The sequence below is a fragment of the Eleutherodactylus coqui genome, chromosome 1, assembly GCF_035609145.1.
Source record: "Eleutherodactylus coqui strain aEleCoq1 chromosome 1, aEleCoq1.hap1, whole genome shotgun sequence".
NCBI classification, from domain to species: Eukaryota; Metazoa; Chordata; class Amphibia; order Anura; family Eleutherodactylidae; genus Eleutherodactylus; species Eleutherodactylus coqui.
In genome coordinates, this window is record NC_089837.1 from 157,097,821 (window position 1) to 157,241,999 (window position 144,179).

The window sequence follows — 144,179 nt, forward strand, 5'->3', positions numbered from 1 at the left end:
CTGCACTGAGTGGGGGCACTAGTAATAAGGATTCATATATACTGATTGGGGAGTACTATTACAAAAGGTACTTAAGAGTCATCTATACTGAGTGGGGGCACTAATAATAAGGATATATTTATATTGAGTGGGGGCACAATTACTAAGGGGATGTCTATACTGAGAGGTAGGACACTATTAAGCAAAGGCATTGGTACTGATTAGGGGCACTATTGCTAGGTAAGGGCACTAAGAGCGTATTAACCCCTTAGTGACCAAGCCTGTTTGTGCCTTCATGACCAGACCAAATTTTGCAAATCTGACATGTGGCACTTTAACATGGAAAAACACCAGAAAGGTTTTGCATATCCAAGCGATTCTGACATTGTTTTTATGCCACATGTTGTACTTCATTTAGGCGGAAAAAATAGACCGATAGAATTTGTGTTTATTTATTAAAAGCGCCAAAATTGGGAAAATTTTGAAAAAATCATAATTTTTTCACATTTCCAACTGCAATATCTTAAATATGTGCAAACATAATATAGAAATTTTTGCTAAGATTTATATATCCACCCGTTTACTTTATTTTGGGCGCACATTGGAAAAACTTTCGTTTTTTTAACCATTTAGGAGACGTACAAATTTAAGATTACTTTTTAGCATTTTGAGGAACACTTTGTTTTCCTACACCAAGCCAAGATTGGAAAGGCACATGAGTGTCAGAATAATAGATACTCCCACAAATGACCCCATTTTAAAAACTACACCCCTTAGTATATTCACTGAGGGGTGTCATGAGTATTTTGACCCCACAGGTTTGTTTCAGGAATTAATTCAATTTAGAGGAAAAAAAGTAAAATTTAATATTTTTGCAAATCTGTCATTTTAAAGACATATTTTTTTCCTATAGTTTACATGAAAATGAGGATTTACACCCCAAAATGGATTCCCGTGTTTCTCCCGTGTTTAGAAATATACCCATTGTGGCCCTAATGTTATATCTGAGTCCACAACGGGGCCCAAAATGAAAGGAGTAGTCAGTGTCTTTCAAAACAGAAATTTTGCTTGAAGTCCTTTTAGGCCCCATAGCACACATGTAGAGTTCTTGAGCGTCCAAAACCATAGAAAACCCCCACAAATGACCACATTTTGAAAACTAGACCCCTGAAGCAATTTATCTAGGGGTGTACTGCATATTTTGACACCACAGTTTTTGAATGAATTCAAGCCAAGCAAAAGGAAAAAAAAATCGTTTTTTTGGCAATTCTGTCATTTTAAAAACAGCTTTTTTGTACAGCACACATATGAATGAAGACTTGCACCCAAAAATGGATACCCCTGTTTGTCCTGTGCTCAGAGCCATACCCATTGTGGCCCTAATCTTATGTCTGGATGCACAACAGGGCCCAAAATGAAAGGAGAGGTCAGTGGCTTTCAGAACATAGATTTAGCTTGAAGTCCTTTTAGGCCCCATTGCCCACTTGTAGAGTTGTTGAGCGCCCAAAACCATATAGAACCCCCACAAATGACTCCATTTTGAAAACTAGACTTCTTAACGAATTTATCTAGGGGTGTACTGTGTATTTTGACCCCACAGTTTTTGAATAAATTAAAGCAAAGCAAAAGGAAAAAATTGTGATTTTCGTTTTTTTGGCAATTCTGTCATTTTAAAAACAGCTTTTTTTGTACAGCACACATATGAAGGAAGACTTGCATCCCAAAATGGATACCCCTGTTTGTGCTGTTTTCAGAAATATACCCATTGTGGCCCTAATCTTATGTCCGCATACACAACGGGGCCCAAAATGAAAGGAGTAATTGGTGGCTTTCAGAACATAGATTTTGCTTGAAGTCCTTTTAGGCCCCATTGCCCACTTGTAGAGTTCTTGAGCGCCCAAAACCATAGAGAACCCCCACAAATGACCCCATTTTGAAAACTAGACTCCTTAACTAATTTATCTAGGGGTGTACTGTGTATTTTAACCCTACAATTTTTGAATAGATCTAAGCAAAGCAGTAAGAAAAAATTACGATTTTCATTTTTTGGGCTATTGCGTCAATTTAAAAACAGTTTTTTTTGTACAGCACACATATAAATGAAGACTTTCACCCCAAAATAGATACCCCTGTTTGTACCGTGTTCAGAAACATACCCATTGTGGCCCTAATAGACTTACAGGACACATAGCTAGGCCTACAATGAAAGGAATACCCGTTGGATTTCAGGGTACAACTGATTAAATTCCAGGCCCCATTGCCCACTTATAGAGCCATTGAGCGGCCAAAACTATAAAGAACCCCCTCAAATGACCCCATTTTGAAAAATAGACCCCTTAACGAATTCATCTAGGGGTGTACTGCGTATTTTGACCCCACAGTATTTGAATGAATCTAAGCAAAGCAGAAGGAAAAAGTTACGATTTTCAATTTTTTTGGCAATTTTTTAAATTTAAAAACAGTTTTTTTGTACAGGGTACATAGGAATGAAGACGTTCACCCCCAAATGGATACCCCCGTGTTCAGAAACATACCCACTGCGGCCCTAATTTACTCACAGGACCCATGGCAAGTTCTATAAAGGAGGGAACACCCGTTGGATTTCAGGGCACAACTGAATGAATTCCAGGCCCCATTGCTTACGGAATAAAAATTGACACCTTAAAAAAATTCCGTAGTTGCGTATGGACTACGGGTATATCCGCGATCATGGAGCACAATGGGCTCTATGTTGTGGATATCTGCAGTAAAATAGAACCTGCTGCGTTCTCTTTTCTGCGAGTGGATTACACAATTTCAACCCGCTAATGTGAGCGGAATTGTGTAATCCAATGCGATTGATCTGCGTATTACCGCAGATCAGACACATGTGGAATCCGTAATTCCTATCCGGTTATGTGAGACCGACCTATGTTAGAGCGCTACTTTTTTTTAACGTGACCGGCGACCGTTCAACGAGGCCACCTGTCACTGCTCCAGGCTCTTGGCGACCGTTGGTCGCTGAGAGCAAGATTTTAAATTTCCTGGGCTCCCCGACTCCTGCGCATGTGTCCGGCATTTTGCCGGCAATCGCATGTGCAGAATTCGGGAAAGTTCACGAAGGAGGATTGCGTCGGGGTTCAAATACGCAGGCCTCTGGTAAAAAGTTTCATCTCCTCTCACCGATCGCATCCGTGAAAGGAGATGAAACTTCAAATTTTTTTTTTTTACTTTTACGTGATCGCCATTATTGTATAACGGCAAGCACGTGACCAGGAACCGCTCACCGCGGCCCTCCGTGAAATCTCCAGGCTCTTGGCTACGTTTTGTAGCCAGGAGCAGGGAGAATTTAAATTATCCTGGCAATCCACAGCTTTTGCGCATGCGTCCGCCATTTTGGCAACGGGGGTGTGCGCAGAAGCTGGGGTAAGGTCCACGGATAAATCCGGGGGCCTTATGTACATACTTTCATCCTCCTCACGGATATGATCCGTGAGGGGAGATGAAACGTGCGCTTTTTTACCTTTTTATTTTTTACTTTTTACACTTTTTTTTTTAACTTGAAATGATCACTGTTATCCATTCGATAACAGTGATCACATGCTGGGTGACATGCCTCTGCTCCTGGCTACACATGGTAGCCAGGAGCAGAGGGATTTTGAATTTCCCGAGCTCGAGCCCCTCTGTGCATGCGCCCGACGTCAATCATTACACGCGCATGCGCAGAAGGGGACTTCGGGTCCTGGGACAGCGGGACATCGGGGAGGACCGAGGTGAGTATTTTCACCTCCGATCCATGAGGGGAGGTGAAACGTTGCTTTTTTAAAAACTTTTATTCACTTTTCCGTGAACGCTGTTATCCATTGGATAACGGCGATCGCGGTACCGGGGACCGCTCAACGCGGTCCCCGCTGACATCTCCTGCCTCCCGGCTACCTACAGGAGCCAGGAGCCAGGAGATTTTAAATCTCCCACGGCTCCGGGCCTTCTGCGCATGCGGCTGACGTAATGCCGCCTGGCGCGCATGCGCAGAAGTCTGGCTTCGGGGCCCGGAGGACGAGGAGAGCGGGGAGCAGTGCGGCGGACCCGGGTGAGTAATTTCAGCTGCCCTGATGGATCCGATCCATCAGGGCAGCTGAATCTTTAACTTTTTTTGCACTTTTTAAAACTTTTATGCGATCGGCGCTATCGATTTGATAGCGCCGATCGCATTGCCGGGGGGGGGGGGGGTGTCCCCGCAGCCCGGGATGACAGCTCCATGCTGTCGGCTACCTGCGGGCACCGACAGCATGGAGCTGTCACGTCCATAGCCCACGGGGCTTTATTCTCTGTAGGACGCATGTTTTTACGTCCTCAGAATAAAGCCCACTTCGGGAGGACGTAAAAAGGCTATGGCCCGGTCGTTAAGGGGTTAATACTGAGTGAGGGGCACTATTGTTGAGTAAGGGTATTAAGAAGCATCGATACTGAGAGGCACTAACGGGACCTATTACCGAGTAACGGCACTAACTGGGTATACATATGCCTTAGGGCTCATGCCCCTGTTTTTTTTAGACCCTAGCATAAAGTCACAAAGCAAAGTTTAGCTTTGATTCAGATATGTCAGGTTTATATAAAACACGTGCTGCCTCCAGACCATTGTAATAGTGGGTGTACAGACTCGCTACATGAAAGTACACCAGGATGAAACTGTGTGGATTCCACCTCACTCCAAAAAAGGCAGGAGTATCCTTGATGTAGCAGTCTGCTTTCATAGCAAATTGTCTCAGTAGCTTTGTCTAGACATTATTGGGTGTCCTGGAGGGCCAACAAAGTCCATTCAAGTTATTCAAATCTATGTTTGGTAGAGATGTAACAAAGTTTAACTTGACTGTGAGAACTTTCTGCAACAAGTTATTTTAAACTATTGATATATACAGAATGTGTGTCTGTAAGTCTGCAATTTAGAGTGGAAGGAAACATTTAGAGATTATACCAAATTTATAGAAAATGTTAATAATGTGAAATAACTGACTGCCTCTAATGCAGCTTTGCACTTATGCAGGCTTTGCAGTGCTAAACTGATTATACTCCCATAGAGCAATGGGCCAGATTAGAGGAATGTGCTTGTAAGACTTACATGCTGAGTTTAATTGGCATGAGGCGTGAAAGGTCTGCGATCCACACTGACATTCTCAGCATTTCATATCTGGCACATTCGGACTTAGCATAGTCCCTCATAGAAGTTCTATTTTAGAATGTGCTCATTATTTGGATGCTTAGAAAACAGCTGGCATGAATCATTAACATATCACTACACAAACGTTTTATATTCTATTGCGTCCCACTCCAACATTGTTCTACTCGGTTCATGCTCAGTAATTAATTTCTATAGAGCAAACAGTATAGTTAAGAGAGTTACTGGGTTGTGGGACTTTCAATGATAAACCAGAAACTCTGACGTGATTCTCACTAGATAGATTCTGGCTTGGAGTGAATCATAGCAATTTATGTCATCATTGTAGTGAAAACTTCCCTGCCACAACCATGGTAATCCGCTTCATGATGTCACCATCTTTTCATCTAAATCTATGGTGGGTGAATTAAAATAAGACAATGGAAATTGTAATTATGGTGTGTCCTTTTATATCATCACATGCACAATTATGTTCACGGATTTAACTCACTTGTGACAGCATGAACATTGCAAATAAGGGAGATGGAACAATACATCTGCAGCGCCACCTGTTAGAAGGCAGCATTCCTGCAAGTCAATGGTTAGACTCTTCATACAAGCCTTGTAACAATGGCCGGGAATTGAAAGCCAAGGATTCTGGTATTGTTCCATCTTCCTTATTTGCATATTACCCAGAGGAGCATGGATGGCCTTATAGGTCTCCTCACTCACTTTCTAGGTTCTCTCCCTAAGGAGAAAAGATAGCGTTTCAGCATGAAAGTTGTACTATGCTAGTAGAACCTGAAGGCTCGTTGTAGAAGGTTATTTTTCACGACTGATATTTACCTTGCAGTACTTCTTTGGCAGCATTCATCCTCAAGCTGTATGTTTGTTAGTGTTACGTTAACATAATTATTATGTTTTCCTGTTTCTAATCATGAGATCCCTTCTCTATGTATTTCATACAGATCAGAATTGTGTGGGGATTTGCGTTATTCAGCATTGGATTGACCCACCATAAGACTATCCATTTGGCTTAATGACAACAGTGGTTAAAAAATCCAGCAGAGAATGAAACCATTTTGCTGTTTGGGTATTTTAACTTTTTTTTCACAACCTATAAGCTTTTAGTGGTGCTATGGTCTATGAATGGAACTAGACAATTAGAAAAGATACAAGTTTTATCAAGTAATCTGTGCATTTTGTTTGGCTAAACAAAGTGGATACCAAAAAGAAAAGTGAAAATCTTATCCTTGCCGTTTTCCTTTGTTCAGAATCCACTCCCTGCTTTGGTTATATGAAAGCAAAAATCATCAAACTGCTATGTGTGACTATAAGCTTAAGGTGTATCTCTAGCTCTACCCTTTAACAATGTAATTTTTATGTTCAAAATTGTGTCCTAATTAACTGTGGATCTCTACACCATCCTACCAAAAGTAATTAGGAGTAGAGATGAGCGAACGTACTCGTAATGAGTACTTACGCACCCGAGTACCGCCATTTTCGAGTACTTCAGTACTCGGGCGTAAAGATTCGGGGGGCGCCGGGGGGCGGGGAGAGGCGCGGCGGTGCGGGGGGGGGGAGCAGCGGGGAACAGGGGGGAGCCCTCTCTCTCTCCCTCTCCCCCCCACTCCCCACTGCTACCCCCTGTGCCGCCACGGCGCCCCCCGAATCTTTACGCGCGAGTACTGCTGTACTCGAAAATGGCGGTGCTCGGGTGCGTAAGTACTCGTAACGAGTACGTTCGCTCATCTCTAATTAGGAGCTTAAACAAGAATCAGAAGCAACATTTATTTACCTATGTTAATACTTGGTGGCGCCTCCTTTGGCCCTAATGGTATTGGATACTCTCCGTGGCATACGTTCTACTAACGTCTGATACATTTCACCCGGTAATTTCCACTTGCAAACATCTAGGAGTTCTCTCAAAGAAGATGCATTGGTTTGTCTACATTGGTGCAAGCATTGTAATTGGACACTTAAGCAATGAAAGAACGTTCTATGAGTGATGAAATACGCCATTTAATATTCAAATCAGATGGACATTTCTGGGTGTGGAGATGCCTAGTGAAGCATTTTGACTGAGTGCATTGTGCCAACAGTCAAGTACAGAGCTTCCATTATTGTCTGGGGATGTTTTACATGGCGTAGTCTCAGTCTGTTGGTTTTCATAGCAAGAACCATAAACACGGAGGAGTACCTTGACATCCTAGACTATAATGCTATAATGTGCTGCCAACAGTTTGGCAATACTCTGCAAATGGTCAAAAATACGTCTAAGAAGACAACGCGCCTTGTCACAAATCCAACACTGTTTTACATTGGTTTGAGGGTATGGATGTTCCATGATTAGACTGGCCTGCACAGAGTTCCAACCTGAACCCTATTGAATGTCTTTGGAACGAACTGCTATGTCGAGTCAGAAAATATGAACTGTGTCCATTTTCTTTGAGAGAAAGATGGATTAAGGGAAATATATACCAGCTGAAGTATATCAGACATTAGTAGAAACTATGCCATAGAGAGTATCCAGTGTCATCAGGGCCAAAGAGGAGCCCACTAAGTATTAACATATATTAATAAATACTACTTGTGTCCAATTACTTTTGGTAGATTAGTGTATAGATGAGCTGAGGGAAAGGGAAAAGGCTGCAATACCAAACACAGCCACTATAAAAAGTATGACATTGTGCAGTAATGAGCAATTTATACACTTCAACCAGCTGGGGAGCCAAGAGTTCTAATATTTAAAAACCGGGATAATGCCTTTGTAATAAAAAGGAATTTTGCAGCTACCACTAAGGGTATGTTCGCATGGGCAGAATCCCTGCGGGATTTTTCCACGTGGATTCTGCCCCAAAAACCATGGCAGAAATCCGTTGCAGAGTTTTGTGCTGCGACTACGCACATGTATGCCCGTAGGTCTACACACAGCTTTACCCCTCCAATTAAATTCAAAGGGAACTATGCCTGTAGTATCAAACTGAGCCACTGCAATACAGACAGTGCTATCAGCTTCTAGTGTAGTCCGCACGGACTACAGGCCTGGCAATCAGCTGATCAGCAGGGATCCCTAGCGGTAGATGTGCACTGATCAACTATCTTGAGTATAGATAATCAATAGTAAAAGTCCTGGACAACCCCTTTATGGCCACTCTCACACGTGTTTAGTTAAATGCTGTCACAGTGTTTGACAGCACTTTTTAATGCACCCCATCATTGTGATGGGTGATGAAGCGCGTTACAAAAATGTGAAAACGCACAAAAATAGAACAGACAGCGCTTGAAAATCGAGCGCAGGTGTTTGAGGTCCTATTGAAATCAATGAAAGTGTTGTACCGTAGCGCCCTGAGCTAATTGCGGTAAAAGGCTGCTGGTGTGAGAGCGGCCTAAGTTCAGGGCTCTGACCTAGCCATTCCAAAACACAAATCCTTTTCAACCATTCCTTTTTGCCTCATATCCACGGCTGTGACGGACGCCGCCAGCAGAATATCGCAGCGAAGTCTGCCACGGCACCCGCCAAAAGGCCCTGAAGCTGCAAAGCAACCCCAAACCATGATGCTCCCTCCAGCATGCTCAAAGTTGGGTTGAGGTTTGGTGTTGGTGTTCTTTTTCTTTCAAACATAGCGTTGCGCATTTGTGCTAAAAAGTTCCACTTTTGCCTCATCTATCCATACATTTTCCCAGAAGCATTGTAGAAAATCCTAGTGGTCTCAAGCGAACTTGAGATAAGTCGCATTGTTGCTGGCTTTATTTTGGACAGCAACAACTTCCTTTGTGAAAACCATTCTTTTTCAGTGTTTTTTCTAATAGTGGACATGAACAGAGTTTTTTGCAGTTTGTAGAGTCTTCTGTAGGTCTTTTGCTGTCACCATTGGCTTCTTTCTCATGTCTTTCAGGATTGCCTGTTGTGCCCTTAGAGTGATCTTGACAGGATGCCTACTATTAGGGAGAGTAGCAACAGACTCAAATTTTCTCTATTTGTAGACAACTTGTCTAACTGTGGCTTGATGTACACCCAGCTCTTTAGCAATGCTTTTGTATCCTTTTCCAGTTGCATGAGTCTCTGTAACATATCCTGTGAAGTCTTATAAAGGCTGTTTGCATTGAGTCATGATTCACACTAAGCAATCTTAATTGAGATGAACAGATATGTCAGTAATCAGGCCTTTGTGCCTTTATTTAAAGAGCAAAGCACCTTTAAATCTCATCTCAATAAAGTGCCACTCCAGTGAAAACACATTATTCCCGCACTGCACCCCTCACTGGATGTGTCATCTATATTGCACTAATTTTGATGTAGTGCAGCATTCTGTATGATACGATACTTGTCAGACACCATCTTGATGTTTAGATTTCTCCCCGCTTTCTCTCTTCCTCTATTATGCTGTTCTATAAATTACATGATGCATCAGCACAGCATCCCATAACCAGCTAGAGCCAATACCATCTCTGCCTACTGGAAGGACAGTGTAAATATTAAATTCCATTTTCTCCTAAATAAGCTAAAAACCACAAGCCAGTGGGAGGATGAACTGTGATTTCATTCATCAAAACTGTGTGGTAGGAACCTCTAATCCTCACCAGTATCCGATACGAGTTTCTGTTTCCCTTTGTGAAGAGCTTGTGTGGTGCACTCCATGTAATATCATCAAACAGGAATTATACTGACTGAGAAGTGACTTCTTGAGAGAACATAAAGCAAAGTCAATCTCAGATGGTCACAATAAGATCACAACTACCCAACTGAGGAGATAGACTCTAGGATTTTTCAGACAGAAACAAATAACTTACCAAGGTAATACTAGCCGACTTATATATACTAGAGGACTACTTATGTAATGAATGAAAGAAAGAATCACTGGAGTGTCCCTTTATTTTAAACACCTTTTGCCAATTAACACTTAAAGAAGTCATTCACACAGAGGTTCAGCATTGTGAATATATACACAATGTGCTCAATAACATGAACATTACAACTGCCTGTGTCCTATTAGTTTAGTTAGATTGTATTTGTCTATAATTGTGACTTAGATATCTTAGACCATATTTTATTAATCAATGAAGAAATCCAGGTGACTCTAATAGTTTCACTTACATTTTCTTGCAACTGTACAGTTATTTTTATTTCTTCAGGTGTAGATTTCAATGTATGTTTGGGACCATTACCTTGCTGTAAGATCCAACCATGCCTAATTTTTAGCCTTTGCTATTGACTAAATTAGAAGCCCCTGAACCACTAGCAGCCTCAATGTATCAATTATCTACCACCATATTTGAGATTGCGTACCAGGTGCTTTTATTTCTTTGTATTCCTTTTTTGTGTGAAACATGACAATGAAGTGTAGAACCAAAAGGTTCTATTTTGGTGTCTTCTGACTAGATTACATAATTAAATGATTTGGAATTCTGGAAATTTTATTCAATTTTGTAAAGTTCAAGCTCTTCATTTTGTGACTGCAAGAATCTTTTGTGAATTCTGTCCAAAAAGCGTCTGGCAGTGGAGGTGGCACCTGATCATGTATTTAGAAATTTTTAACCCTCAAGCTTTAACTACACCATGCAGTACTGCCTACCCATCGACCTGCCCTTGCATCGGAGATAACGTTTTTGGTTGACCCTTACACCAGGAAAGCGCAAAATTGTATTGTCCACAATGGAGCTCCTGAAGACTTGGAGGAATTGCAAGTGTTATTCGTTCAAAGCGCAAAATTTATTTGTTATCACTTAACATATTATTTGCAATGTCAATAATTTTGACCTATGTTTATGAAAGAATAGGCTATTCTTGAAATAAAACAATCTTCTAAGTAGTAAGGTTTGCTGAATAACTCTTTTTTTAATGCATAGGTTTGTCTCTAGACAGCCAGTGACCTACTGCTTTACCACCGCGTCTTACAAAAAGCGGTATGAAAAGTGATGAAACGTCGGATGGATCGATAGATGGTACCATTACAATGTACGATTCATCCCACAAAAAAAAAAAAAACCCTTTCACAAAATAAAAAGAAAATGGTTGGGGTCTTTGAATATTTAATGTTGTCTTTCAATGTTTTATGTTCCCAAAACCTGAATAAATGAGGACTAGAGTTCATCCAGCAAGAAAACAAGCCTCTATAGAGTTATACAATACACTCTATGTGTGCAAAAATAATGCCATGAAAAAACACTTGTCCCACAAAAAAGAAGCTCTCATATGGCTATGTTGATGGAAAAATGCAAAAATTATGGCTCTAAGGATGCGCCAATGAAAAAACTGAAAAATCAGTTGATCATTAAGGCACAAACAGGCTTCATAACTAAGGGGTTAAATTTCATCCAGCAGAAAATCTATTCAATTTCACAATAATAATAGTTATCTCGAATCATATCCTGCTCAGTGAAGCACCGGAGATTTAACATGGGTAGCACAGTGGATGAGTCATCCATATGCAAAGAGCCAAAAGGTTTACGCATGTGGACTCCCGAGGGCAGGGATGATTTTTACTGTGAAATAATCATAATAAATAGGAATTGCATCAGTTTCCATAAATCAAGATTACTCAAAAATATTTCTACATCCAGGAAGGACACATCCGCAGTATGCTGTAAAACCTATGCCATAGGATGGCCAAGAAATCAGTTACTCAACAGGCAAACATGTGACCGCATTGTGCTAGAAGGATCTGTGAGATCTACTTCCTTTGTATGTGTATAACCCTTAGGCTATTAGTAAACGCCTATTAAAGACATTTAACTATAGTCTGAGCTGTATGTACCCCTAGGCACTGGAGGTACCCCATGGCAGCTACTTTAGGGGACGGCTACCGCCTTTTGGTCTGCTGCTTTAAAAAATGTTGTTTGAAGGTACAGAGCGTGCTGTCAGTGCGACCATAAGTGGACACTACCTCCCCCTCCTCCAGCAATTCTACTTGGAAGTTCAGCAGGGAGCCGGTTAGAACAAAGCTAAAAAGTTTTGATTAAAAATATGAAATATTTACTGTAGAGATCAGCGTACTTGGGGGAAGGCGTCAAAGGCACAGAGGAACCACTAATACTTGGGGGAGGGGGTCAGAGGCACAGAGGAGTTACTATTATTTGGGGGAGGGGTCAGAGGCACAGAGGAGCCACTATAACCTGGGGGAGGGAGTCAGAGGCACAGAGGGGCCACTATTACTTGGGGGAGGGGTTTAGAGGCACAGAGGAGCCACCATTGTTTGTGGGAGGGGGTCAGAGACACAGAGGAGCCACTATAACGTGGGGGAGGGGGTCAGAGGCACAGAGGGGCCACTAATACTTGGGAGAGGGGGTCAGAGGCACAGAGGAGTTACTATTATATGGGGGAGGGGGTCAGAGGCACAGAGGAGCCACTATAACCTGGGGGAGGGAGTCAGAGGCACAGAGGGGCCACTATTACTTGGGGGAGGAGTTTAGAGGCACAGAGGAGCCACTATTATTTGTGGGAGGGGGTCAGAGACACAGAGGAGCCACTATAACTTGGGGGAGGGGGTCAGAGGCACAGAGGGGCCACTATTACTTGGGGGAGGGGGTCAGAAGCACAGACGGGGATTTTTTAACATAGCCAGTTGCACAATCTTTCAGGGGGATTAAAGGCATTAGAGGATAACTTGCTGATTAGTGGGGGTCTCACTGTTGAGACCCCGCTGAGCTCAAGAACGTAGGTCATTTCCCCTGTTCCCCTCACTTAAGGAGGATCTGTTGTCAGCTACGACAAAAGATGTTTTCTAGTGCCACATGAAAGATGCGATCACCAGTCAAATTTACTTGTTTGTTAGCCGATTCCTGGCAACTTTACGGGCCAACGATAGGGTGAAGGAACGTTCAGACAATTGTTCGATCCCAATCTTCTGCTTTTGTAAAAGGAACCTTAACCTTAGTGCCTTGTTTCAGTAAACATGGTTGTGGTACGGAGTATGCAGTTTTGCGGCATTAACAGTTCTGCTAAGTGTAGCCTATTATAGCTCTGGTTGGCTGTGTGAGCAAACATGCTGTTCCATGAACACACCACGATAGTTTACTTAAATTGATATTTAACGGCATGTTTAAAAATTGTCTTCAATTCCAGTTCAACTTTTTATTGTTTTAGTTCCTTAAAACAATTACACAGAATCCTTCATGAAAAAGGCTGGGAAACGCTTATACAAAAGATGATAAGGAAACGGTGATGTCAAAGCTATAAAGATTTGCAATTTGAAGTAGAACAGAGATAACAACACACATTCAACTATTAGTATACACACACACGCACACACACACACACACATATATATATATATATATATATATACACACACACACACACATACACATGTATACATATACACACAATTATATATATATATTTAAATTTAGTTTTATTAACTGAGAACATATTTATTACATTTTTGTATCACACCAAGACTAAACATGATATTACATTTTGTGGTTAAAGGCTTTTTATGCTGATATACAACTCTTCCATGGTCCCCTAACATTAACATTCAGTCAGTCATCCCTGATTTTAAAATTGCAGCAAAGAACAAAATCCATGTGTTGGTTTCTGATGTGGAAATGAGAGTTTTATCAAGAAATGATATGTCCCTTATTGATTTGGAAACATATGGCAGCTGACAGCAAAATTACGAGTGCGGATGCACGCCAAAAACTGCATGAAAAAGGATTTAAGAGGCGGAATTCATGAGAATTCCGCCGTGTGAACATTCTCTTAAAAGAAACCTATTACCTCCGAACAGCACTAAGTTATGGTGCCAATCAGAAAGCTGGGTAATGTATTCTTTATATTCACATGCTCCCCTAAGTCCATAAGCGGTCTAAAAATCTGACTATTTTCAGACTGCCATGCGCACACACTCCCATACACTTTTATGGAAAAACGTGCATTTAGCAGTCAGAAAAGAGTCAGACTTTGCGACTGTGCACGGACGTCACCGGGGAGCAGCACAGGAGTCGGTGAGTATAAAAAAAAAACATCACCTAACTTCCCGTCACCTCACCATAACTTAGGTTAGAGAAGTACTATAGTATAGCATGTGAACAGTGGAAGAAGTTGTCTGAAGCGTCAGGGCCCCAGACTGATCTCATTCATATATGAACACATCACAAGATAATCTGGGTTATGTGTGTAGCAAAGAAAATATCTGTGAAACACTTTGCAATATCAGCTTTACTTAAAACCCAACGCTGCCTCTTGCAAGCGAATAGCCAAGTTTGTTGCGATTTCCGACGAAGGACATTAATCCAACATATGTCTCGATCAGAAGTGGTTGATTTAAGATCAAGGCTCCATTCGCTCGTCCTGGCACAGGGTTATTCTTGTGCGATTCTTGGACAGCTTTTACCAATTGATCATTAAAGTTTGAAATCTGCAGACACAGAAGAAATAAGACAGTATCTGAAATCAGACATTCGGGGTGATGCAATTTATTTCCCACACCTAAGGTTGTGATCACATCATGCTTATTGTTTAAGTTTAGCACTAGAGATGAGCGAGTATACTCGCTAAAGGCAATTGCTCGAGCGAGCATTGCCTTTAGCGAGTACCTGCCCGCTCGAGACGAAAGGTTCGGGTGCCAGCGCGGGGGAGCGGTGAGTAGCAGCAGTCAGCAGGGGCAGCGGGGTGGAGAGAGGGAGATCTCCCCTCCATTCCGCCCCGCTCTCCCCCGCAGCTCCCTGCCCGCCGCCGGCGCCCGAACCTTTCGTCTCGAGCGGGTAGGTACTCGCTAAAGGCAATGCTCGCTCGAGCAATTGCCTTTAGCGAGTATACTCGCTCATCTCTATTTAGCACTTATGCTGGGAAAGTTCCTGATAAACACATTAAACGTGTCCATGGGGCTCCACAGTGATACGGAGGCCAAAACAGTGTCTTTTTGGCCACTATCTGGCGGATACACGTCAGTGTACTGCAAAAAGAGGTAGCAGACTGAACTATTCCATCCTGTGGAGTTCAGTAAAAAAAAGCACACATTAAACATAAAATATTTTTAAGGTGATGAATGCCACTGTATGAGACAGTGACAAGCATCCATTATTGGATTTTTCACATATGCCCATGTGAGTGAGCCCTACCTTTCCTTTACTAAGCCTACTGAGCATGTTGCTGCCCTCTAGTGGAAATGTTAAAGTGTTCATTTGCTATGTCCATCCTATTTAATACACATAAAGACAAGTAAAAGGAGCTTGGATTGATTTGAAGGCTGTAATAATGGTGATCCCTGCTGTCGTATGACCCTGAAGAGACCTGATAAAAAATATGCGCTTGTTTCTATTTGAAAACGCTCCGGAGTTCATGTTTCAGGAAAATGCCATCCTCCTACGGAGTCCAGTGGGTGCACACTCCAAACAGAGTTTTCCAACCCACATAACTGAATTCCACACAGCACCTGTCATATGAGCAGTACTGCCCTAGACCAAATATGTGACTTCATTGGAAGAAACTTATACAGACCTCACTTTCACCTACTCAGCAACTTAAAAGATTTACTGTTCTGGAGAACACCCTAATATACTGGTAGGATGTTACGGTTATGCATCAAGTTGATGGAGAAAAATCATCTATATTGATTTCAGTTGTTGGTTAAAGTACATAAACCCAGGAAATTCAGTAGCTACAATGTGTAATAAGCCCCATTTACACACACAGAAGATCGCTCAAAATTCGTCAGCAACTGACAGTTTTGAGTGATCATTTTGTATTAGCTACTAATGGGCTAATCAGCCCATTAGTAGCTAACCAGCTTCATTTGAATGTATTTAGAGAAACGCGGGGGTCTGTTCTCTAAATACATCTCTATTGTTCTCCAGCAGGACAGCTGCTGAAAGGAAGTTTATCAGTGCTGCCTGTGGAGAACTCAGCGTGTGGTCCGTCTTATCAGGAACGATGGATTTTAACCTGAGCTGAACTTAGCGATGGACGAAAAGTGCACGATGGGCACACATTTACACGCAACGATTATCGGTCAAAAGTCACCTTTTTAGCAAATTTTAAGCGATAATCGTTGTGTGTAAAAGGGCCTTTAGTCACCCCTGTATAATTTACAGTAGGGGGGTAAATTATGTCATATATATTGATTACCTGACTGACAGCAGATAATGTTTCGGAACAGGTACTTAGAGGGTGATCAATGAAGGTTGTGTACGGCAGATCATTAGACAGAGGGTTCCAGCGGGAAACAAAGGTGGGCTCACGCAATTTATCCCAGTGGATACGCAGGCCTTCTCCATCTCTCCTAAAAAGATGAAATGACAGGTCTTTACATATGCATGAAATATGCGTCTGAAACACAAGAGAAATTATGGTTCCAATACACATTGACATATATTGCACTCAAATGGCCATGATATGACAACCTGTAAAAGGATTTATTACAACAGCCTTATTTTCTGAGAATGATCGTGTAAAAAAAAGAGAATCAACATAGTACGAAAACTAGCATATGTCCATATACCGCTGTACACAGATGTGGCAGGTTGGATTCGCCACCTAAAAGGCCGCTAGGCTGAAACTTTCAAATGTTTCCTAGGAGTGCAATTGCCTTACTGAGTATTATAGGGCTCTTGGTCATTACATGTGACCCCCATTGTAACTAGCTGTAAGTTAGTGCCAGAAGTGACTTTATTGCTCAACTGAAGCTCTCATTGAAATAAATGGAGAAAAGTCACTTTTCAGACACACAAGACACCGGAGCTTACATCTAATCACAGTACAGGTCACATGGGACAACGGGGGATCAGAGCAGAGCCGAAATCTCAGCAACGTGGCTACTGGTAATTATGGTCAATTGTCTTATTATGTTCTCTATAGTAATTGCACCCCCAGAAAACGATACAAAGTTTCCCAGAGTGGTCCTATAATCTCTTCAGCTACAGCATTTCTGAATGCTAATAAATCTCTTTGTTACCTTATAATTATATCTCCTAAGTTGTAGCGAGGTAAAACCACAGAAAGCACATCATGAATAGAAAATGTTTAGTTCTGTATCACACTCTGCTCTCACACATGGGACATTTTACAGGAGTTAATTGTTTATTAAAAGGACTTCAATTTTTTTCTAAAATGTACAGAATAGGTGATTCAGACCTATTCTACAGACCTATTCTGTACATAGAAAATCACTATACTGTTATGGAGCTCAGAGAAGATATTGCTGAGAAATCCGTCTTCAGCGACTTAACTGCATAGTTGAACAGGAAGTTCCCGTCAGTGCTGTGCCTGCATTGTTATAGCTAGTGCAGGCACAGCAGCTTACATAGAAGAGTATATTACTACAATGTTTCATTACATTTATATATAGATTTCCCCCATAGTGCCCTCTTCTCTTATGACATCTTTTTTATATACAGACCTAGTAGCGCTAATGCATGTCACATTAGCGCACTAGTCTGTTAACGAGTCACGTCAAGCTGCGGCTCAGCGTGTCTACGCTAATTTAATGACACCAGTTGCGATATGCAATTAGTATAGCCAAGCTGAAAGGAGACCAGCGGTCTGCATATCAGATATAGCTTGCCAAACATTCTTGTTGGCGCTGGTACATCTGTACCCCTCCTGCCGCTTCCCCTCGATGCTGTAGAGAGAAGCTATCCTGTGTTACAGACAGCTTCTCCTCTTTACAGCGTGCCCAGTCTCCAGCAGACCACATGCACTATAGGAGTCTCAGTGCCTCAGGATGTAACATACATTATGTCACAACCCGATGCACTGAGACCCTGACAGAGCATAGGGTCCGACAGGAAACAGGCATGCTGTAAAGAGGAGAAGCTGTTGTAACGCGGGATGGTTACTTCTCTTCAAGGTGCTGAGGGTTGGAGGCGGGGAATATTGACATGCACCACGGACATATGGTGCATGTAAGTCCTATGTTTTGCAGGTACGTGTGTTGGCATGCCTGTAAAACACGGACATGTGAACACACCATAGGGAACCAATGGTTCTAATAGACGCGTAGTTATGTGCGCACATGCACACGTGAATGCACCCTTAGTGGTCAGTGTGGAAACTGCAGGATTTAAAGAATATTTTTAAAATATAAAGCGTGATATTTTTTGATAACAAATTCCCTTATATGTCCTTTATGGGCATCGGGATGGCACAGAAGCCGATCCTGCTTCATATTCAGTGAGTATCAGCTGTATTATAAGGCTGATAGCTGAGGGTAAAGGCCACAATCAGAGATATCTTTGATCATGGCCACTTAACTTCTTAGATGCTGCTGACAATGCGACTGTGACACCTAAGTAATTAGCTGAAGGAGTCGATGCACAATACAATAATGGGGTGCCGAAGACTTGCCATGGCAGCCTTGAGCCTAGTGAAGACTTAGAGGCCTGCCATGGCTTTCAGCCTATTAAGTCCTGCTTGTAGCAGGGCAAAAAAGGTTTCTTATTTTAAAAATTTTAAAAGTATAACATAATAAAAACTATATGTATTTGGTATGGCTGTCCCGCAGAGTAAAGAGAACATGTCATTTTTACAGTACTGTGAGCACCTTAAAAACAAAACCCAAATAGCAATGGCACGAATGTGTTGTTTTTTTTTATTTTCCTTCAATTAGAATTTTTTAAAAAGTTTTCAGTGCATTTGATACATTATTTGGTACCCTTAAGAACTGCAACTTGTCCTGCAACAAATAAGCACCTTTTATGACTATATCAATGGAGATATAAAAAAACATTTTGTTTTTGGAAAGCAGGGGTGAAAAAAATAATAAATGACCAGCCCTTAGGGAGTTCAAGTAGATTTCCATTTTTATGTACTGTATAGCAGATGTGATTGGAAAATCAACCGTAAGTGATACCTGGGAAAAGCATATATCTATCCTAAGAGAAAAAATAAATAGAAATCAAATCATATACAGGATGGACATGGTGTACGCATGAGAGCTTCGGAAAAGTCATCTGAAAGTTTATGTACACTGTAAATACATTGAAGCAGTTCCACAAATCTCATGGCTAATTTACTCTAAAGTATCAGTCTGGAGTCCAGTCTGCTTTTCTCATAGAGGAATGTAATAGCTTTTCATTTATACAGTGATTAACTTAAAACCGTAACCCCCCTTTAACCACTTAAGGACGCGGCCTATTTTTTCTTCAATTTTTGATTTCTCCTCCTCACTTTAAAAATAAATCATACCTCTTTTATTTATCCACTAACGTAGATGTCTGAGGGCTTGTTTTTGACAGGGCGACTTGTATTTTGTCATGGTACTATTTAATGTACCATATATACTCGAATATTAGCCGACCCGAGTATAAGCTGAGTCAATAAGTTTTACCACAAAAAACTGGTAAAACTTATTGACTTGAGTATAAGCCTAGCTATACTCGAGTATATACTAGGTAAAGAAAAAATGCAATACTCACCTCCCAGCCGGCATCTGTGTCCCTGGCACGATGGTCTCCCTGGCGGTGCGGCAAGCTGCTTGAGAATTCTCCCCGCTGTCATCTCCCCAGTCAAGCTTTGAATTCCCCCGCCGTCAGCGCTGTGTAAGTAAGCGCTGTGATTGGATGGAGCGCCAGCCAATCACAGCCGGCGTTTGATAAACCAATCACAGCCATTCAGTGATGTCATCCACTGAATGGCTGTGAATGATGAACAAGGCACTTCGACCAAATAAATTAAATCTGATGGTGCACATAAGCTGAGACAAATACAAGAATAGGTGCTGCAGTACTCATGCACTTTTAATATCTGAATAAAAGTGCACAACCCCTGCTGATCAGCTATTGATGACCTATCTTGAGGATTGATCATCAATAAAAAAAAAAAGGCCTGGAAAACCCCTTTAAGGATGGACACATCTGTACAGATTATTCTTTGTAACCAACACCTAGTCAGCACGACTGAAGAAGAGTGGCAGTGCGCTGATAAACATGATGCTGCGGTCACAACCACCCAGTGTGTTACCACAGTAAGTTCTATGGCTTCGGTGCAAAAAATATCAAGTTCTTCCCTTACCTGAGAGACACATTATACTATCAATCAGGACATTTGAAATACATTGGCTATAATAAAATATATATCTTGTATGAGATCCGACACCTAATAATTTCTGCGTGTAATCCTCTTTAAAAGATTAGATATCTTGCTGGAAAAAAAAAGTGATGAATTGCGATGCATGCCATTCCCTCTCTATAACACAACAGTTTTATTTCAACATCACTGTGTTTTCTTTGCATCTGGTAACAAAACCCCGGCTTAGTGAAAACGCGGTATGTGCGGTTAATGGAAACTCTTGGCAGCGCTCCACTGAAACAATACACACAATGGGGAGTCAGCAGCTTTGTGTGCAAGTACGCTATTGTACAAATTTACTTACCGCCACACTCTTCAGTGTTTGACCATCTGTCCTGAAGTACAGGCATGTGTTAAGTTACAAAGCTTTGCATTACCAGTAATGTTAAAGAAATGTGTCTGGCAAGGACCATATTATCAAGCTTCATTAGAAAACACTTCACAAATGGAAAATCTCCATCTTGGAATGCTACAGAGCTTGTCTCAATTTCTGCCGCAGAAAGATTAATCTCCGTAGGGTTCAAACTTTTATACCCTACAACACCATTGGCAGTTCCCCGGAAATTAAAGGGGTGAAATTAAAAGTACTTTTAAAGCAACTTTTATAAAAGAGAAATAGTCTGAAACTTCCAGTTTAGAAGTTTTTATTAATCAGATAACATGACACCATAATGTATATGAAAGAATTAGCAGAGATGAGATTGTCATGTAATTGCACCTGTTAGGTAGGGGTATCATCACTCCTTAGGGAGAGCACCAAGAAGGTGAGTGAGGAGACTTATAAGGCCATCCATGCTCCTCTGGGTAATATGCAAATAAGGGCTCATTCACATGGCTGTATGAGTACAATGCTGCGAGTCTCGCAGCGCTATACTCATTGCGGCCCCTACGCTCTGCTGGCAGAAGAGCTGGCAGAGATCGCATAGGGGCTGCGATTGGCACTGTGCATGCCCAGGATTATGACGTCACGGACATGCATAGTGTGACTTTTTTGTCTTCTCAAATCCCCTGCTCTGTACTGAGCGGGGCTTTGTACTAAATGCTGCCCTGTCGCAGGCATTGCAAGAGGGCAGCATTTCAAAACACAGCCCTACAAGATCAACATATGAAACGCAGAGAAATAGAGCATTCCGCGATTTATTTCTCCTGCTATTTTTACACAGTGTCCCCTGCAGCTCCAACGCATGAGTGAATGGAAGAATGAAAGTCCATAGACTTTCATTGCCTCCATTCACCACGTGTTATGTATGTGTAAAGCACAGTGACAATACACCCATGTGAATGAGCCCTAAGGGAGATGGAACAATACCTCTGCAGCGCCACCTATTGGATGGCAGCATTCCTTCAAAACAATGCTTGACTCTTTATACAGGTCTGTAGAGCAATGATTGGGAATTGAAAACCAAGCCAGAATCCATACACAGACCGCTGGAGATTGAACAATACCTATGCAGCGCCACCTATTTGCATAAAACCCGAAGGAGCATGCATGGTGTTCTCTCTAAGGAGTGATGTTACCCGACCGACCCATTTCATAGGCCTCTCACTAGCCAAGCCAGGATCCTACTGCACACTGATGAGGGACAAAAAAAAACCCAAAAGCTGTCTGTGTATGCATCCATCTCCCGTATTTGCATTGCACCTATTACACATATGATATCTGTTCAGAGCTCTACTCTACTGCACCATGAAACTAATACCGCAAATACAGCAGAGGCTAATTGGTCATTGGAATATAATAAGTGTCAGAGCTAAGATGATGTAGTAGGTTTACCTACTATCCTATGGGGAAACCACAGATAATACGTAGCGAGATCACAATGAATTGTACTGAATGACAAACTCAGCTGCTGTACAAAGAGATTCAAAGTCTGTCTACACCTTTTGTGAACTTACCAGAATGCATTAGGGAATAGCAGTTGCTACTAGAATCATTTCCTAGTAGTGTTTCTATAATGTGGATGGATGACGGTAATTTCAAATCTCAAAGCTGCAAATTCATTAGCAGGCACCGTATTTCAGGATCCTCTGCTCTAAAGACCACTGACAGACTACCAGCCTATTTACTGCTGACAGGTCTGCAGGGTGAAGTCCCATTCTGCACAGCTGCGCTCAGCATCCCAATGCTTCCGCTATTAGAGGAAATGATTCCATCAATGAGACCAGATGAGATAGTGATGACTAACCTGCAGCACATTTTTCTACGCTGTATAATGGTAAGGGGTTTCTTCACGTTTTGCATTAGTAAAGCTTATTCACAGAACAAATGTAAAATGACTCCACTTTATGATATCCTTTGTTTCATTTCATCACCAATTTCAAACTTCCTGCTTGCTGTCAGTGAAGAAAAACCATATGTGTGGAAGCCTAGTCACTGCAGCACACACCCTTCAGTACATAGGACATCTGGGATCAGCTGGAGACAGGCAGATGCAAGTTTTAGGAATATTTGTTCCTTTATAAAGCTTGTTTTAGGCCGCTTTAACAAATTTGTGCGAGATTTATGCACGGCAAGATGCACAAATATGAACCCCATTCTTTTGAATAGAGTCCTATACATGAGTGAGGCGGTGCAGGAAAAATAACAAGGCATCCTCCGCTACGTCTAGAAGAAAGCAGGTTTCATCATCAACACAGAAGGGGGTTCTTTACTGTAAGAGCTGTGAGACTGTGGAACGCTCTGCCTGAGGACATGGTGATGGCAAAATCAATGGAGGAGTTTAAGAGGGGACTAGATGCCTTTCTAGAGCGCTATGATATTACAGGATATAGACATTAGGTGACCAGCGGGGTTGTTGATATTTTGATCGAGGTATTACTCTGGCTGCCATTATGGAGTCAAAAAGGAATTTTTTCCTCCATAGGAGCTAAATTGGCTCGCTGTTTTTTTTTTGCCTTCCTCTGGACCAACAAGGTGTGAATAAAACAGGCTGAACTGGATGGAAATTGTCTTCATTCAGCCTTGCATACAATGTTACGCTAGCTCGTGTGTAGGTAGCCTTAGGTCGCCTGCAGACGAGCGGGTCGGATCCGGCAGCGAGAATTCTCGCCGCGGGACCCGACCCGAGCGCCTGCAGGGATGAGCGCGTACTCACCCGCGCCCGGCGGCCCCCGGCTCTTTCATGTACCGGCTGCCGGGCAGCCGGCGCATGCGCAGACCGAAACCGGCGGCTGCGTGAGTGACGTTTCTGCGAGCCCCGCACAAAAATAGGACATGCTGCGGTTTGTTTGCCGCGCGAGATTTTGCGCGGTCAAACCGCGGCCGTCTGCATAGGATTGCGTTTGTTAACGCAATCCTATGCAGGCTTTGAGCGGCGGAAATCCCGCCGCGGGATTTCCGCCCGTGTGCAGGCGGCCTTAGGGTGTTGAGTCTCCTACATTTCACACTTTATCCAGGGGAGCTTATGGTAGAAACTTCAGAATATATGTTTATCAGAGTCCATCTTGGGGCATCAGTCTTACATAGACTTTTATTGTAAAAAGAAAAGAAATTTTATAGTGCACAATATGTGTTTACTTTGTTCTGGGTGACTCTGCCTAGAATAGCCAGTTCCCCTGTGCTATTCCATGCAGTAAAAAAATATAAACCATAATGGAAACTACCCCAACATAGACCAAATTGGCATCTGTCTGGTGGATGGCGGTCTGTGGATATGGTACTTTTATTGTATGAACTTGGAGCTTCAGACAATGAGATAAACTGCTGTCAGTGAATGGAAACATGCTTGCTTCCATTTGTAGGCTGAAAACCTGTCTTGATCAAGTCCAACTGTTACTGGTGCACAGGGCTCTGATAGCCTAAGGCCTCCTGCACACGGGTGGGTTGGACTCCACATTCGGTACTCCCGTAGCGGAGTTCGACCGGTGCCCGGCCAGTGATCCCAGCTTAGCTGACCGCCACGGTTTCTGCACACACTGCGGATGTGCCGGCTGGCACTCCGCAGCGCATGTGGAGTAGCCACCGTCACTGGGGTGTGACGCGTATCCCGCGATACTTCCGCAGTGCTCGCGGAAGTGCCGTGATACAGACTGCTCATATTGACTTCAATGAAAGCTGGCCGAGCGTAACCCACACAAAATCGCATTTCTGCTCGTGGTGAGGAAATGGCGTTTTGCCATTGAATACTATGGGCTGTATTTGCTGCGGAGTCTGGAGGCGGACAGGGTTAAAAGCGGGAGTCGCTGCTCCGATGCACCCCTGCTGTTGCAGAGGGAGGTTGGCTATCGGTGACAGCCGCCTCCAGCTGCCGAATAGTGCGGGATCTCTTATGATCTCACGCTATCCCCAGGGCGTAACTTTACGTCCTGTTGCACTAAGTACTCCTCTGCCAGGACATACAGTTACGCCCTGTGGCGGGAAGGGGTTCAACAGGTCATCTGCATGTATCTGTAATAGAACAGAATAGAAATTTTTGTCTCTCCCTCTGGAGCATCACTCATGCATTATACAGATGGTCTATTGAAAATGCCTTAAGAATGCCAACTATTGACATAAAGGCTCTTCCACACAGCCAAATCCATAATATGTCACCCATGCTGTGAGTTCATACTGTACCTCCAATGTCATACAGAATCAGGAAATAATCATGCCGTGCTTCATTGTATGTCACATTGCACAGACATTCTCCCCGAGAATCCCAAGCATGTTTATTCTTGGTGCGGTTTTCGCACTGAATTATGGCCATTGAAGTTCAATGGAGCTAATCTGCATGAGTACAGTTGCAAATCCATGGCAGAAATCCTGAGCTTTGGTTTTGAATTTCACTGAAATCTTCATCATGCGAGCATACTCTTATGTTACTACAGTTGTGCAAGTCATTGGCAAAACAGCCTCCACAGCAGACTGAGCAGCACATGTAACCTGCCTGTGTCTAGGAGCGCTCCAGCCACTGGACAGTGTTGTCAGGGGACTGACGGTGGCCAGATCTTCTATATATTAGTCAATGTCTAGCTGTTTGATGCAGCATCGCGCACAAACGCTACGACCGATTGACATGACATTTTGCACATAGTATAATCTCGACCCTGAGAAGGTTATAGGCTAAAAAAAAAAATCAGAAATGACATTGTGTTGGCAACCCTATTTGCATTTTTTTGCCTTTGCTTGAATTTTAATCCAACAACCCCCAAATCTGCTTTCACCAATGGATTCTACGGAATTATTTTTAGTATTCCTGGTTATTTCCAACAAGTAATTCTCGCAAGCAGAGTCAGACTGAGTGTTCCGAACTGCTTTTCAGTCGCAGCCTAACCCTGGTGGAGCCACCAATCATTTGCCCATTTTGTCCTTCCTAATTCCGCCTTGGATGTCCATGTGGATAACTATTTGCAAAAATGATCTGTCCCCAGACAGGAATACATGAAGCAAATTTATGAACACTGACCCTCATTTAACAAAACTGTCAACAAAGGGATCAACAAACGGTAAAAAACTGTTTTTGGTGCCCATAACAGGCAGTCAAACATGAAGCAAATTTATGAACACTGGCCCTCATTTAACAAAACTGTCAACAAAGGGATCAACAAACGGTAAAAAACTGTTTTTGGTGCCCATAACAGGCAGTCACAGAGCAGCTTTCATTTTACCTCAGCACTAAGAGGATTAAACACTATTGTCCATAGCAACCAATTACAGAGCAGCTTTTATTATACCCCGGCAATATAATATACAGCAACCAATCACAGAGCAACTTTCATTTTATCTCAGCACTGAGGATTGAAAACTGTTGCCCACAGCAACCATTCACAGCATAGGTTTTATTTCACCTCAGCAGTATAATATATAGCAACCAATGACGGTGCAGATTTTATTTTACATCAGCAGAATAACAAATGAAAGCTGAGCTATGATTGGTTGCAACAAAAAATGCCAAATTTTACTCAAATCGGACCAGAAGTGGGGATTTGTATTGACACAAACAAACAGATTTTGTGTTTTAGATATAGGATGCCAAGCAAGCGAAGGAGCCATTTGGGCAGAAGTACAATAGCCGCACTTAAAGTAGCAGCCGCTCAAGTAGCTGCAGCGCCAGAGCAAACTAACACCCGACTCGAGAATCAATGCACTCAACAAGCCGCCGCTCGACTAGCTGAGATGCAGAAACAAACCAACGGCTGACTCGAGAATCAACTCACTTGACAAGCGGCCGGTCAAATTGTAGAAACTGACGAAGCGAAGCCTGCCCGGCATTCTTCAGACAGAGAGAGTCACTCCATTTTGAGAAGAACAGTTTGGAAATTCTTGGAGGCGGAAGCTTTTAGATACGATGCAAACAATAACTAGGAGTGTCATCTCCAGCCTTCTATTGGCCGAATTAACATAGCATTAATCGGCATAGGTGTCCTTCGACGTAGGACTATGTTGCTGTAGGGTCCTTCAATGTATTTATGCAAACGTTCTGATATAAATCTTTCTTACTTAAAATGTCCCGTTTTGTATTGCACTTGTTTTGTATCAGGTAGCCGGGCTAGTACATTATATAGAAGTAGGGTGATGGCTGAACACCTGTTCAACAATCTCCTGGTGCATGATGATGTCATAGATGCAACCATACACATATTAGGCTCTGTTCATATTACCTTTAGGGATGTCCGTCATAAATGCCAGGAAAAATAGTGCAACATGCCATGAAACCATTCCGGAAACTGGACAGAACCCATTATAGTCAAAGGGTTTTTTATCAGGCGCCACTAGTTTCCTCCACTGGATGGATCCATCATGCCAACTTTTTTCATTTTCTTGTCCATTGAATGGAACTTTTTAATAGAATTGTGAACCCAGCCTTAGTCCATATTGGCCATTACAGTTGTTCAATCTGGCCATAAAGTGTTCTAGCACAACAGGAAACGGACAAATGATCTTTCTGGTAACGTTCTTTCAAGAAAAGATTGTTCATGGCTGAAATATTTTTAGCCAACTTCTTTGTAGATGATGACAGTCTGCTGCCTGCCAGAACAAATTGCTCCATGTAAAAGGACCCTTGGTCTAATGTGTACTGGATATGACACCACTATGGTCATATTTTGTATAGTGGACTTTCAGTAGACATGGCAGAATTCTTTTGAGACTATCGTAAGTGTATTTTTCTCTTTTCCATACAGGTTCTTGTCTGCAATGCATTCTCTCTGATTTACAAATAGTATAAAATGCATACATTTTGCAGAAAAAAAAGCTCAACTGATTTTCGAGTTCCAAAGTTTTCACCAGACACAATGAAATAAAATCATAGCTTAGAGGTAATGAAAGAGCCAGATTTATGACAAAGGTGTTGGGTGTGTACAGGAAAGTATGCAGGCAGATAGGGAGACGCTGGAATAAAATGCTGTGCGGGGATGACCAGCATCTGCAACCCTGCCCAGTTGTAAAAAAGAAGGTCTTCCAGCTCCACCTAAAGAAATGTGACTCCTTGTGTACATTAAGAAGACAAAGAAAGGAACAGAGCTGGCATCTCTGCGGGTATTAAAAGCTGTTTTGCTGACTGAATGACCTCAAAATGAAATATTTTCCATGACGAGAATAAAAGACGCTGGCACGGTGTCAGACACTAAGATTGCACAGTGTCTCGAGTCTATCCATGCCCTCGGGCTCTTACAAACCTTTAAGGCAGGTGCTCCTTTATCTGCTCTTTGCTCACCTGGCTGTTAACCAGCATGCTCCCAAGACCTCACCTCTTCTCCATTAACTGTTTGTTAGCTTTGGCCAGCAAGGAAGTGACTTATTAAGTAGAGTGAGTAGCCTGCGGCTATAAAATCTGGCTCAAACATAAAGCAATGGTGCCAAAAACCGCTAACCTGGAGCAATAGGCTTATCTTCAGTTTAATCCAGTATAGGAAAACACTTCTGATAGTCGGTAATAGCTACAAGAGCCCAACTACAAGCCATTTACTCTCCACCATACATCTTTCCATATTTTGTACTAAACAGGACACAATTTAGAAACTTGGCCAAATCTAAATTTTAGGCACATCTCTTTATTCCATGTTTTTTTTTTTTGTAGATTCATATTGAAGACATGAAAACTATAAAGGAACACATATGGAATTACCTAGTAAACAAAAAAAAATGATTTGGTAACAACTTAGAGCTGATTGAGTGAATGAAAGAGCATTCAATAAGGTAGTCACCTGGAATGGTTTTCCAGTCTTGAAGGAGTTCCCAGAGGTGTTGAGCACTTGTGCTTTTTTTCCTTCATTCTGAGAGGCGACTAACCCCAAATAGTTTCATTTGGGCATAGGTTGGGTGGTTATGGAGTCCATGTCATCTGACACAGCACTCTATCACTCTCCTTCTTGGGTGAATGGCCTTTACATGGCCTGAAGGTGTGTTTGGGGTCACTGTCCTGTTGAAAAACAGGTCACAGTAAGCGCAAACCAGATGTGATGGCATGTCGCTGCAGAATGCTTCTGGTAGACATGCTGGTAAAGTGTGCCTTGAATTTTGAATAAATCACCAACAATGTCACCAGCAAAAGACGCCCACGCCATGACATCTTCTCCTCCATTCTTCAAGATGGGAACCACACATGTAAAAAACATCCGCTCCTCTTTTTTACGTCTCATCAGACCAAAGTACAGATTTCCACTGATTTAACCTTCAACCCTCATGTTGCTTAGCGCAAGCAATTCTCTTCTTCTTGCTCCTCAGTAGTGGCTTCTTTGCAGCAATTTAACCATAAGGGCTTGCTTCTCGCAGTCTCCTCTGAACAGTTTATGTTGAGATATGTCTGGTACTTGGTCTCTGTGCAGCATTTATGTGGGCTCTAAACTATGGTGCTGTTAATTTGCAGTTTCTGAGGTTCATAGCTCTAATGAACTTATCCTCTTAGTCTTCCTTTCCTTAGGTGGTCCTCATGAGAGCCAGTTTCATCAGTGTTTGATGATTTTCATAACTGCACTTGAGAATACCTTCAAAGTTCTTGAAATTTTCTGTATTGACTGACCTTTATGTCTTAAAGTAATGATGGATTGTAGTTTTCCATAAGGCTGCCTGTCCACGGTCATTATTGAATTGCGTTCCTCGAGGCGATAATCCGGCTGCGGGGAACGCAATGCACGCTTTCCATAGCATTGCTATGAAAAGCGTTGCCCCCCTGTCCACGACCGGAAAATCACTGTGATTCTCCGCTCGTGGACGGCAAATCACAGCATGCTGCGAATTGCCGCGATTCTCCGCGGACAGCCTATCTGTCAGATAGGCTGACCACGGAGATCCGTCTGCATTTTCCTGCTCCTGGGCGGCGGAGATCCGACGCGGGATACTGCAACGACAGTGGACAGGCAGCCTTACTTAGTTGAGTGGTGCTTGCCACAATGTGGATTAGAACAGTAGCTGAATACGGTTTAACACTGTATTGGTCTGTCTACCAACCCTACCACTGATGATTTAAAACACATTAAATTGCACACACTAACGCTTGACAAGGCATACCTGTTAACTGAAAACCATTCCAGGTGACTACTTGAAAATGCCCAGAATGCGCAAAGCTGTCATCAAAGCAAAAGAGGCTGCTTTGAAGAATCTAAATAGAGATGAGCGAATGTACTCGTTTCGAGTAATTACTCGATCGAGCACCGCGATTTTCGAGTACTTCAGTACTCGATAAAAAGATTCGGGGGGCACCGGGGGGGCGGGGGGAGGCGTGGCGGAGCGGGGGGTAGCAGCAGGGAACAGGCGGGAGCCCTCTCTCTCTCCCTCTCCCCCCCACTCCCCGCTGCAACCCCCCACTCACCCATGGCGCCCCCCGAATCTTTTCGCCCGAGTACGGAAGTACTCGAAAATCGCGGTACTCGGGCGAAAAAGGGGCGTGGCCGAGTACGCTCGCTCATCTCTAAATCTAAAATATAAAGCATATTCTGGTTTGTTTAGCCCTTTTTTGTTTACTATGTAATTCCATATGCTTCCTTCATCATTTTCATGTCTTCAAAATGAATCTACTCTGTAGAATGCATATCACCAACAAAAACCGGCCAGTATATGGTTATAACTTGCATGTTCCCTTGCAAGAAGCAAGAAGCAAAACGTACATCAAGACTTTGTACGGTTTCTGTGTTGGCTGAATGTGTGCTCATTTGCACTGGATTTATGTTATTTATCGTTCTATTCATTGGTTATGATATATAACTGATATATATCTTTTGGTAACCAGCCTTCAGACATGCCTACATTATGGACATCACATTCCAAATTTTTGCATTGTAACATAGTATGTTAGGCTGAAAGGAGACAATGTCCATCTAGTTCAGCCTGTTTCCACCCCCCTCTCCCCACCCACTGTTGATCCAGAGGAAGGCAAAAAACCCAAAGAGGCAGAAGCCAATTTAGCCCACGCATGTTTGAGTTTTAACTCTTTCTATTATTGAATAAAGTATTTAGCTTTTATACTGTGTGCTTTTTAGCCCTGTGTATGTAGAATATAAAAAAAAACACAAGAAAACATATGAAAAGGTGTGTCCACAATTTTGACTGTTGCAGCACAAGCACCTATATGCATAGCAGATATTAGTGACAGGATGATAATAAGTCCCATAGTGCAGGAGATTTATCGATATTGTCGTGATATGCAGCTTTTTGTGAGGCTGACATCTGGCACACATATCACCAAATTTATCAAAATGGCACATGGGGAACAACAATTTAGATGCAAGTCATTAAATATGGAAGACAGTTTCCACTAACATTTTTCATCAAAAAATGGCACAATGTCCTAATAAATGTGGTGCATAGACTACACTAATCAGCCACTCTTTTTCCAACACACACTTCAAAGTTGTTGAAGAAAGTGCAAGTGTGCCTAAAACACCAGAAAATCTGGCACACTCCACGAACTTTACTTTTTGGCATAAGTTTTGTCAGAATGTTGGTGCATTAGGGATTGGGCACAATGACCCTGCCAAGAGGGCTCAGATTTGGGTGTTTTTGTTTTGAATGCTGTCCATCTTAATGCAGTTGCACACTTTATATAAAAGATATACGCTTCTAAACATGCAGCACTGTCCTGGTTACATTATTTTAGGGTAAGTTCAGCTATAAAGCGGATTTACACAACAGGCAGGATGCGTGCAGCATTGTACCTGTCTGTAACCAAGTAAAACGATGCAGTGAAGACAAGGACATCCTGTTAGTACATCAGGTAGAGTACACAGTGTTTCCAGTTCAACTCTAACTGGGCAATGGCCCAAATGTTAATCCTGCAGATAGGCTATCAGTGTCAGGATGAAAAACTCTTCTTGGGACATACCACAGGCTTGTTACACACTGTATTGCTAATCCCATAAATCAGACTTCAGTGCTTCCGCCAGTATTTTCATTATATGGCATGTGAGGTACAAAAAATGGATAAATATCTACTAGGAGGTCACTCCAATTTTTCGTTGGCACTTTACAATGCTTTGTAATCTCCAGACCTACTTTATGAATGCATATGATGATTATCAGAAGTGATCTGTAAAATACCTTCCGGCTGACAACAATCTTATATTTATATTCTAGAGATAAGTATCGTGTGGCACAATAAAGTGAATTATTCCTGAGAACTCGACAACATTAAAGACTTCCAAAAATGTCATATATCAGTAGGAAAACACTGTTATAACATATAGGAACAGATGTAACGGTGTTTAACTGGACTGCTTACCTTCTCTGCTAAATGATCTTGTCACAGCCATTAAAAAGCTATTGCTCTCTTATCTTAAAGGGGTTGTCCCGCGAAAGCAAGTTGGGGTATACACTTCTGTATGGCCATATTAATGCACTTTGTAATGTACATCTTGCATTAATTATGAGCCATACAGAAGTTATTCACTTACCTGTTCCGTTGCTAGCGTCCTCGTCTCCATGGTGCCGTCTAATTTTCAGCGTCTAATCGCCAGATTAGACGCGCTTGTGCAGTCCGGTCTTCTTCTTTTCTGAATGGGGCCGCTCGTGCCGGAGAGCGGCTCCTTGTAGCTCCGCCCCGTCACGTGCCGATTCCAGCCAATCAGGAGGCTGGAATCGGCAATGGACCGCACAGAAGCCCTGCGGTCCACCGAGGGTGAAGATCCCGGCGGCCATCTTCACCAGGTAAGTAAGAAGTCACCGGAGCGCGGGGATTCAGGTAAGCACTCTCCGGTTTTCTTTTTTAACCCCTGCATCGGGTTTGTCTCGCGCCGAACGGGGGGGCTATTGAAAAAAAAAAAAACCCGTTTCGGCGCGGGACAACCCCTTTAAGAGACCTTTCACATGAACGGAATAGGCCGCACGACGCACTGCAAGTTGCGGTTGATTCTGCACCAAAATCTGCAAGCTACCTGTGGATTTTATGTGGAATTGAAAATGGCTTAAAACCGGTCTGCAATTACTCATTGAAATCTGCAGTTAGACCTGCAGATTCTGATGTGGAATTCCACAGCTGCGGATTTCGCAAAGTCTTGCTGCGGCACGATTCCATCTCATGTGAAAGGTCCTTAAAGGGGTTCTGTCATTAGAATAAAAAAATTCTATAGTTACCCACTCCTCCTCCTCAGTCTTATTACCACATCTTCTCATCCCTGTTATCCTCCTGGTTCCTCAAGTCCTCTAGGTCACGTCACTGCAAGCCGTCCGGATTTTTTCTTTCCTTTTATGTAGAGTCCATAAAAATATTGCTAAAATCAGTCCGTTCCTCACTACGGACACGGTAAAGACGCTCATTGTCACCCTTATCCATTCCCGACTCAACTACTGCAAGTCACTGCTAATTGGCCTTCCCCGCACTAGACTCTCTCCTCTCCAATCTATACTAAATGCGGCAGCTAGACTCATCTTTCTATCCGTCCACTTCTCACACGCCTTTGCACAATGGCAGTCGCTGCACTGGCCGCCCATACACTACAGAACTCAATTCAAACTCATCACCTTCACCCACAATGCTCTCCATGGCGTTGCACCAAGTTATACTGCTTCCCTCCTGTCCATACATCATCCAGGCCGCACGCTCCAATCTACTAACACACTCAGACTTAACGTTCCTCTAATACGAATCTCACATGCTCACCTCCAGGCCTTCTCTAGAGCATCACCGATCCTCTGGAATGCTCTACCCCAAATTATCCAGACAATCCCAGACGCACAGAATTTCGGAAGCGCCTTAAAGACGCACCTCTTCAAAGAAGCATACTAAAGCTCCTGATCTACTCTCCTACCTCCATAATATACCCCCTGCCCCTCCCTATGGCTTTCCTCTTTTGCCTGTCATGTACACTTCCTGCCCCATACCTCCTGTACTACCCCTACCATTTGTGTCCTAAATCATGTTATCGTCGCATTGCTGTGTTCCCCCTTGCACCACCACCTGTACCTGTACCTTCTGTCATCACTCCCACCCCCTTTGTTTCCAAATAATTCAATACCACACGTAAATTTTCTTATTTGTGTAATTTGATCTTATTACAAGCCATTAAAAATGTTTCGTATTGTTTGTGTTCCCTATGTGCCTCGAAAGAGTAAGTTGGTGCTATACAAATAAAGATTGTTATTAACCCCTTAGTGACGAAGCCTGTTTGCGCCTTAGTGACGGAGCCAAATTTTGGAAATCTGACATGCGTCGTTCAACGTAGCATAACTCCGTAAAGGCTTTACATATCCAAGTGATTCTGACATTGTTTTTTCGCCACATGTACTTCATTTTGGTTGTAAAAAGAGACCGATATAATTTGTGTATATTTATTAAAAGTACCAATATTGGGAAAATTTTGAAAAAATTGTCATTTTTTCACATTTTCAACTGTAATATCTCAAATATGTCCAAACATACGGTACAAATTTTTGATAAGATATATATTTCCATCTGTTTACTTTATTCTGAATGCACATTTGAAAAACTTTTGTGTTTTTTTAACCATTTAGAGGACATACAAATTTAACATTACTTTTTTAGCATTTTGAGGAACACTTTGTTTTCCTGCACCAAGCCAAGTTTGCAAAGGCTCATTAGTGTCAGAATAATAGATTTTTTTTCCTATAGTGCCCATGAAAATGAGGATTTACACCCCAAAATGGATACCCCCATTTCTCCCGTGTTCAGAAATATACCCATTGTGGCCCTAATCTTATGTCTGGATGCACAACGGGACCCAAAATGAAAGGAGTAGTCGGTGTCTTTCAGAACATAAATTTTGCTTGAAGGCGTTTTAGGCCCCATAGCACTTTTGTAGAGCTCTTCAGCGGCCAAAACCAAGAGAACCCACACAAATGACCCCATTTTGAAAACTAGACCCCTTAACGAATTTATCTAGGGATGTACTGCCCATTTTGACCCCACAGTTTTTGAATGAATTCAAGCAAAGCAAAAGGAAAAAAATTGTGATTTTCGTTTTTTTGTCAATTCTGTCATTTTAAAAACAGCTTTTTTTGTACAGCACACACATGAATGAAGCCTTGCACCCCAAAATGGATACCCCTGTTTCTCCCGTGTTCAGAGACATACCCATTGTGGCCCTAATCTTATGTCTGGATGTACAACGGGGCCCAAAATGAAAGGAGTAGTCGGTGTCTTTCAGAACATAAATTTTGCTTGAAGGCGTTTTAGGCCCCATGGCACATTTGTAGAGCTCTTGAGCGGCCAAAACCAAAGAGAACCCCCACAAGTGACCCCATTTTGAAAACTACACCCCTTAACGATTTTATCTAGGGGTGTACTGCCCATTTTGACCCCACAGTTTTTGAATGAATTCAAGCAAAGTAAAAGGAAAAAAATGTGATTTTCGTTTTTTTGGCAATTCTGTCATTTTAAAAACTGCTTTTTTTGTACAGGACACACATGAATGAAGACTTGCACGCCAAAATAGATACCCCTGTTTGTCCCGTGTTCAGAGACATACCCATTGTGGCCCTAATCTTTTGTCTGGATGCACAACGGGGCCCAAAATGAAAGGAGTAGTCGGTGGCTTTCAGAACAGAAATTTAGCATGAAGGTGATTTAGGCCCCATTGCCCAATTGTAGAGCGCTTGAGCGGCCAAAACGACAGAGAACCCCAACAAATGACCCCATTTTGAAAACTAGACCCCCTAACGAATTTATCTAGGGGTGTACTGTGTATTTTTACACTACAATTTTGGAATAAATCTAAGCAAAGCAGTAGGAAAAAAATTACAATTTTCATTTTTTTGGCAGTTGTATCAATTTAAAAACTGTTTTTTTTGTACAGCTCACATAGGGATGAAGACTTTCACCCCAAAATGGATACCCCTGTTTGTCCTGTGTTCAGAGCCATAACCCTTGTGGCCCTAATCTACTTAAAGGACACATGGCTAGGCCTATAATAGAAGGAGCACCCGTTGGATTTCAGGGTACAACGGAATAAATTCCAGGCCCCATTGCCCGCTTGTAGAGCCATTGAGCGTCCAAAACGATAAAGAACCCCCTCAAATGACCCCATTTTAAAAACTAGACCCCTTAACGAATTCATCTAGGGGTGTACTGCATATTTTGACCCCACAGTATTTGAATAAATCTAAGCAAAACAGAAGGAAAAAATTACGATTTTCATTTTTTTGGCAATTTCGTCAATTTAAAAACTGGGTTTTTTTTGTACAGTTCCTAGCCAACATATTTTTAGTCACTGTGTAACATGCGCTCTTGAAGGACATCCCATATACATTCCAGAGACCACATACGTTCAAATACAACAATTATTTCGCTCACGTTACGTTTTTACAACGTTTAGTGGAAAAGCAAGGCATGACTAGAAGAAACACCAAAATACAGTCAGCAAAACTGATGTAGACCAGTGATCAATGTTATTTGTGGGTTAAACTGGTATTTGCTTGGATAGTGACAAATGTTAAAGAGAAATGCAAGCTTTTGGAATTAACTAGGGTGTGTAAATACTGCAGCTTCCATTATTATTATTTTTTCAGTTTAGTTAAGTATTAGAATAAAAACCCACAAAATTCCAAAGAAAAGGTGTCATAGAAGGACCAGTCTTAACATGTCGTGTTCACAACACACAGCTTTTCTTCTGTATGTACCACTTTTCTTAGATGGAAATTGGCCATTAGGATACATGACATAAGTTCCTTCACTTGTCAGCAAGTGGAAAACCAGTACAGGTCTACATTATGTTTTACCATTATTCAAGATGCAAGCAGAATTGCAGAAAATGCAATTTAGGCAAAGCTCTTTTTCAAGTATGTAGTTTTCAAAAACTGAATTAAGGCACAATATGGCCAAGAAGGCACAAGTGACCCAAGTGATATACTACATGCTAGGATTTTCAGCCCTATTACTGGTAGCTCGAGAGCATCTTGTAGACGCCCTACATTACTGATCTTGCCAAGTGATTGAATCTATATCACCATATATGTTACTGCTATTGGTAAAACAAAGTCAATGTATTGTATAAGTTGAACTTGTACTATTGCAACATATATGTATTCTATTTTTACATGTATTTACTTGCTTTAGTTCTTGAATGTTAAAGAGATGTAAGACTATACTATTAAGAACACATAATTACACTCTCTCTATAGACTCTGATTATATATGAACATTAATTATTATGCATTTTCTCTATGTAAAATTTTCAAATAAATTGTAAGAGTTAGGGCTTGCTCACGGAAGCGCACTGAGGGCCATGTATTCTGCTTTGGGTTTTGGTTACCCTAGGCACTGTAAGTAAATAGATTTACTGTGTTAAACATGTTACTCATGTTACGTCTACACCAGTAGATTGGTTGTTTGTACTTGCTAAGAAAGTCAGCTTTGCTACAAATATTGGTGTGTGATTTTTTTTTATCCCCCAGTAGAAGTAATTCTAGAAAATTTTATAAGGGTGTCTTCACATACAGCAGAATTGTTGCAGAATTTCGGCTGCGGAATGTACGCCAAGATTCCGCAGCAAAGTACAGTATGATATAAGTAAATGGGATTTTAATAAACCCCATTCACTCACAGCGGAACAATTGTGCAGCTAAGCATTTTCAAATACACAGCATGCTCGATCTGCTGTAGAGAAGCGACAGAGTGAAATCTGCAACAGAACCTGCACAGAAGTCATGTGCTGATTTTCCTGATTTATGTTGTGTGTCTATGGATAAAACGCCCAGCAAGCAGCACTCTAGAGTGTGAAAAACAACGGCAGCAGACTATGCCGAAGATTGCAAGATCATGCAGAAACTTTGCACATGGATATCAGTGTAGGCCTCATGTCTGTACGATGGCACACAGCCTCAAATTATGTGCAGCAAAGCCTATATAACAGATCCGTAACCTGGAAATGTGCCTACAGCCTTAGAGCATGTCAATACCAACCAGCAGTGGGGTCTGTGTTTTTGGTGTTGCTGCCTTTTGCTTTTTTAAAGGCAGCACTATGGAATGTTTCTAAGTAAAGTTAGGCCTCATGTCCACGGGCGCGGATTCCGCATGCGGGAGCCCGCTGCAGAACCCAACCCTGCCCGCGGCCGAGAACCCTGCCTACCTGTCCGTGTCTTCTTTTTCCTGTACTGCAGATGTGTGTGGAAGCACAGTACTTTTTTTTCAAACTCCTACTGTCCGCACTGAAATGGAGCATGCTGCGATTTGATTTCCGCATACGAAGATCCGCCCGTGGACATTGGGCCTTAATGGTGAAGTCACACATGCTGCATCAGTATGGGTTTACGGCAAAATTGTATGAATGGGATTTAGAAAATTCTTATCACAATGCAGCAGCAATAACACAATAAAAACAGTAAGTGTGAATGTCTCCTTAGTTAAAGCGTAAGCACACTTTCAGATGACTGAAGACTAACCTGCCAGGGGTACATGAGAAATAACACAGTATCTGGCCATTATGGCACTTTTAGCTGGCATTATTACCAATTTTCCCCTCTGCAGGCTCTAACTTTAATTTTCGTTTTTTTTCTGAGCCGGTGGGTGCCAGACTAGCTGCTATGATGTCTTCTCTACACTGCACATGAAGATTTTGCTCCCTAAGGCCTTAGTCAGACGGGTGTTTTTTCGCGCGATTTGCGGATCGCATGACGGATGCGCATCCGCAAATCGCGTGACCGGTGCCCGAAAATCGCCCGAAAATCTGCTCCTAGCCGCGTTTCATTAGAAACGGGCCGGAGCTGTCCAGCGCATTGCATTCAATGGAGCCGGCAATACAGCTGGCTCCATTGAAAGCAATGCGCTGCGGGCGAGTGTGGGATGAATTGTCGGGAAGGGCTTAAATATATAAGCCCTTCCCTGCAATGCATCCAGAAAAGTGTTAAAATAAAAAAAATATATATACTCACCTGCTCCCAGCAGCCGGAGTTCCGTGCGGCCGGCCTGCAGTGGGTGTGAAGGGAGTGTGAGTCAGACCTGCCTCTGATTGGCTTAGCGCTGAGCCAATCAGGGGGCAGGTCTGACTCACACCCCCTTCACACCCACTGCAGGCCGGCCGCGCGGAACTCCGTCTGCCGGGACCAGGTGAGTATATATATATTTTTTTTGTTTTTACACATTTCTGGATGAATTGCAGGGAAGGGCTTATATTTTTAAGCCCTTCCCGAAAATTCATCGTGCGATCGCCGGCAGCCCATTGCTTTCAATGGAGCCGGCTGTATTGCCGGCTTCATTGAATTCAATGGGCAAACATCGTTCTTCTCTGCCACAGCTGTTACAGCTGTGGCAGAGAAGAAGGATTTGTCTTCTATATGTTCTCAATGGGGTCGGCGCTGCTGCCGCCGACCCCATTGAGCGCATATAAAAAAGAGAACAGGAATCGCAGATCGCAGATAGGTGCGATCTGCGATTGCTGTTCTATAATTTATCGGACGAGCGCATAAAAAGTGCTCATGTGTCCGATACCATTGCAAAGCAATGGTTTTAAAAAATCGCCGGACGCATGCGCATGCGCAAATCGCGAGAAAAAACGCCCGTCTGACTAAGGCCTCAGGGTGGTTTCACACGGGAGAGAAAATTGCGCGATTTTTGCGTGATGCGATAGTCAGTAAAAAAGCAGAGTAGGAGACCAATGATTTACAATAGTCTCCTTCCCATTCGTGATATTTTCACTGATGCGTTGTTGAGATTTTTATTTATTTTTTTAAATCACCCATGTTTCCCTATGGAGGCTTCTTTTTATCGCATCGCAACACAACAAGCGTGCATTGCGATTTTAACACTGGAAAGTCCTATTAACTTTTGCGATAAAAAAAATCACGCAACATTATCACAGGCGGCAGTGATGCAATGCAAGATTATTCTCCAAAAAAAGCATCGCTGATGCTCAAAAGTTGCAGGAACAAAGATGCAATTTTGCCGCGGCAAGATTTTAATCAGATGTCACATGAAGCCTGTAGAAAAATTGCGACATCTTCCACTGGATACCATATGCACAGATGCAACGCTTGTAGGAGAATATACTTTGGTAAATATGTACCTGATGAAGCAAACGGAAGCTGCGCAGCACTGTAATATGGAGCCCTCAGGACCTATGCAAGCGGCTATTCCAAGTGCATGAGTCCTTAATGTGTTGCTAGGTTAGTACTCATTTAAAGGAGTTATCTGGGATTGATGACTTATCCTCAGTTGATCGCTGAGGGTGCATTACTCGGGATTCCTGTTGATCAGCTGATTGCTGGGCCTGCTGTCAGTCTAGACAGTGCTGGAAGCAGGTAGAACGGTCCATATTGGAAGGAGCTGGTTTGGTTCTGCAGAGACAGCTCCCATTCAATTAAATGGGAGTTGTGCCTGCAGTTCCAAATCAGTCTGCTGCAATGTTAACAGTGCTATATGTTTCTTCACAGACAGCAGGCTGGGCAATCAGCCGATTGGCAGGGATCCCGAATAGTGGACCCTTGCCAATCAACAATTGATAACCTATCCTGAGGTTAGGTCATCATTTGTAAAAGTCCCAGAAACCTCTTTAAATACTGAACAAACAATACATGTAAATTACAGATAACATGAATGGATGGCGATAAAAAACTGATGCAAACAATAAAACTCCCATGGTAACGCAATAATATGCACTGTAGCTACGGGCAACTCAACATTGACATAAGTTTTTAGAAGTCACTCCTGGTATTTCTATGGCAGGGTAATTGGCTTTCCCAACGAAGTGATGATTCAGCATATTAGAAGATCTTGTTCAGGTATATGCATGCTCAGCATAGCAGCACAGCTATACTAAGCAGGCACATTCAGGGTGATGGAACCACAAGTCATGCTAAACACATTTCCCGGCCTCTACTATTTCATCTAATCGTCTGCCAAAACCACTACAGCCGTGTTAAACCCTTCTGACACCGTACTACAGACTGACATAGCAATTACCCCACATGCAAAGGCAGCACATTTTTTCTTTACTATTGCCATGAATCAGGATTTCTGCATGGAAACAGAAGTGCATTGATACATATATCTTATGGGCTTTAGTCATTTTGGAGTTTTAGAAAAATGTCATAAATTCTTTCTATTGTTATACTATCCTTTCTCCAAATAGCATGTCACCGTAACCTTAACTGAGGGAGATTAGAACTGCGGAATATTACTAAGGTTCAACCATTGGTCAAAATAAATTGATAGGGGGAAAAAGTGGTTGGTATTTGTTATGCTCCATAAGGAATGTTCTGAAATGGCCAACAATCCTGCAGATGATGAGCCCTGTCAGCAGACTACCCTGGGCTTTAGTGCTCATACCACACCCTGGAGAAACATGGGGCATTCTTGGAGCTGTGCCATCAAGGCATGGTCATTAGGGACTGCGTGGAATTTGTTGCTTGAAATCCCAATAGTGGCATCTGGAACCTGATCTCATATGGACGGCTCTAACTCATATCCCTCTTAGCGACCATGAAACACAATCAGCATATTTAATATTGGTTCGTGAAAGAGGAAAAAGCACTACACACATCTGACTGATGCACTCTGCATAGAACTTATGGACATAGACTATGTGCATCTGCTTAATGCTAAATAATGGAACTACGGCCCACATTTAGTATTAAAGTGGTGGCATTTTAGTAGTTATTAAAGGGGTATTCCCATCTCAGCAAGTTATCCGATATCCGTAGGATATGGGGATAACTTACCGATCAGTGTGGGTCCAACTGCTAGGATCCATACTAGGGATGAGCGAGTATACTCGCTAAGGCACTACTCGCTCGAGTAATGTGCCTTAGCCGAGTATCTCCCTGATCGTCCCTAAAGATTCGGGGGCCGCCGCAGCTGACAGGTGAGTTGCGGCGGGGAGCGGGGCAGAGCGGGCGGGAGAGAGGGAGAGAGAGATCTCCCCTCCATTCCTCCCTGCTCTCCCCCACAGCTCCCCGCGGCGGCACCCGAATCTTTCGGGACGAGCGGGGAGATACTTGGCTAAGGCACATTACTCGAGCGAGTAGTGCCTTAGCGAGTATGCTCGCTCATCCCTAATCCATACCGAATGAAAGATATCGCCCCTGCAGTGTCCCCGACTTGTGAAAGCAGTGGCCATACAAGCACTCCACCACACCATTCACTTCAGTGGGAGCTGGCAAAGATAGCAGAGCTCAGTGCTTGGCAATCTCTGGCAGTCCCATTGGAATATATGGTGTAGTGACCAGCGCAGTCAAAATTTCAGGATCTGCCGGGGTTGAAGTCTCTGGATTGGTGGAAGATCCAGCGGTCGAACCCCCACTGATTAGTAAGTTATTACCTAATTTGTGTGTAGGGGGTGACTTGCCAAGATGGAAATACTCTTTTGACCCCTTCCTGACTACATAATGTAAATATACATCATGTGGTTGTGAAAGGTGGATGGAGCAGGCTCTGGAGCAGAGTTCACCCCATACCTAGTGATTATGGGCTTGTTTTGCCCGCTGCTGGCAACTCTGATCGTAGCAGTAAGCTGTTTAGATGCAGTGATCAAAGCTGACTACACGTCTTAACAGACCATGGGAGGGGGGTGACAATGGGCGAGCATGGCAGCCTGGAACCAACTGAAGGTTCCAGGGCTGCTATGCATAGATGCCTATGAAGACCTGCTCATGGCAGGGCTTCATAGGCAACATTAAAAAGCAGATACTCACAAGTTCAAGTCCCCTATGAAGACTAAATAAAAGTGTAAAAAAGATTCCATACATGTAAAAAGTATTAGAAGTTTAAAAAAACACTTTTTCCCATAAAAATTCTAAAAAAAATGTTAAAAACCCACATACTTTGTATCACCATGTACATAAAAGTCTGTAAATATTAAAATATCATAATATTTATCCCGCAAAGTGAAAGCTGTAAAAAAGCGTGAACTGCCAGAATTGCAGTTTTTTTCTTATCCTCGCTCCCCAAAAAATTGATCAAAAAGACTTAGGTTTCCAAAAATGGCACTAATAAAACTACAGTTCACCCTGCAAAAAATGAGACCTCATGCAGCCCAATCAATGGAAAAGTAAAAAAGTTATGGGTCTTAGAATATGGCAACGGAAAGTAATTTTTGTTTAAGAAACACTTAAATGTAATTTACTGTTTAAAAGTAAAATATCAGTTAGAAAACTATATAAATTTGGTATCACAAAAATTCATATGTAATTTTTACTGCACTGTGAACGCTATAAAAATTAAACCCCCCTAAAAATGGTGCAAATGATTTATTTTTATTTCTCCCCACTTTAAATTTTCTTAAAGTTTTTATACGTTTTTATACGTTTTTGTAAGATACATTAATGGTACCATTAAAAATACAACTCGCCCTGCATAAAACAAGACCTTATACAGCTATGCCAATGGAAAAATGGAATCCGCAGCGGATCTTGCCCATAGGGAATCATTGGCCATCGGCGGGTCTATTAAATTGAGTTTTGCACCCGCGGATGGCATTTTAAAAGAATTGCGTTTTTCACGTGCGGGAGAAAAAACGCGGCATGCTCCATTCTGCCGCGGATTGGCAACATTGCTATCACATTGATAGCAATGTGTGCGGATATCTACATGCAAAAAAAATACCATTTAAAGCAAATCCGCTCGGAAATCTGCGGCACATTCTGCGCGGATTGTATTTTTCAAGTGGACATGAGGCCTAAGTGGTACTAATGAAAAACAGCTGGAGGGCCAATTTTCCAGAAAGTCACTTGACTGTGTATAGAAACAGCATGTTAGAGAGGCAGAGTCTCTCAGAAGCAAAGATGGGCATAGGTTTACCGATCTGTGAAAAACTGCATCTAAAAATTGTGGAATAATATCAGTAAAATGTTCCTCAATGTAAAATTCTGAAAACTTTGAATATCCCAGAATCTATAGTATATAATATCATCAAAAGATTTAGGGCTCATGTCCACGGGCAAAATATGATTTAAGATCCGCAGCGGATCTCCCGCATGCGGATCCGCATCCCATAGGGATGCATTGACCACCCGCGGGTAGATAAATACCCGCGGATCGTCAATAAAAGGGATTTAAAAAAAAATGGAGCATGGAAAAATCCGGACCATGCTCCATTTTCGTGCGGGTCTCCCGCGGGGACGGCTCCCGCGGGCTTCTATTGAAGCCTATGGAAGCCGTCCGGATCCGCGGGAGACCTAAAATAGGAATTTAAAGTATTTACCATCCGGCGCGGGCGGGGAAGGTCAGCTGTTCCTCACGGCCGCATCTTCCTTGCTTCGGCTCGGCGGATGTGCCCGGCGCATGCGCGCGGCACGTCGGCGACGTGCCGGCGACGTGCCGCCGGCGTCAGGAATTCATCCGCCGGCCGAAAATGAAGATCCGGCCGTGAGGAACAGCTGATCTTCTCCGCCCGCGCCGGATGGTAAATACTTTTAAATTCTTATTTTCGGCGCTCATGTCCGCGGGGCAGGAGGGACCCGCTGCAGATTCTACATGTAGAATCTGCAGCGGATCTGATTTTCCCCGTGGACATGAGGCCTTAGAGAATATGGAGAAATTAATGCGCACAAGGGACAAGGCCAACAGTCAATATTTGATGCTCGAGATCCACGGGCCCTCAGGCAACACTGTGATAAATCATGATTCTGTAATGCAGATCACTGCGTGGACTCAGGAATACTCCAGAAATCATTGTCTGTGAACACAGTTTGCTGTGCAATCCACAAATGCAAGTTAAAGCTGTATCATGAAAAGAAGAAGCCATATATCAACACAATTCAGAAACACTGATGTCCTCTCTGGGTCAAAACTTATTTAAAATGGACTGAGGCAAAAGGGAAAATTGTTCTGTGGTCAGATGAATCAAAATTTAAAATTCATTTTGGAAACCACGCAAGCCGTGTCCTGTGGACTCAAAAGGAGAGGGAACATCCAGCTTGTTATCAGCGCATAGTTGAAAAGCCCCGGCATCACTGACGGTATGGCGTTACATTAGTGCCTATGGCATGGGCAGCTTACACATCTTAAAAAGCACTATCAACACTAAGTGGTAGTTTTGTAGAAGTTTTAGAACATATGCTCCCATCCAATGTCTCTTATACTGCACCCATCACAACAGAATGGCTTTGAACATGAGTCCGGTGGTAAACTGGCCGCCTGCAGTCCAGATCGTTCACCAATAGAAAATGTTTGGCGCATAATGAAACAAAAAATCCAGCAAAAATTACCCCGGACTGTTAGCAGCTAGAATCCTCCATCAGACAAGAATGGGACAACATTTCTGTCCTACAAATCCAGCAGTTGGTTTCCTCACTCCCTAAATATTGACAGACTGTTATAAACAGCAGAGGGGATGCTGCATATTTTATGTCATCAGAGTCGGCGCTCGATGAACCAATCACAGCCATTCCATGATGTAATTCACTGAATGGCTGTGATTGGTTCATCGCGCTGGCTCTGATTGGCTGAGCCACTGCGGTCATGATCCAATCACAGCAACCTCTTGCTGGAGGCGGGGTATTCAAGCCGCGTTACCAGGAAGAGAATGCTCTCTCAGCACTGAGGACTACACAGAAACCTGCCAGAGTGCTGCAGCCTAGCTTGAGGGACCCGAACGCCGCCTACTAAGTTAGTATTGTTTCTTGTTTTTTTTCATGTACTGGAGCTAGGGCTTATTTTCAGGGGAGGACATGTATTTCCGTGACTGCCGTGCCGGAGGATGCCTGCATCCCTGAAGTGATGTGGGTCTGTTTTCCCATGAAAACGCATCGCATCCATGGGTATTTCACATAGTAGGGAGTGTGAAATGGGGAAGGGCTTCACCGCCCCATATTGCTCTCGTCTGTGTGCGGTTAGCCTAAATGTTGAAGTAAAAGACAAAAAAACCCAACTAATTAACCTGCCTGTTTGGCTCAGCAGTCATGTTACTTTTGGAAGGAGGGGGATAAGTGGCTGCTAGGTAGCACTGGTGTCCATTATCTCAGGTAAAACCATAATAAGAAATGCTGTTAAAAACTCTTCAAACTGGAAGTGTTTTTTACATGTGAGTTAAAATATAGAACAAAAACCTTGTGTGAAGGAGGCCTGAAACAGCTTTTCTTTGTTAAGTTTAATTTCTTAGAATGGTAGACGAAAAACCTCTGTAATTAACACATCTGGATGATCAATGAGTAGCTCATTTATTCTGTAATTTTCACTTCCAGATCTTATGCAAATCTGAAATGGAGAATTAAATTAGATAAGCATTACGTATACTTATAAGGAAGAGAGAAATTACTTCAATTGCTATTAAATTGCACCTCATACAGTGATTTAATTCCCCTTAAGTAAGGTACTCATTTATGATACTGAACGATGGTAGCAGAATGGATTAAAGCGATACGGGCATCAATGACTGGATCCATGAAACACACTATATATATATATATATATATATATATATATATATATATATATATGTATTATGAATAAGTGCATTGATCAACTGTTGAACATGCATCTGCACTTTGACAAAGTCCAATGAGAGGGACAAAAAAAACGTGTTCACACAAAGGTTCTTGGCCAATTATCGGCCATGTAAAAGGCCTTTTAACCCATTAAGAACCAAGCACAGTAAATTTATAGCGCTTGGTCCTGGGTTTAAAACCAGTCGATACGGCGGGGGATTAAAGCCTCTGCTACTGCAATCAATCATAAGTATGTTGGATTGTCAGCTGTTAGTCCCAGCTGTTAACCCAGAGAAGGAAGGAAGGAGGGTTTTTTCAACCCTTTCTGCCTCCTCCCTTCTTTAGTACACAGCGCTCAATGAGTGCCATGTACTAAAAAGTGAAAGTGGAAGTATAACTTCCACTACACAAGCCAGCAGTCACATGACTGCCAGGATCCCTGCTACAGCAGAGCAGCAGGGTCGTAGCAGACCCTGATCAGCTCTACCAGTGACTTATGTCACTACACGGGATGTTTTTCCCTGTAACTGGGGCTCCTATGGATGTCCCAGCTGCAGTGGAAAAGTGACAAATAAAAAACCAAACAAACATGTGACTGTCCTCTAGAGGTCTTATATGACGTCATGGGGGACACAGATGGTAAAAAAAAAAATTACAGAATAAAATAAAAATATATACATAAAAAAAAAATAACCCAAAGCAAACGCCAATTAAAACCGTCGCCGTATGCACCCTGTGATCCAAAACCATATATACTATATATCAAAATGTCCAAAACAAAATGAGGAACCCATTCCCTTACTTTATTTTAGCACAAATATACTAATTAAAAAAAATAACTATAAAGGTTAAAAAATATACATTTTCTTAGTTTTCTACCTCCAATAAAACTAAAATACAGAAAAAAAAGAGTCAGTGAAAAAGATATTAAAAAACAGCCCTGTATGTCATGGGAAAAAAATGCTGCAACAGTAATTTTGCTAGCTGACGGGGAAAAAAATAGGGCAGTTAAACCACCACATGGGTAAAATCCCTAAAAAGTGTCTGGTCCTTAAGGTACAAGAAAGCCTTTTCGTTATGGGGGCGTAGATGATGGGTCATCAATTACAGCTTTTGCAAAATCTCAAGAAAACCAGATAACTTTGTGCCATTGGTAACCATTATATACACCATTTATAATGGAATCCACGACATAGAGTGTGACTATCTCACAAATTTCACAGCAATCAATATATTTAACCCTTTCAAATCCACTGTCTAACGTCTGAAGACATTCTGATTGAAGGCTGTACAGCTTCGATGTCGGAAGACGTCCGGAAGGGTATTCTTACTGTATATTACTGGCTGCTCTGTTGTCGGGGCCTCTCCAGCATGTCCCATACCGCAGTACTGGCTCTAGTCAGCAGATGGCGCCATTGTATAATGGCAGAACGAGATAAAAAACCTTAGGAAACCCTGAATCCAAAATTGGATTGCAAAGGGTTAAAGCATCAGGAAGCATTAAAATTAAGATTTAGGCCGCCTGCAGATGGCCGGGTCGGATCCTGCTGCGAGCCCCGCACAGAAATAGAGCATGCCATCTTCATAGGATTGCGTTTTCTGCGAGAAATCCCGCCGAGGAATTTCCGCCCGTGTGCAGGGGGGCCTATGGCATCAATGAAGTTTTAGTGGATAGACAACTGCAACTTTCATAGACCTCTATAGAAAGCATACCAGCTGCAAGTGTGTGGCCATATTGACTTCCTGGCACCCCGGTTATGTCCAGTCTTGGATTATGTAACAAGGAAAGATACAGGGAGGTAGACGGCCTATACAGTGGATTCTATATGAAACTACTGTACTGATAAATGATACTTTAGGTACCCATATGCTATCATTTATAAGCAGTTGCTTTACTTCTGCAATGCTAGATTGAAAATGTGACTCTACAAAATTAGCAGAAACTCAGATTCTGGTATGTTCATGGTATTGTCTCAAAATGCCCAAACTTTTGGGCTGCATTTTTTTGAAATTCTGCCTACTGTATACAGACACACGGGGGTCTCTGTTCTTGAGAAGATATTTACAACTCATAGTTTTGATGGCAGCAAAATGAGATGGTTCCTACCTGAAGATTAACTTCATACATTGTAAAGGTTCTTCGTGGCTATAGCAGTCATGGGATTGCACAACTGAGTTTGTGCAGTGACTAGTAAGAGTGATTACTAGGGGCATCCTGAAATCTGTCACTCCAAACAAGGATGAATGATATGTATATGTGGCAAATACATTTAGTAATCTTGTTGTATTCGCTAAAAATAGTTACATTTTGGTCAATTTTATGGCTGTTTTCCTATTTATCACAAGTTAATACAAGCAGATACTACACTATTTCTAGGTGCATTTTCCATTGACTTTGTGGTGGCCCATGTAACGTCAGTATGTACTAAGATTGCAAAACTGACTGTGTGATGATACATAGCAGCCCAGAGGCAAAGTACACTGATCACAAGCATAAGACCACAAGATAATATTTTTGTTAGAAAGCATAATGTAGCCTGTATGGTTTACACACAAGACAGTCATTGTCATAGTCAGTGGTGTTATTGGAAGACAATTAAAGGGTAAATTAGAAAACAAATGCTCTTTGGTAAGTGATCTTAGCACAACAAAAAGCAAACACAATGGAAAATAAATAGAGGAGCAGATTGCAAAATAAGCTTTTAAAGGGCAGAAAAACAGTTTCCACCCACAGCCGTGAGGGCATACTTCCAGCAAGGAGCTAGGACAATAGGATATTAACAGTATGTTTGGTCAAACTTGTCATATAACAAGTGTGCCATACTTGTCACCGGCATTGTTCCCAAGCTGTATGTGGCTAACCTCAAGTCACAGTAAAAGTGTGACAAGCCACAAATTCAAAGCTTAGCTTGTTCTGTCATTGTCATAGATAACATTGGCCTACAAAACAAAACTCCTTCTCTGTCACCAGAAGATGTAATGGTGATTCTAGTAGTATTTCCCCTCCTGAACTCATACACGTTGTTAGAGGTTTTCCATCAAGCAGGTTTTTTGCAACATATCTCAAGTTTCATAAGATGAGTACTTCTGTAAGTCACCATTGTGCGTAATCCTGTTTACCCAGAGAGTTTTTGGTGATGATTGACAGAATAGTTTGCTTCTGGGACGTCAGTCTTCATGGTCCAGCAGTATATTAGGACTCCACTTGCCTCGGTACCTCCGTTCATCGTGGGGGTCTGCTGGGGGAAACGCTTGCACTGCTGGTCACCAACAGCCTGAAGAAGTCCAGGTAGGAGTCCAAGAGGAGACCTTCTAAGGACATACTACATCCCACAGCTGGGTGTGATTTCACAAGATCTCTCACTACATCACAATAGTTCTCGGATTTATGATCGTCAAGAAGAGGAGACATTTGTGAAGGACAACCAGTCTGCTTTCTGCAATGGATTGAACAGTTCCTAAAATTCTTCATCATCCATCACTGATCTTATTTGTGGCCTATAAAAATTCCTTCTCTCAGCTCCGCATCACTAATTTTGGGAAACGTAGATTTCAAATGCAGAAATGCTGCAGAATAGGGCACTAACTATAAAGGCAATTCATCCAATGGCAAACCATATAGAAAACCTAAACTAAAAAGAAAAAATAAGTGTCACAAAAATGCCTGATGTTAACATGTTTCAATTCAGGAGGGGAAATACTACTAGAATCATCATCATGTTGAGCAGTGTAATTGGAGCAATGGATCACCCAACTGCACTACATTGACCGTGAACTTACTACATTGATGAATCCGATCCAAAACACTGACTACCATACAAGAAAAAAAATCCTCAATACACAGGAATATATATTTTTCTGTTCATTTCTCTTTTCACACCACGATTTTATATCTAACCCCCCCCCCCCCTTCCTTCCCATGGATAGAACGGTATGGTTTAATATGTGAAATGGAGCCCTCTTGGGTCTCCGTTCCACAAGGTTCCCATCTCTATCAATCTTTTTGGATAGAAAGAAAAAAGGTGTTTCCCATCAAAGTAGTTCCCATTTCACTCATTAAACTCTATGATTAAGGCTTCCACTTCAATACAGATTTTAGCATAAAGACAGAAATCTGAGATGGTGGGAGGTGGCGGATAGAAAATCCGGTAGTATAGTCTGTGGTCAGTCACGTCACTGTGGTACAGAGCCCGGTCACTTGGTGATGTAGTGTTATGGCCCTTTTACACAGTCTTTTGAACACATTTTGAGTAATAATCATTACGTGTAAATGGGCCATTAGTCAGCGATGTCGTTAGAAACCAGTTCCTGGGGAAAACGCGGCATAGTGTCATTCTGCTAGTTTCCTCAATTACTCTGCAGTGTTATTAGCAGAGTTGAAGGCTTTCCAAACTGAAACTATAAGATGGAGACGTGAAAGTCCACTTTATATTTAGCCCAGTTAATATCTCTTGCAGGTCACAGTAATAATTAGTTGTTCTTAATTGATCTGGCTAGATTAGGGTTACCAGTAACAGTGCTATTCATTGAAACAACAAATTGTTCATAGATCTTCGCCTGGTTCGATGAACAGGTCAAACAAACAAATAACGAGGAGGTGTCTATGATAGAGGTGTACACAATCCTTGCAGTAGCCACTTCCCCAGCACCTTGGGCTTCTCTCTATAACAACTGATTCTTGGGGTGGTGGGGGTAAGGAAGTCAGACGTCTTAATGAGCCAATGTCTTCATGAGATAACCCATTTTAGGTCAAAATCTCGGTCTGCCATTGTATAATGCTGCACAGATGTACTAGCTGTCTTTGAGAAATCTTCAAAATGAACAACAGATTGTCCAAATCTTTCCTTAAAGATGGCTAAGATCACTAGTATATGGCCAGCTTCAGTCTCCCTTCTAACTACGTTAAGGAGATCCATTCTTCTATGCATCTTTGGTTCCATCAAAGATGGAAATGGTTCCTAATTAGAGATGAGCGAGCACCAAAATGCTCGGGTGCTCGTTACTCGGGACGAACTTTTCGCGATGCTCGAGGGTTCGTTTCGAGTAACGAACCCCATTGAAGTCAATGGGCGACCCGAGCATTTTTGTATATCGCCGATGCTCGCTAAGGTTTTCATTTGTGAAAATCTGGGCAATTCAAGAAAGTGATGGGAATGACACAGCAACGGATAGGGCAGGCGAGGGGCTACATGTTGGGCTGCATCTCAAGTTCCCAGGTCCCACTATTAAGCCACAATTGCAGCAAGAGTCCCCCCCCCCCCCCACTGTCAGCATAAAGATCGTTCTCCTCTGCCATAGCTGTAACAGCTGTGGCAGAGAAGAACGATGTTTGCCCATTGAATTCAATGGAGCCAGCAATACAGCAGGTTCCACTGAAAGCAATGGGCTGCCGGCGATCGCAGGATGAATTGTCGGGAAGGGCTTAAATATATAAGCCCTTCCCTGCAATTCATCCAGAAATGTGTTACAATAAAAATATATACCGTATATACCGGCGTATAAGGCGACGGGGCGTATAAGACGACCCCCCAACTGTCACCTTATACACCGGGAATACAGCGGAGCAAAGAATAAAAATCATTACTCACTTCTCCTGGCGTTCTGCGGCGCTGCTGCAGGCTGTCGCTCCCTCCTGGTCCCCGGCAGAGCATTGCTTTCTGGATGCAGTGGTTGAAATCCCCGCCTCCAGAAACACATGTGCCTTCAGCCAATCACAGCCATTCAATGACATCATTGTCATTGGCTGTGATTGGCTGAAGGCACGTGTGTTTCTGGAGGCGGGGATTTAAAGCCCTTCGTAGAGAAAGCAATGCTCTGCCGGGGACCAGGAGGGAGCGACAGCCTGCAGAAGCACCGCAGAACGCCAGGAGAAGTGAGTAATGATTTTTATTCTTTGCTCCGGTGTATTCCCGGCGTATAAGGTGACAGTTGGGGGGTCGTCTTATACGCCCCATCGCCTTATACGCCGGTATATATTTTTATTGTAACACATTTCTGGATGAATTGCAGGGAAGGGCTTATATATTTAAGCCCTTCCCGACAATTCATCCCGCGATCGCCGGCAGCCCATTGCTTTCAGTGGAACCTGCTGTATTGCTGGCTCCATTGAATTCAATGGGCAAACATCGTTCTTCTCTGCCACAGCTGTTACAGCTGTGGCAGAGAAGAATGATTTGTCTTCTATATGTTCTCAATGGGGTCGGCGCTGCTGCCGCCGGCCCCATTGAGCGCATATAGAGAAGATTTATGGCCTAAGAAGGACCGTTGGGGTTCTTGAAGCCTAAAATCACTCCTAACACTCTCCCTATAGCAGCTCCGGCATCAACAACACTTTCCCTGAACTATGTCAGAATGCATCTGTGGCGAGCCGTGGGAGGGGCAGATTTAATACTCGGGTGACACCTAATCTCGCCAGCCACTCACTGCAGGGGGGTGGTATAGGGCTTGAACGTTGCAGGGGGAAGTTGTAATGCCTTCCCTGTCTTTCTATTGGCCAGAAAAGCGCGCAAATTTCTCAGGGAAGAAAATGAAAGTAACCCGAACATCGCGTGGTACTCGTCACGAGTAACGAGCATCTCGAACACCCTAATACTCGAACAAGTATCAAGCTCGGACGAGTATGCTCGCTCATCTCTATTCCTAATACAATGTAGGATTCATCTCCCAACAGTGCCTTACATGGGTACCTGCAACCTTAGAAGTGATGGCTAATCAATTTATGATTGTTGTAGGTCCCATTCCAGGAATGAAGGCGATGCAGCTCTGTGGTCACGCTGTCTCGGCTTCACTACTTAATAGGGCAGAGCCCCAGCTACACTGCTGTGCAGGGAACTACAACACTGTCCCATTGAGCTCCCCCACATTCCCAGGATATGGCATTACAATACTGGGTTTGTGTGATCCGTCGCCATTCAATACCGTATTCTTCTCTTATGAACATAATTGGTATAGTCATATAAGAATAAGCAGGTAGAAACACATCTAGCATCACAATAATAATAATTTTAGGTACCTTTATTTATGTTTGTACGTATTTTTGTTGTCTTTTTTATATTAAAGCAAGTCGTATTAAGAGCTAAAGACATGCACATCTCTTGTACAAAGGCTGTCTTTATGTCCTTCGCTGCATGTCGTCACATTGAAGTTGCCAGTTCTCCTCCCATTTCCCTATGGCAAGTCTGGAACTTCCACAATTACGGCAGAAGCAGTAGGTCATTTATTTATGATTATATATAAACCCAGTGATAATAGACGCATTATTAGTATATTTTACCTCGGTGTTATTAAGACACCTACTAAGTTTTCAAAGTAGTTGAATCAGCGATGGAAAAGTAAACATGTATGTATACAGTATCATATTATTGCTTGGTTGCACAAAACACAAATTAGGGGTCACCTGCTTTAAGTATATAGGGATTATCCGAACTGGGAGAATCTAAGGGAGAGTGTGAACAAACTGGAGTTTTACAAGCCATCAACCTGGCCTTTGACTTCCTCTATACAGGAGAAAGATTCCATTCCCTTTCACAAAGGATTGTGTTCATGTCATATAGATTTTTCCATCAGACACATTTGTTACCTGTAACAATAAACTCTTCATTTCTCAGTAATTCCAGCCTACAGTACATCTAGAACCTGCACATATTATTGTGACCTTCTTTACATCAGACTTCTATAGTACTTCTAAAGCATAACATCCCAAATTGTCCAAGGATCACCTAGGCATCGCTGGCTCTGTTAAATGGCCACTCTGGTTACATTTTTTTTCATCTATTATGTAAATAGCCCCCCAGTGTATATATATAAGTCAGTTAGTATTACCTTGTTTAGTAATTGCTTTCATCTTCTCTGACTGTATGCTTATGGTGTTTAACTTATTTAAGAGAATATAGAAGGTAACGATAATCACACTGTCCTCCCTGCAGGCAGAGATCATACATGCCCTAGCTGGTCATGTGATGCAGTGCTGATGCATCATGGGATTACACAGATAGATGAAGAGAAAGCAGGGAGAAATCTTAACAACGAGATTGTGAGTGATAAGTATCAGACAGTAAGCTGCAGTGCATGGAAGGGAGACACACGGGCGGAAATTCTTCACGGAATTCCTGCTGTTGCACACTGCTATAGGATTGCATTGGTTTATGTAATCCTATGCAGACAGCCACGTGGAAAACTCGCGTGATAACAAAATTGCGGCATGTCCTATGTGTTTATACAGCATGCTGTCAATGCAAGAAAGGCATGGGGAGCACACTGCACAAGAACACGCCAGATTTAAAATGTATGTTTCTGGTGTATTCTTTAAGTGCTTATAAGGGGGATGGAATAATACCTCCACAGTGCCACCTATTGGAAGGCAGCATTCCTTCAAGCCAAAGTTAGACTCTTTATACAAGCCTTGTAACAATGACTGGGAATTAAAAGCAAAGCCAGACTCCTAACAGCCAAGCGTCAAAGCTTTTCTGTGCTGTCTTGGCTACTTTTAGTATGAACCTGTAGCTGTAATGTGCTACCCTTACATAGATATCATATTAAAGGTGTAGTCTGGGGGAAAATATTAAATTGAACTCTGCTCAGTGCTGTATAAACATAAAGTCATACTCATGTCAGAGGTTAAATGCCCATGTATACATCTAATCAATATTACTGCTGTGCTTCATTTATGTCTCTACAAAGACCTTTAGAGAGAGGTCACACGATTGTGTTTTTCTGCTCTGCCTTTGTGCTGTTAACGCTTTTCCATGCCCACGAGCGGAAATCAACTGCGATTTTCCACTTGCAAGGGAAAATTGCAGCGTGTCCTGTTCTAGTGCGAGGCTCTCACGGACAGCTTGGATTGCAGTCAATGAAAGTCGTCCGTCCCGCTGCGAGTCACCACGTATCCGCGCCATTGCCGGCACGACTCTCTGCACTGCGAGAAGACAAGACAGGTACGCGGGGGTCAATGCCGGGGCACGGGGTCTGATTTCGCTTTGAGATTTCACAGTCGGAATCCAACCTGGCAGTGGGCATCAGAGCTGCAGAAGAGCTGACCTGCAACTGGACTTGTGCGGACCTGAGTGGGAGAGCTTTGGGAGAAAGACTCTGCATCTGCAAGTGGAGTGGGAGGGATTATGAGCTGGTTAAAGTAGTTACTGATGCCAATAGGTGGGATGCGGAAACTGAAACTACCTCTCCAGGCAAAGTGTACGACCACCAGAGACTGGCATCTTGGACCAATTCAAGTGAAAAGACCACAGAGGAAGCTGAAGCAACTAACTTAAGGAGCATATGGATAACCAACTTCGGTGGCTAGGGTTTGTGAGTACAGTCACTCTTCAACATTCCTGACTTCTGGGACAGTATTCAGCTCAGGGTATTGTGCACTCACCTTATCTTATGGATCGAGACTATTCTTAGTGAAAACTGGATACACATACAAACTTTTTACGTACACTCTTTGTCAAAAAACATCAAGCAGCTAGGAGTTGTCGTTTTCCTGCAAAATTCGGCATGCATTTACATCTCAGGATGATATACAAATGATTAGAGTTGTGGTGTAATTAGATGAACAGTCTTGCCACCTGAGGCCCTTAAAGTGGCTCCAACCTTGGCCTATAAAAAAAACAAACTGTCAGAGGCTACTCGTGTGTAGTGGACCTATTTTTCCACTTGTGTAGAGCTTGTTGACCATTAGACATGACTCAACGAAGCAATCAAAGAGATTTCGCCTAGTAAGGCCCCCTGTCCATGGCGGTAAACCGCCGGCGAATCACGTCGGCCAACGCTTCACATAGCACTGCTAGGGAAAGCGCCGTCACCTGTCCATGAGCAGAGAACCATTGCGATTCTCCGCTCGCGGCGGGCAATTCACAGCATGCTGCGAATTGCTCCGATTCTCCGCGGTCAGTCTATCTATTAGATTAGGCTGACCGGCGGAGATTTGGCAGCGGCTCCTGCTCCCGGGTGGCGGCTCCCGTGGCGGAGCTTCGCCACGGGATACCGCATCGCCCGTGGACAGCTGGCCTTAGTAAAGTTTGAGAGGGGGCAAATTTTTGGAATGTGAGAAGATGGATCGTATCGACAAATTGCCTCCACCTGGGCCATTTTGACCAGACTGTTAGGAGTTGTTGGGACCAGTGGATGCATGAGAGCATGGACACAAGGTGACCGCCCTCAGGACGCCCTCGACAGCCCACCAATAGAGAGGATCATCTGATTGTCCAACAAGAATGAGCAGCTCCAGACGTTTTGTTGTCCGCCATCCAGAGACAGCTGGCACCATCGTTACAGGCCCCTGTGTTTCTTCAAACCATTTCTAGGCACTTGGCTAAAGGACATTTGGTCTCACTGCATCCATTACATCTAAGACTTTTAACACCCTCCATCACCTCCATTTGCAGTGGTGTCATGAACGACCAACTGGACCTCCACTAAGTGGAACTAAATTGTCTTCAGTGATGAATCCAGGTTTAGTTTGGGCACTGATGACGTGTCTGGAGACCTAGGGTAGGCGCCTCAATCCTGCCACCGGTCTGTTGCATATAAATACCAGCCCCTCTTACTAGTGTGTGCTGGTCATTTATTCCTCCTTTCTCATTCCCATTCAGAGCTTGGTGTTATGCATGTTAGTCTGAAGTGTATCTCCCACCTTCCCTGAGGATGGTCTGGACATCTGTATTGCCCATCTGCATTTTATGTGGATCCCCTCTCCCTTTGACAAGTGCAGCCTCCAGCCATCTGATGGCATGTGCGTTGTCAGGTGGGTGATGCCTGCACGATTCCCATTATGTCAGTTTGGTGTATGTATGCCTGGGGTTTCTGTCTGTATATTGGTGTGAACAACGACATGTTTGTCTCTGTGAAGGTGGCCAAATATGGGGTGTAAACTGTTCAGTTCAGTGTGGAGCTATGTACTAAGAAAATGGGATACTGCGCTCCTAGTACATAGCTTTTAACTTCAGCGGCTCTCGAGCTAGAGAGACGGAGGATCTGCAGACACTCTCCCGTCTAGCCCAGCGGGATTTCAAGGGACCCACCGGCAACTTATTCTACAGGTTCTCCTGGATAAAGGGGTGTTGGTAGGGATCTTTGACAAGGTCTCTGCCAAACACCGGGTGAGTGTGATAAACGTTTTTTCACACACTGTTAGTATTTTGTCTATATACTCAGGAGCGCTAACCTGGTTTATCTACTTTGGTCAGTTCAGTGTGGATGCATTTCCCTTTTCTTGGTTGGTGTGAATAGCGACGTGTTCAGTGTCTGTGTAGGTGACCAGACATGAGGTGTGAACAGTTACCTGTTCAGAGTGAATGTCCCTTGTCTGCTGGTGCGTGCGAATGATGTCCTGTCTCTTACCATCTATGCAAGACAGGCCCCTGGGTTCCAGCGTGGGATCGTTAGTATTGGGACGATTGCCCCGCTTGTAGGCAGGGCTCCTAGGGTTAGGTTGTTCTGTTAGAGTAGGGACTCACAACACTAGGACCTTTGATGTGGACTCATGAGCCTACATACTTTGGCCAAATTACTAACTAGCTTTTCCGTGTGCTTATGCATGTTGGTATTATTTTGGTAAATGTTTTTGGTGCTTGTCTGTTGTTGTTAGATGTCTGCTCCCAAGTACCGTTTGCAGTTCAGTTTGTTATGGTGTTCAGCGAGCATGCACGTTCCCCTGTCCTAATCCTTTCCCTCTAGTCCTTGTTTGGGTTGCATGCATGTAGGTCGTTGTTTGCAAGGATGTAACAGCAGGGCTTCCAAGAGCCATTTTTAAGCTGGATAATGTTCAGCCACACTGAAAGGATGTCACAGGAATGCCCCCACAACAGCCGGGCGCTCCCAGCGGGGAACAGCTGGATGCAGAAGACAAGCAGGGACACCACACTTGTGTTCTGCATCCTCCGCTCAGAGCGCTCGGCTGTATGACAGCCGGGCACTCGAAGCGGGGAACAGCTGGATGCAGAAGGCAAATGGGGACATCCTGCTAGTCTTCTGCATACTCCACTGGGAGCGCAAGGCTGTATGACAGCCGGGCGCTCCCAGCGGGGAACAGCTGGATGCAGAGAACAAGTGGTCCCCCGCATCTTCTCTGCATCCTCCGCTGGCAGCACAAAGTGATCGTTCACTGTTTGAGTGATCATCTTGCGATGTAAATGACAACGATTATAGCTCAAAAGTCGCTCATAAGACATCTTTTGAGTGATAATCGTTGTGTCTATATGGGCCTTTACATATATCAGATAATTAGTTGCTGCAGTCACAAGTCCCTGTGACGCAGCAGGGGACCAGGCATCGTTTATGTGCTTATACAGCACTGAGCAGATTTCAATATTTTCTTCTTCTCTCCAAGCTATCCTTTTAAGCTGACAGAGCCCGTTTAAATCTCTACTTATTCTAACCTTAGGAGTCCAGTGGATGGTCCTATTCAGTGTCCGAGAGCCCTCCTGTAATTAACAGATGTAGCTATTGATTATTAAATGGGACCACCCATTAGACTCATAAACCCAAAATTGAAGGTAATAAAATACAATTAGGTTGGGTTAACACGGGACGGAATTGCCGCGGAATTTCAGTGAATACTTTCTGCAAGGAAATTCCGCTGGCAATTTTTATCCCGGGATAAAGCAGCAAAGTGGACACTGCGCTAAAATTGGCATGCCACGCTGAATTCAAAGCCACGGCATGTCAATTTTATCGCCGTTTCCACTTCAGCCATTTCTCCTCTCTATGGGGAAGAGCTGGCCGCAGCGGAATAAGCCGCTTGAAAACCCGCGGGACTTCAAGCTGCGGAAGTCTCACGGAATTTCCGTGTTGTCGCACCCGTAATGATGAATATTTTCCCACAAATTATATATCATTCTGCTCAGCTCCAACTAATTATTCTCTGACCTATGCTACTCAGTCATTTCTTTTCCATATTGGTCTCATAAACACATACTGGGCAACACTAGTGGCCACAACTGCACAGATGCAGATTTACACCGCTTCTTCCATTCACTTCTACCACTATGTTACTTTTTAGCATGATATTGACAAACAAGACAGTTCAGGATGAACACAGCATCCAGCCTGGCTAGGAGGCTGAGTGAGCTTGTCCTGCAGTGGATACAATTGCGGAAAGACACAAAAGAAACCAATTTTAATGACATGTTGTAAATTTAAAGAATAAAATACAATTGATTATCAGTAGTCCATGCTGAGTGCAGGGCAGTCCTTTATAGTGGCTTACTGGATTAACCCGTTCCCCTCTGAACTAGAACTAGATCGGCTCATAATGAAGATGTATAGAATCCTCCATACAATAGCAGTCACAAGAAATATACAGAGATGCATTTCTCTCTACGATATTGTACCTGCAGCACAAAACGCACCGGGTACATTGTCAGTTGCCAGATCTGAAAAATGGCAGTTCCTTACAAGAAAACGTGTGATTGCTTTAATGGAAGGAATGTGGGGCAGGCAGAGACACGCAGAGCCTCCTTAACTGACATATATACACATGTATTCATTCACAAGCTTCTTCGTAATTATCTTCCTTTGGGGAGGTTGTACTGAGCCAGTGGCAGAGTATAATAACAAGATATAATTACATGATAAAAGCACATCCCTCAGACCCCACGCCCCATAAAAAAAAACACAGCCCTAACAACAGGGTGCCTGGAGTTATCCTAGTTTTGACTGTACAATTACAGAACTTGGAAGAGTCAGGTATTTAATTTGAGATTACCTCTTGCCTGCAGTGCACTCCCCCACCTTAGCTCAGGGATAAATACTTGGAAAATCTGATATGCTGACTTCAAAGTTAGCAGCTTCCAGACCACCATAAATGATGACCCACTTCTGTCCTGCTGCCCCAACTCTTGCAGGATGAACCAGCAGATGGAGACTATCTGTCCTATCCATACATCAACTCATTCCTCATTGCAAACAAATATCATGCAAAGAGGCCTTATAAACATGAAGGGGGTAATAAAGGGTTAAAGGGGCTGTCGGAGTTAAGAAAACCGCTGTCAACGGGTCCCCCATACTTTAACATTAAAAAATCGTTGAGTACTCACCTCTCCCTGCTCCCCAATTCGTCCCACACCGCCAGCTCTGGTCTGTTTACAGGCAGCTGTGATGTCACATAAACCTGCTGCAGCAGCTAGTGGTGGCACTCAGCCGCGATTACTATCATTAGCTGTTGCAGCTTGTTTGTAACTTGAGCCGAAGTCGGATGACGAATGGGGGAGCAGGCAGAGGTGAGTAACTGATAATTTTTTTTATTTTAATGCATGGGGGACCTGTTATAAAGGGTTTCCTTATATCGGACAACCCCTTTAAGCACATAGAACACTGGTTATCTAACTGAATGCTTGGTTACACTGAGGTATACTATAAGAAGTGGTGCCCAAAAGCTGGAGACCCCAGACCATGTGATATGATGGGTTGGCAGTGTTATTCTGCGTTGGACAGCGAGAGAGTTACATCTCCCTCTGGTGCCAGCGCCAATAGACTGGCTGGATTGTCTTTCAGCCCAGACAACCTATCAGCTTCCATGTTAAGGTATTTAAACCGACTCCTTGGTATGTGAAATGCTGGTTACACATCTAGTGTGCTGGCCATCACTCTGTGGTAAGGTTTCTGTGATCCTGTGTTCAGAAGTGTTGCTAAAGACAGTTTTGAGCTTAGTTCCCTAGTCTCCGTAGTTCGGGTTTAGTGTAAGGTGTCGCCAGTGCACTTTGGTCTGGTTTCTGGTCTCTCTTCAGCGTTGGACCCGGCCCGTTCAGAGCAATTCTGGTATACCAGCTCACCAGTTTCTCACTATATCTTACAAAAGTAGTTTAAGTTCGTCTAGATAAACCTGGATTCCTAACCCTCCGTTTAGGCACTGTGTTCAGTCCCGCAAGTCAGCGTTAGGTCGCTCTGTCTGGTCCTAACAGACATGACAGCCCTAATGAAAAACACTGTGCAAATGTGTAATATGTAAGGGGAAGTCATAAATAAAGCTGGTTCCCTAGTTTCATCCTGAGGATGTGCTGCTTAGGGCTGAATATACAGTAACTAATGTCACCTAGTTTAATATTCCCACACTGGATGGCTGACATACTTTAATGCTATACTTCATCATCTACTTCCCAGCTACGTTTTCACCATGACCTCCTCATAAAAGTCTTCCCCTCCAGCAAACAGCATCATATTAAAGCATAGTATAGGCAGCTCCGCATGAGAGAAAGTGAGTTGAACATGCTTGTAATTACATTCCCGCACACTGATTATATGTGTAATAGATTCTAACTACTAGTATAAAGATGACATACAGGACGGTGTACATTTATGTGCAAATACTGGACTTTTTCCATTAGCTGAGCATCACGTTGCAGACACTCTACTGCAGCGTAATAATCACCGGGAAAATTTGAGGTTGATTATATTGTATGTGAATAAAAAGAAAACCACCATGGGTGAATTTTAGAGCTTTAGTGACCTCTGCTGGAAACAATAGGTAATACACAGTATATAAGACTTGCAACTTGCCAGTATCCATTCTGCTTATGATTGCTGCACATTTATATGTAAAAAGTATATTTATGCTTAGTTGGTGGTTGTCATATAAAGGGTTCTGGAAAGAGAAATCATTTATTCTTAAAGAACAATCCACCTTAAATTACATTTTATTGCTGCCCCATTTGCAGAAGTGTAGCTAGTAAGATAAAGAAATAACCTGCTCTGCAGTTTCTTATCAGTTAAACTGGAATCTCTTAAGAAATTAGCGTTGTAAGTTAAGATGAAGACATACAATACTAAGTATCTAAATATGTGGTTCTGCTAAATAAAGTGAAACTGAGAGAAACACAAGGTCTCCTGATGGATTATCCATGCAAGCACAAATTAAAAAAAGAACAGAACATGACATTATTCAGTAGTCCATCTTGCTTCTCAGGGCTGTTTGCGTGGAAGTTCTGGTGACTTTCATCACTTGTAACAGGCAGGCATTTGCAGTGAACGAGGGCAAATCATCAGTTCTGTCCTTGGATGCGATTACAGATTCTGCAAGATGTGAGTGCCCTCTAGTGGCTGCATATGCATCTTCATAAGCAAATAAGGGAGATGGAATAATACTTCCACAGTGCCACCTATTGGAAGGCAGCATTCATGCAAGACAGAGTCAGACTCTTAAGGCTGCCTGTCCATGGCCACGCTAGCGATATTCCACCACGGAGGAGCAGGGGGGAGAACTGACATGCCTCCATGATGAGCACTAATAGATAGGCTCACCGTGGAAAATCGCAGCATGACGCGATTTGAATCCAGCGAGCGGAGGTCAGGCTGCGCTTTCCATAGATCTCCTTTGCAAAGCGTTCACGGCGTTACCCGCGGACGGATTATCGCCGCAGATAACACAATGACAACTCATGCATGGACAGGCAGCCTTATACAACCCGTGTAACAATGACTGGGAATTAAAAGCAAAGCCAGATTCCATGTACAGACAGCTGTTTCAGGATATTTGCCCTTCAACAGTGTACAGTAGGAGTCTGGCTTTGCTAGTGAGAGGCCTGGGACAGGGGTCAGAAATGCTAGGAAGAGCACCTAGACGGTGAGTGAGGAGACTCAAAAGGCCATTTATGCTCCTCTGGGTAATATGCAAATAAGGGAGATGGAATAATACCTCCACAGTGCCACCTATTGGAAGGCAGCATTCCTTCAAGCCAAAGTTAGACTCTTTATACAAGCAAACACCCTGAAACAGCTGTCTGTACATGGAGTGTGGCTTTGCTTTTAATTCCCAATCATTGTTACAAGGCTTGCATAAAGAGTCTGACCTTATACGGTTTCTTATTGAAGTGAATGGGAGTTATGGTAACAGCATAGCGCACTGTGCTACAGTGTTTCCATGATCCCCATTCACTTCAATGAGAGATATGGAAGCAGTGTAAGGTCGCCACTGCGGCTGTTAACACTCAACGAGATGGTCCGGAAACAGGCATGGGTTTCCCATTTCAGCCATGAAACGCTGAGATGGGAACACCCCTTTAATTCTGCTCCCACCTCTGGACACACAGTACAACGTGTAGGAGACGGGGAGGACTTGTGTTATCCTAGGCACAGAAGGTGCTGTCTGGTAGTCTTGTGTGAGTGATCAATGGGGCTTTACTGTAGCTGGAAGGAGTTACTGAAGCTGATGTCCATCATTTGTAAGTCAGGGTGCTCCAAGAGAGGCCATTATAAATGCGGCTACAGAGGGAACACTATTAGTAAGTGTGGGCTGCAGAGGAGGCACTATTAGTAAATGGAGCCACAGACAGCGCACTAGTACTATAGTAGTGGTGGTGGTGATGGGGGTGTCACAGATGGGAGGGGGGAGACCCGACAGATCCCAGCTCTATCGACAATTTGTCACAGATCAACTATTCCGAGTGCCCTCGCCACTGCCAGCACTGGCCACAGCAGAGCCTAGATCGTGCCCTCGCCAGACTACAGGTGGATTTGTAACCAGCTTTCATGAGGTCCTGGCACATGCAGACTTAAAGCACAAACCACCCCCTGATCCGGCCTAACGCACTCCAGCACACTACAATGCCGCTTACACACACACACGATGCCACCACCAACTGTTATGGTAAACTGGGACCCACAATATGAATTATGAACACAATCTTCGGAGTTTATGGCCCGTATTAAAACGGACAAAGCTTGACTAATAAATTGCAGATTTATTCAAGAAAAAGACTAGAAGTGTGTGTGTATAATTGTATATATATATATTATATACATACACATACACACACACACACACACACACACACACGAACCTATACTAGCATTGACATCTACTAAGGCCAATTTCGAGTAAGGCCGTTTTAGTAGGCAAAATTTTGTCTCTAGTAACATCGATTGCCCCTAATAACACCGGCGGGTGCCGCCCACGTGACCTTGCTGCTGAACCCATATAATCTCCTGCTCGGCGTCTCCTCCTCCTGCTGCTAATGCAACCCACCCTTCTGCATTATCTACGATGGGTAATACGCTAGTACAGTACAGTACTGTACAATTGCCTTCCAATATAACTGCATAGAGAACACAGTGATAACACTGAGGACAGATAATAATGTCACCTACAGTCCTATGTAACACCACAGAGAACACAGTGATAATGCTGAGGACAGATAATAATGTCACCTACAGTCCTATGTAACACCACAGAGAACACAGTGATAATGCTGAAGACAGATGATGTACTATAGTTCAGTAGATGTCACCCGCAGTCCTATGTAACACCTCAGAGAACATAGTGATAACGCTGGCGACAGAAAATGTCACCTGCAGTCCTATGTAACAGCACAGCGAACACAGTGATAAGGCTGAGGACAGATCATGTAGTAGGGGTGACCTGCAGTCCTATGTAACACCACAGTAACATGTTCAATAACATGTTAAATGTTCATTTATTCTTTACAGTAGGCTTTTATATTTATTATTGTTATTGTTTTTGTAATTAAAGACCGTATTTATTCTTTATTAAATGTGGTTTGGTGTGTTTTTTGGAATGTCTAGAATAAATTAATTGGATTTATATGGAAATAATTACCTCTAGTAGCAACGGTTTCAGGTAAAGCCGATTGCTTTTGGACAGATTAACGTTATTTTTTTTTAATATATACAGAGGTTTTACTAAATATATATATATATATATACACATATACACATACATATGCACAAATACATACACACACACACACACACACACACACACATACGGTACATACATACATACACACAAAGGATATACAAACTAAGTTCCCGCCCCCTCCCATTGCAAACAGTTGCGAGGGGCAGAGAGGCAGCGGGAGCTCCGAGCACTAGCTTCTGTACCATCCCACCTCCTCTCCTTGCAGAGAGGGGCAGCATATATCGGCTGGGCGTGAAAACCCAACGAATATACGCCCATCTGAATAAGCCCTAAGTTTGGTATCGTAGTAATTGTACTGAACCATAGAATAAAGTTATCATGTCATTTTTGTTTCAGTTTGTTTACCGTAGAAATAACAAGCACCGAAAGATGGCGGAATGTCGTTTTTTTTCCCTTTTACTCCACTTACAATTTTTAAAAAGTTTTTCAGTACATTATATGGTACATTTAATAGTACCATTGAAAAACACAACTCATCCCGCAAAAAACAAGCCTTCATACAGCGACGTCGATGGATAAATAAAGGAGTTATGATTTTTTAAAAGGGGGAGGAAAAAACAAAAATGGGAAGAAAAAAAAGGGCCCCGTCATTAAGGGGTTAAATAGAGGTTGGACAGACATCTGTCCGAGATGATTTAGTGAATTCTGCATTGAGCAGGGGGTTGGACCCTGGAGGTCCCTTTCAACTTTATTATTGTATACTAGATATTAGCTTCTGGGCCAAATCCTGATTGATGGCAACCCATTCCTGCCTCATCAGTGCTTGGAATTTATCTGTGTTTTTGTTTATCCATCTGCATTTGATAAGGTTCTCAATGGGATTGAGATTTGAAGAGTTTCCTGGCTATGAACCTAAAATTTCAATGTTTTGTCCAACGAGCCACTAAATTAACACTTTTGCCTTATGACAAGGTGCTCCATCAAGCTGGAAAAAGCATTGTTGATCATTAAATTGCCCATGGGTTCATTGGGAAAAGTTGCACTTGAAGAATGTTTAGATCAAACTACTAATGACCACTTGTCCGTTAGTATGTATGTGTGTGGGTGTTTCTCATGCTTTGCCCCTGATGGTGATGTCATCGCAGGTCTTACAGCATACATAAAACACAGAGCCTGACCGACAGAAGAACAACAAAGTTAAAGCTCTGGGAAGGAAAGAACAAAATGAGAATACAACCAAGCCGTTTAATATCTCAGACACAACTCAGTGGTCCTGACAGGAGACACCGACCTACCCCTACCACAGAGATCCGGTGGGCTGAAGTACCTGCGGTGACATCATTGCTGTGAGAGGAGCCATTCTGGAGTTTAGTAGAAACTACTGTATACTCGATAAGCCGACAGCAGTTACTAGAGCCTGTGATGAGGTTACTGTCGTGTGATCACCTGTGTGGGTGGAGTCAGAAATCACATGACATGGGGCGTGTCACTGTATCCAGGAGGCGGCTGTGTGTTGCCTGGAAATTAGGATGGATGTGGATGTACCACAGCTGTGTGTGTGATGTGTGTGAATCAGGATGGATGTACCACAGCTGTGTGTGTGATGTGTGGGAATCAGGATGAATGTACCACAGCTGTGTGTGTGTGATGTGTGGGAATCAGGATGCATGTATCACAGCTGTGTGTGTGTGATGTGTGGGAATCAGGATGCATGTACCACAGCTGTGTGTGTGTGATGTGTGGGAATCAGGATGAATGTAGTAGAGCTGTGTGTGTGATGTGTAGGAATCAGGATGCATGTAGTAGAGCTGTGTGTGTGATGACTGGTAATCAAGATGGATGTAGTACAGCTGTGTGATGTGTGGAGTCTGGATAGAGGTAGTACAGCTGTGTGTGTGATGTGTGGGAATCAGGATGGATGTACCATGTAGCAGAGCACTGGCAGAAACACTGGTACTATAATTTCCTAATAATTAGTAGTACCATTCTTTATTCATGGCAGTGTTCTTAGGTAAAGTTGTGAATGAAACACACACAGGTTTTGTTTGGGTAATTTACACAGCTTTTGAAGCCAAAATCATATAAGGAGATTCTCTTTGTATGCTTTTGGCTTCAAAAACTATATTTTTTTAAATTGCACGGGTGACAGCATCCTAAGGGTATGTTCTGACGTTGTAGTAACCACAATGCAGTCATAATGATATTCATCCATGATGGACGATATGTTCGGTTCCGTCATAACACGGACCCGTTTGGCCAGCGGATTCCCCTTTCCTGCTCCCCGAATGGAGCAGGAAAACGGAATCCCCGCCGCAGATGTGAAAGCAGCTTTTCTCAATGATCAATGGGAACTGTAAAATTACCATTTAATAGTATTTAACTTGAAAATATGAGTAAAGAAGATAGTAATTACCTAACATTTGGCAATATGCAACACATAGTAAGCCAAGAAGGATGCGTCATGTAAGAGAAAACCTGTTAAAATACCATTTCCAATAGTAGCCAAGTCATTACATATATTCTTATTTTTATATACTGTACATAGAAGAATATTACACACTACAGTTCAAGATAGATACTGGCAGAAAAACATGCCATCCTCCTTCCCCCTCGTCCTTGGCCATGTAACACATGGTAATTACTAAGGGATACTCAGGTCTTTACTAGGGTGTCCGGTTATATAACCCAAGTCCCTGTCACACTTTGCTAAGGAAATTCATTAATCCTGACATTATCATCTCATTAGGAGGTGAAAGAATCCTTGAAAGGTTTGCAGAGAGTTTGTCACAGCAGAGAAGTCACCGTGACATGCGAACATTTCTGTGTCATGTGGATTCTTACATTTGCTACCCTTCCCGGTACAAATACTATATATTTGGGAGGTGTATAGTAATATAAAAAGTAATGGCCAACTTCCAGCAGGGACATGAACAGCCAGTGAGCTGCTAATGTAGCTCTTACAGCACTTCCACATCACACAAGTCTGTGTCAGTAATAATAGAAGGCTGCCGTCGGAGACTAGTTACAGATCGCAGGCGTTGCAACCTACTATACCAAAAGTAATCAACCAGCTGAAAAATGTATTCTTAAACATAAATGAGACATGGAATCTAATTGCTTGCCTATGTGTGGCATAGAGTGGTAATGTAGCAGAATGCAGTCCCAAGCTCTCGCTCACGACCTGAAGGTTGTAAGTTCAATCCCCGCATGGTTCAGGTAGCCAGCTCAATGTAGATTCATCCTTTCGAGGTCAGTAAAATGAGTACTGATGGTTAAAGGGGTTGTCCCGCGCCGAAACGGGTTTTTTTTTTTTCAACAGCCCCCCCGTTCGGCGCGAGACAACCCTGATGCAGGGGTTAAACAAGAACACCAGACAGCGCTTACCTGAATCCCCGCGCTCCGGTGACTTCTTACTTACCTGCTGAAGATGGCCGCCGGGATCTTCTCCCTCGGTGGACCGCAGGGCTTCTGTGCGGTCCATTGCCGATTCCAGCCTCCTGATTGGCTGGAATCGGCACGTGACGGGGCGGAGCTACACGGAGCCCCATTGAGAAAAGAAGAAGACCCGGACTGCGCAAGCGCTTCTAATTTGGCGATTAGACGCTGAAAATTAGACGGCTCCATGAAAACGAGGACGCTAGCAACGGAGCAGGTAAGTGAAAAATTTCTGATAACTTCTGTATGGCTCATAATTAATGCACAATGTACATTACAAAGTGCATTAATATGGCCATACAGAAGTGTATAACCCCACTTGCTGCCGCGGGACAACCCCTTTAATAAATAAATTACCTGAAAGCGCTGCGGAAGAACTATACAAATAACAAGTTCCCCCCCATACTAGTTTTCGCTCCCGAGGCCCATGTACTGTGTCTTTGACTAGACACTTTTTAATGTTGACTAGTAATATTGTATCATTCGTCTAAGTTTCTCCCTGAATTTGTCTAAGGCTGCCTTCACACGGGCATTAAATTACGTGAGATTTGTGTTAGATGCACAAATATGAGCCCCATTGGGGCTGAGGTCATACACATGAGCGATGTTTTCCTGCATGGAACACGATGTGATGCTATGCGGGAAACAAAGTTACCTGTTTGATTTAAAGGGGTTTTCACATGACATTAAGTTACCTCCTTTTTAAAGGATAGGGAATAATTGGCAGGGTTCAACCATTGAGGTCCCCACCGATCCTGAGAATGGGTTTCCGGAGCATCTCACAATGAATGCAGCGGCGGTCGCACATGCACAATACTACTGCATTCATTTCAATGGACCGCCAGAGATGGCCAAGAGCTTAACTATTTTAGGTTCTTTTTGGACCAAGCAAATCATCTTCATGAATAATATGGTTTCTCACGAAACAGTCCCCCTTCTGCAGAGTCACAGGGCGACTGCAGATTCCATATATTATATAAAATAAAATTATTAAAAACTTTATCCAGGCCATTTAACCCCTTAAGGACCAGGCTGTTTTTGTACCTTAAGGGCCTATCTACATGGCCGTAGGCATTCTACGTGCGCCTGCCAGGCCATAAAAATGGCTGAATGGCAAAGGGCCCCAGAGCATATATGCCGAGGCCGCAATGCCGTGGGGCCTGGAGAGACATTCCTCCTTCCCTCTTGCTCGCTGGCTCAACTCCTCTCTTCTCCCATGTAGTCATTTGCAATGGGATGGGGCGAGATGGGGGCGGAGCTAAGCGCCGCCCCCTGCCAGCCCAATATCCGCAGCCAGCAATGGGAGGGGTGGAGCAGGTTGCGCCCCCTCCCATTGCAAACAGCGGCAAGGGGCGGAGAGAAGAGAAAGGGAGGAAGTTTAGCAGTCATGCTGCTAAACTCCCTCCCACCTCCCTTCTCTGGCAGCTAGCATAGGCTCCCATGGGAATCTATGCAGCTGCCGCCGCCATGGAGGCGCCCGGTCGGGCGCTTTCATGCTACGGAAATACGCCCCTGTGCACTGATGCATTGTAAGCCAATGCATCAGGGGGGAAGTGTATATTGGCCGGGCGCGAAAATGGTGGCCGATATACGCTTGTGGGAATAAGCACTAAGGAATAAGCACTTTTTGGGGATTTTACCCATGTGGTAAAGATTATTTTTGCAGCATTTTTCCGTGACATATAGGACTATTTTTTTATATCTTTTTTACTGACTTTTTTTTTTCGTATTTTAGTTTTGTTGGGGGTAAAAAGTTAAAAAAAATTATTTTTGTTAACATTTATAGTTTGTTTTTTTTTAATTAGTATATTTACGCTAAATTAAAGTATGGGAACGGGTTCCTCATTTTGTTTCAGACGTTTTGATATATAATATGTATGGTTTTGGATTACAGGGTACATATGGTGATGGTTTTGGTTGGCGTCGGCTTTGGGTTATTTTCTTTCTTACGTATATATTTTTATTCTGTAATTTTGTTTTACTTATTTATGTAACATTTTTTTAACCATCTATGTCCCCCATGACATCATATAAGACCTCTGGGGGTCATTCACATGTTTTTTGTTTGGCACTTTTTACTTGTAGCTGGGGCATCCATAGGAGCAACATCTATAGGAGCCCCAGTTACAGGAGAAAACATCCCCTGTAGTGACATAAGTCACTGGCAAGGATGATCAGGGTCTGCTAGGACCCTGTAGCTCTGCTATAACAGGGGATCCCGGCGGTCATGTGATCACCGTCTCGTTTAGTGGAAGTTATACTTCCACTTTCAAGTACATAGCTCTCATTGAGCGCTGTGTACTTGGGAAAGGAGAAGACAGATAGGTTAAAAACCCCTCCTGCTGACAACCCAACATGCTTCTGATTGATTGCAGAAGCAGGGGCTATAATCCCCCCAGCCATATTTTTACAATCGGCTGGGTTTAAAGCCCAGGACCAGGTGCCATAAATTTACAATGCTTGGTCCTTAATAGGTAATGTGTAATATTGTTTTACATGTGTAATACGTAGTACATAACAAATACGCAAGTAATAGAGATGAGCGAACGTGCTCGGCCACGCCCCTTTTTCGCCCGAATACCGCGATTTTCGAGTACTTCCGTACTCGGGCGAAAAAATTCGGGGGTCGCCGTGGCGGCGCGGGGGGTTGCAGTGGGGAGTGGGGGGGGGGGGGAGAGGGAGAGAGAGAGGGCTCCCCCCTGTTCCCCGCTGCTACCCCCTACGCCGCCACGCCTCTCCCCGCCCCCCGGCGCACCCGAGTACTTTTCACCCGAGTAGTGAAGTACTCGAAAATCGCGGTATTCGGGCGAAAAAGGGGCGTGGCCGAGCACGTTCACTCATCTCTAGCAAGTAACATACGTATTTACTGCATATTTTAAACATCCGTAGTCGACAATGGGTGTGTTACGTGCATAATACACACCAAAATAGGACATGCTCTGTTTTTTTTAATACGTAATATGCCCGTGAGAAAACCGCAGGTCTCAACAGTCCAATGCAAACCAATGGGCTTCTAGCAAAACATGTGTATAAGGTCTGTGTCACACGAGCGTAACTGTGCAGTGTTTTGCGAGCGCAAAATCTGCACCCACAATAGTGAAAACAATCCCTTGATTTTAATGGGTTTGTTCACATGGGCATATTTTGTGCACGTGTTTAGGTCATGCAAAAATACACAGCAAGCTCTTGCGGATTTGCACAGGAAAATGGTATATATTGAGCTAATTAGACTAATTGTCTATTACAATTAATGAGAGCATGGTTGCGTGTTTTTTTGCACGTGCAGTAAAGCATGCAAAGGCGTGTACTAAAACGCAACGCTCACTGTGTAAATATACGGCAGAAATTCGCACATACAGGTGTCATATACAGCAAACATACACCCGTGTGACTGAGCCCTTTAAATGCTTTTCAAGTTTTAAAAAATACATAACCTCTCCTCAAGATAGGTCAACAACAGCTGATTAGCAAGGGTCCAACACTTGGGACCACAGTGGATCAACTATTCTCCAAGCCACAGTCACAGTGTAAAGAGCAAGAAGCGAATAGTACCATACATTCTGTAGTGGCCGGGTATGGTATTGCAGGCTTACTTACTTCAATGGGACCTGTGCCTGCAATACCATGTTAGGCTACTGCACAATTAACAGTGCTATCTGCCTCCTGCTCTGTACATACACTATGACAGAGGCCCAGTGAACAAACAGCTTATCGCTAGGGGTCTCGAGTGGCAGACTCCTGTATTATCATCTGACATGTCAGTCTCAGCAGCACGCAGGTCTCATTATTCCACCACTCGGTAGTTGGAAGATTGGATAGCGAAGGAAGTTACAGTGTATAAGCTCTAATAGCTCAGCTTTTACACACAGCCAAAGTTTTACTAAGTACTTCTGTTTTCTACATTTGGTGTTCCTCCTACTTCCCTATGCATCATAATGAACGCTGCCCTGAGAGCTGCCTGGCTGTAATAACTAATAAGGATACCCATTGTCATTTATATATGGAACCCTTGAAAGTACACAGCTGTTTATTAATATGTGAACTCTGTGCATTCTCCACTAACCCCTTACCTTGACTGCACCGTCCATACCCATAATACGCTGAGTATTAGTTGAGTGTTTCCATAACTCTGATATTTCGGTTTATCAGCAGTTAACAAACACACAGCTGCTCATATCTCTCAGCGTTAGCCCGGCTCTGCAATTACACAGCATGCAGCACTCGTGCTGTTCCTGCTACATAATGGTATGTTACCTGTCAGGTACACAATGCACCTATATATTATATTTCTCTCTGTTGGTGATGCACGCTCTCCACATTTTTATAAAACCTATTAAAACCTGGAGCTGGTCCAAAAAAAGGAGTGTGAACACCCGGAGGGCTCTTTCACACGAGCTTTGTGCATTCACGCTGGCTGCATCGTGGCCGAAATACACGTGAAAAGGAAAAAGCTGCAATCAAAGCAAGGTCAAAAAAATAGATTATACCTACCCGATAATCGGGTTTCCAGTAGTCTCCACGACAGCACCAATTGAGATTGCCTCTTCCTGATAGGACAGGAACACACTGAGAGGTTAAAAGCTCCCCCCCTTCCCCACTTTCCTCAGTGGATTCTAACGAATTGCCGGGGTAGGAGCTTAAATTAAATTTTTTTTTTTTTTTGGAAAATTATATTCTATAATTTCTTTTCTATCAATTTAGGGGGGGGGGGGGGAAGGTACGGGTGCTGTCATGGAGACTCCTGGAAACCCGATTATCGGGTAGGTATAATCGATTTTTTCCCCAGTCGTCTCCACGACAGCACCAATTGAGACGTTACCAACTAAAGTCTTTTTCTAGGGTGGGATTGCTGCCGAGAGGACTTTGCGGCCGAAGGCCATGTCCTCATCCTGTTGCACTTTTACCCTATAATGTTTAATGACATGTGGGGCTTCTTCCAGACTGCGGCTTTGCATATCTGCTCGACCGAGGCTGAGCCATGTTCGGCCCATGAGGATGCTACTGCCCTTGTAGAATGGGCTTTAAGAGCTAAGGGGATTTCCTTCCCGAGGGCCCTATAGGACTCTAATGGCCAGGCGGATCCACCTGGCTATGGAGCTTTTTGCTGCTTTGCTCCCTTTGTTTGGGCCACTGAACTGGACGAACAGGTTGTCGTCCCGTCTCCAGTGGCTTGTCGCGTCTATGTAGCCTAGGACTGCTCTCCTGACGTCCAGACAGTTTAGGGTTTTTTCTTCTTCGTTTTTAGGCTTACTGAAGAAGGAGGGAATTATGATGTCTTGTGACCTATGAAAATGTGATACTACTTTCGGCATGAAGGCAGGGTCCGTTTTAAATACTAATTTGGAGTCAGAGATTTTCAGGAACGGGTGGCGAATGGACAGGGCCTGCAACACGCTAACTCGCCTTGCGGAGGTGATGGCTACTAGGAAAATAGTCTTGATCGTAAGCATTTTTAATCGGTAATGCTTCGATCGGCTCGAATGGTTCTGTTGTCATGGCTTTTAGGGCCCAATTAAGGTTCCAGTCTGGGCAAACATTTATGGGCCTGGGTCGCAGTCTAGCTGCTGCTGTCAGGAACCTGCTGACCCATCTGTTTTCTGCGAACTTTGTGTCGCATATAGCGCTAAGGGCTGCGATCTGGACCTTCAGGGTACTTGGAGAGAGGCCCATTTCTAGACCCTCCTGCAAGAACTCTAACATCAGAGGGATATCCGGGATGGAATCCCGGGAATCCCTTCCCTGTCTCCATGAGGAAAACCTTCTCCAAACCTTCTGGTAGATAAGGTGGGTCGTCTTTTTCCTGCTGGACATTAGTGTTTCGACCACTCTCTCTGAGAACTCCTTCCCTCTTAGTGAGGATTCCTCAAGAGCCATGCTGTTAAATGGAGCCTGTCTATGCCCGGGTGGTTCAGTGGCCCCTGTGATAGCAGGTCTGTCCCGGTAGGAAAGGTGACTGGGTCCTGGACGCTCAGTGTTGTCAGGAGACCGAACCAACTTCTCTTGGGCCAGAAGGGGGGGGGTCACCAGGATTAGTGTGCATACCTGGGTTCTGAAATGTTGTAAGACCCTGGGGATCAGCGGTATCGGAGGAAAGGCGTACGCCAGCCCCTCTCCCCAGTCCTGGCCTAGGGCGTCTATTGCTGTAGGATGATCTCCTGGCCGGAGGGAGAAGAAGTTGCTTACTTTGGCATTCTCCCTGGTTGCGAATAGGTCTAATTGTGGGGTCCCCCACTGGTTGATCAGGATTCTGAATGCTTTCAGGGAGAGAGACCATTCTCCTGGGTCTAACTGCCTCCTGCTGAGAAAATCCGCTTTTTGATTTAGTGTCCCCTTCAAATGTGTTGCCGTGATCGAAAGGATCCGGCGCTCTGCCCAGCATAAAATTCTTTTTGCGCGATGTTTTGCAGGGCGGGAGACCTTGTGCCCCCCTGGTGCCGAATATGGGCGACCGCGGTGGTATTGTCCGACAATATCTTTATGTGCTGGTTCTGTAGAGAGTTTCCTAACTGCTGTAGGACCCGCCATACGGCCTGTAGTTCCCTGTAGTTTGAGGATTGGTCTCTTATCCTTTGTGGCCATAGGCCCTGAAGGAATTGGTCCCCCACATGCGCTCCCGATCCCCAAGTGCTTGCATACGTTGTGATGTGCGTGGCCGGGTTCTGTATCCAGTGGACCCCTCTCCGCAGCTTCTCTGGAGATGTCCACCAATGCAGGGATGTCCCATGTGGATAGGACTGAGGCTTGCAGAGCTCTGGTGTGAGCCTGGGCCCATGCTACTCCTGGAATGCATGACATCAGGCTTCCCAGGAGAGACACGGCTTCCCGAATTGTGCATGATTGTCTCCGTAGGAAGATTTTGACCAGCCGTCGGATTTTTTGTATTTTTTCCTCGGGCAGGCAGGAGCATTGAGATTCTGAGTTGAGTGCTATGCCCAGAAACATTTTTTCCTTGCCGGGGTTTAAGCTGGATTTTTCCCAGTTTATGACCCATCCTAGGGACTGGAGAAGTTCTAGCACTATCTCCAGGTATTTTGTTAGGAGTTCCCTGGACTCTGCTATTATCAAAATATCGTCCAGGTAGGGTACTATTAGGATCGACTTCTTCCTTAGGTAGGTGGCTACCTCTACCATAATTTTGGTGAAAATCCTAGGTGCTGAGGAAATCCCGAAAGGCAGGCATCTGAATTGATGGTGCTCTATTCCTTTGCCCATATCCACTGCGAACCTTAGGTATTTCTGGGACCCCTTGTGGATCGGCACGTGGAAATAAGCGTCTTTTAGATCGATGGATGCCATGTAGGCCCCTCTGGGAATCAACTTTATTGCTGAGGAGATGGACTCCATTTTGAATTTCCTGTATCTGACGCAGGTGTTCAGAGGCTTCAGATTCACTATCATCCGCTGTTTCCCGCAGTGTATTCTTACTAGGAAGAGCCTGAAATAATGGCCCTGGGTTTCCTCGTTTCGAAGTACAGGGGATATTGCGTTTAGTTGTTGTAGGTCCCGAACGCTTTGCCTTAGTAGGTGTAACTGTTGCCCTGAACCTCCTGTGGTAACGAATTTCCTTCTGAGGAGGGACACCAGTTCTATCCGGTATCCCTGCTGTAAGATCTTTGGGATCCATGTACCTTCGCAAATCGCGGCCCATTGATCCGCAATGCTCCCCAGCCTTCCCCTACGGGGATGGCGTCAGGGTCTCTGCTTTTTGGCTCCCCCTGGTGGGGTTAAAGATATTCCTTCCTCTGCCCCCCTTAGGGTAACTCCAACGTCCCGTCTTGCCCTTGCCTCGGTAGGCCTCGGGCTGTTGCACTGGGGCACGGAAGAAGGTCTTCCCTCTATGTGGCTTTTCTTCCTGGCTTCTCTCAGGTTCCTTATTGTAAATTTTTTGCGCTCCTGCGCTAAGCCCCGCCCCCTCCGTGCGGCTCCTGATGCGAGCGTGATGACGTCACTACGCTGGACATGTGACGCGACGCCCCGCCCCCTGCCGTCAAAGGGCTTCCTGGAGCGCCGCGCTGTGACTATACGAGGAGGAGGAGGGGGACTGAGGCCCCCCCTTTGTACCCCCCATGGGCCGCCGCGGGAGGAACCTGGCCCGGGGGCTACCACCCCATGTGGTGTCCCGGGAGTCGTCTGGCTGGGAAGGGAGGGCAGGCTGACCCACTGCCCTCCGATCCGCCTGGGAGTAGCTTCTGGCTGGCTTCTCCACCAGCCCCTCTCAGAGATCCTGCCTCCTGGCAGGACAGGAAGACACTGAGGAAAGTGGGGAAGGGGGGGGAGCTTTTAACCTCTCAGTATGTTCCTGTCCTATCAGGAGGAGGCAATCTCAATTGGTGCTGTCGTGGAGACGACTGGGGAAAGTAGCATTTTCTCGTCCATTCACATGGCTAGAAGCAACGCATTAGTGAAAAAAATACGCAGCAGCCTGGAAAACCCTCTGTCGACATAAATCCTCTGATTAACTTCTACTGCCTAAATAGAGGCACCTGTAAGCTTTTCACAACTTTGGATACATCTAAACTCCCCCCCTCGCTTTTTTTTTTTTACAGATTCCATAGGAGTCTATGGTAGCTTCCTGCATAAGTCGGCTGAAAGATAGGGCAAGACCTATCTTTTCCAACAGCGTATAATATCAGCTGCTGTATTGGGTCACCAATGTCCTATTATTCCCGGCGCAAGGTTCTTCTGTGGATAAAAATTGGCCATCTGGATTAGAAACCAATGCTTCAGATGGTGGCGACTTTTAGCCGACGTATAAACGCGAGTAAATAGCTACGTAAAAACACTCGGGTGAATAAGGCCCAAGGCCGTTTTCACACAGCTGAGATTCTCGCACAAGATTTGTGTGTTGCAAGATACATGAATCTGAACCCTATTCTTTTGAATAGTGTTATACACATGAGCGGTTTATCCTGCATCACAACGCACCGCAATGCGGGAAACAAATGCTATTTTGGGTCGTGTCCTTACATTGCCAATTGTTTTCAATGGGGCCGGCAGCAGTATAGCACCATGTGCTGGGTGCACGCAGTGCAATGCAATTGCAGAGGATCGCTACCTCACCAAAGTAATGCAAGGTGACTTTGATATAAAGACGTCTCACCTCTGTGGGGAAAAAAATAAAATAAAAAATTGCACGTTGGCGAACGGCCTGATATCACGCTCGCCTGTGCAAAGTTAGCCTTAGTAACCTATACAGATTTCAGCGTATCCCAATGGGAGACAGCAAGTCCCAGCTGGCCACAATACCATTATACTGCATATGCATCCAGTAGACCTACCATACACAAAAGGTTTTACTGTATCTGTATTCTAAAAATGTCCCACTTACTTGTCTAAGGACCTCTCTGGAAATACGAATGAACCCCGACATATCCGGTCTATGAAGTTTAGAGGAACCTTCTGGATTTGTTGGCAGCAGAGCATGATGAAGTCATACTTGCAGATAAAAAGGCAATTGGCTGTTATTAGAACCACACGTTCCTTCTCATTGTTCCAATGATCAATTCTGTAGAGAAGAAGACAATAAATACTTCAGATGGAACAGTTTATGAGCACATTAAAACATGTACTACGTGCCAGTAAAAGGATACTATATGAGCATTTTGGCGTTTGACCTCAAGGTGGCAGCATTTTGTCAGTGTAAATAACCAGAGGGAATGAAACTGCATGCCAGCTTTTTAATTTGACATACTGGTGATTATTCATTCTGAAATCTTGTTAAAAAATATCTCCCATCTGGATTATGAACAAAACTGTAAAACCTCACAAGTTTCTGTGAGTGGCTGTCTTCATTTAGAAAGATTCTGACAGTCCCAGAGAACGCGAAAATAAGAGGAAAAAAATAATGCAAGCAGCTTTGGAACTCGCAAGAAAATGTTAAGAATCCCACACAAATGCAGGCTATTAAATGAGGACAAGAAGCCGTGTACATAAAGCAGCCACACTCACTGCAGAGCACATGGATACCACCAAGTGCTCCAGCTAATAACTCTGATGAAGAATTACCTGTGTGTCCGGTTTCACACGGGTGTAGTGTTACAACTCTGTAATACAGATCTGCAATACGGATGGGTCACAGATGACATTGCACCGTATGGCATCATTGCTTGATCTGTATTATCATAAGCTTCATTATCTACAGGGCAAATACTGATTGCCCAATAGAAAAGAATACCAATTAATGTGCGCTACTAAAATGTGGCCATGTGAACAGATACATAGATTTACATTAACTCTGTATTATGGTTCGCAAAACAGGGACCAAATATGGAGGTAAAATACAATCGTCTATTACTGTTATTTGGACCACTGCAGCTCATCCTTTTAGTTTTAAAGAGACTGTCACCATCCTTTTGCAGCCCCCACTGAGAGCACCACAAGGTAGCGCCTGTCACACTGATAGTACAGCGATACGTCTGCTGTGTGGATCTGTGCAGAAGTTTGGGAGAAACTTGTATTTTATTAGTAGCAGCCAGAGACAGAACTAGTCCTGCATATTAATGAGCTGCACCTAGCCACACCCACCCCGCCCTCCAGCCAATGATGGGCTGCTCTCTTTTCATGTCCACAACTGCGTTTTCACGGTGCGCAGTGTTGCCCGGACTTTCATTGATGCATGCTCACTGCGTGCAGACACTGCGTATGGATATACAAGTGAAATAGATCACAGCATGCGCTATTTCTCTGCATACGTGCACAGCAAGAGCCCGATACGTTTGTATGGGCTGCGTATGATACACAGTTCATATGCAATAGATTGAAACAGAGCGGGGAATTTAAAAGAAAAAAAGTCACACTGCGCATGTGCGTGTGATACACGGGCATGCACAGTGCCATACGCACTCATATGCGGTCTCTGCCAGCTTTCTGCTGGCAGAGAATGTTTGCAAAACAGGTAAAAGCCCATGGGCATGAGCCCTAATAAGCAGAGAGCTGTCAATCAATGGCGGGAGGGCGAGGTGAGAGTAGCAATGATGTGATTTTACGTAATATTTAAAAAAAATAATAATCATGATATCAAAACAATATTTAAAGAGGTTGTACAGCTGTAAACTATTGATGGCTTATACTTAGATACTTAGGACAGACGATCAATAGTATATTGGTGTGGGTCTGCCATTCAGGATCCTTGCTGATCAGTAGTTTACCAGACCGGTACGCTCCTACAATGAGCCGACTTCTGCAGTATGCAGACAGCTCTGTTCCCACTGCAGTGGCCAGGCTTAGTATTACAGGCAAAATTCCTATTGAAATGAATGGAAGCTTTGCCTGTAATACCGAGCCTGGCCACTGTAGTGAGAACAGGGCTGTCTGCTTCTTGCAGAAATCAGCTCAGTGCAAATGGACCATCAGTCGTTTACAACTGGACAACTCCTTTATTACCTAACACAGAACTGACATCTGCAAACAATTGTGCTTAGCAAGCACATATTAAAGAGAATACGAGTAAGTAATACTCCACAACTTGCAAATCATCTAATTCAAATTGGCATTTTAAACTGCTACATTCTGTAATACAAGCACATCCCATATGAAGTAATGTGTCACTGGCATCTTGACTCGGCATCAGTATCAGGATGCACTTTCACTTCCAGTGTGCCCCCCACCCACAATGCTTCCTACAACATCAGGATATATACTAATGCTTATTTCAACACCCCCCCCCCCCCCCCCCCCCCCCCAGATTCTTCAATTTCTCTGTAAGGGCTCCTTCACACAGGTGTAAAACACTATACCAATTTACATAGGCTTCCATGCTGCCACTCACACATATTGCGCAAAATATGCGCATAAAAGATCGCAGCATGTCCTATCTTGGCAAGTATTACGCGTGCATACACGCCAAGATAGTGCATGGTGATTGGTGGCACACAGCAAGTACGCAATTTCCTTGCGTACTTGCTGCATGCTAGGTTAGTCTCTTAGCTGCATCCTGTGGCTCCAGGAAAGAGAGTACGCCCTGTTTTTAATTTTATGCCGGGCCCAGCAAGTGGATGGGATTTTGTTGCAATGATAAAACCCCTTCCCGCTCCAGGGCGTAAGTTTACGTCCTGGCAGCGAGGTACTTCCCGCAACAGGGCGTAAACGTACGTCCTGGGGATAGCGGAAGATCACTTATAATCTCGCGCTATTCCGCAGCGGGAGCCGGCTGTCAGTCACAGCGGCGGGGGGGGGGGGGGGCATGCCTTATCACAGCGATCATCAGTGCAGTGTTGTAAGTCCCCCAGGGGGACACAAATTGATAAAAAGATAATAAAACTGAATAAAAAAGAAAAATGTAAAAAAAAAAAAAAAAAGTAAAAAACCCCATTTGTTATGCTTTTTCTCATATTAGCATAAAAAAAAAAATCTATGGAAGAATTGATGCGTTTTCTCTGCCTGTTATCAAAAAAAAAATTATAAAAGTTTTACAATATAGTCAAATGTACTCAAAAGTGGCACCGATAAAAACTACAGTTCACCGCGCAAAAAACAAGCCCTTATATGGCGGCGTCGACGGAAAAATAAAAAAGTTAAGACGTTTTATAAATGGAGAAGAAAATCCGCCAAAAATTGTTGCGTCCTTAAACCCAAAATAGGCCATGTCATGAAGGGGTTAAGGATGCCTTCACACTTGCGATAAAATCGCAGAATTATGAAACCAATGATTTTCAATGGTTTTATTCCCATTTACGATGTTTTCACTCCTGCAATGTTGCAATAAAAAAAAAATAGCAGCATGTCCTCTTTTTTTTATACCCCCTGTTTCTCTAGGGAGTCTCCTTTTTATTGCATCGCAACACACGAACGTGCGATTTTTGTGCGATACGATGCATTTTTAAAATGAGAGACTCCTATTGGCAAAAAAATTTACGATTTTATCGCAGGCGACAGCGATACAATGCGAGGTTGTTCTCAAGAAAAAACAGCACTGACACTCAAAAACTGCCTGAACACAATTGCGATTTTTGACGCGATTTTCTCGCGGCAAAATTGCCATGGTCAATATGAAGGAGTCCTTAGCCAATAATAATTCCTAGAAGTTCAAACTGTGAAATAAGCAAATCACACTTTTGTATGCTGCTCTCTTTTTAGCGAGTTCACACCTTCAGCAGGGGTAAATAAGAAAGATTTGCATGTTTCCGCTCACCATCCTTTGAGATAATGTTGATGAAAGTGATGTTATGCAAAACAGTGTGAGTATTCCTCCCAACGTTTGTGCAATGAAAGAGGGACAAGTGTAGAGTTGTATGGCAAATTTTTCGAATATGCCACGCCGATTTTAGACTGAGCCACCACACCTTCTGCATCCTGCCATAGTGCCCTTCAGTGACCCCCTCTCCGTTACAATCACATGCATGAGTAGTGCAAGAACTTAGTTCAGGCCGGTTTTACATCAGCCGGAGGTTCCCTCACAGATCCAGATGAAACATGCAGCGTTTTTTTCCTCCGTACAAAAGCCGAGCAGCTTTACAGTCAATGGGATGTCTGGCGCTGTTTGGTTCCATCTAGAAACAGAGCCATTCGGTCGCAGGGATTCCCCTTTCCTACTCCATGAACGTAGCAGCAAAGCAGAATTCCCGACGCACATGTGAAACCATGCATTTATTTTAACCCCTTAAGGACATGGCCTATTTTGGGCTCAAGGACGCAACGATTTTTGGCGCATTTTAAACTCCATTTTTCAAAAGCCATAACTTTTTTATTTTTCCGTCGCCGCGGCCGTATAAGGGCTTGTTTTTTGCGTGGCAAACTGTAGTTTTTAATCGGTGCCATTTTCGGGTACATTGACTATATTGCAAAAACTTTTATCATTTTTTTTTTTATAATCGCAGGGAGAGAAAAAAATTCTGCCATAATTTTTTTTTCTTTTTACAGCGTTAATCATGCAGCATAAATGACATAATGCATTTTTTGTGCGGGTCGGTACGGTTACAACGATACCAAAATTCTTATGTTTTTTTTAGGTTTTTCCACTTTTCTGCAATTAAAAAAAACCTTTTTTGGAAATCTTTTTTTTTCTAAATCGCCGCATTCAAAGTCCTGTAACTTTTTTACTTTCTCCATGGTCAGGGCTGTGTGAGGGCTTATTGTGTGCAAGACGAATCTTTTCCAGCCGGAATACGGCCGCTGCTGTAGACTCCTATGGGAGCCAATGACAGCTGCCGGAGAAGGGAGGTGGGAGGGAGTTTAGCAGTGTGTCTGCTAAACTCCCACACTTTCCCTTCTTCTCTTCGACCCTTGCTGGCTGTTTGGAATGGTAGGGGCCGGATGGGGCACAGCTAGTTGCTAAGCTACTGCCCCATCCCGCCCCCTCCCACTGCTGGCAGCCAAAAAGGGGTGGAGATGGGTCGGTAGCATAGCACACTAGCTTCCGCCCCGTCCTGCCCTTTCCCCTTGCCGAGAGCCGTCGAGAAGGTGGAAAGGGGGAAGCAGTTTAGCAGATCTAAACTGTCTCCCCCCGCCAAATCACAGACTTGGCGTATACTCGCTGGGCTCGGGCCGTCTGAAAAAATTCCAATAGAGCCTCCTCTGTTCTAGCATTACCATCAAGTGGGTTCAACCAAAAGGGATTTAACCTCCAAACTCTACCCAAACCAAATCCCACATCATTTATAATCAAATAGAATGAAGAGTGATTAGACACAGCTTGTGGTAAATATTCCTTTCTACAAACATAGGGAAGCATAGACGAAATACCTACCGGGAGATCTATTCTAGAAAGCGTATTATGTCAACTGGAATAGCAAAAGTATTGTCAAATTTCTGGATTTGTCAACTTCCACCGTGTTTGCAACCTTTCTAAATAGTGGCCAGGGCTCAGCAAAAAGGGAAGGGCCACCACAAAATGACTAATATGCTATAATTTATGAAGAAATGTAAATAAAAAACAGAGACAATTGCTTTTTTATTAATTTTGCCTCCCAAAAAAACTGCAATAAAAGTGATCAAGAAGATCATATTGTACCCCAAATGATAACAATACAGCTTGACATGCAAAAAACAAGACCTTACACAGCTCCATAAATGGAAGAATGAATACAGTGATGCAAGAAAAGAAAGCATTTTTCAAAATAAAGTTTTTTTTGTGCTAAAGTGCAAAAACCTCAAAAAATATGGGTAATTTACACCAGAAACTGACATAAATTGTAGCACAAAGTTGCACCAGCCTACAGCTGCCAAAGATTTGACTTGCACCACTGAATAAAATTAGTGCATTTCCCTCCAGCTCACTTTGAATTAAGACCAGCATATAAAATGTCATTCTAAGGCCTCCTGTCCATGGGAGAGTTGCAATTGTGAGATCCACGGTGATAAATCGCCTCCTGGACATCGCTAAAAATCACATGAACAGGCAGCTGCTCACTGGAGCAGCTGCGCTTAAAAAAAGCACAGCTGCTCCAGGAGGAGAGAGAGAGAAGAAGCTCCGCAGGGCTTCAGGATTTCCCCATAGCAGGGGGAGAGAGGGCGGGGCTATGGGGGATTAAAACATAGCCCCGCTCTGTCTCTCCCTGCTATGGGGGTTAACCCATAGCTCCGCTCTATCTTTCTCTGCTATAGGGGATTAACCTGTTGCCCCACTCTGTCTCTCCCTGCTTTGGGGGATTAACCCGTAGCCCCGCTCTGTCTCTCCCTGCAATGGGGGACTAACTCATAGCCCTGCCCTGTCTCTCCCTATGGGCGGTTTAACCCATGGCCCCACTCTCTCTCTCTCCCTGCTCTGAGGATCCCCGAAGGATATCCCCATAGCGCAGATAGAGGGGGCGGGGCTATACGGCTTCTCACAGGAATTCCCCATAGCAGACAGAGACGGGGTGTGGCTAGAGGGTCGCCTTCTCCTCCCACGCTCTCAGAGAAGTCCTGTAACCCCACCCCTGTGGTGCAAATATAATTGGCTATTTGTAGCCCTCCATTTTGTCCTTCATTCTCCATTTTGTATTTTCCTTTATTCTCCATTTTGTATCTTACATACAAATAGCTATGAACATTCATGTGGTCTTCAAACCTGTTTGGTGTAGGAAGCTTTGATGTAACTGTGAAATGTGACAGAACAATGCTAACTGCATTAACTACAATTCCATTTGTATAGGTTTGTTTGAACTCTGTCCATATACATTGTATGGCCAGGAATCTGTTGTCTTGTTAATCCTGTGATACCATCATCATTGTCTAGGGAATTGAGTTGCTGATTCTGAACCTTTGATCAATGAAACTGGCTCCTTCAGATGGTGGGGGGTCTCAGTTTGATAACATCTTGGTTTGCAAAGCTTGGAGAGTATGGCCTATGACTCAGCAAGTTATACTGGTATAAAGGACAGGAGAGGGACTAAGGAGTAGAAGCTTTTGGAAACTAAGACGTAGTAGCTTTTGGAATCTAGGAGGAGAAGCTCTTGGAATCTCTGGAAGGATGAGAAGCTCTGGGTAGTCCGGACACTTCAAAGACCAGATGAGAATGTCATCTGTTGAACCCCTAGAAGTGAGGGAACCTCTGGTGATGGTAATATGTGATCTGTAATCTTTTAGGTTATAATGTAACTTGCTAACTTTATACTTTGTTATGTAACATCTGCAACCTTTATGTTTTGTATATAGATATTCTCCTTTGTATATAGATCCGATAGTTTACAAACGTAGGACAATTATTTACCACTATGCTCGATTATCATTTGGTTTTAATAAATTCTTATTGTCAACCCTTTTATAGTGTCTTACTCTCTTTAAAGCGTAATCTGAACTAAGTCTTGCTCCTTGCAGCAATACAACCCCCCTCTCTCTCTCCTTGTTATAGGGAAATCCCTTGGGGAGAGAGTTCCCTACTGCCCCCTTGCTGCTGGGGGAATTGCCCTGCAGCTGGGCTACAGGAATTCCCAACTGCTTACAGCGGGACATTTAAAATGTGTTGCCCAGAAGCACATTTTAAATGTCCCACTGTAAATTCCTGTTAGTCCCCGTGGGGATTAAGGGAACCCTCGGGGCTTCCCCTCGTGCCTGCAGGGACTAACAGGAGTTTACAGCAGGACATTTAAAATGTGCTTCTGGGCAGCACGTATTAAATGTCCCGCTGTAAGCAGCTGGGAATTCCTTCCATCGGCAGAAATCCTCCTAATGAGATCTGTAAACTCATTTTTCTGTGCAGGATTTTCCATAGACTCCTGCTCCCATAGGAGTCTATGGAAACTCCTGCACATCGCGCACCAAAGATCCTATCTTTTCTCACACCACGGAGCTTAGATGCGAGCTTTGCAGTCGCATGTCCTATCTTTGATTGGTGCAAGTATTTAGCCCGTCTAAAATTCCTTCTTGTGAATGCTTCTATAGGAAACGATTGCTTCTATAAGAACCACTCCTTTCACGTACCTCTAATGCGCGAAAACAGCGCCCATGTGAACGAGGCCTTTTACAGAGTTGAGGGCAGTTTACATAAAAGTGCTATGTAACACATAATTATTGCAGTGAGAATAATCTAAGATTGAAACGGTTCTTTTAAGAAAAAGTAGAAAGCTTCCCTGGATAGACTGTGTACAGTGCATCCTTCACAAGCTGTTCCCTGCCACCTGCTCAGTGCTTTAATCACAAGACGGATCTCCATTCTAGACTGAGGTGTCAGCTATGGTGGTTCAATGTTTTTGTCATTCTGTTTCTTCAACAGCAACCTACTGGGGATATGTTTAACTAGAAACAAATAGAAAACATAATTGCAGTGCCAGTGCAGAGCTGGCACACAACACTCATTGTGCCAGATCAGTTCCAGCAAGTAAATCCTCAGTAACAAACAGAAATGAGCACTTCTTGTATCATGTATTCTCTGAATAGCCTTGAGGAGGTCTGTATGCCGCATAGGCACTTATATGGGGAGCTGTAAACATGTAACACTCACTCTGCGAGCAGCCAGGCACTATTCACAATTTCCTTCTCCTTTGATAAGAGCTGGTTTGTCAGGTCTTCCACGGCTTGATCAAAGGCTCCTGGCTGAGAAAGAAAGGCAGGTACATTTAAACAGTGAGCAATCAACTAGGCTTGCCCTAGTTATATCAAGATTAGAACACATTCTTCAAACAACCCTTAAAATATTTCAGCTTACTTTTCCATTAGTACTCCATTAGGAGTTGCAGCAATCTGATTCCTAGAGGCATATAATTGGGCTAAGTATTCAGAATTTCACAAACAAACAAATATGGTATTAAGGCCCACTTACTTGGGGCAATATCCAACCCAATGACTGTATGTATGTTCGTTTCCAATCTTTGCCCTGTAAAAACATGCCGCCAATCAAACAAACAAGCAAATCCTTGTTTCTGGTTGAATGCATGTTTTACGGAGACATAAAAATCACCCATTGTCAGCAGCACATCCACTGGGGCAGGGAAAACTGTATGGAGAAGAAAGCTCCGGGTAAAAGGGCTGTTCCCATTTTGGCTTTTCATGCCTGTGGCTTTGTTCCCATGAGCGTATATTGGCTACCGTTTTCACGGCCCAGTCCTGCCCCATGTCCGCAGCCAGCAATGGAAGGAGGCGGGACGGTGCTTAGTTCCACCCTCCCCCTCCCATTGCAATCAGCCAAAGGGGAGGAGAGAAGAGGGATGAAGTTTAGCAGTCACACTGCTAAACTCCCTCCCACCTCCCTTCTCTCGACGCTGTCATTGGCTCCCATAGGAGCCCATGCAGCGGCCGACATATTCCGGTGCCAAAGATAGTTCCAGGACTATCTTTTGGGTCCGATGTAAAAGCGACCGTCACTATGTTGGTGGGCGCTTTTACGTCGCAGGAATACGGCCAAGTGATCTAATGCATTGGAATCCATTGCATCAGATCACAGCATATATCGAACACCGTGAAAATGGCGGGCTGATATACGCTCGTGGGAACAAAGCCTGAGACGGGAAAACCAAGCCCTTTGTTTTTGTTCACCTGTCAGAAACAGCTGAGCGATTAAGTGCAGCGTTTTTTGAGCTGCTACCTTTAAATGTGAATAGGGGCTACGGAAACAGCGTAACACAATGCGCTACACTGTTTCCGGAACACGGGGAGTTATGGAAACAGCGTAAAATACTGTGCTACACAGTTTCCGTAGCTCCTATTCACTTTCGTGAGAATTACGAAAACAGTGCTGTTCTGAAGCATTTGGCTGTTCTCGTAGTTATCGGCTGGTGGGTAACTACAGCAGCTATGAAAAGCTGAAATGGGAATGTCCCTTCAGGGGAAGTAAAGGAGTGCCAAACAACTTTTTTTTTTGTCAATTGCTCAGTTGGGTCTTGTTAGTAGCAGATTATCTGTTCGTGTAGATAGATCATTAGAGAGATTCTCCAAGAATTAAGAAAGGATAATGACCCATTAATATGTAACAATTGTCGCTCAAAATTCGCCCAAACAAACAAAAGTGAGTGATAAGCGTTGCGTCTGAATGCAAGCCATCATGCACTTTTCGTTTGTCGCTCAGTTTAAGCCTGCATAACAATCATTGCCAGCTCACTTAGACCTAATGTCCACTTGCACGCACGGATTCCACTGCTGAATCCCGCAGTTCAATCCGTGCCTGCCCGCGGACATGGAAAGGGAATAGACAGTTTCTTACCTCTCTGGATCCAGCGCGGTTCTCCTCCATGCAGGCCAGATCTTCTTTCTTCGGCGGATGTGTTCTGGCACACCCGGCGCCTGCACATTTTTCTTTTTAAATCTCCTGCTTTCTCACGGATCCGTGGCACATCCACAGTGACAGCTGACTTCAATACAAGCCTGCGGAAGCTGTCCGTGTGGGAGATCCGCAGAAAAATGCAGCATGCTGCGATTTCACATCACATCCGCATGCATTAAGTTGCCCTGTGGATGTTAATGCATCCCTATGGGCAGCTAGAGATGCGGATCTCCTAACGCGGGGGCCATGTGCGGATTTTATAATTAAAATCCGCGGGTGGACAATGGGCCTTATCATTATGTCTAAACGCTCCCCACTCAGTGTTTCATATAGAAATGTGAAGCACTGAGCGAAAAGTGATCAATATTCAGTGATCATCTGCCGGTCTAAACATTCTGCAGGAGCGCGATCAACTAGCGGGGACATCACTCACTCGTGCGCTCCTTTAAACGAGAATCGTCCTATGTAAAAGGGACATAATTAATATTATTGTTACATAAGTGATCAATATCAATAGTTGATTAGCTGGGGTCCACTGCTCAGGATCCACACCCATCAGCTGGTCCGTGGGCCCACTATCCGTGTAGACAGTGCTGTCAACATTGCAGCAGCCCAGTTTTGTACTGCAAGCACAGCTCCAATTAATTTCATTGGGGGCAATGCCTGCAGTACCACACCGAGCCACTGCAATACACTATCTGCTTCCAGTGGTGTCTGTATTTGGGATTCCAAGGTGAGAACCCCTGCTGATCAACTATTCATATCTTATCCAAAGGATAGGTCATCAACAGTAAGCCTGGGTTCACACAGGGCGGATTTGCTGCGGTTCTGACGCAGTTTGCCGTTGCATATCTGCACTGCGGCAAAACTGCTGCATTTGCAGTGCAATGCGGTGCAAATGTGTTTGGGCAAAAAGCTGTTCTCACAGGACAGATTTTTTCCCGCACTGCCACAGTGCAGAAATGCAGCTGCGGTGCGGTTTTTCAAGACGCAGCATGTCAATTCTTTTGACTTTTCCGCAGCACTTTTTTGTCCATAGACCTCTATCGATGCAGCAAAATACGCCGCAAAAGTAAAAAAGCGCTGCAGAAAAGAACGCCTGCGGATTTTCCGCGCAGAAAATACGCAAGAAAATACGCAAGACAAAAATAACCTTTGAAACTGTTTTGCCGCAGAAGCAGTTCTTCTGCAGCAAAACCGCAGCGGAAAAACCGCAGCAAAACCGCAACAAATCCGCCCTGTGTGAACTCAGCCTTAAAGTCCTGAAGAGCCCCTTTAAACGAAGTAATATTTGTATATGCATTTGTAGATATCAGATGTTCCAGGGCTTTTCATCCAGAACATACATAATGCATAGGTTTGTTCTCTGAGATATTGTTGTTTTACAACATAACAATCTGTGTCTTATAAATATATGGAATGTTGTTGGTTTGGAGAAATAGCTTGTGACTTTACAGTCCTGGATGATCTTGAACACTGGGATGCATTGTAACTCTGTGCGGATAAATATGAAGAATACCTACAGTATGTTCTGTTGCTGGCATAGCTGATTAGCACAACCAGTATCATGGATATATAGAAACTAAAAGAGCCAAGAGTATGATACACGCAGAACAGAAACAATAGAACTCAAATGGTTAAAGTGTACTTGCAACTGTACCCAACTTTCCATAAATCAATAGTACAAGCAGTGACTTTGTAATATATCTAACTTTATTACAGAAAAATGCCGCCTTCTCCACTTCTCAGACTGCTTTCCCTATAGTTCATAGCTGCCACATGCGGATTTGATTTATTAAATCCCCGCAGATCTCCAGTGCAGGAAATCCGCAGCCCTAGTTGCCCATAGGAAAAGCTGGGGCATCCGCAACTGAATTAAACCCTGCGGATTTGATTTCTAGGTGCTTTGCGGATGCCCTGCGCGGATCTAAAATTGCAGCATGCTCTATTTTATCGTGGATGTGGCTCCATTCATCTCTATGGGAGATTTCCGCAAAGGATGCAATGCGAGTCATCATTCAATAGATTTTTATTGCTCGTGGGAGATCGCGGATTGTTTTATTTCCACACGGATGTACGCAGATGCACTGCGGATCATCCGCACGGAAAAATCCACAACCCCACCTCTCAACCTTTTCCCCACCTCCCTAATTGATTTTAACCTTCAAATCTGCAGTATGTATTTGCTGATGCATTGTGGATCGTAAGCTCCCATTGAGTTGACTGGAGCCACATCCGTGTGTGATCCTCGGTAAAATGGAGCATGCTGCAATTTATTATCCGCGCATGGCATCCGCAAATCAAATAAACACAAATCCGCAGGTGTTAAATGAAGTGTGGACGCCCAATGCTTCACTATGGGCGGCTTGATTTGTGGACCTCACGTGCGGATTCCGCAAATCTAATCCCCCTGTGGACATTGGGCCTAAGGGTATGTGCACTTTGGCATAGCCCACCGGGAGAAATCCGACTTGTACTTGCCTTGTAATCCGCAGCAGAAACCCATGCTTGAGTTATGATTTCCTGCTCCAAATTTGTACATGCTGTCGCTGTGGATCCGCTTGTTGGTTTCACGTGGTAACTGCCTCAAAATGTAGCATGTCACTCCCCGAAAATGACCATATACTTACATGGTGGACTACATGTATCAGAAGGCCTGCCACTTTGTATCTACTCTGTGTGGGATTATACACCAAGCAGCTACCCCCCTCTATACTAAGAGGCTGTGTGAGTGGCTGTCTCATCGGTGTCCCTCACAGGTGTAACTAGCTCCCTCATTTGGTAGTCTGCTACCTGCATGATGAGAGGATGCAGCTATCTGCCCTGCTTAGTCAGTAAGTATATGGCCATTTTCTATGATTGTTTTTATATTTCTTTTTTTTTAATCCAGATCACATCTGTGATAAAATCCACCATGTGAACATGACCCAACAGTTCTCTAATAATATCTGTCCAGCAGAGAGGAGGCAGATTACAGCTCCCCTATTACAAAGGTTTAAGAGACAAACAGAGAGAGGGATGATATAACGTCATCCTTGCTGCTGCATCCGTGTGTGAGTTAGGGGATCTCCGCCGCAGCCAGTCTTCTGCTCCCTCCTCCTTCTCTCAGCTTCCTAGATTTCTATGGGCAGCTATAAGCTGATCTCTCGCTGAAGCTGAAAATACATCTCTTTTCTGCTGTATTGATTTTATCAGTTTATTCTGAGTGACGCACTTAAAGGTGATGTCTGGGACTTTTACTATTGATGATCTATGCTTTGGATAGGCCATCAATTAGTCACTTGGCGGGGTTCATTGTTTGGGATCTGTGCCAATCAGCTGATTACCAGGCCAACTGCCAGTGCAGAGAGTGTTGGAAGCAGATACCATAGTCAATAAGGCAGTGGACCAATTTGGCACTACAGGTACAGCCTTCATTAAATTCAATGGGAGCTGTGACTGCAGTATCAAACTGAGGAGCTGCAATATGGACATTGCTATGTGCTTCCAGCGCTGTCCACACTCTCAGTAAGCCTTCTAATCAGCTGACTGGGGGGTGGGGGATTCTGAGTGGCAGACCCCCACAGATCTATTATTGATTACCTATCCTGAGTAGAGGTCATAGAATTATAGAATGGTAGAGTTGGAAGGGACCTCCAGGGTCATCTGGTCCAACCCCCTGCTCACTGCAGGATTCACTAAATCATCCCAGACATATGTCTGTCCAGCCTTTGCTTGAACACTTCCACTGAAGGAGAACTCCCCACCTCCTGTGGTAACCTGTTCCACTCATTGGACATGACTCAATAGGTCATCAATAGTAAATGATTGATTTAAGGACAGCTGGAGCTTGGCTAGATTGATATGTGTACACAAATTGTTAGACCTGTCGATCTAGCCGAGCAAGGTGGGGAGGATGCCTTCCGATGACTTGTCGCCTATGTCACTAGCCTAAAAAGAGACAATGGCACTCAGCCACCTCAATGTTTTCAACAGATTTGTGTCTAAAACTGCATCAGAGTTAAGGAGAACAGAGCTGAAGACAAATTTACAAATAGTTTGCACCAAAAAGAAGAAAGATCTGACAAACTCGCCAATTTTTTCCCCCCCTTAACGTGGGCATTGCAGGCTTCTTTCTATCTTTCCGACCCATTTATGAAGCATTGCTACAAATGAAAATGTCGATAAAAGCTGGCGTTAATAAAACCTGATGCAAGTTACACATTTCTTTTACCCTGGCAACAAAGAACTTTCTGATGTTAAATTTTTGGCCGGAAGCAGTTTCTGAATCCTTTGGCTTGTTCTCCTCTTGCATCTGTTTGCTCTTGTCGTCCTTGCTGGTTTCTGTAGCAGGAAGATCTTGTGCTCCAAGTGCCACCGGACGGAATCCTCCCTCTTTCTCAGGTTGAGCCATTTCTGAAAAGTGAGTGAATAAAAATCTGATTAACATTAAAACTATCTAGAAATGCTATATGCAGAAGCCGGTCATGAAGAAGACATGGGGTGGGGGCCAGAGTGAACATTTTAAAAACATCAACTCTCTAAATTTCAGAATTACCCATAAGAGTAGAAAATGGCGCTATGCGGAACAATGAGTGCTATTGTGCTATTGCTCCCAATGAAAAAAAAATATATATATTTTCTAATAGTAGATAGGATGTAGTACGCTTTAACAGCTTACTAAAGGAAATACTGTTGAACAGCAAGCTTTTAGGACTAAAGAGAGGTGGATAAACTCTACTACTCTTCATCAGGCATCACCATCCCTTAACCATTATATCTTCCAAGATTACTTGCTTGACCTTGTATATGGCTGTGTACTGTACTGCATATGACCGTGTACTCACACAGGCAGTCATGTGCAGTACACTTTTCTTTTTGTTTTGCATTTCCCTCACCATCGCTTAGTGATGACGTGGGCATCTGCAGCCCATATGCAATGTAAAGGCTCATTTACACTGGACGAGTGTCGGGCAAACGATGGCCGACACTCGTCCCTGTGTCTCTGTATGGAACGGTGGACTATTAAACTGCACGAAAAATGATGATCTTCATCGCTGATCTTTTATGCTGCATAAAACATGAGAGGTGAAGCTCATCGCTCGTCGTTAAGTTTAAACAGCAGCCGTTCAGTAGCAAATGGCCGATGTGTTATCTCAATGGAGGGGGGTGGGGGGGCGAGAGGAGAGAAATCTCCTGCACTGACCCGCCCCCCTGCTGGCCGCTCCGTGAGCGAGCCAGCTCTGCTAGTTCCTGTGCAGGAGCACGGAGACACAGGGACGAGTGTCGGGCATCGTTTGCCCGACACTCGTCCTGTGTAAATGGGCCTTAATTGTGTATGGGCTGTAGGTATATCAAAGACAATAGACCACAGTGGGCTCTATGTTGCAGATATAAGCGGTAAAATAAAACATTCAGTGTCCTATTTTCTGCGAGTGAATTACGCAATTCCGACCGGCTTATGTGAGCGGAATTGCATAATCCAACGCACGGAATCTGTAATTCAAATCTGAGTCGTGTGAGATCGGGCTTTCTCTAAGGTTGCGTTCACACGAGCGCATAAACGGCGCGTTTTTGCGCCCAATCGTATAAACGTGACCATCTAAGGCGTTGGTTTCCAATGTATTCGTTCGCACGGGCGATTTTATGGCGCGTAAAAATGGCAACCTGAAAAAAAACCGGAACATATGCGACCGAAATACGCGCCAACGCATATTCGATGGCCGAAAAGATAGTTTGCAAAGCAGGAACAAACGATAATACGCTTTCTAGCTCTGGTCATGATCGCCGAAAAACGTTCTTTCCGGCGATTAAACGCTGCGCACGTGCGAACGTAAATACGCCTACGCTCGTGTGACCGCGCCCTCAGTCGCATTTTGCAGACCATAATACAGATCTAATGTAATTCTATATATCTGTTTACATGGCCAGATTTTTTACGGCCATGTTTTAAACATTCAGCATGCACTAGATTGTTGCCTCCATATTTGCATTCATACAAGTCCACACATACATGAAGCAGCATCAGGGGGTATCCTCCAATGAAGGGTTAAACTAACGTAGTGTGGTCTAAGTCATGTGTATTATGCGCAGAATCAAATGACATTGTCCAGGACCGGGGCAGAAGCGTGCATCGACAACCCTATTGAAGTAGCCTCTCTCACATACCAGATATTGCGTGTGCTGCTGTCAAACCCATTCCTACATATTTGCATTCATAGATATCTCTTTCTATCGGGCAGATATGGGCAAGTATTTCCCGGCATAAAATAAACCAATCACAACAAATACGAAGGCAAAAACAGATGAAACAATGATGAAATACTGATGACATGTAACTGTACTTTCACCTGTAACATGTCTGTATTGCAGATCCATATTATGGATGTGTATCAATACACTTGCGTGAAAGTGGCATTACTGAAGCATTATAGTTAGGGCCCTCTTACAGATCTAGCATTGGGCCCCAGCAGCTTCAAGTTTCACCTTTGGAAAACAGTAACACTTTTTTAAAAAAAATTCCATATTGCTTGTGCAGAAATGGCGTGAACGGGTGATTTCCAGCTATTAAATCTCGAGACTAATTAGCAGTGAAATTGCCCGTTCACACGATCGGCAGCTGTGTGGTACGTGTTATCCAGCTCCCATAGGAGTCTATGGAAACTCCCACACACCAAAGATAGGCCAGGGCCTATCTTTTCTCGCAGTGCGGACCTTAGATGTGAGCATTGCAGTTGCATGTTCTATTTTTGTTAGATGCAATTATTACATGGCATGCGATTTTTAAAACTCAGACTATCGGTCCAAGCGAAGAAATCAAATGTGTGAATTAACCCTTTCAAATGAATGGGGTTTTTTTCTGTGCAAGTCCTGCCCATGCCCAACTCAGAGACAAGTCATGTGAGAAAATGGGCCGTGTGAAGAGAACTTAACAAACATTGTGGTCATGGAACAATGAAAGACTGTGGATGGGTCACACCCAGCAGCAGCACTGACAGTCCGGATACACGTGTGTGCTCAAGGCGTTCACCAGGGCTACAAACATTGCTACAGTACATGTGTGCTCCGTGACACAGCCGCCTTCATCGCTTTGTTGCAGCCTTTATTACATTGTTTAGTTCTCAAATACTAAATAATTCATTTACAACATAAAATATATCTACAAAACATGACACATGCCTGCAGCTAATATACTTAGTATCTACTGTACAGTGCTAATGTTATATTCTTATTAGAGCTCTCATGCAAAGAGATCCATCAACTCAGTGTCTGCAGAATGTGCATTTACAGTACACATTGGGAATGCAAAAATGTCCTGTTTGTAAAGGCCCATTTAGACACAACGATTATCGCTCAAAAGACGTCACTCAAGCGACTTTTGAGCGATCATCGCTGTGCCATTTACAGCACAAGATGAGCGATCACCTTGCGCTGCCAGCGGAGGATGCAGAAGACAAGTGGGGTGTCCCCGCTTACCTTCTGCATCCAGCGGTTGCACCGCTCAGAGCGCCCGGCTGTTATACAGCTGTCCCCACTTGTCTTCTGCATCCAGCTGTTGCACCGCTCAGAGTGCCCGGCTGTTATACAGCTGTCCCCACTTGTCTTCTGCATCCAGCTGTTGCACCGCTCAGAGTGCCCGGCTGTTATACAGCTGTCCCCACTTGTCTTCTGCATCCAGCTGTTGCACCGCTCAGAGCGCCCGGCTGTTATACAGCTGTCCCCACTTGTCTTCTGCATCCAGCGGTTGCACCGCTCAGAGCGCCCGGCTGTTATACAGCTGTCCCCACTTGTCTTCTGCATCCAGCTGTTGCACCGCTCAGAGTGCCCGGCTGTTATACAGCTGTCCCCACTTGTCTTCTGCATCCAGCTGTTGCACCGCTCAGAGTGCCCGGCTGTTATACAGCTGTCCCCACTTGTCTTCTGCATCCAGCTGTTGCACCGCTCAGAGTGCCCGGCTGTTATACAGCTGTCCCCACTTGTCTTCTGCATCCAGCTGTTTTCCGCTCCGAGTGCCAGCTGTTCTGCATCCTCCGCTCTGAGCGCTCGGCTGTATAAGACAAGAGGGGTGTCCCCGCTTGTCTTCTACATACAGCTGTTCCCCGCGCCGAGCGCCAGGCTGTTATATAGCTGAGCACTCGGAGCGGAGGATGCAGAAGACAAGCGGGGTGTCCACGCTTGTCTTTTGCATCCAGATGTTTTCTGCACAGAGAGCCCGGCTGTTATAGTTGAGCGCTCCATGTCGGGTATGGAGAACGGGGCTGTTCTTCATAGCCAGCTGTCATCAGGGACGGGATACAGCTGAAACAATACTATCAGCTGTTTCCAGCTGCGAATCCCTGATAAGGCTCATCATCGTCTTTCAGCATGCTGAAAGACAACGATGAGCGATAGTGTAATGAAAACTAAACAATGTCAGTGCAGTTGCATGCAACGATAATCGCTCAAAAGATGGCTTTTGAGCGAATTTTGAGCGATAATCGTTGTCTAAATGGGTGTTAAAGCTTTGTTCCCACCACATTGATGTTGTACATGCACAGTATACTTTACAATACAGTGGAACACAACAGTATGCCAATGGGCCACTCAAGGAAACACACCTAGCATATGTTCAGTCCATAAGGCCCATTTAGACAACGATTATTGCTCAAAATTCGCTCAAAGCCATCTTTTGAGCGATAATCGTTGTGTGTAACTGCACTGACATCGTGCAGTTTTCGTTATGCCGTCGCTCATCGTTGTCTTTCAGCGTGCTGAAAGACAACGATGAGCCTTATCAGGGATTCACAGTGCGATACAGCTGATACTATTGTTTCAGCTGTATCCCGCTCCCTGATCACAGGCTGAGCATGAAGAACAGAACGGTCCAACTCTGTTCTCCATATCCGGCACGGAGTGCTCAGTTGTGTAACAGCCGGGTGCTCCGTGCAGACAACAGCGGAGGATGCAGAAGACAAGTGGGAACACCCCACTTGTCTTCTGCATCCTCTGCTCGCAGCGCTCGACTGTATAACAGCCGGGCGCTCCGAGCGGGGAATGGCTGGATGCAGAAGACAAGCAGGCCCACTTGTCTTCTGCATCCCCACTCACAGCACAAGGTGATGATCACTCAACGTTTGAGCAATCATCTTGCACTGTAAATGATACAAAGATTTTTGCTCAAAATTCGCTCAAAAGACAGCCGCAGCAGAGGATTGCGGAGTGCCTCCCATTGTTCCCAATGGGGAGACTTGCATCACAATCTGCAGCTTTTTTGAAGCAGAAATGTGATTTTTCGCATCAGAATTCCACACGTGGATTTTACACATTGACAGGGCAAATTCCATGTGCAAATCTTCGCCTACAACCATGGCAAAAAAACGCACCGTGTGATGCAGATTTTAGAGGTGGGATTCACGTGGAATTTTCTGCAATGAATTGTCACAGGGCTCGTTCACATGGGCTACAACATCAAGCTGGAGTTAGCCGCGAAAAAAATTGCAGCTAACTCATGAGAAAAATCGCATAAATGGACGATTTCCCGCTATCAATTCCTGAGCTTAATTAGCAGTGAAATTGCTCGTTTACACGATTGGGAGCTGCGTGTCACTGAAAAAAAGGGCTGCTGCTCCGGGAGGAGAGAGAGAGATGAAAGAAAGCCTCACGGGATTTCCTTCATCATTGGCGACTTCCTTCACCTTAGCGGGAAGATGTCCTATCTTTTTTGTTGCGATTTTTTGACACAGCTACAAATCGTTCATCTGAAGGTTTCCATAGGAAACCACTGGTTTTATGAGTCACGATTTTTTGATGCATGGTACTTAGCTGCAGAAAATCATCCGTGTGAAGGAGGCCTAACAATGCAAAAAATTGCGTACCAAGATCTGCATGTACTGTATACATGCGGGTTATGGAGCAGAAATCCGCAGCAGTAGATTAGGCTGCGTATTTACGTGCAGATGGAAAAGTATTCCACTTGTGTGAAAGCACCCCAAATCAACTGCTGTAAACTGGAGCACGGATTTAACCCTTTGCACTGCACAGTTGAAATCCACAGTATATCTGCATTAAAATCAGTTGCAAAATGCACACCCTTACAGGTGGACTTGTGGGAAATATGCAGTGAATGTGGCCCATGTGCAAATACCCTCAGGGCTCCTTCACATGAACGTAAATATGCAGCGAAATATACAGTGAGTAGACCCCATTCATTTCAATAGGTTCACTCACAGCTGCATATTTTTCAGGTGACTTTTGATAGCGTGGAAAAACCAGGCAGCATGTCCAATCTCGGTGCGTATTACGTACCAAAGTAGCTTCATAAAATCAATGGGAATGCGTACATACGCAGAAAACCTGCATATTCGCTGTGTACTTACAGAAGGAATCAAAAGTGCAGAAACACACAGGGAATCAACGTTTTTCCAACCTAAATAGGCAATATGGCCATGTGAATGAGCCCCTAGGGTTAAACTAACACACTAATATATTGAACTTTTGGCAGGTGAATACTTGTAGCATAATATGACAAGACTTCCAAGACCATGACCTCAGCATCATTATAAGGTCTTATTTACAGAAGCATCGCTAAAACGTTGGCCGAAAATCATGGCCACGTGAAGATTTGGATCCCATGAGCGATTTTCGGTTGTGTGAAAAAAAATAAAAAATACCACGAAAACGTGAATCATCACCTGTTTTCAGTCTCAGATTTTTCACACTGCGTCCATCTTTTGATGAAAAATGTTGGAGTCTCCCATAGGTTTCTATGGGAGCTGGAAAAAAAAAGGGTGAGGGAGAAACTTTACCACGCAGATCCCGGAATCCAAATCCGCCCATGGACATGAGCCCTAAAACATCCACATGTGCGTGCAAACACACAATGCACAAATACGCAGTGTAAAAGCGCTTATGTGTGTCTTAAGCCGACCTGACCATATAAAAAGTTGCATTCACAAAAAATGATCTTCATCTGATTGCAGTTCCGTACGCTATCAATATGTGAACACAAGCCTCTGGGTGCTAACAGGACATCATTTTTGCATTCTATGGCCTCATAAAGAGCGACGAGACCCTCCCAGTGTAAACATGACCTGAGCAGCGCCATTTATCACATGCAGTGTCTTGTAAAGAGTCATCAGAGGCTCCAGCCACTGCATGAGAACCTGTCTGACCGCACTGTTATCTGGGCCATCTGGCGCTCTTCTCTTGTTGATACATTGTGTGTCTATAAACTTTGTACTTCATCTTCTTCTGTCATCTATTTAGTAACTTCCTGCTGCCGTTTCCCCACAACACCCCCCTCCTGGGTGCAGCACGGACTGTGTGGAATCAGCCTGGACTTCTGCCTTCAGTATACAATGATTTCTATTTAATCGCCTACTGTCATTTCTGCTAGTGCTCCTGTCCACGGGGGTATGTGTATAAGGCCGAGGGTCTCCCCGGAGCGGTTTACCCTCTTAGTAAACATCGGCTCTGCCAGCACTGTGCATGCCACGTATCATACCCACGTGGTTTCTATTCCCCGCTCTGTTTCATAGCGGGGTTGAGTATGAAAATGCCACCCATACATAAAGTATTGTGTACGGACAGCGTATCATACACAGCCTACACAAGTGTCTAGGGCTCACGCGGCATGGTACACAGAGAGACAGCACGCTGCGATCTATTTCTCATGCGTCGTCCACACGCACATGTGCATGGATCAATGAGAGTGCATTGACTTTCACTGACTCCATTCACTGCACACCACACGTCCGTGCAATGCATGCCTAATACGCTCCGAAAATACGTTCCTGGGCATGAGGCCTTACTATCATCAGTTTTAAGGCAAGACCAATGTATTGGTCCTTCCTTCTGCAGGGCCGCCTTTACAGATGGTCCACTGAAATAATACCTTTTTCTACAAATAGAGTTCTCACATCTAGGGCTTATTCACAGGGGTGTATATCGGCCACTGTTTTCATGGCCAGCCAATATACGCTGCCATCTGAGCTATCTTCCCCCTTCCCTCCCCCTCACTGACTCTCTGCCTCTCTCCTCCCCTCCGGCTGTTTGCAATGGGAGGGGGCGGAGTTAAGCTCCCACCCCCTCTCCTTGTCCACAGCCAGCAATGGCAGGGGGCAGGGCTTAGCTCCACCCCTGTCCCACCCCATCCCATTGCAAACAGCTGAAGGGAAGGAAAGAGGCAGAAAGCCAGCAAGAGGGAGTGAAGGGGGAAGACAGCTCAAATGGTAGCATATACTGGTCGGCTGTGAAAACGGCGGCCGATATACACCCTTAGGCCTCATTCACACGGGCATTGCGATTTTATGCCGGCCAATCGCATCAGTGAAGAATAGTCGCAATCGAGTCCTGCAATTAATTAGCGTTTTCTTGTCCATTTGTACAGGCGTATCGCATGACGTTTGTTGCTTAAATAGTGCCAGCTGTCTTCGTTTCTGAGCCCCAGACGCAGGTAAACTCCCGCCCTTTTTCACAGCTCACATAGAAGTCTATGGGAGCTTCCTGCAAAAAGTGTCAGCCGAAAATGGTTGCCAATTTGAAGTTTTGACGGTACGATTTTCTCACGCGCCTGAAAATCGCCCATGAGAATGAACGCTCTGGAATCCAATGCTTCACATGCACACAATTTTCGGCCAATGTTTTATCACGGCTAATTAGCCACGTAAGAATGCTTGCGTGAATAAGGCCTTAGGCGTTCCTGCCTTTAGCAGTGGGGGCTGCAGCAGTACATGAGAATGGATGTCCGTGTGCTTGATTGTTCTTGACCCGGCAGTTTTGCGGGTAAAACTACTGTTCACCTGCACAATCTTACTGCTGTTAGGCCGTGAAACTTGGCCCAATATCATACTCGCCAACAGACAACTTTACCGCAAATGTCATATGTTTTTGTCTCAAATCCGCCTTGCATCACTTTAGTGAAGTAGGGTTTTTAACCTTGCATTGCATCTCCCTTGTGTGTACCTAGCACGCGGTGCGATGCTGCCACTGGCCCCATTGAAAACAGGCGATGCGAGGGCACACCTAAAAAAACGGTACGCTGCAATTTTTTCCCCACATCGCATTGCACCATGGAAAAAAAATAAATCACTCATGTGTATGAATGACCCCATTCATTCAAAAGAATGAAGTTCATATTTTGGTTTGGCAGCCTTGGGCCTTGTGAAGAACTCATGTATTTCCACCTATTAAGGCCGCCTGCAGACGGCCGGGTCAGATCCTGCGCTAAATAAATCGCGTTCGCGCATTAAATTCGCGATTGCGCAAAAAATGGCGATCGGAACAAATTTTCAGCACATTCGCTCTATAAGACACAGGAACTCCCCCCCCCCCCCCTCCGCGCTTTGGAGGCGGAAAAACTGCGTCTTATAAAGCGGAAAATACGGTAGTTCTGAAGCGCCGCGGCTCAGCCTATCACAGCCAGAGCTTCCTGGAGGCGGGGTTTTTTAACCCCCTGACCAGGAAGCATCAGCTGAAGACTACAGACAAGTGCCAGAGCTTCAGAAGGAGACTTGCGGTGGAGCGGACAGCGCCTGTTGGGTGATGTATTGTTTTTTGTAGGACCTTCCACTGTAAAAGTTGCATTGCACCGCACAAAAACTGCGTGTTCATGCCATGCGATGCAACAGAAAGGAAGGCTCCTTAGGGAAACATGGTCTGCAAAACATGCGGGATTCTACAGCAGAATCCGGCCCTGACCGCTGCCGGCGTCTCCGCGTATCGGTCTTTTTTCAATGACTTCTGCGGATGGACATCAGACGTGCAGATTTTTTTTTTCAAAATGTTGTTTTTCCGGCACTGTCATGTGAGCCAACATCAAAATCCACATTTAAGGCCGGCTTCACATGGGCATATTTGCGTATGCAAAAACTGCATGCACAGTTCGCAGTGAATAAAACCATAGATTATAATGCGCATATTTTGCCTGTGCATTTCAATGACGCAAAGAAAAAAAGCAACATGCCGTATTTTCCTGTATACTAAGTGTCCCCATAGAAGTCAATGAGAATCCGCAATACACTAGGAGACGTGTAAAACACTGCGTAAGGGCTCCTTTCCACTAGCCTTTTTTTATCGCAGTGTTTTTTTTTACACGATTGTCAGTGGGACTTTCTTATGTTAAAAACATATTGCACAAAAATCGCAAAGCACATTCTTGCAATTTTTGTGCGATGCGTTTTTAACATAAGAAAGTCCCACTGACAATCGTGTAAAAAAAAACACAGCGATAAAAAAAGGCTAGTGGAAAGGAGCCCTAAATTAGGCTGGATTCACACAGGGCGGATTTGCTGCGGTTTTGCCGCGCGGAATCTCGCTGTGGCAAATCCGCCCGCGGCCTCTAATCCCGGGATTAGCCAGCCATGTGGACGAGGTTTCTCAGAAATCTCGTCCACGTGGGACGGCCAATCCGCTGCGGTAAGTCCGGCTGAAATCGAGGCTGCGGCCGCCGCAGCCGCGGTTTCAAAAGATGCAGCATGTCTGTTTATTATTTACTTTCGTCGCGGTCGCGCTCTCCTCTATGGGAGCGCTGGCCGCAACGGAAAAGCGAGCGGCCGGGCCGCTTCAAAGCCGCCGCGGCTTTTTCCGCGGCGGTTCTCCTGGCAGTAAATCTCGCGGTTTTTGCTGCGGCCAAACCACGAGATTTCCGACGGGAATCCGCCCCGTGTGAACCCAGCCTAAGGGCTCTAACAGTTGCGTTTTTTTAACGCTCCGTTAACGCTGCTTTTTTTAACGCTTTTGTTAAGGGGACAAATCACAGAGCACAAACTCGCGATGCGTTTTTAACATTAGAAAGTCCCATTGACGATCATGTTTTTAAAACACCGCGTTAAAAAACCGCAAGTGTGTGAGAGCCCTACATGAGCAAGAAAAAAGGCCACCTCTTGAACTCATTAGACTAGTTAGCCATTTTAACAGCTCGGAGCATTGGCGTTTTGTTTTTTTATGTGGTGCGCAAAATAGTTTAATACGCTGATGTGAGCACAAAAAAAGCAACGTTCATTCCCAAAAATGCGACACTCATTTGCACGCTAATACGCGTATGCTTGTGTGAAGCCGGCCTAAACATGGATTTGGGCGCAGATCTCTGCAGTGGCAGATTCACCTGCGTGTTGCGTTCACATTCTTGCCCGTGGGTCTCATGGCATGCTATTACATGAGGATTACGGATTGCATTAGGGCTTATTCACATGGACACATTACACGTTCAAAATTGGGCATGCAATACACAGGGAGTAGGACTCAATGGGTTGGGTCACAAGTGTGTCTGTTATGCAAGCATTTCGGTCACGCAAAAAAAAAAAAAAAGCTTGTCCAATTTTCGTGCATATTGCGCACAGGATGAAGTATTGCGCTGCAGCATGATGAAATACGCCCTCCTGCCAAATATTCAGCCCCAAAATTTGCTCTGCTGACATGCAGAATTGAAAATAGCAGAATCCTGCCGGCAATTTTGCATCGGGAACAGCATATTTCGCAATGCCGTTGCGGAACATTCGTCTTGTGTGAAAGGTCCCCAAGGCTAACTTCATACGGGCGGTGACATTCGCCCCGATATAGCGCTCGCCAACGCGCGATGTCCCTGCGGATGTCTCACTTCGGGGACGTTACGATCCTCCACCACAAAGGGGAATGAAACCATTGAAAAGCATGGGTTTCACAATTCTGCGTCTTCACCTTACTCTCATATCGCGCAAATTTTCTCGCAAATGTGATAAAATCACGGCAAATTCGCATCTGTGTTCTCGCGATTTTTGAGTAAGCGATACTTTTTCTTGCAAAATCTCTTGCTTGAGATTTTTTCACGAGACAGACAATAGGACTTTCTAAAGTTAAAAACGCATCGCATGAAGATTGCAAATTCGTGCCTTGCGATGTGATAAAACAAGGGCTGTAGGGAAACATGGGTGATAGAAAAGAGCAAAGCGCAGAACGATAGAACATGCTGCCATCTTTTTCATTGTAAAACATTACAAATGGGAATGAAACCATTGAAAAGCATGGATGTCATAATTCTGCGCTTTTGCGCCGCGCAAAAAAACCCGCACAATTTTATCGCCTGTTTGGTAGCGGCCTCGGTGTTAAAGCGGTGACGGCTGCAGTAGTGATGGCTGCAGTAGTGATGGCTGCAGCAGTGATGGCTGCAGTAGTGATGCTGGACAGTCAGCGGGTACGGCAAGTCCTATAACTTTCCAAGTCCTATAACTTCCCTACATGACACTTGTGAGCAGTGTGCCCTGCCTGCAGACATACATGTACTGTGTACTCCTCTACATACATGTAGTGTGTGCTCCTCTACATATGTGTAGTGTGCCCTGCTCTTCCACATAAACACAGCCCTGCACTTCCTGGGTCGCCCCTCAGTACTTCCCACAGTTCTTGTCTCTCCTGGCAGGAGGGGGACATAAAGTCCCAGGAGTCCCCCAGTTCTTGTTCCTCCTGACAGGAGGGGGACATGAAGTCCCAGGAGTCCCCCAGTCTTACCAGCGTCTTCTCTCCTTCCTCGCCCTGTGGCCGCACTCCGGCAGATGTAGTCAGTGACTCCCCCCCCCCTGCTAGTAGGAAGTGCTCGACGCTCCTTAAAGTGGTAGTTCTGGTTGTGTCCATGGTGACTGCAGACTTTCCCCGAGTGTACACAGCCCTCCTGCCCAGTCATGTGCTGGGAGATCCCTGCAGACTGCACCTTCTGGTCACAACCCCCAGCTGTGGGGACATTATCACCTCAGCAGTCCCCCTCTGCCTCCATCTTCTAGTCAGCACTGAGGAAATGAAACTCATACTTCTTCCTGCTGTACTGTCTGTGAGAGGACAGCGACCGTGTAGGAAATAGCGTTAAACGCGTGCCCATACGTGTAAACACTGCGCTCTTAGGGCATATTACAGATGAAGAGTGTCTTAACATAAGTCCTCATGTGGTAAAATGCAGCGTGTTATTAGGGCGTATCGCCGCAGAGCAGGGATTTTTTACTACATGACATCTCACGCACGCACGCTCTGTCACTTAGTGGCGTTGCGTATAGACGCCGCACATACACAATGTATGTATGGCGTATTGTATGCACTCGTGGAGAACAATATGGCTCTACTGCGTAATATGCGGTGAAATAGAACATCCTGCGTTCTTTTTTTATACGCAATGAAAAAACGCTAGGTGAGGCCGCTTTTACACAGGCGAGAAAATCGCACGAGATTTGCGTGTTGTTAGACCCTTTTGAATGGGGTCATGTACTCAAACCATTTTTTTTCCCCCTGGAAAGACCCACGACATGCCCCATCTTTGTGCGCTCCTCGGAACGCCTCGCCTATTGTTTTCAATGCGATTCAAGGTCTCTCGTTAAAACCATGGGAGACGCTTGCCGATCCTCCTTCCTGAAGTAATGCCAGCTATCTTGACACAAAAAATACCTCACATCCGCGGGGATATCGCACGTTCCTAAGCGCAATATCACGGCACGTTTCACAGCTCGATATCGCACTTCCCTGTGTGAAAATAGACTGAGTGAGACAGTGATAATCAGTGTATTTGAATTGCTGTGATGTATGTGCGGATATTACGCGGTACATCATCGCGCGTGTAATACACAATTCAAATACGCCCATGTGAGCCTGGCCTAATGGTGTGAAGGAGCCCCTAGGACTCACTGCCACGGCGGTGCCCTGTGCAAACAGCCTGTGTGGACACTGTAGGGTCTGCCACAGTCCGTGTCGCAAAGATCAAAACCCACTTCCAAATTTCACAGCAAATCCACATTATAGCGGGCGTTTGAAAATCCTCGTGTTCCTTTCCATTTATTGGCCCTGACTCCCGTGGTTTATTTTACTGCGCACCCTACATATGCGTTGTGCCTGGCGCAGACCGCCACCAGCCGGGACTCTTTCACACCTGCATCTGGGCTCTATTTGCAGTCTGCACTGCTAGATGTCCTTCAAAAAAAAAACGGAAACGGAACAAAAGCAAAAGGAAGGGTTTCCGTTTTTTTGAAACCCCATTGAAACCAATGGAAAAAAAAACGGATTCGTATATTTCACATTTAATTCTGTCTCTCTGCTCCATTTTTTGAGCAGAGAAATCCAAACAGATCTCAAACGCAGGTGCGAAAGGGCCCTTAGTGGAAAAGGAAAACAACCAGCTCACCGCCTGTACTCACATCCAGCCAGCGTGAAACACAGATCTACATAGTCAGGGAACAATAAGCAAATGGGGAAAATATCCAGCTCCGAGTACAGTGTACGAAAATACTTTATTAGAGACTAGAGATGAGCAAACGTACTCGTCCGAGCTTGATACTCGTTCGAGTATTACCGTGTTCGAGATGCTCGTTACTCGAGACGAATACCACGCGATGTTCGAGTTACTTTCACTTTCATCTCTGAGACGTTAGCGCGCTTTTCTGGCCAATAGAAAGACAGGGAAGGCATTACAACTTCCCCCTGCGACGTTCAAGCCCTATACCACCCCTCTGCAGTGAGTGGCTGGCGAGATCAGGTGTCACCCGAGTATATAAATCGGCCCCTCCTGCAGCTCGCCACAGATGCATTCTGACAGAGATCAGGGACAGTGCTGCTGGTGCCAGAGCTGCTATAGGGAGAGCGTTAGGAGTGATTTTAGGCTTCAAGAACCCCAACGGTCCTTCTTAGGGCCACATCTGACCGTGTGCAGTACTGTTGAGGCTGCTTTTAGCAGTGTTGCACAATTTTTTTTTTTTGTATATCGGCCGTGCAGAGCATTGCGTCCGCATTCTGCAGTCATTGTACAGAGTATAGGGCCAGTACTGGTGAGGCAGGGAAAGAGATATTCAGGCTATATAGGCAGTGGGCTTTTTCCAAAAAATTGATCGCCGTCATCCCGCCAGAGGGAAACAGTATACATAATATTATACACTGCCTACAGTATCTATCTGCTGGGGGTAGTAGTCCTAATTAATACGCAGCTAAGCGTTACAGCAGGCTTGCGCAAAATTGTTTCCTGGATCTGCTGTCTCTGTTACATGATCGCCGTCATCCCGCCAGAGGGAAACAGTATACATAATATTATACACTGCCTACAGTATCTATCTGCTGGGGGTAGTAGTCCTAATTAATACGCAGCTAAGCGTTACAGCAGGCTTGCGCAAAATTGTTTCCTGGATCTGCTGTCTCTGTTACATGATCGCCGTCATCCCGCCAGAGGGAAACAGTATACATAATATTATACGCTGCCTACAGTATCTATCTGCTGGGGGTAGTAGTCGTAACTAATACGCAGCTAAGCGTTACAGCAGGCTTGCGCAAAATTGTTTCCTGGATCTGCTATTTCTGTTACATGATCGCCGTCATCCCGCAAGAGGGAAAGAGTATACATAATATTATACGCTGCCTACAGTATCTATCTGCTGGGGGTAGTAGTCGTAATTAATACGCAGCTAAGCGTTACAGCAGGCTTGCGCAAAATTGTTTCCTGGATCTGCTGTCTCTGTTACATGATCGCCGTCATCCCGCCAGAGGGAAACAGTATACATAATATTATACGCTGCCTACAGTATCTGTCTGCTGTATTAGCTTAGCATTTAAAAAAAAAAGAAGCAAAATACTTAAATCGCCCCCGTCACGTGCCGATTCCAGCCAATCAGGAGGCTTGAAGCGGCACACGTCATGGGGCGGAGCTACGCGATGACGCGTACAAGGGGGCGGAGCCAAAACGCCGATGCTTCCGAGCGGAGCCGAAGGGAGAAGACCGCACAGCGCAAGCGCGTCTAAAAAAGCAGGAAGACACCGAAATTAGACGGAACCATGGCGACGGGGACGCTAGCAACGGAGCAGGTAAGTGAATAACTTCTGTATGGCTCATATTTAATGCACGATTTATATTACAAAGTGCACTAATATGGCCATACAGAAGTGTATAACACCACTTGATTTCGCGAGACAACCCCTTTAAGGCCTACTACTGGCCTTTGGCCACTTGACTGCTTCTGCGCTGTGAATTCCACTAGCTCAGTCATACGCACCTACGTCTCACTACAGGCGTGCGCAAAATTCTTTCCTGCCTCTGCTGTGCGTTCTGTAAGCGAAGTCAGCCTCCAACCACAGGCCAATAAGCGGCACATTTAATTACAGCGTTCTGTTTCTGCACTACTGGTAATACACCATGCTGAGGGGTAGGGGTAGGCCTAGAGGACGTGGACGCGGCCGAGGACGCGGAGGCCCAAGTCAGGGTGTGGGCACAGGCCGAGCTCCTGATCTAGGTGTATCGCAGCCGACTGCTGCGGGATTAGGAGAGAGGCACATTTCTGGCGTCCCCACATTCATCTCACAATAAATGGGTCCACGTGGTAGACCTTTATTAGAAAATGAGCAGTGTGAGCAAGTCCTGTCGTGGATGGCAGAAAGTGCATCCAGCAATCTATCGACCACCCAGAGTTCTGCGCCGTCCACTGCTGCAACTCTGAATCCTCTGGCTGCTGCTCCTCCTTCCTCCCAGCCTCCTCACTCCATTACAATGACACATTCTGAGGAGCAGGCAGACTCCCAGGAACTGTGCCCGGGCCCCTGCCCAGAATGGACAGCAATGGTTCCTCTCCCACTGGAGGAGTTTGTCGTGACCGATGCCCAACCTTTGGAAAGTTCCCGGGGTCCGGGGGATGAGGCTGGGGACTTCCGGCAACTGTCTCAAGAGCTTTCAGTGGGTGAGGAGGACGATGACGATGAGACACAGTTGTCTATCACTCAGGTAGTAGTAATTGGAGTAAGTCCGAGGGAGGAGCGCACAGAGGATTCGGAGGGAGAGCAGCAGGACGATGAGGTGACTGACCCCACCTGGTTTGCTACGCCTACTGAGGACAGGTCTTCAGAGGGGAAAGCAAGTGCAGCAGCAGGGCAGGTTGGAAGAGGCAGTGCGGTGGCCAGGGGTAGAGGCAGGGCCAGACCGAATAATCCACCAACTGTTTCCCAAAGCGCCCCCTCGCGCCATGCCACCCTGCAGAGGCCGAGGTGCTCAAAGGTCTGGCAGTTTTTCACTGAGAGTGCAGACGACCGACGAACAGTGGTGTGCAACCTTTGTCGCGCCAAGATCAGCCAGGGAGCCACCACCACCAGCCTCACCACCACCAACATGCGCAGACATATGATGGCCAAGCACCCCACAAGGTGGGACGAAGGCCATTCACCGCCTCCGGTTTGCACCGCTGCCTCTCCCCCTGTGCCCCAACCTGCCACTGAGATCCAACCCCCCTCTCAGGACACAGGCACTACCGTCTCCTGGCCTGCACCCACACCCTCACCTCCGCTGTGCTCGGCCCCATCCACCAATGTCTCTCAGCGCACCGTCCAGCCGTCGCTAGCGCAAGTGTTGGAGCGCAAGCGCAAGTACGCCGCCACGCACCCGCACGCTCAAGCGTTAAACGTGCACATAGCCAAATTGATCAGCCTGGAGATGCTGCCGTATAGGGTTGTGGAAACGGAGGCTTTCAAAGGTATGATGGCGGCGGCGGCCCCGCGCTACTCAGTTCCCAGTCGCCACTACTTTTGCCGATGTGCCGTCCCAGCCCTGCACGACCACGTCTCCCGCAACATTGTACGCGCCCTCACCAACGCAGTTACTGCCAAGGTCCACTTAACAACGGACACGTGGACAAGCACAGGCGGGCAGGGCCACTATATCTCCCTGACGGCACATTGGGTGAATTTAGTGGCGGCTGGGACAGAGTCAGAGCCTGGGACCGCTCACGTCCTACCCACCCCCAGAATTGCGGGCCACAGCTCGGTAGTGGTTTCTGCGGCGGTGTATGCTTCCTCCACTAAACCACCCTCCTCCTCCTCCTCCTACGCAACCTCTGTCTCGCAATCAAGATGTGTCAGCAGCAGCACGTCGCCAGCAGTCGGTGTCGCGCGGCGTGGCAGCACAGCGGTGGGCAAGCGTCAGCAGGCCGTGCTGAAACTACTCAGCTTAGGAGAGAAGAGCCACACGGCCCACGAACTGCTGCAGGGTCTGACAGAGCAGACCGACCGCTGGCTTGCGCCGCTGAGCCTCCAACCGGGCATGGTCGTGTGTGACAACGGCCGTAACCTGGTGGCGGCTCTGCAGCTCGGCAGCCTCACGCACGTGCCATGCGTGGCCCACGTGTTTAATTTGGTGGTTCAGCGCTTTCTGAAAAGCTACCCACGCTTGTCAGACCTGCTCGGAAAGGTGCGCCGGCTCTGTGCACATTTCTGCAAGTCCCACACGGACGCTGCCACCCTGCGCACCCTGCAATATCAGTTTCATCTGCCAGTGCACCGACTGCTGTGCGACGTGCCCACATGGTGGAACTCTACGCTCCACATGTTGGCCAGGCTCTATGAGCAGCGTAGAGCTATAGTGGAATACCAACTCCAACATGGGCGGCGCAGTGGGAGTCAGCCTCCTCAATTCTTTACAGTAGAGTGGGCCTGGTTGGCAGACATCTGCCAGGTCCTTGAAAACTTTGAGGAGTCTACCCAGATGGTGAGCGGCGATGCTGCAATCATTAGCATCACCATTCCTCTGCTATGCCTCTTGAGAAGTTCCCTGCAAAGCATAAAGGCAGACGCTTTGCGCTCGGAAACGGAGGCGGGGGAAGACAGTATGTTGCTGGATAGTCAGAGCACCCTCCTGTCTATATCTCAGCGCGTTGAGGAGGAGGAGGAGGAGCATGAGGAGGATGAGGAGGAGGGGGAAGAGACAGCTTGGCCCAATGCTGAGGGTACCCATGCTGCTTGCCTGTCACCCTTTCAGTGTGTATGACCTGAGGAGGAGGAGGAGGATCCTGAAAGTGATCTTCCTAGTGAAGACAGCCATGTGTTGCGTACAGGTACCCTGGCACACATGGCTGACTTCATGTTAGGATGCCTTTCTCGTGACCCTCGCGTTACACGCATTCTGGCCACTACGGATTACTGGGTGTACACACTGCTCGACCCACGGTATAAGGAGAACCTTTCCACTCTCATACCCGAACAGGAAAGGGGTTCGAGAGTGATGCTATACCACAGGATCCTGGCGGACAAACTGATGGTAAAATTCCCATCCGACAGCGCTAGTGGCCGAAGGCGCAGTTCCGAGGGCCAGGTAGCAGGGGAGGCGCAGAGATCAGGCAGCATGTACAGCACACGCAGGGGAACACTCTCTAAGGCCTTTGACAGCTTTCTGGCTCCCCAGCAAGACTGTGTCACCGCTCCCCAGTCAAGGCTGAGTCGGCGCGAGCACTGTAAAAGAATGGTGAGGGAGTACGTAGCCGATCGCACGACCATCCTCCGTGACGCCTCTGCCCCCTACAACTACTGTATGTCGAAGCTGGACACGTGGCCTGAACTAGCGCTGTATGCCCTGGAGGTGCTTGCTTGTCCTGCGGCTAGCGTCTTGTCAGACAGGGTGTTTAGTGCGGCTGGGGGAATCATCACAGATAAGCGTACGCGCCTGTCAACCGACAGTGCTGACAGGCTTACACTCATCAAGATGAACAAAGCCTGGATTTCCCCAGACTTCTCTTCTCCACCAGCGGACAGCAGCGATACCTAAACAATACGTAGGCTGCACCCGTGGATGGAAGCATTGTTCTCTATCACCATCAAAAACGTGGACCTTTTAGCTTCATCAATCTATGTATAATATTCATCCTCCTCCTCCTGCTCCTCCTCCTGAAACCTGACGTAATCACGCCGAACGGGCAATTTTTCTTAGGCTCACAAGGCTCAGTCATATAATTTTTGTAAACAATTTTTATGCGTTTCAATGCTCATTAAAGCATTGAAACTTGCACCTGAACCAATTTTTATTTTAACTGGGCTGCCTCCAGGCCTAGTTACAAATTAAGCCACATTAACCAAAGCGATTAATGGGTTTCACCTGCCCTCTTGGTTGGGCATGGGCAATTTTTCTGACGTACATTAGTACTGTTGGTACACCAATTTTTTGGGGCCCTCGCCTACAGTGTAATCCAATTAATTTTTTGCCCACCTGCATTAAAGCTGACGTTACATCAGCTGTGCTGGGCACTGCAATGGGATATATTTATGTACCGCCGGTGGGTTCCAGGGAGCCACCCATGCTGTGAGTCCACAGGGAGTTGTAACTGCATGTGTCTACTTCTAAAGAACCCCAGTCTGACTGGGGCATGCAGTGTGGGCCGAAGCCCACCTGCATTTAATCGGACGTTACCTCAGCTGTGATGGGCACTGCAATGGGATATATTTATGTACCGCCGGTGGCTTCCTGGCACCCATCCATGCTGTCGGTCCACACGGAGTTGTAACTGCATGTGTCCACTTCTAAAGAACCCCAGTCTGACCAGGGCATGCAGTGTGGGCCGAAGCCCACCTGCATTTAACATGGCATTACCTCAGCTGTGATGGGCAATGCAATGGGATATATTTATGTACCGCCGGTGGGTTCCAGGGAGCCACCCATGCTGTGGGTGCACACGGAATTCCCATTGCGGAGTTGTACCTGCCTGTGACTATTTATAAAAAACTGCGGTCTGACTGGGGCATGCAGACACCTTGACAGAATGAATAGTGTGTGGCACATAGGTTCCCCATTGCTATGCCCACGTGTGCAGCTCCTGATGGCTGTGGCACAGGATTATATTTCTCATTGCTTCTGTACAGCATTGTGGGCTATCGCCCCTCCCCTTTTAAAGAGGGTCGCTGCCTAGCCGTGCCAACCCTCTGCAGTGTGTGCCTGCGGTTCCACCTCATGGCAGACGCACTTATAAATAGACATGAGGGTGGTGTGGCATGAGGGCAGCTGAAGGCTGCGCAGGGACACTTTGGTGTGCGCTGTGGACACTGTGTCGTGCGGGGGGGGGGGGGGATTGGGCAGCATGTAACCCAGGAGAAGTGGCAGCGGAGTGTCATGCAGGCAGTGATTGTGCTTTGTTGGAGGTAGTGTGGTGCTTAGCTAAGGTATGCATTGCTAATGAGGGCTTTTCAGAAGTAAAAGTTGTTGGGAGGGGGGGGGGCCCACTCTTGCCACTATTGTGGCTTAATAGTGGGACCTGGGAACTTGAGATGCAGCCCAACATGTAGCCCCTCGCCTGCCCTATTCGTTGCTGTGTCGTTCCCATCACTTTCTTGAATTGCCCAGATTTTCACAAATGGAAACCTTAGCGAGCATCGGCGATATACAAAAATGCTCGGGTCGCCCATTGACTTCAATGGGGTTCGTTATTCGAAACGAACCCTCGAGCATCGCGATAATTTCGTCCCGAGTAACGAGCACCCGAGCATTTTGGTGCTCGCTCATCTCTATTAGAGACCTTTAAAATAAAAAAGCCGACATCCCAACAGAAGCGCGTTTCAGATGTCCTTATTCATTGCATAGTGTATTGCTATAGAGAACGCCGCATTCGAGCGCAGGTCTGCGAAGTCCCATTAAAATCAATGGGAGCGTTGTACCACAATTACCATGGCGTTTTGAACGCCGCCATAATCGCGGTGAAGAGTGCATGTGTGAGAGCAGCCTATAAGACTTCTATAGTGCATCATGTCGAATGTCTAAGATGGGAACACCACTGTAACCAAATGCCAGGTGAGATAAGGGTGGGCACCTCTGATGCCCATACAGGGGTATATGTCAGTCTTTTGGAGATGTGGTACATTTTCCAATTTTATATAGAAGGCTCAAAAGGGATTTGAACTTAAGAATCTTTTTCAATTGTAGAAAACGGAGGGAAACTTACTAAGCCCAGCATTTCCGATTCTGAGCTTATTATGATTTCTTCTGGTGCATGGTGTGCATAATATATGAAGAGGTGTAGGTATTTAGTGCATCCCTAAGGCCCCCTGCAGGCACCAGTGCAGCTCTCACCTGCTCCCACGGCTCCGTCTCTGTGATGTGTCGGTTGCCGCCCTGCCGGCGCATGCGCAGGGCGGAGCCAGCAGCCGGGGTGTGACATTTCTGTGCGGGGCTCTGCAAGCCGCGCACAGAAATGGAGCATGCCACGATTTCGGGCAGACAAATCGCGGCTGTCTGCATGGGATTGCGTTAGAAACCACAATCCTTTGGCAGCTTCCACGGGCGGAAATTCTGGCACGTAATTTTCGCCGTGTGCAGGGGGCCTAACACCTCCGTGCGCCTTCTCAGAAATGTAAGCCAGTTCCGACTTGTCGTACATTTCTGGTATAATTTACGCCAATTTCTGGTGTAAACTATACATAAATCGCTCATTTTTATGCCAGAACCTGGTGCCAAACACTTTCTAAATGTGCCCCATAGAATCAGTAGGCTGGGTTCATACGGGGCATCATTGCCACAGAATTTCTGTGCAGAAAGTCCTCACGGCAATTCAGCCCGCGGCTCCTAATCCCCGGATTAGCCAGCAAAGTGGACGCGATTTTACAAAAATTTCATCCACACGCTGCGGCCAAGCCACATAAAAACTGACAGCAGCATGTCAATTCTTTTCCCTTTTCCGCAGCGGACTCTCTACTCTCTATGGGGAGAGAAAGCCGCAGCAGAATGCCAACAGTTAAACCGCTTTAAAACCCGCGGATAGAGGGTTTCATGGCTGCTGGGGTCCTACTGAAAGGCCCCAGGGCTTGGCTTGATAGAATGCCTGCCCAATCGCAGTATGATGTAATGCATCCCAAGTTGCTCCCTCTGGGGACTAAAAAAAAAGTTAAAATAAGATCAATAAAGTTTTACTAATTATTACAAAAAAAAAAAATTTGACATATTTATTATGATTGAAGAATCTAAATCATAAAATAAAAATATATATCTGGTATTGCTGCATCCGTTAAAGTCAGATCTACCAAAGTAACGCATTAATTACCCCGATTGATGAACGCTGTCAGAAAAAATAAAGAACGCCAGAAATGCGCTTTTTTGGTCACCCTGTATTCCCAGAAAAAAATGCAACCAACACAAACTACAGGATGTCTTGCAAAAAATGAGCCCTCGCACAACTATGTTGACTGAAAAATAAAAAAGTTATTGTGCGCAGAAGATGGCGACTGAAAATAACTTTAAAAAATGTAATGTCTTTGAAAAAAAAATATTGCAGCAAAAAAAACCTATATAAGTTTGGTATCGTAGTAATCTTACTGACCCATAGAATAAAGTTATCAGGTCATTTTTATTGCAGTTTGTGCGCCTTAGAAACAAAATGCCCGAAAGATGGCGGAATTTCAGGTTTTTTTTTAATTTAACTCCACTTAGAATTGTTTTAAAGTTTTTCAGTACATTGTATGGTATATTAAATGATACGATTCAAAAATACAACTCGTGCCGCAAAAAACAAGCCCTCATACAGCGACGTTGATGAATAAATAAAGGAATTACGATTTTTTAAAAGGGGGGAAGAAAAAAACGTAAATGGGAAAAAAAAGGGCCATGTCCTTAAGGGGTTAAAAAGTGCATCACACTCTGACCCCCATAACTTAAAAAAAATGATGAAGCAGCTTCATTCTTGTGGGTATTGCTGTAGTTTTTATTGCTATCGTTATGGGGTACATAATACTGTTTGATCACTTTATATTCAATATTTTTCAGTGGCAGGTAACAAAAATCCCACATTTTTAGCACTGCACATTTTTTCTTCTTATGGTGTTCACTGTGCTTAGTAATAATAGAATATTTCAGACTTTACAGATGTAGAGATACAAATTCTGTAATTTTTTTGTTTGCATTTTGTACAAGAAAAGGGGGATTCAACTTTTAAGATTTTTTTCTAATTTTTGAATTATATGTATTTCTAGCTCTCTTGTTGTCCCTAGAGGGGGTTCAACTTGCAATTGTCTGTACAATATACTTCAATACTTCAGTATTTCAGTATATAGTACTTTCACCAGCAGCCTATTAAGCCTTAGTATTGGCAGTACTTAATAGGCTGAATGTTATAACAGACCTGGAAGCATTCACCCGGCCCCAGGCTACTATGGCAACCCATCGGCACCCTGAAATCATGTCCAGGGGGACCGATGGGACACTGGAGGGAACCCTCCTCCAGCCAGCTGCTTAGACACTGCAGTCAGCATTTCATAAGGTAAGTGGAATGCAACTGGTGCCCATGGCTGTCAGTTATCAGAAACAGCTGATAGTTTCCAGGTATGAAGTGAACTCTGTTCCCAAGCCAGCTCCATACTCCAACGTGTGACCAGTGATAGATATAGCCATCATAGGTTGTTAAGGGGTTACTTCTTTCAATGTCACTAAGTAATGTGATGAAGAATATGTTCCAGGTGAATCATGCTTACTGAACCCCCCTGGAGTCTGTTAGCTGTTATAGTTGAAAAAGTAGCAAGACTATAAAACCATGAAGGTAAAAGAGTCTTTGTACTTTGACCTTTTAGTACATCTTTAGCAAGGATTACATTTAATGCAAAGAGGAATGCGAGGATGAAAAAAATGAAAATTGGTTTGTCAATAGGGCCTAAAATGGACTTGTCATTAAGCGGTTAATAATCACATGTGAACATGTACAATGTTTCAGTTCCAATGAACGCAAGCTCATTTGAGGCAAAAAGTATGTGTTTACATTACTGGTAACATCAAAATGTGCTATGTATTTGTACATTGGAGATCTGTATTCGTTCCCTGTTAGGCTGGTTTCACATCTGCGTTGGAACCTCAGGTCACATGTTCCATTGCCGATCTAGCTCAAAATACCGGAGGAAAAGCGCTTTTTTTTCTGACCAAAAGGCAGGCACCTGAGCGTAAAGCAAACAGACCCCATCATAATCAATGTGGTCCATTTGGCGCTGTTCAATTCTGTTCTGTGACAGAGCCGTTCTGCCAGGGGGATTCCCCTTTTCTCCTCCCCAAACTGATATGTGAAAACACCCTTAGCACTACGTTGATTGTGTATTTGAGGCCATTTCTATGTGATTGTTATGTCTAGACATTCGTGAACAGGCAGCGAACTTGTAAGCAGACATAACACAACTACTGACACACACCCAAAACACTCACCTAGCATACCTGCATACATAAATAGGTGAAATCTTTACGTACGAGATATTGGTTTATATTTGGGCCACCTTGCCTGTGACAAGGGTCCTCATTGTCTCATGGTTCCCTACTCACAAGACAACTTACTCCATGAGTCTTGCCTGCAAGAGGGGCAGTCATCCCAATAAGGACAGCCCCACCCTGGAACCTAAGGACCTGGCTCGCCCCAGGATGGAAACCGATCCAAGCAGAACAGGACCCAGTTCACACCAACACACAAGGAAATGCATACCACACGGAACAGGACTGTTACACCACATGTCCGTCCGCCTGCACAGATACACAAAACACGTCGCTGCACACACCAATACACATTAAACGGGACTGTTACACCTAGGGTTGCAACTTTTGTCACAAAAAAATGACGGCCATGGTAACAAGGGGCATGTCAGGGGCGTGGCTTATCGCAGCATTCTTTCCTCCTTTATCTCCTGGTTCCCATCAAGCGGCTGCGCAGGATCCAGGCCAGTCTGTTCTCGTGAGTAGATGACGTTTAGTGCGATTCACACTACTCGCAAGAACACGCTGCAGTCTGCAAACGCTTGCATCACATACAATTTACGCATATATAATTATATACATAACAACTCTGCTACATGCATCCTGATCCCCACACATCACACACACAGCTCTACTTTGTCCCTCCTGACCCCCACCCACATTACACACACAGCTCTACTTTATCCATCCTCACACACACAGCTCTACTACATCCACCCTCACACCCACACACACATCTCTACTACATCCATCCTCACACCCACACACACATCACACACACAGCTCTACTACATCCATCCTGACCCCCACACATCACACACACAGCTCCGCTCCATCCATCCTGATCCCCACACATCACACACACACACAGCTCCGCTCCATCCATCCTGATCCCCACACATCGCACACACACAGCTCCGCTCCATCTATCCTGATCTCCACACATCGTACACACACAGCTCCGCTCCATCCATCCTGATCCCCACACATCGCACACACACAGCTCCACTCCATCCATTCTGATCCCCACACTTCGCACACACACAGCCCCGCTCCATCTATCCTGATCTCCACACATCGTACGCACACAGCTCCGCTCCATCCATCCTGATCCCCACACATCGCACACACACAGCTCCGCTCCATCCATCCTGATCCCCACACATCGCAAACACACAGCTCCGCTCCACACATCCTGATCCCCACACATCGCACACACACAGCTCCGCTCCATCCATCCTGATCCCCACACATCGCACACACACAGCTCCACTCCATTCATCCTGATCCCCACACACCCTACACACAAAGCTCTGCTCCATCCATCCTGATCCCCACACATCGCACACACACAGCTCCGCTCCATCCATCCTGATCCCCACACATCGCACACACACAGCTCCGCTCCATCCATCCTGATCCCCACACATCACACACACACAGCTCCGCTCCATCTATCCTGATCTCCACACATCGTACACACACAGCTCCGCTCCATCCATCCTGATCCTCACACATCGCACACACACAGCTCCACTCCATCCATCCTGATCCCCACACTTCGCACACACACAGCTCCGCTCCATCTATCCTGATCTCCACACATCGTACGCACACAGCTCCGCTCCATCCATCCTGATCCCCACACATCGCACACACACAGCTCCGCTCCATCCATCCTGATCCCCACACATCGCAAACACACAGCTGTGCTCCACCCATCCTGATCCCCACACATCGCACACACACAGCTCCGCTCCATCCATCCTGATCCCCACACATCGCACACACACAGCTCAGCTACATCCATCCTGATCCCCACACATCGCACACACACACAGCTCCGCTCCATCCATCCTGATCCCCACACATCACACACACACAGCCCAGCTACATCCATCCTGATCCCCACACATCACACACACAGCTCTGCTTCATCCATCCTGATCCCCACACATCGCACACACACAGCTCCGCTCCATCCATCCTGATCCCCACACATCGCACACACACAGCTCAGCTACATCCATCCTGATCCCCACACATCACACACAAAGCTCCGCTTAATTCATCCTGATCCCCACACATCGCGCACACACACAGCTCCGCTCCATCCATCCTGATCCCCACACATCGCACACACACAGCTCAGCTACATCCATCCTGATCCCCACACATCGCACACACACACAGCTCCGCTCCATCCATCCTGATCCCCACACATCACACACACACAGCTCAGCTACATCCATCCTGATCCCCACACATCACACACACAGCTCTGCTTCATCCATCCTGATCCCCACACATCGCACACACACAGCTCCGCTCCATCCATCCTGATCCCCACACATCGCACACACACAGCTCAGCTACATCCATCCTGATCCCCACACATCACACACACAGCTCCGCTTAATTCATCCTGATCCCCACACATCGCGCACACACACAGCTCCGCTCCATCCATCCTGATCCCCACACATCGCACACACACAGCTCCGCTTCATCCATCCTGATCCCCACACATAACACACACAGCTCAACTCCATTCATCCTGATCCCCACACATCGCGCACACACACAGCTCCGCTCCATCCATCCTGATCCCCACACATTGCACACACACAGCTCCGCTCCATCCATCCTGATCCCCACACATCACACACACACAGCCTGCTCCATCCATCCTGATCCCCACACATCGCACACACACAGCTCTACTACATCCATCCTAACCCCCAGACATCACACACAGCTCCATTACATCCATCCTAACCCCCACGCATCACACACAGCTCCATTACATCCATCCTGACCCCCATGCATCACACACCCAGCTCTACTACATCCATCCTGACCCCCACGCATCACACACCCAGCTCTACTACATCCATCCTGACCCCCACACATCACACAGCTCCACTACACACACACACACACATATATATATATTATATATATATATATATATATACACACACGCACACAGAATCCTGTACTTTACTGAGCCCCCTCCATGGTCATGTGATCCCTGACTCCTCTCACACAGGGTATCACATGACATGACATCATCGGAAGTCCTGGAAGCTGTCGGATCAGCAGGTCTGTGTTTTCCCTGATGTCAGGACTGCCGGAAGAGGGTTAAGTGGCGCTAGAGGGCAATGCAGGCTCTGAAAATACTGGCCCCATTAAAAAAATACTGGCACCAGCCTGACAGAAAAAATACCGGCCGGGTGGCAACCCTAGTAACACCACGTCCGGCCGCCTGCACAGACACACAGAACACGTCGCTTAACACACCAATACACATTGAAAAGGACTGTTACATCATATGTCCAGCCGCCTGCACAGATGCACAGAACACATCGCTGTTCCCAACTACAGAACACAACGCATGAATGCAAACACAAGCGAAATGGGGAAACCAGCACCTAGTCTGCAGGGCTGTTATTTATGTGCAGCAGACCAGTTGTGATTGGCTGGCAGGAGAATTCCACACCCAGCCAGCTCAAACATGTGGCAGTGTGCTCCTGGAAACCCATAAAACTACAGGTCCCAGGAGCACAACCTAAGGGTGCATTCAGATGCCGTATATCGGCCGATATACGGCGTCCCTCTCTGCAGGGGGAGGAGGCTGGAAGAGCCGGGAGCATTGCTCTGAGCTTCCGCCCCCTCTCTGCCTCCTTTCCATCCCCTCTCCGCCCCTCTGCACTATTTGCAATGAGAGGAGGCAGGACAGGGGTGGGGCTAAGTTCGGTGAATTAGCTTCGCTATTAGCGCAGAGGGGCAGAGAGGGTGTGGAGAGGAGGCAGAGAGGGGGCAGGAGCTCAGAGCACTACTCCTGGCTCTTCCAGCCTCCTCCCCCTGCAGAGAGGGACGCCGTATATCGGCCGGCGTGAATACATGGCCAATATACGGTCGTCTGAATAAGCCCTAAGCTTGTTTATTAGAGTAGTTTACAAAAATAGTATAGCATGCCATAAGGACAATCTTCTGGCATCCATGTGACCAACAGAACTCTTTGCACACATTAGGTATATTCTTCAGGAGAATTGTCCTTTTCCTTTATTTTCAAAGACCTTTTTATTTATTTTAAAAGAGAATAAACAGTCTGTAAGAGAGGTAATGAGCCAAACTACAGAGGATGTAAAACACAGTGGTGTGCACCAGAGTAAGGGCCCATTTACACTAAACAATAATCGCTCCGACCCCTCTGGATCATGAGAATTTGAAACACAATTGCCCAGCAGAAATGCCAGCAGCGACTGAATGACAAACACTTGTAATTTTGTACACAAACCATATTCTGTTTATTTGTAATATCGACATTGTTGGCAAACTTCCCAGATAGCTGAAAAGAGTTGCTGGAAAAAATACTGTGAGTGAAGAACTTCTTAGTCTGCGTCTGCTGCTGGGGAACCCAACTTATCAGCTGTTCAGTAACCGTCAAAACACAAAGAACAAAGCAGAAGCAGATAGCTCCATCTCTAGTTTAGTGGCCAGGGCTTGTAATTGCAGGCAGGGTTCTTATTACCAACTCCAGCAACTACATAGAGGTTGGAGCGATCTGCTTCTGCTCTGTACCCTGTGTTTTGCCAGTGACAGCGGGTGCCTGAACAGCTGATCGGTCGGAGTCATAAGCAGTAGGCCCCAGCTGATCAGCTATTCATGACCCATCCTGAGGGCATCAATAAAAATAGCCTGGAAAACCTGTTGAAATACAGCAAAATGCACCAACGTTATTGCCTGATCTAAATCTATTAAGCAGGATGAGTAAAAATCTGCCACAATCACTTTTATAGAATTGAGCAAAACAAAACTCATTGAAGTTTTACTGTAAAACAATGAATAATGCCAAATGGGCAATGTGAAACATATCAGGATTATAGAAAAAAATGGAAGTTTTCCAGCAACTCGGGTGGTATAAAAGAATTTCTTCAATATTTCAATAAAAACATGAATATAAAAAATATGGATAAAAAACCCCATCATGACTATTTTAAACGCCTACATGTTTCAAGCAGGAGCTTTTAGTCATGGCATAAGATCTTCTTCAACATCTTATGCCATGACTAAGAGCTACTGCTTGAAACATGTAGGTGTTTAAAATGGCCTTGCTGGGTTTTTTAATCCATATTTTTATTGAAATAAAGAAATCCTTTTATACAGTCTATGTTTACTAGCAGTGGCTTTCTGCTTTTATGCACTCGGTGGGGTGGAATAGGCAGACTGGGCCAGCTGACAATTTCTCCAGCATATTAGGATTATACTTTATACATACTAAGATATTACTTAACAAAACTTTACTTCTGATGTGCTGTATACATTTCATAGGTATTGAAAAGCAGGTCCGACACTTAAAGTTAAGTAGAAATATAGTTAAAGGAGATGTCTCGAGGAAGCAGTGATTTTTTTTTTTTGCCCAGTCCCCCCCATTAAGTATACATTACTAAGCCCCCCTGTAAATGACATTTCTAGCTGGTTTGTACTTACCGTTCCAGCGTTTCAGCAACTTATAAAAGTTTCCCCAAGATGGCCGCCGGCTCTTTTCCCGTCGCTCGCTGCAGCCCGACGTGCGCGCTCCCGAGACGCTGCCAGCTGTGTCTCCATGGCAACACGACGCCCCGCAGCCGCCGACCGGACCCACCGCAGCCGCCGACCAGTCACCCACCGCCAGGCAGCAGGTAACCGGCGCTAGCCCCCGGCTCCCCAGCGCTACGCTCCCGGCTCGCCAGCGCTACGCTCCCGGCTCCCCAGCGCTAGACCCTCAGCCCAGGTGAAGGCCCCGGAGCCCAGCGCTAGGCCCTGGAGCCCAGCGCTAGGTTCCGGAGCCCAGCGCTAGGTTCCGGAGCCCAGCGCTAGGTTCCGGAGCCCAGCGCTAGGTTCCGGAGCCCAGGTGAAGGCCCCGGAGCCCAGCGCTGGGTTCCGGAGCCCAGCGCTAGGTTCCGGAGCCCAGGTGAAGGCCCCGGAGCCCAGCGCTGGGTTCCGGAGCCCAGCGCTAGGTTCCGGAGCCCAGGTGAAGGCCCCGGAGCCCAGCGCTGGGTTCCGGAGCCCAGCGCTGGGTTCCGGAGCCCAGGTGAAGGCCCCGGAGCCCAGCGCTGGGTTCCGGAGCCCAGCGCTGGGTTCCGGAGCCCAGCGCTGGGCTCCGGGGCCTTCACCTGTCAGTGAACATCACCCCCGACCCATCACTTACCTGGGCGGCTTCTCGGGACAGCTGGACACCTGGGCGGCTTCTCAGGACGGCAGCTCCAGTTTCTGCACCTTCCTCTAACAGAGGAAGGTACAGAATGGCCGCTCCAGCGCGCTCCAGAGCAGTGACAGCTCGTCTGCGCATGCGCAGAAGAGCTGTAGCGGGGAGCACACTGAAGCGGCTCGTGCTGGAAGGAGAAGACCGGACTGCGCAAGCGCGTCTAAAAAAGCAAGCTGCCAGCGAATTTAGACGGAACCATGGAGACGAGGACGCTAGCAACGGAGCAGGTAAGTGGAATAACTTCTGTATGGCTCATATTTAATGCACGATGTACATTACAAAGTGCATTAATATGGCCATACGGAAGTGTATAACCCCACTTGGTTTCGCGAGACCACCCCTTTAAATACAAAGTATAAGCACATGCACTGGCCATATATTTGGCTAATAATAGACAATGGACATGTAGCGTTATGTGTCAGGAAGTGTTCTTGATGTACGTGCTCTACGTGCATTACAGTTGAAATGTCAGCAGCAGAGCCCTTGAAATGCACAACTGTAAATGTAAGTTTAGACCTGAGATAACTTTAATGTTCCACAAGGTGGTGCAAGGATCTAAGCAGAGACCACTATTCCTGCAACAATTGTTTATGAAACATTCTAGAACAGTGTTCAAATTATGTTGAAATAGTCATTTAGTGAGTGATTGGATGCATATGAAATACTAGGACAGCAACTGTAATGGAAAATAAATCCACTTAAGGGCAGAGTTCTTGTTCCAGGACAAGGACTGAAATATATTTATATATATATATATATATATATATATATATATATATATATATATATATATATACTCACAAAAATTACTTAGTGGAATTAGGAATAATAGTTGTAATGCAAAGGTATCAGCTGTTTCGGATACACAAATTACCCGGGACAGACCAGCGTGGAGGTCTCTTTGCGTGTTGCCCAGGTGGCCTTACCGCTTGACACAGGAGCCGCTAAGCATAGACCCCCTTGTTCTTGCTAGCGCACACATTACGTGTACATTGCTGTACAGCGCTCTGATGTGGGTGCTGGAGGTTAGTCTAGTAGGAGCCGCTCTTCGCTACACTGCTGAGTGCAGGACACAATGGAGTGGCTTTGATGTGGACACACTTGGTACCACACACATCACACTGTACATTCATGTACAGCACCTCGATGTGGGGTGTGAGTGTAGCAGGAACGGCTCTCCGCTACACTGCTGAGTGAGCGGTATGGCATTATTCTCCCTAGATTTTGCTGACAGGTGACAATGTATAGTTGAGTGTATATTGTGCATATAGTTCAATACATATACAGAAATCCACATTTAGGGCTCATGTCCACAGGCGGGTTTGAATTCCGTGGGCCACCCTCGTGGATGATCCAGAGTTCAAGCCGCCCATAGAAAATCAGGGGCGTCTACAGCTTAATTAAAGCATGCGGATTTGTTTTGCAGACCTTCAGGTCTGGAAAACAAATCGCAGCATGCTCCATTTTGCCGCGGATCCCGCAGGGACGGCCTCTATTGAAGTCAATGGAAGCTGTATCTTCGACACACCTGGAACAGTCACTCTGGGTGCTCCGTGGGTCCTGCGGGAAAGTGGGGAAAAAAAACCTCCACTGCACATGTGCGGGGGGCATGCTATCTGGCAGGCACAGCCACATGCCGGCGCGCCTGCCCACATGCACGGAGGAGAAGACAGACGACCCTCACGCATTCCGGACTGGTAAGTAATGTCCCCATGCTGCGGGCAGGGTGGGATTCCACGGCGAGGCTCCCTCCCCCGTAATCTACTATTCTCAAGAATTGTAAACTGTGATGCACAAATAACAAAAAAACAATGCATTTACTAGTATAGATCCTTGAGAAAGACCTAGACAAATAAAAATGAGTCAACAGCTCATATTAAAATACTTAAATGGTTATTCCCAATTCTGACATTCTTGACATATCTATAGCGGTGAACAGAGATTGCTGTGCACATGGGCGGCCATCTCTCCGTTCCTCCCACATCTGGATGCAGGATAGGGAGAATACTGTTCACTAGATAGGTGCAGGTACCAAAGGTGGGGCCTGCATCGATCAGACATTTATGGCATACCCTGCGGATACACCATAAGTTTTTGAGTTAAGTTTAATTATCTTACTAAAAGCTTTTGTATATGTTGATCTCTTCTCAGATTGATCTTCAGCTTTCCAGACAGTCATGTACAAGAACTAAACTAAGAGATACAGTTCCAGATTTACAGGTTAGGCCACATTCAGTTGCTGTGGAATTGGCAGAATATAAGCAGATGAGGTTTCCAAAATTCTTACTTGCTAATAACAGAACTTAAATGGAACCAGTCATCAGCTACAGTGTGCGCCTTGGAAAGTATCTTGTCTCTGATCCCGTCACCACACTGCTATTAAAGCTGTCTAAAAGAAAATCTGTCATTGTTGCCCATGGCAGCCAATAACAGCAGCTTTCATTTATTATACTGCTGTAAAATAAAAGCTGAACTGTGATTGCCTGCTATGGGCAAACACCTTTCATAACAGTGTGGTGCTACTTTTCCATGGGTGACCCTGAATAAGTACGATAAACTAAGTTATGGTGTTTATAGGTTAGATCAGGGGTGTAACTATAGAGGGTGCGGGGAATGCGGTTGCACCCGGGCCCAGGAGCCTTAGGGGGCCCATAAGGCCTCTCTTCTCCATATAGGGAGCCCAGTACTATGAGTAAAGCATTATAGTTGGGGGCCCTGCTACAAGTTTTGTATCGGGGCCCGGGAGCTTCAAGTTACGCCTCTGGGTTAGATGACATAGAGTTCCCTGTAGTGGCAGTGCTTGGTCAGATGGCTGTGTACGTGCATTCCCATACAGATGAACTGGTGTGCATGCACAGTCTTCTGAAAAGCTGGTGGGTGTCAACTGACTTCACTAACGATAGTCTATGGGGCTTTAAATTGATGACAGGTTCATTGCTCAAATTAACCCCTTAGTGATTAAGATTCTCATTTCCCATTTTTGTTTTATCCTCCCCCCTTTTAAAAAATCGTAACTCCTTTATTTATCCATCAGCATCACTGTATCAGGGCTTGTATTTTGTGGGACGAGTTGTATTTTCAAAAGGTACTTTTTAATGTAGTTTATAATGTACTAAAAAACTTTTAAAAAATTCCAACTGGAGAGAAATGGAAAAAAAATTAATTCCGCCATCTTTCAGGAGCATCTTGTTTCTACAGCGCACAAACTGCAACAAAAATGACATGATAACTTTGGGTCAGTACAATTAATACAATACCAAACTTATATCGTTTTTTTTTTTTGCTGTACTACTTGTATTTTTTTTCAAAGACATTTAAACTTTTTAAATGATTTTCTGCCGCAATAGCATTTTTATTTTTCTGTTGACAAAAAGCGCATTTCTGGCATTCTTTATTTATTTTTTATGTCATTCATCATGCAGGGTAAATAATGTGTTACTTTGCTAGAGCAGTCTGTTACGATGCAGCGTTATGTATTTAACTCAGTGAATGACATCACTGAATGGCTGTGATTGGCTCATCAAGTGCCGGCTGTGATTGGCTGGCGCTCAATCCAATCACAGCGCTTGCTTTGCTGGAGGCGAGTTATTCAAAGCCCCGTCACCAGAAAAAGCTGGAATGTCAGAGCGGAGGACACTGCAGTTTCCCGTAACGCCACCGGAGACCATCCAGAGGATTAGGTGAGTATAAGCCCCCTGAAAATAAGACACTCTGTCCCTTTTAGGGCAAAAATTAAGACAGTGTCTTATTTTCGAGCAAACACGGTAGTACTTTCTATTCAAATTCACAGCATAAAAACCGCCTTCCTTGAGAAACGGTAAATAAGGGATATGTGTTAATAAGTTTTACTTCTTTCCTAAACATCTTAATATTTTGTATCTGTAATCACTGGGTTAATTCCACTGTCTAGAAAAAAATATTAAGAAACACACATTTCCAAATAAAGCCTGTGTTCTGAGAACATTGACAGGGTGGCAATGAGGAGAACTTGAGAAAAACAGTATCAAACTTAGCCATATGCCAAACAGTATGAAGATCCATATTGTTGGGGCCAGACAGCTCAGTGATGTGTTAGTATGACTGCAAATGATATTCTGTCACCTTGCCGCTTTCTACGTGAATGCCAGAAACTACTAAAAACTTTCTGCAATTGTGAATGCTCCAGTTTGTGATTGCTGGTGTTGCTCAGGACTTCTAAAATGTTCTGCAGATTATTGCAACTTATTACCAACTTATGTACTGCTAGGAAAGCTTTAGGATGAATTCAAATGCCAATGCTAAGGGTATACATTGACTTTTATGTCTGCCACTCACCGCTCCAACTTTCCGTTATAGTATTTGTTATTAAGAATTCTGTGATCACAAGTTTGACATTTTGATATTTATCATGAAGAAGTGAAACATGTTTCAGCTGTGAGCTTTGATCTTGGCAGGGCTTATTTAGAAAATAATAGGTTACGTATTAAGCAGTCATCCTCAGTCTCATCTGTAATTTTTAAAAATGCTTTGTTAATAACACATTTTATTATGCCAATTGGTGACATTTAGGAACTTCTACATTTAGGACCTTTACTTCTACACTATGTGCTGAAATAATTCTCTTGAAATATTTATTTTGCAACCTTATGACATTTCTATAAATGTTCTTGATGTTTCCAACATTTAACCCTTTTGAATGTATCTTTTTATTTTATACACTGCCATACCAAAAGTCATGGGACAACAACTAATATCATGTAGAATGTCTTCTAGCCCAGGAAAGTGTAGCAACTCAACATAGCATCTATTCCACCAGTGGATGGAAGATGTCTGGAGGAGTGTTGAGCCATGCCATTTGTTGCCAACCTTCTAGGGTTCAGTTAGCAATCTCACAAGCCCAGGTGAAGCTCTGAGTCCGGTGTTGTGGTGCTAACTGAGGCATTCTTGTGGGTCTTCTGCTCCCATCCCCCATGGTACCTAAAAAAATGCAGCACTGACATGTAGGAATATCCAGGTAGGACAATGCATTGCATGTTGATATAATTCCTGCCAAAGTCACATGTCTGTTTGCATGGACAATTCTAGCCAGATGCTGTGAGACACAATCATTAAGCACCGTTGGGTGATAATGCCATCTATGATGTATTCCCTGTTGCGTCCTCCGGACATGCAACCTCAATAACATAAATCAAAGGCACAACTGTGCAAAGGAAACATAACACTATGGGGAATACTCTCCCTATAGTCCCCTAACCCGGGAGGGGGCCCTGCCTACTCGGCAGACCGATCGCTCTGACAAGTGCGAACCCGCACGCGTGCCTGGGCCACTAACAAGTCCCTATCAGGGAGCCCTAGCACAAAATAGAAGCGAAACAGAACCAAACAAAACAGAAAAGAACTTAGCTTGCATGGAGAGCTTCCGCCAAGCTGTGTTGCTCCGTCGCTGTCCAAAATGCAACTGAAGTGATTGACCAGCACAGGAGATAGTGCTGGCCCTGTTTAAATAGGAGCCACGCTACTCAGCACCAGGTGCTGACTGACCTTCCTCCTGCAGCTACCACACCCCTCAGCTCCCAGAGAAGCAAGGGCACACCTAAAACCTGGTCTAGCCTGCAGGCAAGGTGCAGGCCTCAGCACAGCTGCAACATTCCCTTTATACATGTGACGCTGTGGATTGAGGAATGTTGAATGTCCACACAACTTCAGAAATGAAATGTTCCATCTGTCTGCCTTGCCACGAGCACGTTGTGTATTGTTCAACTGCACTCACAAGATAACACCTCACAACTTATACAGGTGTGGGCGTTCTCAAGCCATCACTTGAGATAACACCACTGCATATCGATTTTAATACTGCTATCTCATGACTTTTGGCATGCCAGTGTATAACGTTGGCTTGACATGGAATGCAGCAGAAGGCTCACATTATTTTAACCCATTAAGGACCAAGCACAGTAAATTTACGGTGCTAAATGCCAAAAATGTGGTGTTTTTGGAAGAAAGACTGTGGAACAAAGTCTTAGGGGTGTGGGTTTCACGCATAGGTTTTTGTGGCAGTTTTTTATGCAGTTTTTGAACCCAAAGCTGTACTGTAGCCAAAACCAGAAGTGCATCAATTGGGCTGGAGAAGTATTAAACCTTCCTTTACATTTCCCATATCCTTTGAATCAACCTCTGGTTTGGGCTCAAAAACTGAAACAAAGAGCTGTGTGTGCAACCATTCATACATGGTCAAAAAGCTAATCCCAAAAGGAAAACAAAATCTAAAAGATCAGTTTTTGCTGGAAATTGGACCTTTCAGTTTCTCTTATCTTCCTTTGGTGGGCAGATGTTGATCTCAAATTTTGGCTTTGTGTTTTCATTGCAGGGTATTGCAAGAGTATAAGGGTGCTTTCTAATGTGGCTGAAAATCCGTGCATGTGGATTGTGATGCAGATATATAACGGAAATGCTGTGCATTTGCTGAGGGTGAAATGCATCATTCTGTGGCAAATCCACATTGAAATCCTTACATACGGACTCCTACCCATTTGCGTTTTTTAACGCTGCATTAACGCAGCCTTTTTTTAACGCGAATGTCAACTGGACTTTCTAATGTTAAAAACGCATCGCACAAAAATCACAAAGCACAAACTTGCGATGCACTTTTAGCATTAGAAAGTCCCATTGACATTCGCGTTAAAAAAACGCAAGTAGGTAGGAGCCACTGCAGTCCGATTTTACATGAAAAAAACATGCCCCGCAGGGTTTTCAATGATTATCGCCCTGTGTAAAAGCATGTAGAGACTGAATGACTTAAAATTATGAACGACGATCTTTCAGTGTAAACAGCAGTTGTTCAGTACTGAACGACCGCTGCTTAACAGTGAATGGAGAGGGCTGGGGGAGAACGGAGAGAACTGTTCTCCAACCACCCCATCTCCCTGCTGGCCACCCTCTGAGCGATCCAGTGATACTTGTGCCTGTGTAATAACACGGGAGAGAGTATACACGGGGACGAGTGTCAGGTATTGTTTGCCCAACACTTGTACCGTGCAAAAGGGGCTTAAGCAGACAGTGTTTAAGCCACTTTGTAGCATGGTAGGAAAGCACACAGAAATACGACCACAAATATAGGGCCGTAAGGAACAGATTTCAAAAGATATGTAAGCTTAATGATATCCATCATCAGTTAGAGTCATACAGGACCTCTCTTCTGTGATTGATTTCTAGAATAGATGGGCTGATGGAATATACTATCATATTAACTGTATTTGACGTCAGCAAGGCAAATCTTATTTCAGCTCACAGGTTTCCTATAGAGTACATGATGCCTAGTGAGAAAAAGGATGGTATGAAGAGCAAAAAGACAATACTTTTGATTTGAAGGGCAAACTAAAAGCTTACGACAAAATGATATTGAGGTTTTGAAACTGGCAGGTGAACGCTACCAAGATTGTGTAATGGAGATGACTAAAAAAAAATTTGTTTTAAAGTACTGTGAGCATATTTTAAGAAAAATGTTCTAGGTAACATAGTAACATAGTATGTTAGGCCGCATGAAGACAATGTCCATCCAGTTCAGCCTGTTTAAACCTCCCTGTTGATCCAGAGGTAGGCAAAAAACTCCAAGAGGCAGAAGCCAATTAGACCCTTTGGTGGAAAAATTCCTTCCCGACTCCATAATGGCAATCAGAAAAATCCCTGGATCAACCTCTGATAGTTCCTACTTGTCTGTAGACCCAGATCAATAACCCGCTGGTCCCCTAATGTCTATATCCTGTAATATCATAGCGCTCTACCCAATGCATTGATCCTTTCTAGCATATCACCCTATCTGTCGTCTGTATGGCAATGTAGAGATTTTAATTTCTCCCAAGCTATTTTACCCCCTGATAATTATCACAAGACCAAGAAATGCTACTCAACACCGGCTTTTCAGTGGCTCATGTATGTATCTCACACAGAGAATATAGACATACAACTTAGAGAAAGGTTGGGAACAAGTAGGGAAATATTTTTTAGATAAGTATGTGTATGTTCAAGGCCAACACATAGCGAGCATTTGAATTTCAGGGATTTTTTTTTACCATGGCTGCCCCATCTACTATAATGAAAATGACACCAGTAAGGTCACTAAGACTAGTTACGGACAGCTACCGGTAAATTACAATTTTTCAGCTAAATAGCGATTTTAACAGTCCAGTTGTTACATATTACGTGTTTTGTGGGGACATGAGTGGAATGAAATAGTTGAAAAGGATTCTAACCTTCAAGCATTTCTTCTTAAAATGCAATTCCCAACTCCGCTAAATCCACATGATGCCCTTTATGGTTGTAGAACTAATGTCATCAAGCTCTACCACATACAGACTGAAGTGGAGACAATAAATTATTATGATTTCACTAGTCTGTATCCCTTTGTCAATAAAACAAAGGCTGCAAGAAATGAGGTACTGGGACATTGAAATAAGACCGCTGCGCAAAAGACAAAAGTGTGTTTATACAAAGAGACACATATTAGATGATTTTACAGCACTTCCTTTCGATACACACACGCAAACCTGGTAAGATTGTTTGGCTTTATGCATGTTGGCGAAAGCTATATGATGCCCTGTATGCCTATTTTCCAAACCAGGCTTTGTAAGAAATAAGTTGTATTGGGACACTGATACAACCCTGTTGTGCAAAAGACAAAAACGCAGATATAGGAAGAGACGATTATTAGATACATTTACAACATTGCCTTTCAGGTGTTAGCACTCCAAAAATGGACACACGCTTGCAGCATCCTTTCCCATATATTTTAGCAGGTCCATCTAACTCCGGAAAAAGCTGCTTTGCAAAACAACTGTTACAAAACACCAACACTCATTTATCGCACAAACCCAATAATATTGTTCGGTTTTATGCATGTTGGCAAATACTATATGATGAGCTGTCTAGTTCTTTTCCTAACATCAGGTTTATCGAAGGTCTGCCGCATTTATAAACAATTAGTTATTTCCTCCCAACTAGGTAAATTTGGCTATTGTTGATGATCTCGTAGAGAGCGCTAATGAAAATTATGAAATAGAAAAAGCATGTATGTATATCACTAAATCTAAGCATTTTCTATCTGGTACAGAACATATTTTGTCAGGGGAAAAAAAGTAAAACAATAAATTTAAATACCAAGTACATGGTCCATTTAACCCCTTAAGGACATGGCCTATTTTGGTGTTGAGGACCAAACAATTTTTGGTAGATTTTCATCTCCATTTTTCAAAAGCCAAAGCTTTTTTATTTTTCCGTCGCCGCGGCCGTATAAGGGCTTGTTTTTTGCTTGGCGAACTGTAGTTTTTATCGGTGCCATTTTTGGGTACATAGGCTATATTGTAAAATGTTTATTATTTTTTGCATGATCACAGGGAAAAAAAACGCATCAATTTTGCCACTACATTTTTTTCTGCAGGCCGATACGGTTACAACGATACGAAAATTCTTACTTTTTTTAAGGTTTTTTACACTTTTCTATATTAAAAACCCTTTTTTGGAGATATTTTTTTTTTCTAAATCACTGCATTCAAAGTCCTATGACTTTCTTATTTTTTCATGGACGGAGCTCTGAGGGCTTATTTTTTGCGAGATGAGCTGTAGTTTTTATTAGTACCATTTTGGGGTACATACATTTTTTTAAAATGAATTTTATTGCGTTTTTTGGTAGGCAAAATGCTAAAAATTAGCATTTTGCCTTAGTTTTTTAGCGTTTTTTTTTACGCTTTTTGCCGTGCAGGATAAAAAGCGCATTTGATTTATTATACGGGTCTTTATGGACACAATGATACCAAATATGCGTTTTTGTTTTTTTTAATTATGCTAATATGGGAAAAAACATAAAAAGGGAGTTTTTTTACATTTTTAATTTTTGTACATTATTTTGATTTTTTTTCTACACTATCTGTGTCCCTCTGAGGGGCTTACACCATACCACCGATAATCACTACGATAAGGCATTGCAGGACTTCTCTCCTGCAATGCCTTATCGCTTATTACAGCGATCATAGGCAATGGCAATACAGGACGCCGGTATCTGGCTTCCTGTTGCCATGGCAACCAGCCAGGCTTTCTGTGATAACATTGCGAGATCTGGCTGAAGTCACAGAGGGAGCACGCTCCCTCTGTGAATCCTTTCCCTGCCGTGATCTACTTAGATCGCGGCAGGGAAGGGGTTAACAGCGGGCAAGTACCCCGCTTCCATGATGTACCCTTACATCATGGGGAGGGAAGGGGTTAATTAACCCCCACAATAAATTGCAAAATGTAACACTAGCAAGACAAATGTACCCCCAGAAGACGCTTCTTCGTAGAAGCTTTTCAGGTTGCAACACTAGAGCCTAATGGGCATTTGTTAGTAGATTTAAGAGGCAATACACCAGAGGAACTCTGCTTAAGAATGGGATTGTTCCCACCAGCTTTACCGCTGGAGTTTATTTACAAGAAAATTGCCTCTAAAATGTGAATTTATCATCATGCTGACTATTTTAAGCTCTCTACATAGTGCTGACAAGATGTCTGAGAGATTACATTGCAATTGGGGGCCTCTTGAAAAAGCTGGTGAAAGCAACTCCTACAGCCAGAAAGTATATTTTGCACAATGCGAGAAATAATTTAATCACAGCTATAGAGAAAATCGCTTTAAATCTCTAAAAAGGGCAAATACCAATAAAAGAACGTCAAAAAATATACTAAAGAAGTGGTGAAGAGCTATAAGACGCCTGGATGATAAACCTCTGTCCATAAAGAAAAAGTAGTGGCTACTGAATCAAGCGGGTGGTTTTATAGGATCACTCTTAGGCTTTATGATTCCAATAATAATGAGTCTGCTTGCTGGCCGAAAATGTACTTGGTCCCAAAAGACAAGCTTAGCAAATTAAGACAGGCCATTGTAGCTATACCTAACATGCGTAAGACTGCTTTTCAGTGTCTTGATGATGAAATTAGTGGGATTTTACAGTGCAGTGATCTACCAGATGATGTGAAAATTAAAAGATACTTGACTCATGTTAGGACGCTAATAGCTAGAAAGTTTAAACCTTGTGACTCCAGCTGATTCTGGTCATCAACAAATGTCAAATACCGAGCCTGATAAAAGTAATGAAATTGTAAGTCATGTAAATCAGCGTTTCAAAACAAATGCTGAGCTTTTACTAAACAGACTATTGCAGAACAGAAATGTTACAACGTGGAATGATAAAAGCTAGTTATTTACAAGGGTGCTGTTATTCCTGGATCTAACATGTTGGACTTGGTATTTTAATACAACACAAAGCCACAGTATGGCCAAAAAGAGCTTGCTCTTGGCTGGGACACATTTATGCAGGTGATGGACAAGGTTAATATACCCTCTACTGTTGTGGGTAACCCGGTACTAGGGAAATTCTGGACAGACTAAAAACTTCAGGCCTAACCTTGAGGAAGAAACACGTTTGTTTTGAAACACATTGGATTTTGGGCTTTAACGGCTATTGTAGATGTATTGCGGACATGTGAGTTAGGCGCTACCGGCCAGAGCGCCCTTTCACAAAATTGTTCCTGCTGACTTCTATTAAGCAGTTCAGGTAGCCTTTCTATCTGTCTTTATAATAGGAGAGTTTTACCTGGTGCTGGTCACCCTCGCGCATATGAACATGGCTTTCATTTCATTACTGCTGAGACAATCTATATTGATACTATTGCTTTGAATTTCACCTTTCCTATTTAGCTCTATTATAATTGCTTTCATTATTATTTTACCAGCTCAGGGCACGTTTTTATGCTTTTACGCTACTGTGCCAAAGTTATAATGGATGCTTATGCATATTGGATGTGGCATTCATTATATTCTCCTAAGTTTTGGACTAGCAGTGTTACAGACGATTGTTACTCACTTTTTTCACCTGTTTGTGCTCTAAATTGCTAGTGTAATAGATTTTTTAAGCAGTGTTCAGTTTTTCACATGTTAATGGCTAAGTAGAAGCCATTATTCAAGAGCAGCACCATAGTAATTGATGTCTTTATGATTATAACATTTGCATATTGTTAATTAGGAATTCTGGATCATTCCTTTCTACAAATGTGTTTTAGTTTATCAATATTTCTGGGATGCTTTGCATGCACAGCTCTCTTCAGGTCTGACACAGAGGTTTCTGCATTTTGTAGAATATTATATAGGTCTTTCATTGTTACTCTTTTTTTGTGATAGTGATCATTCTCACTTCTTTCAAGACTGGTAATTGTGCCCTTGAGGTGATCTTAAAGAGGTTTTGTCATTAGGACGAAACCCCGTCCCATAGTAGAGTCCTGCACAAAACAAAAAAGAGGAGTATACTCACCTCTCCTGGAGTCCAATCAGCGGCTGCATTGTCACCGACAGCATTCTTGGCACCAGTGCTCATATCCTGTGCGTTATGATACCAGGAGTTTCGGGACATGATGCTGCAGCAGTCACATACTTCAAACGTCCAACTATCCAGAAGCCACTGCCGAATACCAGCGCCGATTGTCAGCTGCATGCTGGGACTCCAGGAGAGGTGAGTAAACCTTCCTTTTTAAAGGCCCATTTACACGGAACGATGATCATTCAAAAATAGCTCAAACGACAGTTTGAGTGACCGTTTTGACCAATCATCTTTGCATAACTCTAAGTAGCTAATTAGCTACTTAAGAGTTATGCAGGCGAAGTGGGATACTGCCGCGATAGCTCCGAGAACAATGCAACTGTTTTGTATATGCAAACAGCTGCTTTCTTCTCGGCGCTTTCAGCTGGTGTCCCGTTGAGAACTGCCAACGGGATACGTGTTGAAAGAATGCTATCAGCACTGACCACTGTGATATCAGCAGGCGGCACTGATAAGGCTCAACGTTTATTTCTAGCTGGCTAGAAATGAGTGATGAACGAACAATGCACAAACAGTGCATGATGGCCATGTATTTAAACGCAACGATTATCGCTCAAAAGACGGCTTTTGAGCGAGATATTTGTTGTGTGTAAATGGGCCTTTACTATATGCAGGGCTCGGCTGGGGTCAGGGTTTTGTCCTAATGACAAAATCCCTTTAATAGGATGCCTACTCCTAGGGGGAGTAGCAACAATCCTGAATTTTCTCTACTTGTGGACAATTTGTCTAATCGTAGATTTATGTACACATGTGTCTCTGTAGCATGTCTTTTGGGGTCTTTTGAACATTGTTTGCATCAAGGCATGGTTCATACTAACCAGCCTTTCTTAGAAAGAACAGCTTTGTCAGTATTCAGGATTTGTGTGCATTTATTTAATGGGCAAAGCACATTTTGAAACACAAACTCATTTCCTTAATTGGAACTTTCTGCCTGAGGACGTGGTGATGCTAAAATCAATAGAGGTGTTTAAAAAGGGACTAGACGTCTTTTTAGAGGACTTTGACATTAAAGGATATAGACATTAAATAACCAGAAGGGTTGTTGATCTCAAATGTTGAGATCCATGGACAGAAATTGGGCCCATTATAAGCCTATGATGAAATGAACATTGATGTTTCTTCACAGAGACCGCAGGTCCACGTGAAAAAAAATCATGATATGTCCTATTCCTGTCCTTTTCACAGACGAGAAGTAGGACCTGCCAATCTACATCAATATGCTTTGTTTGTGTATATCGGACAGTAATGGACTACTGTCTATTTGCTGTTTAATGTGGGTTGTGCCGAAGACTCTTGTGCGCAACTCTTGCTCATGTTTAGTGTGTCGGACGCCTGAGTGTTTTTTTTCACACATTTTATTTTAAAAAAACAAAAGCTGCAGCCAGATGTAAAAGACAATAGAAAAATAAGAACTGCATTACAAATAGTAGGGTTATTTTTTGCTTCTTCTTTTCTTCTTTCTCACTTTTAGTGCTTTTTTTGGTGGTATTTTTTAGCCATTCAACACCTGAATAAAAAAGTATGACAAAAATCTCTGCATAAGAGAAAAAACACCACCAAGAAACTGCTTGTAAAAAATGCATGAAAATCATGGTGTTTTCTACAAGCTCGAAAACATGTGTGTGAATTACGCCTTACAATGGAAAGTATGGCAATGATAACTGACCACAGGTGGTGTCCCTTTTCTGGAAGACAGAGCAAGTTATTTTTTTAGAAACTTTTCAGTTCATTTGAAAGACTTGATAACCTGACAGAATCTTAGTGCCAGCAATGAAGATGTTAATTTCCTAACCGGTTGCCCACATTCCTCATTGAGTGTTTTTGGCATTCAGCGTGCATCTAGAGTGGACTGATTCTGTCTGAACGACTGAGGCTTTACGTGTCCGCAGCTTACAATAGCTAATAGCCGGGGGCAAGTTTAAGTGTGTGCCTGAGGATACTGAATCTGTTTTACCTGCATGAGGCAGGAGAACTGCATGTTCTTTCAGAGCTAATTGCTTTTATTCAAAGACAACCATCTCAAATCATGTCTGGTCTCTTTTGCTGATGAGCAATTTCAGGCTTTACACTGGAGGCTTTGTGTGCAGAGCAGACAGCGTTTGCAAGTCTTTTTAATTCTCTAGATTTCACAGAGCAAGCGGCACTGTGTGATTGAGCATCTCTTCAGCAATATGGTAGTTTGATGTAGTCACATGGAAACAGACATTAACTCCTTGAGGGATCTTTCACACCACACAGAATATTCGGCAACAGTGTTGCAGAATATGCCATCCCTGATTTGCTCACCAAAATCCGCACTGCTAGCTGTGGATTTTGGTATGGAATTGCCGGCAGGATTCTGCTAATTTTAATTCTGCACCAAAATCCGCACGTTAGCAGTGTGTATTTCTGGCCTAGATATCCACAGGAGGGCATATTCCGCAATGCTGTTGCAGAATACTCCATCCCGTGTGAAAGGTCCCTTAGAGAAGCTTTTCGTCAGTACACCATGTTGTGTAAATTATCTGGAAGGTTACAGTTTAAATTAAACCTGATTTATTAAATGTACTTTTAAATGTAACATCTTATTTCATTTTTTTTAAATGGCCAATGATGGAGGGACACATGATACGATCTTGTCTGTCGGCGCCGCCGGTGTACCATACTCTGCACCAGCTTCCTGCTATTCAGATCTGCACTCAAGTGCAGGAAACTGGTGCAGGAGCAGAGTTTGAGACATGGGAGGCACTGACGGATAAGATCACATGGATAGTTAGGAGGTGTGGCTTAAGAAAAGAAGAAAATGTTGCAGAAGTAGTGAGCAGTATACACTAGTAAGCTACCACTATACATGTCATACATGCATATGTGTATTGTACTTTTTTTTTTTTTTTAGAGAAGATGGTTAACCTTTTTAAGGGACCTTTGACATGGAACAGATTAGGCCAAGCGATGCACTGAAGGCCGTGGTAAATTCTGCACCAAAATCTGCAGACTACCTGCTGTGGATCTGGCTGCGTCCTTCAGTGTAATTCCATTCTCCGTGAAAGGTCCTTAAGGCCTCTTTCACATAGGCTACAAAACGCAGGTAGGTCAGGCTGCATCCGCACGGGCTACAAAATCTCACTACAAAATCATCGCTACATGTCATGCCCATGGTTTCCAATGGGTTCTTTCATATGAGCAATGTTTTGTAGCCTGAAAGAACCCATTGGAAACCATGAACCTCACATACATGCGTTTCTAGCAATGATACCTCTTTGTGATGATTTTGTATTTTTTATCTCATGCAAGACAATTGTTATTAGTGCATGATATAATGGCATTGTGCCAATCATCCTAAAGGGTTTTTCACATGCATATGTTGAAAATGCACACTAACTGCACTAACCTATCTGTGATTTTTCCTTCCCAGATCAGCACCCATGTGGGTCTGTATTGCTTGCAATCATTGGATGGCAGAATGGGCGGTCCAGCGCTCCAGACCATGTAGCTGCCCTCTGCCATACAGAAAACTGCATTTCTCAGTGTACCCTGCTTTCTCATGTGTAACTATTCCTCTCCTGGGTAATTAGCTAGCCAGGTCCCCTTGCATCCTGCTTCATCATGAGTAACGGAAGCAGCCCGCTGTGCACACTGCTCTCTCCAGGGTAACTTACACAGCTGAACAAACAGAACACAGCCGATAGCAGAAGAAGAGCTGGGGCTACAGGGCAAGTGCTGGTAAGTTACGCTTATGTAAGAGGGGTGAGAAGTGCTCAACTTCCCTGTTACTCAAAACAGCGGCCCACATCCCTATGTTGGGTGGCAGCCTGGGGCAGAGCATGCACAGCTAGGGGCGGGTGAAAGGACTGTTGTGGTTGTACCCATGGCACATGAAGTACAGCAAAAAGAGGCAGCACAAGCCATATGTGTAGCTGCCTTTCCATACTAGGGTGCTGCCAGTAGCTGCAGAGCACAGCGGCTGTGAGGTGGCAAAGGCTGCAGCTGAGTTGCATCCTCATGCTGGGGAGCGGCTGTGTTTAACCACCAGAAGCTGCACCATGACATCTGTGATGAGAAAGGCCAAGCAACTACCCACCGCTTGGAAAGACAGGGGGGCTCCCTTCCCACACGGGACTCAATGATGGTCACAGAAATAAATGATGGCGCCCTACAATGGGATGAGGATGAATCTTCAGGACAAGTAAGACCAGTCTCCAATGGTTTGGTGTACACACTATAGGAACCATGATGGATCACTGTAGAGACCAATGTTGCCCGGGGTGAGTACCTCCCCAAATGGACTGTAATGAAACAAGAATTTTGACGAATAGTTCAAGGTTAATTGAATTAGTAAGCGATGTATTGTGTAGGTATATTGTAACTGGGTGACAAAGCACTTTGTATTGCTGTTATGTGCTGATATGAAATTACCTGAAACAAAAGTAATGGGCTGCATTCCATAATCAATATGTTATTGCCTCTGTGGGGCATGAGTCCACGATGTCCATATAGTGCTGAAGATCTCCGAAATTACTATAAGCTGAGTTACAAAGAAGACCATATAGCTTAGTGATGAGTGAAGTCAGACTGAAGAAGTGCCTTGCTGTTCTAAAATAGATATACAATCCCAGTTCCCAAAAAGCTTGGACACTGTGTTCATGTAAATAAATGTAAAGTAAAAAAGAATTTAATGATTTGGAAATCTCATATTACCATATTTTCTTCACAGTAGAACATAGAAGGCAAAATTTTGCATTTCATTTTGAAAAATTTACTTATTTAGAAATTGATGGCAGCAACACATCTGAAAAAAGTTGGAACAAAGGTAACAAAAGACTGGAAAAACAAAAAAAAGGTCAAGACTCAGCACACAAAAGTCTCAATAAAGAAATTTTAGAATTTCATTAAAATGAATTATATTAAAATATCACATAACAGAAGTGATGAGTTCCCAAACAAAAATAAATAATTAATCAAAAATGGAAGGCATATAGCATGTCATGATAATAGAGAGATGTGTATGCAAGAGATATCCAATGCTATCACAATCATGTTTACAATGATGACTATAATACAACAAGCATATTAAATACTACATGTTCACATGTACAGGACAATAATAGGAACATGAACCTGACAATAGTGCCAACCTCATGACCTGCACCCCGACGCGCGTCTTGCTACAGCTTCCTCAGGGGGTACAATTATGTGTTTAAATACTTCCTCTTAAATAGTACCCAGATTAAGCAGCTAATTAGATTACATAGTATACAGGCACTCCCCCAGGATTTACATCATCAGAGTGACAAAACACTCCCTTGGGTAGTCAGATCTTATTGTGTGTCAATACAACAACCCAAAACAAAATGGAGTTATGTCCCTGATTACAGCATGTTCTGTGACAGATGTGAGAGTAGCTTCTTCATTGGATTAGTTAATGCTCATACCTATCATGGAGGATAATCCTATTATCCAAGGATAATAGAAACAGTATTACCATAATGACCATGCTGTAACCCTATCAGATGCGAGTTCTCCCCCATAGAAATTTTTTCAATTGACCTGGTGAGGTGACAGAAAGAGCTAGTGGGAGTTCTAATGGGATCTGTGTAAAGGCCCTTTTACACGCAAACATAATTGCTTAAATGGCTGAACGACTGAACGAATTGACAACATTTTTGCATAAAATTACATGTACAGATAATGGCTCTATTTAGTTACCTCATGGAATCTTACGCTTTATTAAATATTACCAAACGCTTATAAATAACTGACACAGACACCAATATTGGATAAAGAAGGCCACGGTGTTTATTGACGGGGTTACAAACATTGGGGGAAATGTAACCAATAATAACCATAACACTTCCTGTAAACTCTGTTTTATAGACCCAAGTTTATTAACCAATCAATAACCATAACAGTTCATGTAAACTCTGTCTTACAGACACGAGTTTACCACCACCAAACTCTGCCCAAGTTTACCTGCCCACCCGCCTAATGCGGGCGACAATCCCCCATTAACTACACCGCAACAAACCTAAAAAAGGGAGGGCGGGATGCTGCTTCCTTTCCAGATGATGATGGCCCACATCTCTGCACCTCCTTATCTCACTGCTGTTCCTCCCAGCTTGTTCCTCTGGGCCAATCACCAGCCACTGTCAGGCCACCAGATTCTGCCTGACAACCACAGGCATTTCCCGCCATTTTTTTTCAGCCAATCATCTGCTGCTGCCAGCCACTCCATCACTGAGCAGAACTCACTCTCTTCCATCTCATCTGACCCACTAATGGCCTTTGTAATATATCTTGGTTAACCAGAAAACCTCCTCGGTAGAGGGTGACATACCATCCATCCATCATGTACCCAAAGTTCCCAGATTTCATGAGGCTTTCCCTCCTAACTGTCCCTCAAGCCTTACATTAGCTAAAGTAAACTTTATAGAAGCAGAACTAGTTGTTTGCTCAGGTGGGTGTTACGTGTGCTGCTGGGACCTATAGTTCTAAGCTTCCTAGCAGCACAGCCCTCACATGGTTAATTGATTGAGCTGGCTGGGTGTGGTACTTCCTGCTAGCTAATCTGCTGGGTCTGCGCTCACATATAAACCCAGCTCCTGGTCAGTCTCTGGCTGGGTCCCAGGGTGAGCAGTCATGTTACTTCTGTAACTTGTTATCAGGTATGTGCAACTTGTTCCCACTCTCAACTGTGTTTGCAAGTAGGCCTGTGTCTCTCTGCTTCCCTAGAGATGGTTTGGACACCTGTAGTTCTAGTCTGCAGTGCATGCAGCACTCCCTTCCCCTTTACAGGTGTGGCCTCCAAACATCTAATGTCTTGCTCTGTGTGTCAGTTGGTGGAACTTGACACGGTTCCCTATGTCTGCTTGTGTAGCTGACTGTCTATTCTCCCTGGTATGAGGACACATAGACTTGCTGTGAGTTTCGTCTGTGTGCATGTGAGTTCTGGGTGGAGTCTGTGTGGTTGCATTATATGTTGCAGTTGGCTGTGTGCCCTGTGCTCTGTCCTGTTCCTGATGCAAACTTGCTGTGTGATCTCTGACCTGTGCTCTGTCCTGTTCCTGTTGCAGCTGGCTATGTGACCAGTGCTCTGTTCTGTCTTGTTGCAAGCTTGCTGTGTGATCTGTGTCTTGCTGGTTCATGTCCATTTGTACGTTAATATTCTGTCAGTTTTGTGTTAGCTTGCTGTGTAACCTGCTATCTGTGTCCTGTCCTGTTGCAGCGTTCTGTGTAAACTCTGTCCGGTTCTGCTGGACCCCCGTTTAGTGTAGGGACTAGCGGTATAACCAGGAGCCGTGAATTTGACCTGCTAGCTTCCATGTTTTGTACAAAATGTCAACTAATACCTCGTATTTATATTCAGGTTATCTGTTACTAGTGGTTGCATTTTGGCTGCTGTATGCTGTGTTTTCTGCTCTGTGTATCCTGTTGTTCTGTCCCTGTTATGGGGCATGCGTATGTCTCCTGTTCTGTGGCGTGGTTCCTGGGATCAGCTAGGGCCCAGTTCCGAAGACCGCTGGGCCGCCCTCTTATTGGGGCGATGTCCCCACTTAGGTAGGGCCTCTGTCATCTCCCTTGTAGCACAGGGTCAGTTGCCTGAAATCCGTGTGATTCTCCTGTGTTCCTGTGTGTGTGCATACTATACCATTCCTATTTGGGCAGGATCGTGTGGGCCCCGTGCTTAGTTTGCCCACATGATCATAACAGTGGGCATGTGTTTATGCAATGGATTATCTGGCCTGCAGGATTCCATTGTCTTCTCCTGCCAAGAGTAAATAATGTACTCATTGTGTATGCAAGGCATATACAAGGAGTACATTGTTTACTCAGCTCAAGTCGTCAAGCCGCTCAAAATACTAAACGATTTCCATTCAAATGGAGGGAATTTTGAACGGGCCGACGACTATTTTTATACTGGCTAAAAATCAGCACTGAACGACAAGTGAACGAATAGTGCGCAACTGCCCATGTTTACATACAATGATTACCATTCACTTTCGAGCCGTTTGAACGAATTTTGAGCAATAATCGTTGTGTGTAGAAGGGCCTTAAGACATCTATTTTAATTGTATTATTGCAACCAAACCAAGATAAGTGTTTGAAATTGATGTCAGACCAATCTTTAAGTGTACATTGTAAAATTGAATATAATTTAAGCAGAAGAGTTCATCCGGGTCAGTAGGAATTTGCATACCCAGACAGTTAATTGAGGTTTGCTGCCATCTAAGTGGTAAAATAAAGGGTAATTGGCATACCAAGTCAATACTGTTTTAATGTAATTAATTTTTAAAATTACTGACCTCTCTGAAGCTGTCAAATTCTTTTATTATTGACGGGATTGAAATAAATGTATTTGTTAGATATAACAATAGATTGTCTGCATATAATGCTAGTTTATAATAATGTGAACCTAGATGAATGTCTTGAACATCTGGGTTATTGCACAATGCTAGGTGTTCCATTACCAGGGTATACAGCAAGGGAGACAAGGGACACTCCTGGCTCATACCATCACTGATGTGAAAGGAATCCTTTGACCTTAATCCTACCTGTTGGCCAATTACATAAAACTATGGTTTTGTTCAGCATAGATAGACCAATGCCAATATGACATAAGCTGCTCTTTAGAAAAGTCCAATGAACCCTGTCAAATACGTTTCCAGCATCAACAGATATCAATTTGGTTTTGTTAATGTCACTGCATGCCCGTCAGTGGTTTACAAGGTTAAATTGATCACCATTATTAATTGTTGGTGAAAAATTTGAAAGCAGAAGTGCAATGACTTATAAAAATGATAACCACATTTATTTGGGATATGGGATGAAAACTTGAGCCAGCATTGGGTTCCTTCCCAGGTTTCATGATCACCATCCTGCGCGCTTCTACTATCTGCGAAAGGGCAGTAGGAAGAAATGGGGTTAAGTTCTGTGGTCAAGAATGGTGTTAGTTGAGTTGAGAATAATTTATAAAACCACCTGGACTGTATGCTTTTCCTACAAGTAAGGACATAATTGCAGCCTCTATTTCCTTGGTGAAGGCTTTGTTTGGAGCCCCATGGTCTGATGGTTCCAAGAGAGGAAGGTCAGTGTCTACTATGTAATCATCCACTTTCATTCTAAGAGTGTCAGAAGGCATGTCATGATAGTGGCCGTGTGTATTATAAAGAAATGCGGAATATGCG

General features: G+C 44.4%; 1 protein-coding gene across 1 annotated transcript; it reads right to left on the bottom strand.

The window, feature by feature from the left end:
- Positions 1 to 13,450: 13,450 nt before the first annotated feature.
- TPRG1 (tumor protein p63 regulated 1) lies at positions 13,451 to 104,153 on the bottom strand. Its single transcript, XM_066602136.1, has 6 exons — positions 103,926 to 104,153; positions 91,699 to 91,880; positions 85,731 to 85,822; positions 77,202 to 77,378; positions 16,185 to 16,338; positions 13,451 to 14,475 (listed from the first exon to the last, which is right to left on the bottom strand). Exons 1-6 carry the CDS (start codon positions 104,095 to 104,097, stop codon positions 14,281 to 14,283), a joined length of 972 nt encoding a protein of 323 aa, XP_066458233.1. The 5' UTR covers positions 104,098 to 104,153; the 3' UTR covers positions 13,451 to 14,280.
- Positions 104,154 to 144,179: the final 40,026 nt, after the last annotated feature.

Excerpts from the sequence above, each read along its gene's own strand:
- TPRG1 (XM_066602136.1), bottom strand. The coding sequence starts at position 104,097 with ATGACTGGGCAGGAGGGCTGTGTACACTCGGGGAAAGTCTGCAGTCAC. Across the intron at positions 85,823-91,698 it reads GAAAGTTCTTTGTTGCCAGG|CCAGGAGCCTTTGATCAAGC; the intron begins GTAAAAGAAATG and ends TTTCTTTCTCAG. Across the intron at positions 77,379-85,730 it reads AGTGCCTGGCTGCTCGCAGA|AATTGATCATTGGAACAATG; the intron begins GTGAGTGTTACA and ends TCTTCTCTACAG.